Source organism: Girardinichthys multiradiatus, chromosome 19 (genome assembly GCF_021462225.1).
Source record: "Girardinichthys multiradiatus isolate DD_20200921_A chromosome 19, DD_fGirMul_XY1, whole genome shotgun sequence".
NCBI classification, from domain to species: domain Eukaryota; kingdom Metazoa; phylum Chordata; class Actinopteri; order Cyprinodontiformes; family Goodeidae; genus Girardinichthys; species Girardinichthys multiradiatus.
This window is the reverse complement of record NC_061811.1, coordinates 23,772,294-23,916,472: the sequence shown is the minus strand read 5'-3', so window position 1 is coordinate 23,916,472 and position 144,179 is coordinate 23,772,294. Positions and strand designations below refer to the sequence as shown.

Sequence of the window (144,179 nt, the reverse complement as noted above, 5' to 3'; positions counted from 1 at the left end):
AGAATAAAGGACTACGAAAAAGAGCTTCCACCTACTGCTTAGGTGCTCCTTTTACTGTACCTCCATGTCCTCAGAGGTCTTGTTGAAAAAGTCTTACCTGTAGGTAAAAGTTAGCCAAGAGCCAAGTGTCCTAAAATTTTAGTTTTTGTCATGAAGGGTGTGGTGATACATCCAACTCAGAAAACAATGCAGAATATTGACCTCCTAAGAACAACACAAGATTTTAGTATTAACTTTACGAAAAATGAAAATGAAACTTTTTTTTATTATGATAACGGTTTCACAAAATGGGCTGCACTGTGGCGAAGTTGGTAGCACTGTTGCCTTGACGCAAGAAGCCCCCCCCAACTCTGTACGGAACAAGCAGGTATAGGAAATGGATGAATGGTTTCACAAATTACAAACTGCGTTTTAAAGAATTTGTACACTTTGTATATAATAATTCAGTCCAGGTTTTACTAGCCCTAGTTTTTCAGCTTGTCTAATTCCAAGGTTGTCTTAATACAAAAAAAAGCATAGAAAATACTTTCTTTTATTGTTTTAGAGACAGAATAAAGGTTTCAGTAAACTCAAATTTTAATCTCAGTTAGGGTTTTTTACCTCATTAAATAAAGGTTAAATAAATAAAAATTGTGTTTAAGAAATCTTTGTTCCATGTAGAATAATTCAATTCAGGTTTAATTATCCTTCCATGGATTATACCTGCTTGACCGTGAAGAGTCACTGGGGGCCTGGTGCCTATCTCCAGTGGTTATTAGGCGAGAGACAGCAAACCCCCTGGACAGATTTTTGCTTTATTTTACAAAGAGCTTGAAGTCATTGCACATTCATTTAAATTATTCAATCCCAGAGTCTGCACAAGTACCCACACTTTTTTACCTCAAAGACAAAGACTGGACTGCAAGCAATTGACTGACTGGCCCTCAGCATCTGATAAGTTCTACACTACAAACAGAGCGATAAACTCCTATAGGTCATTCATCTTACCACTCCACCCACCCCAAGCTTCTTGCATCCTGGTCAATGCCCTCCAAGGCTGATAACCTGCGCTGATTCTATCTATCCCCTTGGAACAACAAATGCTACAAATTCACACCAACTCTTTTAAGGCTACATAAACACACACACACATATGTAGACACACACGCATACCCACATGTGGTAAGTATGCAGAAGAATTAGGATGCACAAATACATGCAGCCCCAGACCACATGTTGTCATAATGTTAAAGTTGGAATGTTAATGTTGGAAACAAATGGTCATTACAGAGAAATTTTGACAATAGGTCAAATTAATTCAATATGTTGAGGAGGAGGATGAGAAAACCAACAGTCTCCCTCATTTACACTTTACTCAGCTCTGTGCACTTTCCATAAACCCTTCAAAACCAGTCCTGTGAATTATAATCCAGTGTTCAAAAAGTGAGCAATAAAACCCCTGGAAATGGTCTTGAAATCCTTTCACACAAAACTTGCAGTAATGGCAGATGAATGGCTTTTTACCTTGTCCCTTGCTTGGTAACCTGCTGTGTGTCATGTCTCAGACAAATAAAGAAGTGTTTTTTTCCTGTCATGGAAGGTTTTTTTGACCAAGGCAAAAGAAAACAAAGTTTAGAGGGGGTGAAACAGTCTGAAGCAGAGAGTACGCGAGCTTCTGCACTAATTATGGTTCTGCAAGCACAGGCTAGTTGGGCAAGGATAAGACACCAAAACAACACAGAGTAATCAAACTCTTCTAAACATTTAATGTTATAGTTCGTCTTCCGTCCCTCATGTTTTGCATATGTATCCAGGAGGAACTAACATGCCACAACACCCTAATGTTCAGAGGATATTATATAGATAAGTGTCCTATAATCAATGAATAGCTGAGGCCCAGGGAACCATTTTTCTTCAAAACTGGGAAGCACCTTAGAGCATGAAATATGGCTCCAATTGTTTCTCTGTGTGTGTATCCACCCATCTATCGTGGATACACACATAGCACAGGAGAAGGGTTATTGGCAGGCAGGAGGAGGGGATTTTCGGGAGGGGATGCTGAGTTGAGAATGCCAGGAATGTCCAGCCCTGTTTACAGCTCTGGCCGGTTAACACCTGCAGGTCAGGGTGCTATCACCAGTCCGGCCCCTCCTTTCCCTTCTACCCCACGCCCTCATTACAAGGGGGTCAAGCTCAGAGGTGACCTAATTAGAAGCTCATTACATCACAGACAATCTCCATTAGCATGCCAAGCTGGCCTGTTAATCCATTAGCACCACAGAGGACCCCAGTGCAGTCTTTACATTCCTGTCCCTATGGCCCTCTGTTAGGGCTCCTGCCACACACAAATACTCACTCCTATGCCTATTATGATGGGAGACACTGAGATAATGCATGCACTCAGTTAAAATTTAAAACAACTGCAAGAATGTTGTGACAGAGGTACCCTGGACTTCATTGGAAGTAGTGGGCTTTGATATGTGCCATTTTGTAAAAACAAACTTTTGATTCAAGACCTTTTTACTATTAAAAAATATATTTTCTGAGGTTAAAGCATGTCTATATGATCAACAGATTAATCAGGAATATATAGTTTTTGATCATTTTTAATAACTTTTGAAGTAATCTGATGTTTTTTATTACAAATTTGCATTTGTGGTGGGAATTAGCCAAATTTTACAACTATAATAATCAGATGACGTTCCCAAATTACTTCTAAACACCAAACCAGGTCATGATCTTTAGCACCAAAAAGGTGCAAAAGAGAACAATACCTTATGCATCACAATGACATACTGAAAAGTTCATTAACCAAACTAAACAGGCAATTAGACTCAACATCAACTTCACATGTAGAGTGGTTGGGTCCAAATCTATCAACGGTGTGTTAAGACAGATTCCTGTAGATTCTCCAGACTTTTCCAACAGCCAGTTACTGGCTTGTCATTTAAGGCCCCATACACCTCAAAAGGTTTAGGCACAGTGGAGTATGCAAGAATTGGCAAGCGTGGCCTACTTTAAACAGTACCTACTACAATAGAGTATTTTGATGCAGATGTATTTGATGTACATTTGCTTGAAAACGTTGACATGTTTTCTGTGTCTGCTTGCATAAACCTATAGGGACAAGCCCATGACTCTATTATTACTACCTGAGCAAATTTTCATTGAACAGACTTGGAAAGAATTGGATTGTTTTCCAATACCATGCAGGGGTTGGATTGGAAGAATGTTAGGGCAAATGCTTCTGGTGAATCAAGCAATCAAAGTCCCCAAAATATACATGTTTGTACACAGAGCTAATTTTAAAACAAAAAACTGCTATCTGACTGGCCTGGCACTAGACCCATCCTTCTCATTATGGCCCCAAGGTGACCATAGGCTCATTTCTTGGGAAGGTAATGAAGACCGTTGGAGAACTAATATACTATCTCCCAGAAAACCCTATGATCCAAGTACCACTTCAGCTACCGGATGACCCTATGATACATTTTGCAAACAATGTCTATTGCTGATATTACTGGAGACTCACACAAACCATTGCTAGTTGGTTTAACAAATTTTTAAATTCTTTTTTATTCAGTTTTTCAATGCATGTTTAAGATTGAAAATAAAAACAGGCTTGACTTTCATCTTTGTTTAGGCTAAATATTTTATGTGAAGTAGGTTGGACCAAAGCACATACAGGAAGGCAATAAATGGAACATTTCAGCAGTGAGAGAAGAAAACCAGAGATTAAATACAGGCGACAATGTGGAGAAAGGCATGGCAAACAGGTGAGAGCGATCAGGCTAGAATGAGAAACAGCTGAAGAGAATTAAGGCAGGGAGCTGAGGGGAGGAGAGTGATGAACACAGAAAATGAACAGGAAAACACAGAAATACTGGGAATAATCTGACAGAGATATCTAAATATACAAAGAACACAAGAACCGACAAATAAACTAATACACAGGGAAATAATAAAAATGTCAGCAACTACGGAACATAATGGACGGGAAAATGTTAAAAACAGTGACATAACAGAACCCCAAAACCTCAAACATCTAAGATATTTTCCAGTCTAAATAAAGACAAGAAATTACTATCCTTAAATTGCTGTAAAAAGTGGTCAGTGGAAATCCAGTGTTTAAAGGGTACGTTTTATTTATAGTTATGTCCCTGTTGCAATACATTGTACACCTTTGGATAACTGCATCTACTTATAACAACTGTTTCTGTTGGTTTTATTTTTCTTGTACATTTGGCATTCCTTTTTTTGCATGTCATACAGACAATCTGTTATCACCACATTCACTAATCCTCAAGGAGTGAAGCTGAACAACCCTTGGTGAAGATGACCATTACGGGTCTGTGACTACCTCACTTAGCGGCGCAGAGATGCAGCAACGTCAGGTTGACCTCAGACATCCTTGCCTCTGCAATCCTTTCAGATACCACACACAAAAGTGAAAAACCATCATGTCTTTAAGTATTTTGTGAAATACGCTTTTGTAAAGTGATTTTTAAAGTGCTTTCGATATCAATCAACATTGATATCACAATAGGGTTTTCAAATTCAAAATATTATTGTTTCTCTTAAAGTAGGAGCAAAGGTGGAAATACTGTGTTAACAAATTTCCCCACTCCTTCTTGGTTCTGTTTACTCCTATAAATGAGTTTCTCTGATGTTGTCTTTGTTGGATAAGGCCCCCAAAGAGATGGGTGCAGCTGTGGAGTTGTGGCCCAGTGCAGGGGACTGAAAGACTCAGTATCTATCTCCTCACAGGGGACTTTGGAGATACTGAGCCTCGCTACCTTCCTTTTGAAACCTTTTCCCTCTGGTGACTGGCAGACCATACAACGCACAGAGCTTTGTAAGTGACTCCATTGTCGGGGGTAGATTGAGAGGAAAAAAAGGGACTAGCCCAAGGGATAGAAAAGCACGGTGAAACAAAAAGGTCTGGCTCTCTGGTCTGAGGAGGGCAGAAATGGATCAAAGGATTGGGTGCTGACCTGCGGCCTTTGTCCGTCAGACAGCCCTGGCTTCATTTAACCTCTCTCTGGAGGTCGGCAAAGCCCACTGGGATATCGAGCTACATAGAAGCAGTGCCCTATGGGGACATCTCAGTGCTACCCCTGCAAACCCTCCACCTGAGACAATACTGCAGGTGAAAGTGGATGGGAGGAGTTGGTCTGTGCATCGCCTCAACCTGTCAGGGATGAACGACAAAGAGAGCTGAGCCTTCTCTCCGGATGCCCGGCAGCCAAGTCTTACCTTTCTATATGGCATTCACATGGCCCTGCTGCCTCCCTACTCTGGCTCCACTGGGAGTAACAGGATGGAGAAAATCAGAACAGAGAGGAGCTATCAGTCGCTCACCTGGGGATGGTAAACCTCAGCTATGTGGCAAACAAAGGTGAACTTAGTGATTCTCTGTTGCATTGTTAAGATGTGGAAACCTAAATCTTCTTGCCTTAATGAACTTTTGAATAGGGAGGATTTTCTGCGGTTAAAAGGGCCATATGTGACTTTTGAAAACCTGTCCATCATTTTCTCTGTAGACACAGATCTAACAAACCTAACTCTCATCTTCTAACCATGTATTTTTCTAAATGAAGTCTGTACTCATGGGTGTCACAAATATTTTTTATTGAAATAACAGATACGCATTACCAAATCTGATCCAAAGCAAAGGTAGGGTAAGGGTTCCCAGAATTACCCAACCCGATGATGGAACTAGAGTTTGAGGTGTGGAGTGGTTGAAAAGGAAGAATGAAAATGAAGATGGGAGGCACATGGAAGTGGGAGTACCTGTACTGAAATGGGAATGGAGGGGTCTCACCATGCCAAATTGTTCTGCTTTCATTAGTGCGCTGAGTGAAGCCTCTGCTCAGGCCTCGATTCCCAAGACTCTCAGATAACAAGTGGCTTCCCACACTGAGGCTTTCTGTTTTGTTTCCTTTCCTTTCCAATAAAACCAGTCACAGAAAGGAAAAGATGAGGAGCAAGAGTGATAGAGGATTGAGGAAAGAGGAGAGGGGAGAGGGGACCCCCTTGGTCTGCTGTTATCTGTCTGACTCAGTCATTTTGAAGGGAGGAGGTTTGGTTTATTTCCCCAAGCCCAATGAATGACTGCCGACAAGCCATTTCTGATGCTCAAGATAAGATATCCCACCCCCGGTGCTCTACCTTACAGCCCTGACCAGACCTCCAATTCTATGCTTTCAACTAACAAGGTTAACAGTCTCTCCAAGAGCTGGTAATGAAAGACAAAGTGAGGTGGCCTTGTGCTGAAATGCACAAATGCAGCAGATTGGGTGAAAGCGGAAGGCAATGAGTGGAGGTCACTTCTGTGACCTCCCGCACACAGTAATGTACATACCAACACAAAAGCATTCCATAAGCTACGCCAGCCACTCCGTTTCTGATAGACAGAGCTAACAAAGCACTCTGCTCCATGTAACTGGCAGCTGTATGTTTGATTGTGACCACCAAGACATGGATGTGGACATTTTGAAATCAGAACTCACTGTTGTTAACTAAGAAACCACCCACCAGTTGAGCATAGACAGTTTAAAATAAATGCTATATGTTGGATGCTGTGGTAGGTGAATGCTTTAGCTTTAAATGGGCTTATAAGTCAATCTCTGCTTAGGGACCCATGCAACTTTCAGATGGCTCTGGTAAATTGTGGTATGCGAAATAATCAGATTGGTCAGTAATCATGAGCTAAAGAAATGACTTATATCACAATATATATACCTCCCTTCATTCACACAGATTTCCAGACAAATGATGCCAGAGGTGGCATTCAAGTCTGCTCATTACGACCAAAGAGTTTGGTCTGTGTTGTCCAAAAATACTCAGGTCATTTAAAATAATTGGGGACTTGACTGAGAGCAGTAACATGGTGCTTTATTGTTTGGTCATCTGAAGCAACGGGAATAAGAAGCTAAACAAAAATACATAAATATTCAATATATTTTCCTTTAGGCAAAAACAGAGATGAACATTACACTCATTTTCAAAAGTGTGCTTTTCAATGTCACAGAAAACATTTACCAGGATGCAAGTAAGGACAGAGATAAGCTAGCCTTATTGCTTCCTTTCTTCCTTTAATATGCTTAATTCTCTCCTAAATGCCACAACAGGAATGCAAGTTCAAATATGCACACAAATATGACTTATTTAAGATCAGTTTGGAGCTTGCATAGTTAACTTGTTCATAAATCACATGCAAATAGACAGTAGAACAAGCTAAAGTGTTTTGACAACATGAAATGAGAATGCCCATGTGCACAAAAGCCAAAACTACACTCACAAACACATAACCACAGTAAACAAAATTAATCTGATTCTAGTTTAGTGGGTTCATCCAACAGCACTCACTCATGCACTCCACCAAACTGTGAGAATCAAATCAATCCCTGCTCCACTCTGTCGTCTTGTTCCTGCAGACAGCAACAAGAGGATGCTCAGCCAGTAAGCTGAATTGCAGGGAGAGGTGGAGGGAGGGATGAAGAGGAGAGCAAGAGGGTGTCTGTGCTGCAGAGGAAGGGTGGCAGGAGTGATAAACTGTGACCTTCTCCTCATTCTGCGGCATGCCTAATGGCTGCTCTGAGTGCTCCAGCTCAAGGTGTCTGAGCCTCTAAATGGAGGGGTATTTTTATCCTCCTCCCACAGATCCACATCCAAACATATATTAACAAACACAGTGAATAGGGGTTATGGTCTTGGCTGATGTCCGGGTGCACCACAGGGACAGCGAGAACTGGCGAGTTGGCACGCAGCGCTGGCAGTACTCAAGTTCCTGATAGCTTTCAGGAGTCTTTGATGTTCTTTGCATCCCCCGGCCCCCTAACAGCTCCGTTCCCCTGGCCTCCCCCTCACAGGAAATTGCATTCTGTCCTCTGCCACAGCAGATAAATGAGGCAAGCGAGGGGCTGCACACTGTCACCAGCCGACCTGGTCTGTCTCACACAGCAACCTGTAGTGGGTTAGCCTGAATGTGCCTCTTTATCCAGCAGACACAGCTGGCTTTGGGGAAGGAGTCCATTAGCGCACACACACAAACATGACCTGACATGTACACACAAAAATCATACAAATTGTAGGCAGGCATGTCATTGCATTGCACACACATGCAGACTTTCACCTTAGAAGTTTACTTTTTGGGCCTTGCTTGATACTTTGTCAACAAACCTATTCCCTTTTTCGTTTTGAGATAAGCTTTATCATTACTGTCTGAAAATGGCTGTCTTTGCACTTGCAGTTAGCGTGTCACCACTGATTACATCATTGTCAGTTTCTAGTAATCTCTCCATAACATTGTCTCGGTAAGTCAGGAAATAATACAGCTGAGTGGACTGCTCACGCAATGGGGACCCCAGTGGAACACCATGGGAAGTTGCATATGGTATGTGCATGTATTTGTTCATGATCTTTGTTCAACAATGGTGTGAACATAGTTGTCTGAGATCATGGGTCTATGAACATCCTACTAGCCTCAGCCAGCAGGAATGTCAGGATAGTGTTTGACTACAAGAGCCTCTGCTGTAATAAAATTTGCAGAGACAAAGTGATGTCAGTACTACTGCAACCCTTTTCTAAAACTCCACCCTGCGTGAAAAAGATTTGAAAGGTTAATAACAACCAACTGATATGTCACAAAAGTTGAAAGTTAAACTGATGTTTCCCAATGTTTGCACATAAAGCACTGTTCTGTACTTGCACAGAATCAAGCTGTCACATGTTGGATTTAAAAAAGGGCAACATCAGAGTTAAATGATGTACAGTATCTTCATCTTTCTCATGTTTCTCATGTTGTATTGCTCCAATTATACAAAGTAATGGCGGGGTTTGACTTTCTACAGAAAGGTTTGAAAGTTCAACCATTAGCATACCCAAGTCAATAAAACCAATTTAATTGTTTGGTCTGCAGAGCAATTAGCTACAGACATCTAAGCTTCTTGTTGTCTTTAGATTAGCACAAGAACAGTATGTAGACAGCTTCGTGGAATGGGTTTTCATGGCCTAGAAACTGCATACAAGTCTTACATGCCCAAGTTAAGTACTTTGGAGAGGTGGAGACATGTTTCCTGGAGTAGCATACATGCCACTCTGTCTGGCAATCCAATGGACAAAATCTGGGCTTGGCAGTTGCCAGGAGAACATCTCTTACCTGACTCTGTAGAGTAGGGTTATGGTGTATGGCTGTTTTTTGATCTTGAACTTGGACACTTAGTTCCAATGAAATAAACTTTTAATACTACTGGTTTGTGGGAAAAGCTTGGAGATCATCCCATCCTGTTCCAATATGAATATGCACCAGTGCACAAGTAAGGCTCACAAAGATATTGAGAAGTGAATTAGGTGAGGAAGAAGTTAACTGGCCTGCTCAGAGTTGTTTTTTTAACTCAACAGAACACCTTTTGATGAATTAGTGCAGAGACTGGGAGCTGTCCAACATCAGTGTCAGACCTCACAAATGTGCTTCTAGAAGAATGACAGCAAATTCCCACAAATGCATCCAAAATAATATGGAGAGCCTCCCAAGAATAATTAGAGATGTTATAACTGCAAAGGTTGGGACAACATTATATTAAATTCCATGCATTAAGAATGGGATGCTACTCAAGTTCATGTTTGTGTGAAGCCATGTGAGCGAATAGTTTGGGCAGTGTGGTTTGTTTTCATTCTTTGAGTCTTTCGCTACTTTGTGAATCTATTAAACTCTAAAAAAGTTGAACTATCAGGAAGTAGTTTTAGAGTTGTTTACCTTTTGTTGTCATTGTAATGTTTTTTCTTCTTTAAAAAAAAATTTCTTTGAAACCTGAAATATTTTGCATATGTTCACCATTTAAAATGTTTAATCATTAGAAAAATAATTTATTTACATAACTACTTAGATATATTTACATATTTTTTTTTAAATTTTATTTTTAGATTGCAGTCCAATTTTATACTTTATACTTATGCTCAAATTGTTAGAAATTGTTAGCAATTCAATGACCTTGTAGAAATTTGAATCATAATAAACTTTACAAACTTTATTTTTTTCCATGTAAAAAGTTTATCCCCAGTTAATTCTGTGCTTGTTGTTGAAGGTGTTGAGTATTTGGAGAAAGAGTGTGATGTGAGCTAAAATATGGTACATCTGTACCTATAAAGGTGAAGGTATGTAAAATAGTAGATTTTTTATGTTAAAAAGTAACATATGTGCATCTTCCATTCATTAATTACTAATCTGTTTGTTTTTTACAGTATGTAACAATTTTTGCTTTTTGCTGTTGTTTTTTTTATCAGCAAACACCACTTTTATTACTATTTAGTACCAGTCATATCAATAGAAACTATGAACTTTAGGGCAAAAAATTAGGGTTTGATAAAAATTACAAAACTACACTAGTGAAAATTAACTTCTGTTACCAAGCATATGTACAGTGTGTGGGACATAAGATCTGTTTTTTAATTACAGAAAAGAAAAAAATTTTAGAATTTTTCATAGCAAAGGCAGCGTATCTCTCTCAGTCCCCATGTTCAATTCTTTGATGCAACCCATAACACTCTCCTCTTTAAGGGAACACATGGTGAGTGAGCAGAGCAAGGACCCTATATGGTTCTCCACTGAGTAAGAAACACACCACATGCACATACACATGTTCATGTTCACGCCAAGCCCATTACCCACCACCGCCACCTTCAAAACTGCTGTTTATGACCCTTCATCTTCTTCTGAGTTGTTGCAGAGCCCCCCGCCCCACACAAATCAGGAGCCTTGTGATTGACAGTCTGTGAAGATACACCAACATGGTCCCCATTTAGCTCAAGTACCACACCGACATCACTTTGGACCCCCACCCCCCCTTTCCTCCCACAACCTGCCCAGCCGCCCACCCGTGCACCCTTAATGCCCCTGGAGAAAACACACTTGAGCCAAAGTGTTGCAGAGCAGGATGTTTCCCTTTGAGAAAAGGTTTCGTCTCGGGTCAGTGTGCACTGCAGTGATGGAGGGAGCTTTGTCACATGAGAGTGTGTGTGTGTGTGTGTGTGTGTGTGGTGTGTGTGTGTGTGTGTGTGTTCCTGTCTTGGCATCACAGTGAGAACCATTTTCCCAATTTCACCATCAAATTGAGGACCGTTTGTACCAAAGTGAGGACCTATTTTGCTAACGGTTAGGTTTAGGACTAAGGTGTGAATTGACTTTAGGTTAAGGTTAGGGTTATCCATGCACTGGTAATGGTTAGGTTTAGGGTTATTGTCAGGGTTAGGGGATAGAAAGGGTTGAAAATGACTGGAAATTAATGGAAGTCAATGGGAGTCAACACATGGTCCTCACTACATATAGCAAAACAAGAGTGTGTGTGTGTGTGTGTGTGTGTGTGTGTGTGTGTGTGTGTGTGTGTGTGTGTGTGTGTGTGTGTGTGTGGAAAGTAGCAATTCTTACTAATGGTAAGAGGAAGAAATGGGGATAATGTTTTATTTAGAAATGGAATCCAATCATGTGAATGTGAGCAATGGGACATAAAAATGGTAAGAAATGCAAGCTAAATGATGAGGCTCTAAGGTGTCTGGGTGTTGGAGAGCTTGGAAAGATTAGGAGATGGGGGTTAGGTGGTGGGGGACTTTTACATTAGCAAAGCAAGGAGGAAAATCTGTCAAATTAACTTCTCACCCTTTCACACCCGTGAGAGTTTCTGCCCCAATTTATCTGTGCCGATACAATGAATTTTAAACATAAAAGACAAAATTATAATTTTTTTGTAATCATTTTTACGGTGTGCAACATAGAGAAAAACACACCTTCACACCAATCAAGTCACAAAAAACAACCCAAACAGGGCGGGTGGAGGTGGCCCTGGAGCCTGGAGATTTGAAACCAAGGAGGAGCTCTGAGCACTGGCTCACAGCCAACTGGAGCCCACTAAGAAGCTGTGGAAGCTGGTCCAGAGATTGCAGGAACTCAGGAGGCAGCTCAGGCAACTGGAACCGAAGGTGGAACTCTGCAGACTTGGCCAGAACACAGTGGCACCCATGAAGGATCACTGGATAACGGCAATGGAACCCTCTGAGGAACCTTGGAGAATGATGGCCGAACTGTTGGAACCCTCTTGGAGAACGCCGCTGGAATACCTGGAACCCTCAAAGGAAACCTTGGAGAGCAGCAGTGGAACCTTTTGAGGAACCCTGAAGAGTGGCAGTGGAACCACTGGAACCCGCAAAGCAACCCTGGAGAACAGCGCTGGAACCCTCGAAGAAACTTTGGAGGATAGCAGTGGAACCTTGGGGAACAGCAGTAGAACCCCCTGAGGAGACCTGGAGAATGGCAGCGGAACAAATGGAACTCTCGTAGGAACCTTGAAGAGCAGCGGTGGAACTACGGAGTTCTGGAGAACAGCATGGAAGCCTACAGAACCCTCGACGGACCTCTGGAGAGCGCCACTGGAACCCTCAACGAGGCTCTGGAGATGGGCAAAAGGTTGCATACATCCTACAGAGATTCCCAGTATATCACAGACCCACTGGAGTGGAACCTGTGTCCGTCAAAGAACTCAGGAAGAGGAACACGAGGCGGGTCCACCTGGACAACCACATCGAGGAACTCAGGAGTAGGAACATGAGATGGATCAACCTGGACTACCTCATCAAGAAACAGGTTGTGAACAGGAACAGGAGGTGGTTCGTCTTCGAACCTCTCAGATTACTCGGGCACAGGAACGTGAGACTGCTTGTCCTTGAACCCCAAAGGACCCCTTGGAAAAGTCTGTTGTGCAGCAGAAGAAGGCTAAACAGGAGATGCTGATGGTGGTGATAATGAAGGCTGAACCACGGGAGTCTCTGACAGTAGACCTGTGACCTGCGGCTACGGCTACAGTCACTGCAGTGAGAGATGCTGCTTCTGCAGATGTGGGAACTGCTGTAACAGCAGATGAGGATGGATGGTGGAGACTGGAGCGGTGGCTGGGACCTGGAACCCTGGAAATGCAAGGCATCAAGCTCGGGCCCCGGCAGCGAGGTGGGCTGGTGATGCTGGTGTCCTCTTCACAGGGCCAACAGACCATGTCCAAGAGATGGAGAGTAGGTATACCGCCATGGGGCATAAGCCTGGCATTGTGAGCACCACCCGGGACCCCTGAAAGGTCTCCTGCATCTCCTCTAGCAGCAGTTGAAAAGGCAGGATCTTTATGTCCTTTCCATACAAGGCCCTCGGTTCTTCCTCCTGCTGCTGGATCCACTGGGTTAGTTCTGATGCTCAACTATCTTCTTGGTCCAAGTGACTGAATTGTTCTGTCAAGATTTGCTCATTGCTCACAAAAGCAAAGTTCAAACTGGAACTTGGGAGCCACTTGGTGAGTAGAACCATTTATAAATAACTGAACTGGTAACTTACACGGAGAGGCAGGACACGGAACTGACGTGGAACTAAAATGTCAGGCAATTACGGGCACAAAACAAGCAGCAATAGAAAAATCCAGTAGTGAATAATGAAACCAGAGACTTTAAATACAGAGGCAGGATGGGGAATTCACAGATTAACCAGAAAAGTTAATTGGATAAGATGTGGAGCAGCTGTGCCAGAAAGAATACAAGGCAACTGAAGGAGGGAGGCTTTTCACGGTGATGAGCAGCAGCACAGAAAAGTCTAGAGGATTAACAGAAATCTAACAATAAATTAACTCTAGATGGATTTAGAATATTAAAACACAAAATAATAAACTAATAGGGAAAACACCTAAAGAACAAAGTAAACAGTAAAGAAATGGTCAAAACATACACAGAAGAAAATCAAAACCCCAAACACCAGCAGATCGTGACAGAAAAGTAGTGGTTGTAATGTGAATACAGCACATGTGAAAAACTTCAAAGGGTACTTTTTAGAAAGGTGCTATTTAGTGACTTGCTGCTGTGAACGGGCACTAAAAATAAACTGAATTGAATTAAATCCAATTGCTTTTCTTACGACCTTCATGTGAATTCAGCTTAGCTTTAGCTATAGCTGTGCAACATTATTTTGTTGTAATAAAAACAAAACAGTAGTGATATGATTCAGATCTATACATCACTCCCAGGATCCTCAAACACCTACACCCACCCAGACCCACCCACACACATACCTTCCTTGACATTCCTTCACAAAGGCATTCTAATTTCTCTGTATTTGTGCTTTTTCATAACTTTTCAGATTTACGCTACTTTTTTCACTACCTCCATATCAAGCAACAGATTAAGAGTTTGCCTACTCCTCCTTTGGTTCTTTCAATCTGGAATAGATGATTAGAGTCACTCTGCAAGGCAAATGTAACTTTTCTAGATGCTCTAAATCTGTTTAGGCACATTTAATAGTGTCAATTATTGTGGGGCCAGACAGGGGACTTGGGCCTTTCTGTAGTCAGGGCCCTTAATAACATTGCTCACAATGAGAAGCAGATGCTGACCTGCTTGGTCCCTTTGAAAAAAGACATTTGAGTAGCTCTGCTTCTAATTTATGAGTCCCCTACACATCTGGAATTCTTTATAATTAAAACATAAACCCCAAAGTTCTACTTCCACCTGTCAAATGTTGAGAAGATGAACATAGTAATGGGCTTCTCCTGCATTGGTAGGAAGGATGGAAATGCTGCTTTTGCTTGCTCTTATTTTACAGACGGGAACTATAAAGGGGTGGAAAGAGAAGCCTTTTTCTGTGATTGTTTTTGCTTTATGGCAGGTCTGGTATGCTGCATAAAGATCCCACCAAGGTACGTTTTTACACAGGTTGCAACAAATACAGTCATATTCAATAAATTCGAATATTATTGAAAGGTTAATTTATTTAAGTAACTCAGTTCACTAAGTGAAACACATTAAATAGATTAATTACACAGAGACAGATGTGTTTAAGCCTTTATTTATGTTAACTGTGATGATTGTAAACTTAGAGCTATTGAAAACACAACATTTAAGATTACAACATTATATCTGATCGATTAAAAAAAACATTTTTGTCACAGAAATGTGGGCTGTTAAACGTTAAATGTCTGCTTAAAGGTTTTTATTTTCAAAAGTTACTTTTGGTCTGACAAACAAGTCTCACTGGAACACATATTCTAGTTAATTGAATATGACTGTATATAAATGATGTTTTATTTAAACTGCACATGTAGAATAGTATGGATTCATACTATATTGTAACTGTATTTTAAAGAACCTAGAATTATTATTGAACTGTTTGTATATTCAGTTTTCAGCACTCATTTAAATCTAAAGTTGTCCCATTGCAAACAAATAGAACAAAGGTCTTAAAAATTTTAAATTGTGTTTTAAAGAATCCCTGTTCAATACTAAACAATCCAGTTTAAATGTGACCAGTCTGATACCTCTATCACACTGTTGAGTCACTGCCTTTTCATCGTCACAGGAAAACAACACTCCTTTATCATCTACTTACAAAGAAGCATTGAAAATTTTTGTTCAGACAAGCCACACTGCCACAGACTTTTAAGGGCATTTGGCCATTCCTTCAGCACAGACAGGATTTGGAATGTGTTTTTTTGTTTTTTGCCTTTTAAATTGCTTTTACTGTCAAAAACGCACAGTAATAACGAATAAATGCCTCATCCTAAAAGTTGAAGTTGTCTTTTAATAATACCATTACTTAATCTTGCACTGTGCAGTGAAGACAATTTGCTTCCCTGAGCATGCTGGATGTTTCAACCCAAAACTGTAACTAATGGTATGTCTCACTTTCTGATTAGTTCAGCTAATCCTTTTCTGACCACTTTGGGGCACCTATATATACTTGATGCGGTACAAGATCTTCGGGTTTTAAGGTACAGATGATGAAACACAATTCCGATTTGTAAAAGCTGCGTGGCAAATCTAGGAATTAGACCCCAACTTTAGCATCACTAGCCAGTCATGGTGTACAGTAATGACTCTTGCAGTGCTTATACTGGGGAAGCCAATCACTCATGAAATGACATTTAAATGAGTAAAAGAAACCTTGTTGGGGCACCCCACCTCTTGGTTCTGCTGACCTGGACACTGAACCATATCACCTATATATGGCACTGCATATTATTCAAATAACAACAGCAAGCACAAAAGGACAAATGCCAGGGCATTTTATGTCTCTGTTTTTTGCTTAAGAATTTGGTTCAAAGACGTGTGACAAAAGTATTATTGCAAGTCGGAAGCAAATGTTTCCGATCTCACACCAAAACCGAGCAGGAAGCATCACGTTCAAGCTTAATAGATTTCCCTTTCATGTAGAAGCAAGAAAATAAAGCAAAGAAATGGATTTGCCACGGCTGGTGAATAACATAATTGCCTTTAATACGGTTTGCTCCAATAGATCAATAGGACCTACATGAGAGAGCGCTGAGTGTGTGTGAATGTGTGTGTGTACGTGTCCACTGAAGGTGTGGGAGCTTAAAGCCTCTCAGGCTTCTGGTTCCCTTCATTAAATCGAATTAAGATCCTGCACTGGGCAGATTAATTTTCTTTGTCTTTTTTTCCTTCTCTTTTCTTCCTCCCCTCCCTCCTCCTTATGCCCTTTTTCCTTTGGAGAGCGAAACAAAAGCAGCTGCAAAAGGGGAAAGACATCCAGCCTTTGGAGGTTGAAGAGTGCAACCCGTGCAGCTAATCCTGCTGCGAGCACGGCCATGAGGACAGCATTCCTTCCATTTTCTTCACCGCTGCCAGATCACCATAATTAAGTCCTCAGTGTTACAAGGGCAGCCGGGCCCAAACAGAGCTCTGATCCATGCTTACTTCTTCAAGAATGGGGCAGCATGAACAAGGTCATCTGAAATAGCGGAGGGGTACACAGCTTTTTATTCCTAAGGGAAAGGTCAGCATCCTGTATTCTTCCACAAATCTTCTACAGCACTCTCTGGAAGTCAACTTACCTCTGACGCTACACTATTAATTCACAGTGTCAGCTGTGATGAAGAGAGTCAACAATGTCTGCAGGTGTGAGGCAGTTAAAACCAGACCAAAGCACTTCCAATAACAGCATAAAATACGTAGCCTCAAAGGAGGGGGAGGCGGGTGTTTTTAAAAGGAAGGAGGTTTCTGTGCTGTCCTGAGGAAATGAAATGAGCTCAGTGGGTGACAGGTTTGGGAAAAGAGCGGAGCAGCGGGAGGAGAAAATGAGCTAAACAGGGTAAAATGAGAAAGACTCCAAGCTGTGCAGAAGAAGGAAAAAAAGGATAGGTGGTAGGAGGATAGGTGGCAGAGAAATAGGGTGAGAGTAAGAGAGGGGAGCGAGTGAGAGGAGGGCCTCTTTGTGGATCATTGGCAGATAATGGGCTCATTAGGCCAAACGTAGCTTTAAAAGGCTCTGGCTCTCTAAACAAACAGAACAGGCGCTGAGAAGATGGACTTAAGGGCCCGACATGGAGAGAGATATAATGAGGCTCTCCGCCCCCACCCCGCAGAGCAAAAGAAAGGCTACCAACTGGCTACCCACTCAAATTCCCCAATGATCAGTCAACCTGCTCCAACCTCAGTTGCCCTCACCTCCTCAACAACTGAGCTGCCTTTGAACCCCCTATTATACAGTTCTTTATGTCTCTTCGTTTTTTCTCATTGCTGTGACATTTCCGGCACCATTTCACTTCCTGGCAGAGGTAAGACACTTACTGTTATTAGGAGCTGATGTAACAGTTAGAGGTTGAATGGCAAGACCAAAGAGATTCATAGAACCTATTTATTTTCCTGACTTTGTGCTTGTCTCCTCCCTCCTCACGTCTGTGCAGAAATCATCTCAAAATCAAAAATGAAGAGATGAAATTGATTCAGATGATTTTACCTCTGCCCTGTTTGTTATCAAAATACACGGGACAGGTGTACAATGTGATAGAAAGAAGGAAAGATGTCCATTGTGAAAAGGTTAGGCACTCACACAGAGTTTAGTTTGATACATACAGTGCTTTGCAAAAGTATTAATACCTTTTTATCTTTCAAAATGTTCATGTTTTTCAACAAAAAAACCTTAATGTTTTTATGTATTCTGTGTTACAGATCAACCCACAAAGTAGTGCATAATTGTGAAGTGTTGTTTGTAGTGACTCTATATAGGTATAAAGTGTAGTCGCTGTGATAAAATTATTCTTTCTAGTTTTCTTTCTGAAAGCCAGTTTGTTTACATCCATGATGTGAGCCTTTTTCTCTCACTCTCATAATCTGACCAAGGCCCTGGATGACATTACTCCTGTGGGAGGAGTTAGTGCTCAGTATCTTCTGACGTAATGGCCATGTTTTGGTCTCCTGGTCTCCACACTGGAAATGCTCACAAATAAAACAAACAGCCAGGGCAACTGGGTCTCAATTTTGAAATGTGCCTTTGATTGTTATTTTCCTTGCCTGTCAGATGGACACATATTAGGTTTTTGTTTGTAACATTGCCCTTCTATTTTCAAACAACACATAGAAAACTGCTCTATGGGATGCAGCGATGACACAGCAGTAAAGCGTGTGACCCATCTATAGAGATGCTTCAGCCCTCGACAAGTCTGGTTTGAGTCCTGGTCACACTGACCTTTCTGCAAGTCTTCCATCTCTCTTCACCACATTTACTGTATGCCTACTTTCAAGAAATGACTAAATAAAGGCCACTAGTACCACAAAACAAATCTTTTGAAAATTGCTTTATGAACTGTTCAAAGTTTGGGATGTTGTTTTATAACCTAACCCTGCTTTCAACTTCTCCACAACCTTATCTCTGACCTGTCTTCATGATGCTTTATGAAATTCAGTCTCATAATGAAACAAAACGGCATGAAAGAAATTGTTACATGCTGCATAGTCCAACATTCTTCTCCCAAGTTGCCACATAATTAAATTTGATCAGGAACTGTTTGCAACACATTTTTACCAGTGAGGTACTCCTTTAGTCCTATTTTTAGTAGGCTGTGATTTACAAATTTACCTTCAGATGGAGGAGGGATAAAAAAAAATAAGCTTCCTGTTTTTCACTCAACAAACCAGTTTCAACCCTGACTTGCTGTTGGGACATCTGGACTAAACCCACATTTATGCCATTATTCATAGGAGGTTGTGTAAACCAGAGATATTGCTAATACAAAAACAACAGTACAAGTCTGAAAAAACAGAGAAACCAGAAACAATGTCAGTTCGTAATTCACATACAAACATAATAAAGCAATCATTAAAAATAATCTCATGCATGTTTTAATATTTTGCAGAATAATGGAAGCAACTTAATAGGCAATAGACACGTCTCTGCACAAGAATGTAAGAAAAAAGAGAGAAGCAATGGCAATGTGTCACATGCATCCAGTATTGTGATGGGAATATTTGTATGGTATACTGTTAGCAAAAATGTCACACTTTCAAATCTGATCTTTGTCTGTAAAGACATGTCCTGCAAAAAAAATCTTGCTTTCTCTTTTCAACAATGTTCTGTACCAAAACACAAATCTGGTTTCCAAAATATCAAAAAATGCTATGAAAACATGCATCTTTACGTCCATGAATAACCCAATGTTTGATAGCTGCAGCACAATAAAACAAGTTATAATGCGAAGGTGTCAGGAAAAGTGATGCAACAAAGGAAAGCCAGCCCAGGGCAAAGGTGATATATGCAGCTACTTACGGTCTTCCTGCTGGCCTGGGGGTCCCAAGAGTACTTTAAATGTCAAAGGACAGCTTGAAAAATGTGCTAGTTGTAAACATCCAATGCAATTCGACAGTGATGAAATGATAAAATTGTGCTCTCATAAACCAATCTGGAATGTTTGTGTTTGCACTTGTTTTGATTTTGATCTAATTAGTTACATCTCATCTGTTCCTGATAGGTAAAAATACCAAGACTATGGATAAGATATTAACCGCTTTTGACCTTTGAAAAGAACTATATTTTAATAATCTTAACTGCAGCTTTAAAGAATTTATTGGTGGCTCACAGGCTAATTTTGAAGCAGAGGTGAACAACAATGTTAAGGCATTGGCGATATGAAAGAGACATTAGAGGTGCTGTGGTTGTTAGTGGGCGATGAACTTACCTGGAATCTCATCAAATTCTGACCATGGCTCTGTACTTGGTCTAGCTTTCACCTAACTAATTGTATGGGATATTTATTAAATTTACATTAACTTGGCATTTTAATAGGGGAGGGCACACTTTTGAGAGCGTTTTTTACATTTACAACTTTTTAGCTGATTGGTTTTATAAGCTAACAATCCTATGCAGATCATTTGGGGAAAACTCATCAAATTTACTCCACTTTGCCTACTTGTATATATTTTTTTAAGTGCAAACGTGTAAGGAGGAAATATTATATTCTAATTTACCATTGTGCCTCATTGAGCAATTTGTGTCTAAGCTGATTAAAATGCGCAGTGAAGTGTTATGATTTGGGGTTGTTTGGTTTTTTGGTTTCGGGATTTTTCCTTATATGTTTTTCACTGCTCAAGTTTTGAATCATGCTTCTGTTTATTATTTTCCTGTTAATGCTTTTGTTTCATGTTTTCTAGTTATAGTTCTATTAGTTTGTTTCCTTGGATTTGCGTTCTGTTCAAGCCATGTTTTGCTCCTGTCACGTTGTGTTCTCCGTTAATTATCTTTATCCGGTTCACCTGCTCCAAACTAATCTGTCTCTTAGCTCCACCTGGTTTACACTCCATAAATACACACGTGTTCTGTCATTCGGGGCGGAACCATTTCTCATATCATGTCTTGTTTTTTGATCATGCCATGCCTGTCTCGCCTGTCCGTTTGTTGTTTTGTTCCTGCCTCCAGCTGTGAGTGAGTTTTTGTTATTAAACCTTTTGCACTTACCATCACGCTGCCTGCTCGTCTGCATTCTGGGGCCCTATATCTCGCAAGCCATAACAGAGAAAGACATTTTCCCAAAACTCTTGCTGGACCGGTTTTCACACCATCACATCTTTGTCTGTTGAACTCAATACACTCAAACTCCTGCTTCACACTGGTTCCCCTTTACAAAAACACCTGGCTTGAGTCACCTTATGAAATGCAACCAACACCATACTGTGTGTAGTCATGCTGTATTATTCACTCATTAGGCTTGGCAGCCCAGCACTGTCCTCATCCAGCGTCTCCCCAAGGAACAATACTGCAAACCTAAACCCTCAAGTGCTCCAAACTTAATGTTACTGAGCACTCTGTGGAAATGGGAGCCAAAGTGTTTAATGGTTGTGGTAAAAGAGTGTCGTTCCAACAAAGAAGTTTGTGGGGAAACTCAAATTCCTATTAAGCAATTTGGGATGCTTGTTGCCAGAAGGGGGTCAAGCTTTTACTTCTTTTCACTCTGATGTTGCTTATTGGAAAGAACCACATCTGGTTTATCAATTGCTACCGGACAAATTATTTTTCAACTCTAAAATGATACAAAATTTTTAATTTTGGTTTACTGAGAGCAAAGACAATACAGCTGCTTTAAACCCCTTTGTAATCAACTTTGGGAAACATTAACAGAGAGCTTGGCTCTCAAGCCACTGAAATAGCTAAAAGATTTATTGTGAGAAGAAGCGAGAAGGCTGCTGTCTTGTTCTCAGGGAACCCAACATATCTTCCTCCACCATTAAAGAATGTTTGCCTTTGTTTGCCTTTATTAATACCAATATATTACGCTGAGAAAAACAGAGAAGCCAGGATGGAACAGGGGGATGAAAAATAGAGTTATTGTAAAGAGGCTGAGGCAGTTTCTGTTCATCCCCAGCTGCTACACTGCTCATCATGCTGAGAACTAACATGAAACACACTCACGCTATGGCCTCCTCTCACATACATCTGACATCCATTAAGGATACCAGTGGAAGACCAAGCCTCAGAGGGGGCTTTTAGTCCTATCGGCTCTTTACTTGTGGACGAAAAAAGAAAGGAAAACAAAAGATGACCTAGATGAAAAGGAGTTGGTTCTATTTATTATTATATTAAAATAACTGGTTCAAATTTGGACTATAATTCATGTTTTTATCTCCTTAAAAGACTATAAACATATGCGCTTATTTTTTAAGCCAACCACCACAAAATATGTCCAATCGGTACACTGCATACAAAAGTTATATTTTTTGCACTTTTAGTAAGAAAACCAATATAAATTTTGCAAAGATTTTTTAAAACAGCAAATAAAATAAAAAAAATAATGAAAAATAGAAACACAGTGGCAGTTCTGCACATTCTGGAGAATAACTAATTTTAATGCTTTCCCCAAAGCCAGACTGTAAAAACATTCCAACGCTGTCTGTGGGATAAGTCTATTCCTTGGGCACGGTTTCCCACTCAGATAAGTCAACCTTGACAGTGTGAAACATCATTGAAAAACAGTCGGGACTGGCCAAACACATGTAGGTCTTCGTGGAGATCTGATGAGGTCCTGAGGCCAAAGCTCCCACCCTACAAGTGACAGCAAGAGAAATCTACGCATGTGTGGAAGGTGTAGGCTTCAGCCTGAGAGGATGGATTTCCTTTATGTGAAAGCAACATTATGCAACCTCTAATAAAGACAAAAAGAAGGACAAACACAACAAAAAATTTTGATTTCTTAGCATGTTGTTTTAGGAGTTAAACAGAACATCCAGCCATGTCAAAAGAAAAGACAGCAAAACACACACAAGGCCCGGCAAAGCTATTCACACAGTTGAACTTTTCAACGTTTGCCATTGTCTTATAAGAAACCAAAGCGTTTTGTTTTGGTTTCATGTGACAGATTAACCCAAAGAGCAAAACTGTTAAAGAAGAAGCAAAATGGTGCATTGTTTTCAATGTTTTTAACAAGTAACCTAAAACAAATGATAGTGTGATGTAAATTTGGACTCAGCCCCCCTTTATTCTGATTCCTCGAAAAAAATCACTGTGTATGCAGTGTCATTTTTCTGTAATTGTCAAGTAAATTTGGAAATGTGCAAAACATTTCAAAAACAAAGAGCATCTTTTGTGAGTGGCAGTATAGCCTTTGTGTTGGGTGGTTTTTATTTAAAACAGTCAAACACATCATAGTTAGCAACTATGTTCCAAATTTGGAGCAAGCAAGACTAACCAAATGAAGCACCTTATCTTAGTTGAAGTCTTCTGTTAGTAATAATTTGCTAACAACATATTAGTCATATGTAATCTACGAGACTAAAACAGCTTTTGACTGTTTGTGAGTTATATATCTGTAAAAAAAAATAAAATATACTTTAATGTTTCCCGTTTCCAGTGCCGGTTTCTCGACATGACAATTATCAATTAAAAACCTGTTTGCGTTGCAGGTGATAGCCGCTCCTTGAGAGACAAGAGCCTTGATGTTGAGCAGTATGACACATTGCTTGTATTGCAGAACCTTCCCCTTCCCTTTACATAATCATTTATTCTGGACAAATTGCAAAACCCAGAAATTTTTCACATGTCCTTTTAACCTCACCATTGCAATTCAAAAATCTTTATAGAATACATTTTGTGGCCCCCCCAAACGATTTTGGCAAACGCAAAAGTATAGAATATTTAAAGAGAATGTTTTGTAAATTGGGAAAACAAAATTTGAAATTTTTAGGGTCATAAAAATAAGTCATGTGTGAAAGTTATACAACAGGGAGGAGAAGGACATATAAAAAGAAAAAATTAAATAAAACAAAAACACTGGTGATTAACAACTATGTTACAACATTCATTCTCTGGGACAAGGAAAATCCAATGTGCATAAATCATGTCATTTCTTTTAACCCATAATTTATTCACTGAACTTGTTTTCACAGTGTTTAGCTTTCAACAGTGCACCCTATTTGCCAGCATTTTTGTGTGTTTTGTAATCCTAAATACTCAATATTCAAATGAGATGAAAACACAAGCATTTCATTTCCTCTAACTCAGTTTCCCTCTAACCAGATCTTTTAAAACTTTAGAGCAACAGAACTTAGACTTTTTCAATTTGTTGTGTTATGTCATGAGCACAGAAAACATTTCTATTCATTGACACTACAGGGTTGTTTAAAGGATGTGGTAATTGCGTGTTTTTAAGAAAAAGTTGATCAGGAAGGTCCCTGGAAGTTGGAAATTACTAAACCACAATACATTGCAGTCTCCTTCAGTGAACATGTTGCTAGAGCAAGCACTTAAGAGAAATACACTGTTTTTATCTTGTATTGCAAATAACAATTAGCCCACTACTGGACATGTCACTTTGGGCTGCCACATACACAATACATATAAGTCTTAAGAAGAAAACCACTACGTAACACCTGGAGTGCAGCATACTCTACGACCAGAAGGAGACAACCTAAGAGAAGCTAAATAAGGTGAAGAAAGCTCCTTGTTTAATCTGAGTTAGTGGAACATTAACCTGCTGTCTCTCTTCGTGTTTACTTCAGTATGTTCACCCGAACGGCCAACCTAAATGGATTCCTGCACACACTGACCTCAGGGATAAAGTGCGAGAGAGAGAAAAGGCACACCTCATTAATCTTCCCTATGGGTGTCTGCTTTACCATCAAATTTACTTTCATGTAGAGGTGAAAGTGACAGATGCTCAAATGAATGCCTTTAAAATGCAATGTTCATCGTTACTCACAAGTGATAACTTACACACTTTTGTACTTTACCTGGGTTTGCTTTCTGTGATTATTCCATGCTCACTGCTTGGCTTTTGTCTCTTAAAACAGAAATCTGCAGTATGTTTAGACTCTCTTTATCATCCAGGCTGGTCTATTATGACATCCTGATGAAAAGGTATCAAAACTTCTCCTGATAAATCTCACAATCCAAACACAGCCTTGCAAGAAAATGCATTGACTGTTTGATGAGAGAAGTTGAGTTATGGGTGTTTTCTTTTCTGGAATCTTGATCCCAGTTCTAAATACTTTTGTAATGATCTTTCAATGAGGAAATCAAGTGTGAAAGAAAATGTATACATCCACTGAGGGCTTGTAATCTTTTTTACTGCTGCCATTCCTCAAGTCTCACCTGTTTGTGTTCAAAGATTAGCTCTTTTTCTTGTTTTACAAGTCAGAATACAAGACACACAAGACCCAACAAAACCTTTGATTTATAAAAGCTCACTGCTGTTTGAGCCCAATGTAATTAAAATAAGACTACATATAAAGATTTCTTATTCTTGAAAAGCTTACACACACTCACACAAACAGACTTGATCATAGTAGTTAGGTAAGTCATTCAGAGTCCAGGCACCAGCGTGGAAGGATCACAGACTTGTGAATTGTGGCAGCGGATGTGTATGACAATGGGTCAGCAAGCCCTGGAGGAGATCATTAGAACAGTAGGGGTAGGCAGCGGCTGCCGTGTGCTGGAGTCAACGGCCCCAATCTCCCACCTCAAACCTGGAGTCTAGACAGCCAGAGGGGTTGGGAGTCGCTGGAGGGATTTAGGTTCCCTTGCCCAGACAGTCAACCAGATAGATGTGAGGATAGGTGACGTGTTCTCCATTGTCAGTCTTACCTGCCCAAAAACATTCCCTGTGCAACTCTTCAAGAATCAAGTCTCCCTTTTTCAGGACCTTGTTGATCATTTCAGGGTCTCTTTCAGCTGGGCTCCAGTTGAATCAACTTTGGTACAATGGAGAAGGGTGGGAGGTGAAGCCGAAAACCACACATTACATCATGTATTTACTTATCCGGGATAGCTGGAGAGTGACATGGAGAGTGAGGCTGGGGGTGAAAGGTGAAGGATTCAGGAGTAAATGAGTCATGACCAAAACCAAAAGATTTGGAATCTGGTGACAAGGTTGCCTAAAGACCAAAAGCTACACAGCTCCTCATGGAAGAAACTAAACATTTTTGCTTGGACCAAAGAAATCTTAAAACTATTTTTGATTGCTGCAGACAAATTTCTCAACTAATCCAAAAAGCCTTGCCAGATGTTTTAAACAGAGCACCATAATGTTACCCAGTATACAGAGTAAGTACTTTGAGATTATTTGCTATTAATGACGACAATTAGGGGATCAGGCTTTTGGTAGCCTGCCAACTACTGTTTCAACATTTTCCCTTCATGGAAGTGGAATATGAGCTCTGTGAATTGCTTCCTTTTAGTAACAATGCCATAAACACCCTCCAATCCTCTCTCAACTATCTGTGCATGGTCAACATCACCCCAGTAACTACTGGTGACATGTGCCGCTGATTGGCCTTGTTGTGTGTCCAACTACCCCACCTTAGTGAGGCAGTGTAAGTCACAGAGACCAAACAGACCCTGACAGGGAAATCTGCAGATTGTTCCATTTATGGTGAGTGTGGGATTTCTGTATTTTGTTTCGTTTGTGTGGGGGGTTGGTTTTTTTGTTTTCGCAAAAACGGTGGTTGAGAAATGGTGAAATAGAGGTAAGAAGACAGGAGAGGAACAGCAAATGTATAAAGTAGGGGCACTCATAACAAAAATTGTAGCCAATAACATTTGACTATTAGCTTTAGCTAAATGTCTGCTGAATACAGAGCTTAAGCACCAGGACAACAGTATGTCTTTCATTTTTTTATGTAGAATTGTCTTCCTTATGAACTTTAATCCTCCAAGCTTAGTTTAGATAGCTATTTTTAAAGCTGCTGTCAATGGAACTAGCAAACAAGCTTGATGGATGCCCGAGATGCTCTTGTAAAAATGTTACTAAGAAGGTCAATCCGTTTTAACAAAGTGGCATGTAAACATTTTTCCTAAAAAATAAAAAATAACACTAAGATGTGTTTTTCATTGGCAATGGCGACCACAGGGTTTAAAAGCTCAGCTAGTAAGCATGTTTGACATTAACATTAGCACTGTCAGTAAACTAGCTAAAGCTGGAAACAAATCTAGAAAAATCTTGTTCTAGCACAAGATGTTCCCAGTCACAGCTCATTTAACAGTTCTTAACTTTTACCAACCTGATAGATGATCACCGTCCTATTTATTATGTACACCTTTTCAATTGGTTGTTAACACAAACAGTGAATCAGCTAATCACATGGCATCACCATGCATCTTGGCATCTAAACGTAGTGTAGGTAACATGATGACATTCAAACCAAGCATCAGACAGGGTAAGCAAGGGGCTTCAGAATGTGGCATGGGTCTTGGTGCCAGACAAGTTGGTCTAATTACTTTGGAAACTGATGATCCACTGGGATTTTCATGTACAACCATCACTCAGATTTACAGACACTGGTCAGAGAAAGAGAAGACATCCAATGAATGACAAATTTACAAACCAACAGGCCTTGTTGATGTCTGAGGTCAGAGAAGAATGGGTAAAATGGTTGAAAATGATAGAAAGGTAAATAAAATGAAATTTTATTTCAGTTCCCTTCGGGATTAATAAAGTATTTTTGAACTGAGTTGGATTTGAATTAATCTAACAGGCAAATGTTACAACCAAGGCAGAATACCGTCAAATACAGTGGACAACACATCGAACCTTGAAGCAGACGTACTACAACAGCAAAAGATCACACTGTGTCCTGTCAGCTGAGATCAGAAATAGCTAAGAGAAGGCTGACCAAATTTTGCAAAACACCAAATTAGAAAATATGGCTTTTCAGTTGTGACATTTAGGAAGTACGGTTAGAATTTGTCTTGAAGCATGGATGCAAACTGCACAGAGTCAATGGTTCAGGATGGGCCGAGAGCCTTGGAATAACCAGAAATGGTTGTGTTGTTGTTTAACAGACAAAAATAGGAGCACAGGTTTGGAAACACGTCTAATGCTGCAGGTGTGTGTTGCCTTTTACCATGAGAGCCAAAGCTAACTAAACTTCCAACCAAAATCTTAAGGTAGGACTTGTTACAAAAAGTAGTTAATCCTGGAATTCATATTTTACTGAGCATCTCATTTACTAACTAATGTGCTTAATTTAAATGTAGTTCATTTTAATAAACAAATGTGCTTTTTCTAGTAAGGCTGTATGAACTTATACTCCTTTTCCAGCAAATCTTGTCTCACTGCATGGAGACATTAAGCACATTCCAAAAGCCAACCCAATTACGGGCAGATGAGGGGCAGTTCTCTTTGTTGAAGAACAAAGCCAGAAGTGACACAACTGGTCTTTAAAGGAAGCTCTACCAGCCGTGGTTAAACAGAAAAAGGGAGAGGGGGGCCCGGTGGGCATGAGGGAGGAGGCCAGGTGGTTATAAATATCTATTTGGTCAGTTACTGGAAGGACAATTTGCAGTTTGTTTGTCATCCACTCATCCAGGTGGTGGGCCTGGTGGTTGCAAAACATCACAGAGCACAAGAGTGCAACGAGGCCAACCTGTCTGAGTCCACTGCGAGAGAGAAGTTCATATTCAAAAGCCACATGTCATCCTTTAGCGTTTAAGGGGAGTGGAAGAAAATTCTTGGCACAGTCAGATCCATATTTAACCTGGTGATGATTTTGGTTATTTTACAGCATATACCACAGCAATCTAAAGTAGACATAAATAGCTGTCATCATGACTTTTATGTGCAAAATACATTCAAGAGTATGTTGAGTTGGTTGTTGAGTTTAGTATGTTGACTGTCTGGAAAAATTCCTTGTGAAACATTGCAACAGTCATAATCTCATCAGGATGCAGCTATGAGTGCCGCTTCCTCGTGGTGTCTTTTGAAAAACTTAAACTCCTCCAGAAGCCATCCTTTTTTTTTCACAGCCACGGGTGGGGTGGGGGTTGTGGGGGTGGGGTGCGAATTTGACACTAAAAAGACAGAGTTTGGGTGGAGTAGCACTTTAATAACGCACATTGTGCAAGTAGTTGTTGATGGCCAGAAGCGCAGAGCACTGGCCCGCGGAGGGGTGGGACAAGCTTAAAGTTTAATTCCCACTCTGCAGTAAATTAGAGCACAGCAGGGTAATGTCTGTTTATTCCAAATACAGCTGCCTGGGCCTCTCTCTCTCTCCCTCCTCCTATCCCTCTCTGTCTCTCCCCACAGGTCACACCATGGCCCCAGAATCACCTGGACCAGCATACACGAAATGCATATTGTGTAAATATGAGCCCTGTGCATAAATAAACAACAAGGGACAAATGCACATGCTACGAGACACATACACCAACGCATGCTTATTTACAAAGACATATACACATTTTTTAGCTCATGGACACTAATGTCTTGTTGACAGAAGCTTAAAGAAGGAAAGAAAAGTAAATACTCTGTCCTCACTTACTTTATTATATCCTTTGGCATGGGAAAAAGTATTTAACAAGAGATTGGTCCTCAAAACAGACTTTAGTTACATGTCAAGTAAAGCTTCTTCTTTTCAGAGGTTTTTTGTTATTCTTATTTATTTATTGTAGAACAAATTTGTTGTGACCGTTGAAAAATCCTTGCTGGAATGCAGTTGGACATCTTCATTTATTTTTGTTAGTGCGAGTGACTAAAATTACTTTGGAAAGTAAACTTATTTTGATAAATCATTTGAGCTAGAAACTTTGGTGTTCAGTTTATAATAGACATTTGCTGACCTCTAGTGGTAAACCAAGTCCCTGCACTTTCTAAGGTGAGTCACATCTCAACAGACCGTACCAATTATGTCCAAACAAATTAAGATGAGCAATTATTTTTTTTCAGTATTCACAAAGGGAAGCTTCTTTGTTCTATAAATTCATTGTGCAAAGGGTAATATATTACAAGAGATTACTTTAAAAAATATATGAACTGACAGTTGTCCAGCGTAATGGATAACTAAAGTCTTGAGGCGAATGCAAATCAAAGCCCATTCATGCAAAAGGAGCCTCGTCTCCACTGTACAGTAGATGGACATAAATGCTCAATACTCTGGTCATGCCTAAAGATAAAACCTTTTTGGCAAGACATAAATAATGAATTGTGAAAAGTATTTGGAAATCATTCAGTTTTGAATGTATCTGTTATATACATGGGTATGTTTTTAAACAGATTAATAAGCTGGCTTGCAAGAAGGCAATAACAAGGAAATAGAACCACCAACTCTTAACCAATGGACTGGAATTGTTGAAGAAATCCATATGGTGGAAAAACTGACACATATAATAATACATGTAGAATAAAGGGGAGTGGTGGCCTAGTGGTTAGAGAGCAGGGTATTTGCATCCTGGAAAGGCCACAAGTTCCTCGGTTTGAATTCCACAGCCTGCCACTCTGGGATCCTGAGCAAGACCCTTAGCCCCTGAATGCTCCTGCACACCTGCTAATGATGTTTTAATAAAATGCATCTTTTGTTACAACAATGTAATCTCACCCTTAAGTATATTGAAAATATCCACCCTTCAATTTAAATACATTTATTAAGTGGGGAGGAATATCCCACATTAAGAACTACCTTAACAAAATTCCAAATGCAATAACTGTTGTCTCCCTTGCTGTGACTACTTGGTACAGCTAATTTTGGCCACACTGAGTCTTCCCCTGTAATGTTTCCCATGGTTAAAACCAACGGAGAGAGGAGGGGCTTTGCTCTTTGTGCAGTCTCTGTAGATCATCCAGAGTTCGGCGTCATCTCTTATGTTCTCTTCTCTTCAGCTAACCACACAGGATATATAGGATGTAGGTCTGAGGCTGGAAACAAGCATACAATAAGATAGATTTCTGTGTCCAGTTAAAGTCCCAGTAGAGTTTAGAAAACTCCACATATTTGCAGTTGTAATGCTAGAACAGCAAAGACATCTTTTTTCTGGAATCCCTCCCAAGCAATTAGTTGACATGTAAATAGAGTCTAATGGTTGTTATGGAGACTTGGTGACCCAGAGATGTGTTTTTTTGTGTTTTGTTTTTTTTACCACCCTTAGCATCCTGTTTACTGTGTGAAGTTACAGGATAAAACTAGATCTTCATCCAGCCTAGTGATCACTGCCTAAACAAAATGTGTGATGTCATAACTATTCCAATGATTAAAAAAAAAAAGTAGTTGTAGAGATTTCTAGAAACTTCGATTCAAATAAAAAGGCAAAGGATAAAGTTTTAAAATAGACTGTTGAGGCAGCTTTTTTATGCCAAGGGTAGTTTTGTTAAAAAATAGAGAATTTTGTTTTTTACCAACTGAACAAATGCACTCAAATAAAAGATTAAACATTTCTATAGTTGTCAATTTGAAATTATGCTACTGAAATAAAAGATGGATTTATTCTAAAGCTTTTTTTACAGCTTTAACAGGGGTGCCAACAAATGGGTCATGGTTAATACATAAAGAAATTGTATATAATGCACTGCAAAAGAAAAGAAATATTCATTACAAATATCGTTTAGGTTTAAGATATCGAAACAAAAGATATAGATTCAAATATTGAGTCCCACCAATATTTGTTAAAAATGAAGTAAGAAGTCCATAAGAAATAAACATATCTCATAGCTAAAGACGAATAACTTAAAATGATTGACAAGTAAATGTGCAGTTTCATCTTGATGAGGAAATTCTAAGCAATTCAAGGCTGGAAGGAAAACTGCTAAAACTATTAAATAAAATTAGACAAAACATTTTCTGTATTATTTAAAGGAGAGAAAAGATTTTATCACAGTAGAATTTAGCATACATTATCCAGCCTACAGGCCGGTAGCACTGACCTCTAATCTGATGAAGACCCTCAAGAGGTTAGCCCTTAGCCATCTTTGTCCTCTGGTAACCCATCCAAAGAAGCCTGGAAGCACTGTGAGGATGATGTTCTTTGATTTCTCCTCTATTAATACCATCCAGCCAGGATTTCTGAGAGACAAGCGGGAGCTGTCAAGAGTTGAGCATCTCGTCCCAGTGGATACTGGAATACCACAAAGGCCACACAGTATGTGAGGACACAAGGCTGCAGGGAACTGTGCTGGCATCATCTGGCATCATTCCTGTTGACCCTCTACACTGCAGACTTCTCCATCAACTCCCCTGGCTGCCATCTTCAGAGGTTCTCAGATGACTCTGCCATAGTCTGCCTCATCACAGGTGAGGACAACTCAAAGTACAAACAGTGGACACAGGACTTTGTGGACAGGTGCCAGCAGAAAAACCTCCTGATAACGTGGGGAAAACCAAATGGTGATTTGGATTTCAGCAGGCGCAGACCCACCACACCAACGCTGGTGAGCATACAGGAAACTGACGCTAAGATAGTGGACTCTTATAAGTACCTGGATGTTCACCTGAACAATAAACTGGACTGGAGCCACAACACTGATGGTCATTACAAGAAGGGTCAGAGCAGATTCTAAATGCTAAAGGGAACTGAGATATTTTGGAGTACAGAGGGGGCTCGTGGAGACCTGTTTTGACTCTGCGATGGCATTAGCCATCTTCTAGGGTGTAGTTTGTTGGAGCAGCAGTTTATTTACAGCTGAGATAAGGTAGTTAGATAAGCTCATTAGAAGGTCAGTTCTGTCCAAGGGTGCCTCTTACACCCAGTGTAGATGGCAGGAGACAGAAGGACTCTAGCTAAAATAATATCACTTTTGGACAATCCCTACCACCCCATGCATAAAGTGAAAGACTGCTGCATCCAAGGTGCACAAAGGAGCATTATCTAAGATCTCTCGTTTGATCTGATTTCTCTCTACTGTGATGTCTCTTATTTGTTCTAATACATAAGCATGTTAAAACACTTACTTTCTGTTGCTACTTTTAACGTTTGGGGACTCTCCGTGTTTTACACGGTTTTTCTAGTAGTGGTAAGGGGTCGCTAGCTTAGCTTTAGCTCCACCATGGCTACCCGCTCTGCTGTTTCTCTCTCTGAGTCTCCTCCTCTCTCCTCCTCTATCCTGCTCTCTGTGTCAGATGTTCAGTTACTCCTCTGCCTCCTTTAGTGATAATGGGACGTGTAATAAATGTAGCAGTTTTGTAGCTTTGGAGGCAAGGGTGTCGGAATTGGAGGCCTGGCTCCGCACTGTTGGAAAACCAGCAGATAGCCGAGGCCCCTTAGCCAGCGCGGAGCCACCGCGGACTGCTCCCCGTAGCAGTCCTCCAGCAGAGCCCACGCAGCCGGGGCCTCAGGGCGGCTGGGTGACGGTACGTAGAAAGCATAGTCCTAGATCCCAGCCCACAGGTCACGACCAACCAGTCTGCGTTTCTAACAGATTTTCCCCGCTCAGCGACACATCCACTGAGAAACCAACTCTGGTAATTGGCAGATCCATAGTCAGAAACGTGGCACTAGAGACACCAGCGACCATAGTCAAATGTCTGCCAGGGGCCAAAACGGGCGACATCAAATCCTACCTGAAACTGCTGGCTAAGGATAAGCGTAAATACAGTAAGACTGTTATTCACGCTGGCGGTAATGACACCCGGTTACGTCAATCGGAGGTCACCAAAGTTAGTGTTGCTTCGGTGTGTAAGTTTGCCAAAACAATGTCGGACTCCGTCATTTTCTCTGGTCCCCTCCCTGATCTGACCAGTGACGACATATTTAGCCGCATGCTGTCATTCAACCGCTGGCTGTCTAGGTGGTGTCCAGAAAACAATGTGGGTTACATTGATAACTGGCGAACAGTTTGGGGAAAACCTGGTCTGATCCGGAGAGACGGCATCCATCCCACTTTGGATGGAGCAGCTCTTCTTTCTAGGAATCTGGCCGAATTTATTAGTTCTCCAAAACTCTGACAACCAAGGGTTCAGACCAGGAAGCAGGGTCGTAGTTTAACACTCCTCTCTGCAGCTTCTGTACTGCTACCCACCCATTACACTATTAAGACAGTGTCTCGCCTACGGCCAAAATTCAATAGATTAAAAAATAATCTAAAAGGAGGAAATCAGGAAAATCTAATAAAAATAAACACAACTCAGACTAAAAAGAAAAATAAAACAATTAAATGTGGCTTACTGAACATAAGATCTCTCTCTTCAAAGACTTTGCTAGTTAGTGACCTGATTTGTGACAATCAGATTGATTTATTTTGCCTCACAGAAACCTGGCTGCAGCAAGAGGATTATGTTACTATAAATGAGTCAACTCCTACTAATTATTTAAATTTTCACATTTCTCGAAATACTGGGCAAGGAGGAGGAGTAGCAACCATCTTTCAGTCCGATTCATTGATTAGTCCCAGACCAATCAATAGCTACAACTCTTGAATATTTAATCCTTAGTTTTCCTCATCCAAATTCTAAAGCACTAAAACCACTTCTGTTTGTTGTTTTGTATTGTCCCCCAGGCTCTTACTCTCAATTTTTAGATCAGTTTTCAGACTTTTTATCTGATTTAGTGTTAAATACAGATAAAGTTATTATAGTGGGGGATTTTAACATTCATGTTGACGCTGAAAGTGATAGCTTAAATATAGCGTTTAATGCTATCTTAGACTCAATTGGGTTTGCTTAAAACATTAACAAACCTACCCACCTTTGTCTTCATTCTCTGGACCTTGTGCTGACATATGGCATTGAGTGTAAAGACATAACAATATTCTCTCATAACCCTGTCCTGTTTGACCATTTCTTAATAACCTTTGAGTTTAATTTAACCGAGTACTCCACACCTGAAAGACAATTTCATTATAGTAGATCATTATCAGGCGATGTTGTAACAACCTTTAAAGAATCTGTTCCAGTTTTAATTTCCTCATTATCCCTGAAAAGCACAGTGGAGGGCAATAATTTTGTTTCTGCCCCTTCACAAATTGATTCTTTTGTTCATAGTGTTTCTTCATCATTGCGTGATGCATTAGACAATATAGCCCCCTTGAAAAAGAAGGTAAACATTCATAGGAGGCTAGCTCCTTGGTTTAATTCAGAGCTGCATACTTTAAAGCACAATGTTAGAAAATTGGAGAGAAAATGGCGCTCTACACACCTAGAGGATTTCTACTTAATCTGGAAAAATAGCCTACTGTTGTATAAAAAGACACTTCGCCAAGCTAGAACAGCTTATTTCTCATCATTAATAGAAGAGAACAAGAATAATCCTAGGTTTCTCTTTAGTACAGTTGCTAAACTTACACAGAGTCATAGCTCTGTTGAGCCATCCATTACCTTAGCTCTTAGCAGTCATGACTTTATGGGATTCTTCTTAAATAAAATTGATTCTATTAAAAAGAAAATCTTTGACATACTCCCAAAGATGATTACTTCATCCTCAGCAAGTGAGACAACATTGGAAATAACTGCAGAACCTGATTTGTGTTTGGACTGTGAAGCTTCCTGAGTTATCAGAAATATTGGCTTCATCTAAACCTTCAACTTGTATGTTAGACCCTATCCCAACCAAATTATTTAAGGAAGTGTTCCCTCTGATTACCAGCCCCATTTTAGATATGATTAATCTGTCTTTAGTAAATGGATATGTACCACAGGCTTTTAAGTTAGCTGTAATTAAACCTTTACTTAAGAAACCTTCGCTTGATCGAGATGACTTGAAAAATTACAGACCTATATCCAATCTTCCATTCTTATCTAAAATTCTTGAGAAAATAGTTGCTAATCAAATGTGTGAGCATTTAAACAGCAATGACCTGTTTGAAGAGTTTCAGTCAGGCTTCAGAGCTCATCATAGCACTGAAACAGCTCTGCTGAAAGTCACTAATGATATTCTTATGGCCTCAGATAATGGACTTGTGTCTGTAGTGGTTCTGTTAGATCTCAGTGCTGCATTTGATCCAGTCGACCACAATATTCTTTTAAAAAGGCTGGAATATGCTGTAGGGATCAGGGGAACAGCGCTAGGCTGGTTTAAATCTTATCTGTCTGACAGATTCCAGTTTGTTCATGTAAATCACAAATCATTTTTTAACTCCAGGGTTAATTGTGGAGTACCACAGGGTTCAGTACTTGGGCCAATTCTCTTTACTATATATATGCTTCCAATAGGTCAAATTATCAGGCAGCATAGGATAAATTTTCACTGTTATGCTGATGATACTCAGCTTTACTTATCCATAAATCCTGATGAGCCCAACCAGTTAGACAGACTACAAGCATGTCTTGAAGATATAAAAACTTGGATGACTTTAAGTTTTTTGCTTCTAAATTCAGACAAGACAGAAGTTGTCGTCTTTGGACCGGTCTTTAAAAAAGAAACTGCTTAGTCAATCACTTAACCTGGATGGCATTAAATTGACCTCCGGTAATAAAGTAAAAAACCTTGCAGTTAAAAGCCTTCAGCTGATTCAAAATGCTGCAGCAAGAGTTCTGATGAAAATTAAAAAGAGAGATCATATTTCTCCTATTTTAGCTTCCCTTCATTGGCTCCCTGTTAAATCCAGAATAGAATTTAAAATTCTCCTTCTCACATATAAAGCCCTTAATGATCTAGTTCCATCATACATCAGAGATCTGATTGTTCCATATGTTCCTAACAGAGCACTTCGTTCTCAGACTGCAGGTTTACTGGTGGTTCCTAGAGTCTCTAGAAGTAGAATGGGAGGCAGATCCTTTAGTTATCAGGGTCCTCTCCTGTGGAACCAGCTCCCAGTTTTAGTCCGTGAGGCAGACACCCGGTCTACTTTTAAGGCTAGGTTTAAAACTTTCCTTTTTGATAAAGCTTATAGTTAGAGTGGCTTAGTTTATCAGGGAGGGAGCCTTCCTCCCTCCCTGTTGGTTGGAGTAAGGGGGAGTCAGGTTTAGCCTAAACCGGCTCAGTTATGGTTGAGGTGCAAACACACCCTCCATTTCTGCTACCTGTGTGACCCCCTCTCTTTTCCAATGGTTATAATCAGTCTGACAGAGAGAGGTATCCCAATCCTTGTAGTTTTTAGTATAACAATGACCATCAGTGGGACCCTTTGTGAGGTTCCTTGAGACGACATTGTTGTAAATAAACGCCGTTTAACTAAATAATCTGAACTGAAACTATCTGTGTAGTTATGCTGCTATAGGTTTAGGCTGCTGGAGGACTTAACGACCACTTTCACCCTCTTCGCTACATTCTCACACTACTCTCCAATTTTGCATTATTTGTTGTTATTTCAGCTTTTAACTTTGTTCTCTCTATTCTCTTCCTAACCCTGGAGTCCACATAGCCCTGTCTTTTAGTGTTTAACCCTTTCTCTCTCCTAGACATGGAAATTGACTGAGCTTTTACTGTGACTAACTCTATGTGCTCTCTTTCAGACTCTAACCTTGAAAACTGGCTCAGAGTTTATCTGTTCTTTCTTTCTAGATGAAACGACTAAAGGAGCTACATCCATTAACATTTACTTTTCCTTCCCATAAAAAGTACTCCTGGATCAGTGCTTCTGTGTTCTTTTTGTGTCTCTGCTCTGTTCTCTCAAACCCCCAGTCGGTCGTGGCAGATGGCCGCTCACACTGAGCCTGGTCCTGCTGGAGGTTTCTTCCTGTTAAAAGGGAGTTTTTCCTCTCCACTGTTGCTACATGCATGCTCAGTATGAGGGATTGCAGCAAAGTCAACGCCAGTGACTGTCCTCTGTCTCTACATGCTCATCCGGGAGGAGTGAATGCTGCAAGTCACTGACTGGATGCAATCTGCTGGGTTTCCTTAGACAGAAAAACTTTTTATCCAATTTGAATAAACAACTAACTTTGACTGCACTGTTCAATGGTTAGGATTAATTGGAATGTATGTATCTGACTGTTGTGAAGTCCCTTGAGACAACATGTGTTGTGAATTGGCGCTATATAAATAAAACTGAATTGAATTTTTCAGACACAATTATACATGTACATTTTGTAGATTTTCAAAATCACTGTACTCAGTTGCACATTTTATTTAATCTCAATATGCTGTAACTGTACAGTACTTTATTCTTTTACAGTATTTTATTCTTTTTTTCATATTTTTTTAACTTTTGTGTGTATCTGTGAACTTGCATTTGCCTTTCACTTTGCTGCTGATACACCTGAATTTCCCTACTGTGAGAGAATAAAGGATATTTCTATTTAATTCTTGTCTCAATTTAAAAAAAACACTTTGGAAGGTTGCCCTGCGATGGACTGGCGACCTGTCCAGGGTGTACCCTGCCTTTCGCCCATAGACTGCTGGAGATAGGCACCAGCTCCCCCGTGACCCACTATGGAATAAGCGGTAGAAAATCACTGACTGACTGACTTTAAAACAATAATCAGCCTAAAAACATTGCTCAATTTCATATTTCTGGATCAATGTTAAATTTATGCCGCTAGAAAAGTAGGTATTTGGCGCCCTCTAGTGTGCAGTTTAGTTGCAGTAACAGCGAAAAGAAAATACAACCGCCCTCGTCAGATTCGCTCAATTTCAACGTGCGCGCTCACATGATTTTGTGCGTCAGCTGGTACGTTGCTCGCATTATAGTTCTGTCTCTATACGAGATTTGTTTTCAAATGGAGGAGTCTTTGATATTCCCTATGGGACCAGGAATACTCAAAGTACGTGACTGTAGCGTCAAGCCTGACCGAAGCGATTCGATGTCACCTGCGTGGTTTGAATCAAGTTTACGTTCCTAGGGGCTAAAAAGGTTTTCGTGTTTTAACGACGCGGGGTAGTTCTCCCACCGGCTTCATTAGCTTAGCGGGCTAGCATACGAGCAAACAGCTGTTGTGCGCTATTGGAGATGCGTTGAAAGGTGTTGTGGAGGTGTTTTATTTGGGTTTGTTTGCAGCGCCTAGTAACATGAATTCCGGTAGTAGTTGTAGTCCAGCAGTGTTAGCTTGTCTGAGGTGAAGTCTCTGCTCAGTTAGTTATGAGCAGTTTCAATCAGAACCTCCGCATAAGCTCTTCTTTCAGCGCAGACGGGAAGGGTCCGGCGGTCAGCGCTGACACCGGGAACAAGGACTGGGTTCTGGGAAGCGATGTGTTTTCCTGCTGTCACGAGTTGAGCCTCGTGGACGACTCGATGCAGGCGGGGATGTCGTCGGTCCAACAGGGACTGGACGGACACCTGCCGCTAATACGCGCTCAGAACCACGGCTCCCAGGATGGCATATTTTTCGAGCTGGGCTCCCCGGAGGAGGACTACCTGGACGGCAGCCCGTTAGAGTTCAGGGACAGCGACGCGAACGGCGTTGGCCCGTTGTTCGAGAGGAGGAAGAGGTCTCGGTCCAACAGCTCCAGACACAGGTTCAACGAGGTGGTCACGGAGCTAGTTCCGGAGGAGGTTCGGTGGTTCTACAAAGAGGACAAGAAAACATGGAAGCCGTTTATCGGACACGACTCTCTTAAAATCGAGCTAATGTTTCGGAAATACTGCGAACTGAACCCTGGTGCGGTATGCTCCCGGGTAGGCGGCGGAGATGAGGAGACTAGCGGTAAATGTGTGGACAGCCCGGGGCAGAACGGCTCCGTGCCCGTGGACACTGGGACTAGCAGCGTGGACGAAGGCCGTGGCTCTCTGGACACATCTACCGTGTCCTTCGATGGGAGCGATCCGGACGGCACCGAAATCAACGTAGAGCCTGTATGTGTTCGGGGAGGCCTCTATGAGGTCGACGTAAAGGAGAGAAAATGCTACCCTGTCTACTGGAAGCGTGAGTATATTTCCTCTCCTCCATCAGTTACACGCAATCGATCCATCTAGATCTCTGTTTGGTAATTATATTATATCATTCAGTATGTTTATTATTCTGCTGGATAATGTCTGACAGCAAACAGATTACTGGCCCACAGTCAGTGGTCAGCTGCTGTTCAGAATATTATTATTATTATTAACTATTACCACTATTTTATATAAAATAATTACTGTGTTATTTTTAAATTTAGAAAACCTAAGTAGCTTGTTTGAACTTGTATGGAGTTGCACCGACTGATTCCCTAGATCAGCAGGTCAGTTACTAAAAAAATTTAGATTTTCTATCCTATTCATTAAATCCTCCTAAAGTAAGAACTCCCACTATTCTATAAAATTGTCAACCAACATCATGAACCTTGATGTGTTTTTTAGTGTAAGAAAATTAGGTAAAAATATTAGGGACATATAATTGAACGCATAAATGAGGATCATCCTTTTAATTCCTTTGTTTTTAAGTTGGGTTATTGGCCATAACAGCAACATTAAAATCAGATATCAATATTGTTTCACATGTTCGTTGCAACCCCAGTTATGGGTGGCCGGTAGTTTCCACACCATGATTAGACCGATTTGAATCTCGTCAGTGAGGGAAAAGTGTGGTGAGCTTGTTTCAGTCAGCTGACGGCCAGTGAGCAGCAACAGGAGAGGAATGCATCACACTTTGCTCCATACAACGTGAGGAAACTCCCAAAAGCTCCACCTCTCTTTCTGGCTTCTCATTAAAAAGTCTTGAGTCTGTAGGAATGGTATTTCTGAAACTTTTAGTGGTTTTTAAAACTCTTGTATACCTAAATATCAGGAACCAACCCACACCTAATTGGAAGTTATTTTTGCTACAGATTTTAGGCCTTTGTCTTTATTGATGCTCATACCCCTCAAGCATTTAAAAAAAATATTAAAGTAATAGAAGACTTTAATAGTCACCATAAAAAAGACTTCAGAAGAAATCCCTTAAAGTACAGTTGAAACATTAGGTTCTGTAGAAGTGCAACCTTATCTCCTCTATGAGCCCATATTATCTACTGAGTACTTATCTCAGTGCTTATGTTTTTGTATGTTTGCTTTAGATTTAAGTAGGACATCTTACAAACAAAATAGTGGTATATTTTAATATCATTAGTCCGATTTAGCACAGAAAGGTTCTGTCTCTTTTAGGGAGTGCCTAATTTAGGATCAGCTATCGCTCTCTAATTCTCCTCCTGGGAATCAAATCAGAATTGTGTTCGTAATTTCACTCCAGACTGTAATGAAACCTGACCCCACTCTGTTAAACACCAAGGCTTGCTCCTCCTGGATTTGACTGACTTATTTAATTAAATGGAAATCAGTTTGCCGAACGTCATCTAGGGTACCATGGGAAAATGAGTTAGTTCCTAGAAAAGGATTTTAATTCTGCTCACTTCATTTTATTTATATAGCACCAATTCACTCATTTCACTGATTTATTTTTTTTCTAATACAGTCCAATCATATAGACACATTTTCATCTGATGCATATAGTCCAATTTAATACAAATTATTATGCACTACAGTTAAAGTCAATCGATCAGTGAATCCTAATAGGTAAAAAAATATTATAAACAAAAGAAAAACACCCAAAAAAAAAAACCTTCAAATGTCTAAAAGTACATGCAACTAAATCAGTGGTATGTCTGCTCCAGAACAAGACCATATTCCTGTGATGAGAGGCCAGTGGTTTATCGACGGTACCTGGCTCCCGTTGGAGGAAGAGGAGAGTGACCTCATCGAGCAGGAGCACCTGAACCATTTCCGAGGCCAACATGTGCAGGACACCTTTGAGACGGATCTGGTGGTCAAGACCGTTGATAGCAAAGATGGTGAGTGATGGGATAGAGGGTTATTGTTTAAACGTTTAGCTTTTACAGCTTTAAACAGCACTGATACATTAGTTCTTGCTGCTAATTTCTCAAAAAGTAAACCTAGTTTTTAGCTTTATTATGACAATTAAGGGACTTAATGTTTTGTTATGGGGGGAAACTTTGGTTTGGGGTTCAAGCAAAGGCCAGGTGACCGATTAATAATGAAATACGTGGCCATCGATCAATAGAAATGAACCTGCCAGGTGCCTCCATTGTTTTCTCTTGTCTCCTCATGCCACCATTGTTAAGCAGGTTCACCATTTTCATCCTGGCATGACCCTCTTTGATACAGTGGCTCTAGCAAAATACCACACACTTAGGTTTTGGAGAACAACAAGACAGAGGTTCGTTGATTCAGAGCTCTCCTTAAGGCTGCCAGATTGATGAATGTGTGGGGTTGTGAACAGGATGCTAAAATACAGCAAGAGGGGGAAAAAATTCAGATTGAGCAAGTGGATGAAAGCGAAAGCTGTGTTTAGGTTTTATTAGAAAAAGTGACTGTCTCTAGCTAACCTGACAATACATCCTAAAGTGATACATGACATATAACCCTGATGAATCACTTCAATAAATCGGAACATCTTTAAATATTTATTTAAGAAACTTTGTTAAAAATGTCAAATCTTACAGACGTGTTATCCACAGGGACATTTTACAAGCAATTATTTCTAGTTATTTTGACAATTATATGTTACAGCTAATGAAAACCCAACTATTAGAATATCATCTCTATAAGGCTCGCATCAGATCTGTCCTAAAATGTTCTGTTAGATTGCTGCTCTCGTTTCTGACACACTTTTTACTTCCACTTAACTTTCCATTGATATGCTAGGAAACAGCACTCTGCGTACAACTAGACAGAGGCTGTCTGCTGGAAAACGTATTTGTGTATTGGCCCGTAACATAACACCACAGCATTAAAATCCTGTTTGTACTGTTTTTGTTTTATTTTTGTATTATAATCTTCTAAGTAACAGAGTTTTGAGTAGCTTTAGCTTTAAGCTATAATAAAAAAAAATCACAGAAATAAACTCTTGAAATACATCCCTCTGTGTAAAGAATCTACAAATGTGTTGCACTTTTTTAGTTAAACAGTTTAGACTTTAACAGAACATTTATTTTAAACTTGTAAATGTAAAAAAAAAAAAAAAAGCAGAAGAAACTCAATGAATCTCACTTGCATCATTAAGAGTTTTATTATGCACTCCGAGTGCCGCTATCTTCAGAAGATGGAATAAGTTGTTGGGTTTATTCATGCATATGCATGCAAGGATACGTCAACACTAAAGAAACAATAGATGTATTTATGACAAAGTTACAGAAGGGTCATACCTTAAGTGTAAGCTGTGTGTAATATAATGCCGGGGCTCTTCATTTTGTTTTCTAACATCTGAACGATTTCTACTCCAGAAGACACCTACTGTTTCATTGTGTTGTGGATCAGCTGGACTCCTGCAAAACGGGAATCAATGTAGCTCTATCCCATTTGTTACAGAATAAGCCAAAGCAATGCCTACTCTTTATTTGTCATGATACCAACTAATGGAATACAGATATTAGTGGCTGCAGAGCACCTCCACCTCTTGTTTGTACCTCGTTCTTTCACCTCTATATTTAGCTGAGCCTGAAAGCAAAGTGAATGATAGAGCTTGTTAATTCACTATCTTTGAGCTAATGTTGCATTCTGCTTCGTACAGAGCAGTATTTTGTCCTGACACCGATGATCTGTAGCACTCACAGCCATATGGAGTCTATTTTAAACTGCATTGCGTCAAATACGAGGATTCTAAAATAAGTGCACTAATAAATTACAGATTTGCAGTGCATCCCTTTTTATCGTAGCTCGCACTTTCCTACTCTTCTTGGTCTGCAGCAGTTGGCTGAAGTTGGACTTTGCACATGCTGAACTGCTTCTAAAACGTCCGAGTCCTGTTTTCGATGGTTGTTTGTAAATTATAAACCTAAAATTAGGAATGCAACATTTAAAATATAACCAGTGCCTTGTCAAATTCACCTTTTTTTGGTAAGATTTTCCGTCTGGGTGCGCAGAGTACTTGGCAGGTTGTAAAAACAATAGGGTGTGGACTCACCTTTCAGGCTGAAGAGACGTCAGGGAAAATTACAGCCAGCAGGCCATCCAGCATGGCGTCAGCTTTGTTTTCTTTGTATTTCTGATGAGGGCAAAGCCCAGTAGTTATTTTTGTGTAACCTACCTTCTTATTTCAGACATTTGCAAGCCTATGATTATGTGTAATTATTGACATAAACATAGTTGAAAGAACTGTAAAGTAAGAAAAGTCTCTTATTGGTAGCCATCCTATATGCCGAAGACATCTAAATTGTTTATTAACCGCCTATTTAGCCATTAGTAAATGTTATAGATCCACTCACTACTTTGATCATTTGATGGTAATGCAAGCCAAACGACGCCTTGCATTACCATCAAAAGACCCAAGGCCAGTTGCACAGAACACAATCTACTAAGTTCATTTTGACCTCCATCTACCCATTCAGTGCTTAGTAGATATCCCAGAGCACTTATTTTCAATGGCTCCATCAGGTCTGTACCGATCGCCCTGACAGCAAACACACTTGCTGTGTGTCTCAGCACTTATCCTCTGCTCGGGCAACCACTGCCGACATTTGCAAGGCTGATCGCTGCGTTATCATGGATCGAGTGATTTATTCAAATCTGAGACTTGTGGCCTTCACAGTTCGGATCCACAATATCATTGCGTTCTTTTTTTACGGTTTAAAATATGCACATTTTCTTATCTGTCTGATTTTGTTCAACCTCTTGGTATTTAGGTGAAAATATAAATAGTTTTTTGTTTTGTTTTCCTCATCATAAGTGCTCATAAATAGATTTAATGCTGTGAGGTAAAGGTGCTATCTCAAAACAAAGGCTGCTGAGCAGATTGCCGTTGAGAAGTCACCAAGTTACAGCTCCTCAACATTTTCTGCTTCATGATGATAATTTCTGTTTACGTTGTTAGAGAAGTGATTGAAATAATTTGCCAGATAGCTATAAGCAAGTCTTGCACTCATTGCCACAACAGTAAAAAAAAAAAAAAAGGGTTTAAAATACAACTTATAAAAAATGATTAGTGTATAAAAAGCTAAAAATAAATAGAAAGCTGCCACGTGTTGTCTGACATTTACAAATGTGTTACACATGTACAAAAGCAGATGGTCTTTGTAAGAGTTTCTCATGGTTAAATGTTCGGGAGAGTCAATTAGCCTAAGTTTGTGTTACATATTCCATCTTAGCCATCTTACCCCCAATTATTGGCCACTAGTTGCAGTGCCTAGCAAAATAATTCATACCCCTTGAACTTTCCCACATTTTGTCACGTTACAACCAACAACTTCAATACATTTTGTTTGATAAACCAACATAAAGTAGCGAATAATTGTGCGGTAGAAAGTAAACGATTCATTGTTTTCTTTATTTTTAACTAATAAAGATCTAAAACTTGCAGCATGCATTTTTATTCAGCCCGGCAGAGTCAGCGTTACATCAAACCACCTTTCGCTGTAGTTACAGCTGCAAGCCTCTAGGGGTGATTTAGAAACTGACATTTTTGTCCGCTCTTTGCAAAACAGCTCAAGCGGCGTCAGATTAAATGAAAAGTGTTTTGTGAACATCAGTTTTGGTGTCTTGTCACAGATTCTGCTGGCGAATTGGCTCTGGACTTTGACTGGACTGTTCTAACACACGGATAAACATTGTAACAGTGTATGTTCAGGGTTGTTGTCCTGATTAAAGGTGAACGTCTGCACCAGTCTCAAGTATTTGCTGCCTCAGTTTTTCAGTGTGTCTTTCAGGACAGTCCTATATTTAGCTTCAACCAACTTATTTATTAACTCCAATCAGCTCCGAAGGCCCAAAGCATGATGCTGCCATGACCATGTTTCACCTTGGGGATGATGTGTTTCGTATGATGCGCAGGCTTGGTTTTCCACCACCATTTGCATGTATTTGTACCAGAGCTACGTTTAGGTCTCATCTTCCCAGAGCACATGCCTGTTGTTCTCCCTCGCAAACAGGGCTTCTTGTGGCTTTCGTTCAACAGTGTTTTTCCTCTTGCCACTCTTCTGCAAAGGCAAGATATGTGGAGTTCACAACTATTTATTGTCCTGCAGACAGATTCTTCTGCTTGAGCTGTGGACCTCTCAATGTCCTCCAGAAATACCATGTGCCTCTTGGCTGCTTCTTTGATAAATGCTCTTCTTTGTCCTACCATTTATCTGTATGACCTTGTGTTGGTAGATCTTCTGGTTGTGCCATACCGTTTCCATTTTTTGACTGATGGATAGAACAACGCTCCCTGAGACTTTTAAAGCTTTAGGTATTGTTTTACAACCCATCTCTGGTTTAAAGATCTCCACAACGTTGACCTGTCTGTTTTTATTCTCGGTCTTTATGATGCTGTTGGTTCGCCTCTGAAGCCTTCACAGGATGACCTTGTCAACTAATTAGGTGAATTCTGTGGGTAACTGCATGCGCTCGATTTTATTTAGGAGCATCAGTGTAAAGGGGACTGATTACAAATGCTTTCCACATTTTTCAGATTTTTATTTATAAAAAACTAATCATCAAATATCCTTTTCCTTTCATTCAACAATTATGACTGTCTTTGTGTTGGTCTGTTGCATGAAATACATTAAAGTATATTGTAATGTGACAAAATGTGATATAGTTCAATGTGTATGAATACTTTTTCCAAGGCACTTTATTTCCTGCAGCCAACATGTTCTTATAATAACCAGGACAACCTCTTTGCCCTGTTTTGGATTAATGACAAGTCTTATGTGACATGAACTGACCCTTACTCACTGTTTGTTGGTTGTTAGTTCTCTCCCACCTGCCCCCTTTCTATCTCCCGTTCCTGTTCAAATGGAGTGGATATCAGACGGGTGCTAAAACTGCAGGTCACAAGCGCAAACGCTGCCAAGGTACTGTGAAATCCTATGCTTCCTGTTGTGTTAGCTCCTTTAGCTCTTAACCCCTTGTCTTTTAGTTGCTAGGTCTCTGTTGGACTAGTTTTTCCTTTCTTTTGTGGGTTAAACGTTTTGAAGCCTTACATTTAGAACTAGACCTAGGCTCAGTTAGACTTGGTTGTAGTAAAAATGGATTTAGGCTGTTGTCTCAGTTTCCATTGCAGCTTTAACTGAGCCTAGTTGCTAGCATTCACTTTTAGTGCTGTGATCTAGAGTCGGTTCTACTACTATTGCTGCTTTTTGGGGAATCCTTCACATTTCCTTGCTGGAATAGTAAGTACACAACATGGTTCACTCAACTACAATTGCAAGACTCATTAAGAACAACATCAGAAATTAAAAATGGCCAAATATCACAAATCTCTAAGTACTGCTTTGTTGCTTTTTATAAATCTTCGAAACTGTCACCCTTTCCTTTTCATTCTTTCTGGTAATTATCACTGTAACCTTTAATCAACCATCCTCTCCAGCTCAATAGAGGTTCCTGAACAAAGCTTACTATTGAGAACTAAGCACAACTCGTGAGCTGGAAAGAAGACTCATTGTATGCTTTCTTTGTTACAGCCCTAGTGAGCTGTGTACATTTATTCTCAAGTCGGTTAATGTCCTATTTCTGGGTCCACTGAGGAAAGACGTCTCGGTGTTTGTTTCCTCATCTCAGAGGAAGATGAAATAGTTGTTGATCTGAAGCCCAGTGAGGAAGTCGGCGTCTGTATAGACACATAGTTCTTGAAGATAATGCACTGCCTTACATTTTTCATTAACATTACATTGCTATGATGCCCTCTGAAGTGAAGTTAGCTTCAGTGTCTCAATATATTCTAGGCCCAAATCAGATGATTGGTTTGACTGGCTCTCTTTGCTTTTCTCATTCACCTCTATCTTTTCCCAACTTGGACCTTACTTTATCTTCTTTAGTCTTTTATGTCACGAAGTCTTTGTTCCTTTTTAGTTTCAAGGGTTATTTTGGGATCCCTATCATCCTTTCTCAGATTCCCACTCTGTATTTGCTGTTTTATTTACACCCATATCTCAATAAATAAGAATATATTTTCTTTTTTATATTTTACTAATTTAATTAAAGTAATACTCACAATTCTATCAATTCATTACATGCAGGGTAATGTATTTAATTCAGTTTATTTTGATGATTAAATGAATCTTTTGATGATATTCTATTTTAATGAGATGCATCCATATGTTCTTTTGGTCTCTGAAGTAACCTTTGACTCCCACCTCTGCTAGACCGAAATACAAGGGTCAGCAAGTTTCTCTTTGAGCTTTCTGCTTGTTTCTTCTGTTTTGGTGTGGTTTCATCCACTGATAATGGCTATGAAGAGATCTTTCCTTCCTCTTCCAAAGTAGAACGACCGTTGCCACCCTTGTCAGGCAGACATATAATGAAAGGCGATTATAAAAACTGTTTGTGATTGAAGCAGACTGGATGGGAAAAGCTCCTCTTCCTCCAAAATCTAATAGCTACAGGTCCTTCTCAAAATATTAGCATATTGTGATAAAGTTCATTATTTTCCATAATGTCATGATGAAAATTTAACATTCATATATTTTAGATTCATTGCACACTAACTGAAATATTTCAGGTCTTTTATTGTCTTAATACAGATGATTTTGGCATACAGCTCATGAAAACCCAAACTTCCTATCTCACAAAATTAGCATATTTCATCCAACCAATAAAAGAAAAGTGTTTTTAAGACAAAAAACGTCAACCTTCAAATAATCATGTACAGTTATGCAATCAATACTTGGTCGGGAATCCTTTTGCAGAAATGACTGCTTCAATGCGGCGTGGCATGGAGGCAATCAGCCTGTGGCACTGCTGAGGTCTTATGGAGGCCCAGGATGCTTCGATAGCGGCCTTTAGCTCATCCAGAGTGTTGGGTCTTGAGTCTCTCAACGTTCTCTTCACAATATCCCACAGATTCTCTATGGGGTTCAGGTCAGGAGAGTTGGCAGGCCAATTGAGCACAGTGATACCATGGTCAGTAAACCATTTACCAGTGGTTTTGGCACTGTGAGCAGGTGCCAGGTCATGCTGAAAAATGAAATCTTCATCTCCATAAAGCTTTTCAGCAGATGGAAGCATGAAGTGCTCCAAAATCTCCTGATAGCTAGCTGCATTGACCCTGCCCTTGATAAAACACAGTGGACCAACACCAGCAGCTGACACGGCACCCCAGACCATCACTGACTGTGGGTACTTGACACTGGACTTCTGGCATTTTGGCATTTCCTTCTCCCCAGTCTTCCTCCAGACTCTGGCACCTTGATTTCCGAATTACATGCAGAATTTGCTTTCATCCGAAAAAAGTACTTTGGACCACTGAGCAACAGTCCGGTGCTGCTTCTCTGTAGCCCAGGTCAGGCGCTTCTGCCGCTGTTTCTGGTTCAAAAGTGGCTTGACCTGGGGAATGCGGCACCTGTAGCCCATTTCCTGCACACGCCTGTGCACGGTGGCTCTGGATGTTTCTACTCCAGACTCAGTCCACTGCTTCCGCAGGTCCCCCAAGGTCTGGAATCGGCCCTTCTCCACAATCTTCCTCAGGGTCCGGTCACCTCTTCTCGTTGTGCACCGTTTTCTGCCACACTTTTTCCTTCCCACAGACTTCCCACTGAGGTGCCTTGATACAGCACTCTGGGAACAGCCTATTTGTTCAGAAATGTCTTTCTGTGTCTTACCCTCTTGCTTGAGGCTGTCAATAGTGGCCTTCTGGACAGCAGTCAGGTCGGCAGTCTTACCCATGATTGGGGTTTTGAGTGATGAACCAGGCTGGGAGTTTTAAAGGCCTCAGGAATCTTTTGCAGGTGTTTAGAGTTAACTCGTTGATTCAGATGATTAGGTTCATAGCTCGTTTAGAGACCCTTTTAATGATATGCTAATTTTGTCAGATAGGAATTTTGGGTTTTCATGAGCTGTATGCCAAAATCATCTGTATTAAGACAATAAAAGACCTGAAATATTTCAGTTAGTGTGCAATGAATCTAAAATATATGAATGTTAAATTTTCATCATGACATTATGGAAAATAATGAATTTTATCACAATATGCTAATATTTTGTATGTGTTACTGTTGCTGATCAAGAGTAGTTGAGTGCTATGCCATGTTGTGATAAATACGATTATGTTTCCTTTGCCATGGAGTGATTTCATTTGATTATCTACAAAGAGAAAGCTAAATGTGTGACAGAACAAAAAAATCTGTTCCAAAAACACTTTGTCTTGTAGGTTCATAGGCTTCAGTGTTGGACAGTGATGGTCAGTGTTTTTGTTGCTTGTTCTCATGCATTTAAATGCAGACGGAACTAAAAGAGAACATTTCCAAGCTGTTGAGTAAAAATTCATGCTTTTTAAAATGTATTTGACAGCCAACAGAAGACCATTAGCTGCATGGGACACATGGAGGTTCGGCTGGTTTTGTTAATTCATATAAAGGGGACAAATATTTAATCATTTCTTAAAGGGTACCTTATTTGTCCTACAAATCTGAGCTACCTAAAAACACAAGAGTTTTCCAAGAAACTTCCTTTATGGGTAAGTGTTGTTTGAAGTCTAAAGCAAAATAAATTAAAAAAACAATATCCGGTACACTGCATTTACCCAGGAACTTTACCCTCTCCTTAAGGATTTTCATTCCTTCTCTGTTTCAGAACAGTACAGAGAGTCCATGGCTGTTTTTGGACAAATGCCAACGTATTTCACAGTTTTACCCGACTGAACAGGGACATGCAGCACAGCTTTAACTCTATTTAGTCCACCACTTAATTTATTGCTCCTTTGCCTTTGTAGGTGTTAAGTCATAGTTTTGCTCTTACTTGCTTTAGTCGCTGCATAAACCTCTAAATGGAAATCTGCAAAATGAGAGGACGGATATTTATTAAAGTTCAGAAACTATCAATTTGAAGATACGTAGCAGGACAACAAGCAAGAGCTGAAGTATGCAATCATGCTGTGTAATTTTTCTTTTTTTTTTTTTAAAGCAGATCAAAGCTACAGACTGCATTTGATTGAGCTGTTTGAAAAAATCGTGTCTCTCCTCGCTACGTTAAGAAAACAAACTTGAATTTCTCTATATATTTTTCAGACCTCTATTATTCCGAAATCCTAAAATCAAACCCTTATTTTTTTTTTTACTTATTTAGGTTCTCTGGTTTTCTGACTTCTCTCTCACAAATGATCCATGTTCTGTCCCGATGCCTCCAGTCTCCACCAATTCAGTCTGTTACTCCTCTCTCCCTGCCCTCTACAGCCATCCACCATTTGAAGCTGAGCCGCACACATGTGGACTGGCACAGCGTGGAGGAGGTCTACCTTTACAGCGACGCTACCACGTCAAAAATTGCTCGCACTGTTACCCAGAAACTGGGCTTCTCCAAAGGTTCGTGTGTCTTGCATCACACTCTATCCTACGAGATTGAAAGAGGGTTACGTTTCTTACTCATATTTTACATGTGTGTTTGACTTACCAGCACTGGTGTGATTATAATAGAACTAGAAAGCTGAAAACAAAGCCTAGTTATTTGGTATTAGTTTATTTTAATGTACTTTTATCAAAGGGACCGATGTGTTAAATATGAAACCGGCAAAGAATATGAGAAATACTTTATATCTAGACTTTATATATAAAAATATATTTACATCTAGACATTTTTCTATGAGGTCTCACCACAGATTCTGTCTCGGGCCTGATTGGGGCACTGTAACATGCAGCATCAATATGCTTTGGTCTTCACCAGCTTTCTTGTCCCTGCTGAAGAAAAGTATCCCCACACCATTCCCACCCGTTTCACTGTGGGGACGGTGCGTTCTTGGTGATGTGCAGTATTAATTTTGCTCCACTCATTAAATTTGTTTTCTCATCTGACCAGAACATCTTCTTCCACATATTTGCTGTGACCTCTACGTCTTTTATTGAGTCCAAATTTGTGGTGTTGTGTCATGTGAACTGCGGAGCTCCACAGCTCCTCGAGAGTTAGCACAAGCCGCTTGGTTGCTTCTCTGATTCATGCTCACCATGCACGCCGTGTCAGCGTCGGTGTACGGCCATGTTTTAGTCTCTTTGCAGTTGTCCAATTCTCTGTCCATTTTCAGATGATGGATTGAACAGAGTTTTGATGTTGAATGCTTGGGATGTAGTTTAATATCCTAATCCTGCTTTAAACATCTCCACAACTTTATCTCTGCTCTGTCTGATGTGTTCCCTGGTCTTCATGATGCTTTTTATCCATTAATGTTAGCAAACCTCTGAGGTCTTTTCAGAGTATCTGACTATATTGAGACACATTAATCCCAGGTGGGCAGTCTTTACTCAAGTCATTCCTGATTTTATTTAGGAATATCAGACTAAATGCAGATAAAGACCACACTTTTGATTTTTATTGCAAAAACAATTTACATTTTTTTATCCTTTTCCTTCCATTTCACAATGATATATACTGTGTTTAGGTCTAAAATCCCAAATAAAACAGACTGAAGGTTATGGTTGTAAAGTAAAAGGCAGCAAATGTGGTTTGACTTCATTACTAACACTTTATCAGTGTAAATGACTATGATCTGGTCTAAAGTACGAAAGCTTTATGGTTCATTTTTCTCACTGTACCCTTTTGAGGAGCTTTTACTGGTTACCTCACTGTTCGCTGGTTAGCAAACGCTCTTTAAAAGGAGATATCTTTAGTGGTAGCCAGACAGTTCACCGACTCCTATCACGTTTCCATTTAGCACACAACTTGATCAAATTATAGGTTTTAAGTAAAGACACACACTCTGACCTGCCAGTACATTACACATGCTGCCATGTAGTCTGTGGCTACAGCGAGACTCCACGTCTTACCTACTGACCTCCTTGGAATCAATACAGCCTGTTGGACTATTTATAGTCGGTGTTGTACCTTGTACATAAACCTAAACATAAGTATTTTATTAACAGCAAAATAAGGCATTATTAGAAAATAAACATCCAACTTTATTCTGAATTTCTGTTGCTGCAGCCTCAAGCAGCGGCACGCGGCTCCATCGAGGTTATGTAGAGGAGGCCTCCCCAGAGGACCGACCCCCTCAGACTACCCATGTCGTGTTTGTGGTGCACGGGATTGGCCAGAAGATGGACCAGGGCCGCATTATTAAAAACACTGGAATGTGAGTTGCCTGTTTTATTAAGGTTACTGTATTTTGAGATGTCCTCCAAAGCCTGCGTGTTTTAGTTTTTTTTATAAAAGCTGCATTTTCCTTCGTAAAATCTCAAGTTGAGCCCAAGTTTTAGATTCATGTCCAGTTTTCGTTTTTACAAACACACTGAGGAGGAAAGAAGCTTTTGTCTTGGTTCAGAGTGTTTCCTCTCTTTTCTTTTTAATCCATTTTAAGAAGTTGGTCTCACCTTGTTGCACATCTTCTGTTTTATGTTTTTTGCTTCCTCGTCACATGCAGATGATATGATCTTACCCTAAGGTGTTTGAAATTGTCTGCATAGCTTGCTTTATGTGATAATTGCCTGGTCTTTTGACCAAACCTCTTAAACACGTGGCTTCTGTTCTTCCTCTATTCAGATTAAAAACCTGCCCGACAGGTTTTTATTCTTCTAGAAAACATTTCTTATTCTAGAATATAGCTTTTTATGCTGAACAGTATTTGTTTTATAATGCTTCCTGCCAAATAAAGGGTAAAATCATCCTCTCTGTTTGCAGTAGCTTAAAGACGTGAAGAATCTGATGGTTACAAACCCAAGTTACGTATGAAGGATTTAAATCTGCTCACTTAAGAGAAAGTTGCAGCAAACAAAAGAGCAAATATTTCGTGGTTAGCGGGTTTCAAGAATATGTTTCCCTTTCTTTCTTTTTTTAATCAAAGGCCATTTGCAGTTTAAACAGTGAAAATGTTGCACCTGCAGTCTGTGTTTTGTCCTCATTTTTCTCTCTCTTTCACATTCTTCTTCTGCTCTATACTAATATAACTGACAACAAACTACAGGTCCTTCTCAAAATATTAGCATATTGTGATAAAATTCATTATTTTCCATAATGTCATGATGAAAATTTAACATTCATATATTTTAGATTCATTGCACACTAACTGAAATATTTCAGGTCTTTTATTGTCTTAATACGGATGATTTTGGCATACAGCTCATGAAAACCCCAAATTCCTATCTCACAAAATTAGCATATCATTAAAAGGGTCTCTAAACGAGCTATGAACCTAATCATCTGAATCAACGAGTTAACTCTAAACACCTGCAAAAGATTCCTGAGGCCTTTAAAACTCCCAGCCTGGTTCATCACTCAAAACCCCAATCATGGGTAAGACTGCCGACCTGACTGCTGTCCAGAAGGCCACTATTGACACCCTCAAGCAAGAGAGTAAGACACAGAAAGAAATTTCTGAACGAATAGGCTGTTCCCAGAGTGCTGTATCAAGGCACCTCAGTGGGAAGTCTGTGGGAAGGAAAAAGTGTGGCAGAAAACGCTGCACAACGAGAAGAGGTGACCGGACCCTGAGGAAGATTGTGGAGAAGGGCCGATTCCAGACCTTGGGGGACCTGCGGAAGCAGTGGACTGAGTCTGGAGTAGAAACATCCAGAGCCACCGTGCACAGGCGTATGCAGGAAATGGGCTACAGGTGCCACATTCCCCAGGTCAAGCCACTTTTGAACCAGAAACAGCGGCAGAAGCGCCTGACCTGGGCTACAGAGAAGCAGCACTGGACTGTTGCTCAGTGGTCCAAAGTACTTTTTTCGGATGAAAGCAAATTCTGCATGTCATTCAGAAATTAAGGTGCCAGAGTCTGGAGGAAGACTGGGGAGAAGGAAATGCTAGAAGTCCAGTGTCAAGTACCCACAGTCAGTGATGGTCTGGGGTGCCGTGTCAGCTGCTGGTGTTGGTCCACTGTGTTTTATCAAGGGCAGGGTCAATGCAGCTAGCTATCAGGAGATTTTGGAGCACTTCATGCTTCCATCTGCTGAAAAGCTTTATGGAGATGAAGATTTCATTTTTCAGCACGACCTGACACCTGCTCACAGTGCCAAAACCACTGGTAAATGGTTTACTGACCATGGTATCACTGTGCTCAATTGGCCTGCCAACTCTCCTGACCTGAACCCCATAGAGAATCTGTGGGATATTGTGAAGAGAACGTTGAGAGACTCAAGACCCAACACTCTGGATGAGCTAAAGGCCGCTATTGAAGCATCCTGGGCCTCCATAAGACCTCAGCAGTGTCACAGGCTGATTGCCTCCATGCCACACTGCATTGAAGCAGTCATTTCTGCCAAAGGATTCCCGACCAAGTATTGAGTGCATAACTGTACATGATTATTTGAAAGTTGATGTTTTTTGTATTAAAAACACTTTTCTTTTATTGGTCGGATGAAATATGCTAATTTTGTGAGATAGGAATTTTGGGTTTTCATGAGCTGTATGCCAAAATCATCCGTATTAAGACAATAAAAGACCTGAAATATTTCAGTTAGTGTGCAATGAATCTAAAATATATGAATGTTAAATTTTCATCATTACATTATGGAAAATAATTAACTTTATCACAATATGCTAATATTTTGAGAAGGACCTGTATAGCACCCAAGAAAGTACAATGTACCAGAAATCACCCAAAATAAGAAGTTATATGAGACAAACCAAAGAATCTGGCCGTGTACATCTCAGTGTGTGATGATTTACAGTAAAGGTACTGCAGTACCCCGGTATTAACACAACAATTTAACATAAATGTTAAATATGATCTAATGACTTTTTGTAAACAGGGAAGCAGTTATACCTACTACTGCTGAACTTATGTAACACCTTATAGCTGTTTATTATTATTATTTATCACATTCTAATATTATTTTGATGCATGGACTAAAGTAAAAAAAAAACTATTTTAAAATAAGCACCCGCTAAATTTTGCAGCAGTTTTTAAGATCTTATACCTTTATACCCTAATCTGCTCTTTATAGAGTAATACAACTATAACAAGCTTATATTTCCTGGTTAATTAGTTGGGCGATCTGCTGTGGTGCCTACAAAAACATGCTTCTTGCAGCTTTTTAACTGTTGTTTTAAATCAGATTTACCCTAATGAGAGTGGTGAGTTTTGCTCCTCTGGTTTCCACTTCACTGTAAGCAAGGACAATACAGTAGCCTTCTTTTAGCCATCTGACTGGCAGCGTGCAGCAACAGGTGGGGGGAGAGGCAGCAATGAAAGAAACCCTCAGATAGCTAAAGGAAGGCTTCTACATTTTCCTTTACCTACAACAATGACACATTTGATTGGTTGGAAATGTTTGTTGTTTTAACCGGGAGACGGTCATGGGGTGGAGAATAAAGGAGTCATTCTGGTACTTTCTCTGGTTTGTCATTGAAATTACTTTACATTAGTGGTTTTGAAACCCTAGCTCTTTTAAAACATTGGTATACATCCGTACCAGCAACCAGTTAATGCCTACATGTGAAACCACACCTATTCTAACATGTTGTGAATAACAGGCTACAACTCTTTTTTAGGTATGTTGCTAAAATGTCTTTTCCAGTAAATTATTGTCCATGTGATGGACAATAAGAAGTATTCTGGTTAATGACAGCAGCACACACATGTACCGCTGTATCACAAAGTGAACCTGCTCACACTGTCACAGTAACCAAAGTAGACCAAGTCAAGCTGCAGGGCATGTTAAGCCTGCCTCGTATCTTCCTGTGGATTACGTTACGCACACCTTCCACTGCAAAACATCAGCCAAACCAGTGTTCCACTTTTGAATTGGCTGGGTTTTTTTTTTTTTTTTTCACATTTTGAATAATAATTTCATCACTGAGTTTCTTTATCATCAGCATAAGAGAAGACAGTTGGAGTCTTTGACAATATTATGTCTTAAAGGTTAAAGAGACTGGCTGTTTTAAAATGTTGCTACATCAACACAGGTTGTTGTGAGCACAGCACATTAAAGCTGTAATCTAGTTCCTCCAACTTGGAGCGTGTAAGTTTCCCTGCAGACAGTCAGGTGACTCATAGGTTCCTCTCGATAAACAGCTGCATCCTACATTTAAGCAGCTACCTTACTCTGTGTTTGTGATTTTAGTGTTCAATCAGAGATAAAAATGGACATCAGTGTTCATCTCTAAAGCCTTTAATGTCTACGAGAGAGAGTTGAAAGAACCCATGCCCAGGGATTTAGCCTAACGCTAACACCCCACTTCCCGACATCCATTGGCTCTTAATTCTGTTATGTAAACAGATGCATCCATTTGTGTTGTCTAAGCAATCTGTTTTAATGTATTTAAATCTCCGATTTTGTTTTGCTCGTTTGATAAGAAAAAATATGCTACTTGATAAGTAGATTCTGTTTCACAAAAATAAAATAAAAAGACTTAGAGTATATTAATAACGAGTCTGACTGCAAATATGTCAAATCTTCAAAGGTTTTGTACAATAATGTTTCACTAGGGTCATATATATGAATGTAGCTATAATCTACAACCTGTGAATGTTATTGCAACAACATTTCTATATTTCAGAAAAGGTTTTTCATCTTAAATGTAAAACGTATATATTTTTTGCGTAAAAACTGCTCTGAGTGGGTTGTTCATTCAGCAAATGGCATGTTTTAGAGTGTATACTCAAGTTATCATTTATTTGATTACTACATAAATTGACGTTTATTTTAATAATCAATCACGATTAATCCAATCAATTGTTTGCACCTTATTGAAAGCTATATGAAAACTATCACAACACTTCAAATTAGGCTATGTAGTTCTTGTGCCAATAAAAAAGGTTAGCTGAGAAAATATTTGCATTTGGGTGGACAATCACAGCTTCTACCTCTTTCTTTCCTAAAAGTTTTCCCTTTTCAAAGGTGTCCTGGGGCCATTTCCCTTCCCCCTACTCGATTAATTAAAAGCAAATAAGACACCCTACCCCTTAGTAACGTCGGGTTATGGGAAGACTGAGGCACAAGCGGTAAAATAGGATTCAGTGTCAATCCTCAGTCATCTACCTAGATGATATTTTCATGCACACATTCAGTCCTCTGTCTATACCGGGGGGGCAACTCGAGGGCCGGTGTCCTGAAACTTTTAAATGCATCTCTGCTTCAACTCACCTGAATCAAATGTACGGCTCGTTACCGGGCCTGTGCAGAACTTGACTGTTGGACCAAGGACACATCTAGAAGTTGCAAGACACCGACCCTCGAGGACTGGAATTGCCCACCCCTGGTCTATACAAACAGACTTTACTGGTCAATGCCGTCATCATTTTCTGTTGCTTCATTGTGTTTATTTAGGTTGAGGGAAGGTGTACGGAAGATGGAGGAGAAGCATTTTTCTGAGCACAACGACGAACACGTAGAGTTTCTTCCTGTTGAGTGGCGTTCTAAACTAGCACTGGATGGAGGTATGTCAGGATTACAGGTTTTTTGATGAATAATGCCTGAACACAACTTTGTGGTTTTTACAATTGACCATAAGCTCAAGCATGTTTGCTTCTGGGTTTTACATACACGGCATGTTTCCTTAGATACGGTCGAGTCAATCACGCCAGACAAAGTGCGAGGACTGCGAGACCTTCTCAACAGCAGTGCCATGGACATCATGTACTACAACAGTCCTCTCTATCGTGACGAAGTGAGTCATACAGCTTCAGATCATAAAAGGTTTCTCCAGTAGCCTCCATTGGTTCTCAAAATAACCTCTTCCCTCCTTCTTTTCTAGATAACCAAGGGGCTTACAGAAGAGCTGAACAGACTGTACTCACTCTTCTGCTCGCGGAACCCTGACTTTGAGGAAAGGGGTGGAAAAGTGTCCATCGTGTCTCACTCCCTTGGCTGTGTCATCACCTATGACATTATGACAGGATGGGATCCCGTACGGTTCTGTCTGCAAGAGCATTGCGCCGTAGAGGAGGAGCAGGATTTCCGCTGGATGTCTTTTGAGGAGCGGCAGCTTTTAGAGGAGCTGAGGCTCACAAAGAATAGGTGGGATATTAATTGTTAATATTTTTTTTTTTCTTTTGTTTTATGGTGCAAAAATAATTATGTTTTTGTTTTTGCCAGGTTGAGAGAGTTGGAAAATCAGCTGGTCAAACTGGAGGCCTCTAATCCTTCAGCCCCCCCAGCTCTTAAATTCAAGGTGAGATGCGTTGGTATCTTGTTGAATTATGCAGTTGTGGTCAGAAGTTTACATACACTCACCATGCTCATGAACGTCATCTTCCTTTCGGGCACAAGTTAGATTTAGTCTAATCTAGGGTCCTTAAACATACAAGCTGAAATATAAACATACACCCCCACTGATAAGCATGTTGCACTTCCATCACACTCTTCATTTTAGCCATTAACACGTTTTCAGTTTAATTCTGGATGAATTTTACACACATTTTCTGCATTTTTGAGGTCAAGATTATTCCAGAAGCAGGTTTGATTTATTGTTTGGGATCATTATCTTGTTGGATCCATCTACTGTATTAAGTTTCTATCAGCTGTTGACTTGAGGTGTTGGTCGTAGATTTGGAGGTACCCAAGCCTCACGTTGACTTCTTCAAACACACTTCCTTTCACTGAAGCCAAACAGCTAGTTGTCTTGTCTGACCATAAGGCGTTTCTCCAAAACTGAATTTGGTTTGCCCATGTGGGCAGCTTCAAAGTTTAGTTGATCTTGACGTAACAGGGTTTGGAGGAGGTTTTTTTTTTTTTTTTTTGGTTATCACCGTCTCAGTCCATGGCACTGTTAAACTTGCTTCTCTGTGGACAGGAACAATGGTATTTCAGCAGTTTCTGTTCATTTCATGAGTGCATTTGTTCAGAGAAAACACAATTGATCTCAGCCTCTATTGAGGATAAAATGTTATTCACCACAAAGCCTGATGACATCATCACGAGTGAAAACATGCTTTTCCATAGTCTACGGCATTTGTCTCCCTGCTGTAACATTTGTAGCATTCTGGGTGTGGTGGTTGTATATTTTCCTGCCAAACAGGAATTATCCTCTAGTTACACAGGAACTGGTGGCTGTGACCTGGCTTAGGGCTTGATTCTTCACATGCATAGCTTGCATGGCTAACACAAACAATAAAAAGAATATATTGACAAAATGTTTAATACACACCAGACATTGTTGTTTAAAGTAATGAACAAAATCTGTTTATGTAAAAGTAAAATTGTTGGGACTTTTATTATCATCTTTTCACCTTTTGTCTCTCAGGTAGAAAACTTTTTCTGCATGGGGTCTCCTTTAGCAGTTTTTTTGGCCCTGCGAGGAATTCGTCAAGGTGCCAGCGGCCACCAGGACCACATCTTGCCCACCTCCATCTGCAGCAGGCTCTTCAACGTCTTCCATCCCACAGACCCTGTGGTCAGATATGCTTGTTTCTTTAATTTGATTGACTTTCTGCATTGGGAATTAAGAATGAGAAATGTTCATATTCAGCATCTTTTTTTATAAGGGAGTTGACTCTTCTCTGTTCTGTTAAGGCTTACAGACTGGAGCCCCTCATCCTTAAACATTATAGCAACGTTGCACCTGTCCAGATACATTGGTTAGAACTTCATTTTTACACTTTTTTATTATTCTTTACAAGTACAAAATGGTAACCAAGTTTGTATGCTTTGATCAAATGTGGTTTGTCTTTTCATCAGGTGTAGCGCCACTAACCCTTCATCCTATGATGAGATCCGGCCTACTTTCCTCAACCCGGTCAAAGATCCAGCTTCAGACACGGAGAGTATTCCCAGCCCAAGTACTTCTCCTGTCCTGGCCCGTAAACACTATGGGGAGTCCATCACCAGCCTGGGCAAGGCCAGCATACTAGGTAAATTCAGCTTTAGTTTTTTCATTGCTTGATTAATATGTTTTTTACTTTATTCCTATTCAGATCTTAAAGTGAAACAGATCAGTGTGATGCAAACAATAAAGGGAAGCAGATGATCTTTTTTATGTTCCATTATGTTTTTATAATTTCATACAATTTAGTTGTCTTTGGTGAAAATATCAAACTGTAATTCTGCAGTTGGGATTTTCCCCTAGTTTTGAGTCAGTGGCGCCCTCATGTGGCATTAAAGGGTCTCTGCTTTTGATAATACTAAAGAAGTCTTCAGACCCCCTTTTCACCCTATGATCATGTTTTAATCATAAACCTCAGTGGATTTTATTAGATTATTGGTGATTGACCAACATGAGGAACAGCATAATTGTAAAGTATATGAATAATTGGGCATGATTTTCACAAATATAATTGGTAAAAGTTCAATTCAAGGGTTATAAAAACTTTAGCAGTCACTGTAACTTCCTTTGTATTTTTACATAAACTCATTTATAAATTCTTAGGTTTTATGTCTACCTGCAGGTGCAGCAAGCATAGGAAAGGGGCTGGGAGGCATCCTCTTCTCACGGTTTTCCCGCTCAAACAGCCAACCTTCAGTGTCTTTAGGAGCGGATGGAGGAGCGAACGCCGAAGAAGAGGAGGAGAAGCGCACAGAAAGCCAGTCATCATACGGTCTTTCCTCCATAACTCGGCCGACCTCTCCCACTGGGGAGACATTATGTACGTTTATTCTGATTAAAAATCATTAACCAGATATTCATTTTAATTTTCTTAGATCGGAAAGAAAATGAATGGAAGATTAATAAAATGGCATCCAACAGTAAAAATACCAATGATTCATAAAAACAGCAACAGTCAGTATACAGAATCCGATAATCCAGGATAAATTAATGATACAGATTTGGAAAAAGGGTGAAGGCTGCAACATCAGCTTATCAGTGCCTATTGTTCTTGCAGGTCAATGTCTGTATTTATAAAAAAAAAAAAAGGGGGGGACAATCTGAATAAGCCAATTCAAACCAGGAAACACCAATCTAAACGTCATTGTTAAATATAAATGCATTTCCAAACCCATATGGGTTTTCACTTTCTGGCGACATTGTTTTTCAAAATTCAAATCTATAATAGATTGTCCTCTAAAGTCATACATTTTCTCTGGTTTATTTGAACTATTTTTGGTAACGTATAGTTAATAAATGTTTTACTTTATACATGACTTGGGATGTTTAATGATTTACAAGGTCCTGAAACCTTCATATGTTGTCAAAAAGAGCATTTGTCAACTTTCTATAAGTAGCTTTATTTATAATAAAAAACTCAAGTGGTTCTGCTTTTAAGCAGCACTCTTCCTATTTTAGCATTATTTATGAAAGCTTGATTTATTAAAAAAAAGATTACATTAATTCATTATGTTTATCTAGAGTGAATTTATTAACATCAAACAGCTTTTTAACGTGTGTAGCTCTTCTTTCATTGTGTCCAATAGTTGAACTAACGGTGATATAATGATTGTAAAACTGTGTTTTTCTCTTGCAGTGGAGCTGGAGAGGCGCATCGACTTTGAGTTGCGGGAGGGTCTGGTGGAGAGCCGCTATTGGTCGGCGGTGACCTCCCACACTGGATACTGGTGCTCACATGATATTGCACTCTTTTTGCTGACCTTTATATATAATAAGTCAACAACGTCTGCCCCAGCAGAAGACACTCCTGAACCAGACTGAGGCACACAGACACCTGAGTGGTGTCCTGTAACTCATAAAGATTTTGTAATTTCTTGACAAAACTCAAAAAGTGACAGTTTCATTTTATTTATTTTTTTCTCTTCCAACCTTTCAATCACACAAACAATTAACATATCCTTCATTATTTTGATCTATGATCCAGTTCCATTTGCGAGTCATTGATAAGAAAACCTCATTCCGAGATGTAGCCATTGACGGACCAGGAGCCCTGACAGAGGGACACTCTGTGCCAGTTCGACCGCTCCTTAAAACGTTAACATGGAAGAAGAGGCAGTTATCCCAAAACATGGAGGTTCCTCAACCATCAGAACAGCACCTCCTCCCAACATTGAGTCTGTTCATCTCATTTGGTTGTTAATGTTCATCAGCCCATCTCCTCTGCAGACATTCACTCTGGAGCCTTCTGATGTTCTTATAAAAGAAATACGATTGTTACAAAAAAGGTTTTTTTTTTTTTTCATTAAACATTCAGTCAAAATGTGAAAAACCTATTGCTTACATGGGAACTCGATGCCTTTTGAAATCAGCCCAAAAATGTTACTAATATAATATTTTCACACAAAATAGGGCATAATCCCTTTAATAATATTGGCAATATGTGTTTTATGCAGTTGTTTGCTTTCGATTTTTTTAAGACCAGTAAGATTTGAAAGGCATAAACCAAATACAACCTCAGCTCAGCTTATTGTGTACTTTATAGCTGAGTAAAATGTTTTATTAGTTGCCATAAAAAATGCACGTTAAGTTTGGGGAAAATGTCTTTCAAAAGTTGCAGCTAAACATTCTCCTTTTAAATTCCATGTTACTTTCAGATGTGCAGCCTTTTAAACAAGGGAGGCATATCGTTATTTCCTTACACTTTATTGATATGAATTATAGTGGGAAACACTTGAGGGTGTGATTTACATGAGTTTTACTGAAAGCAGTCATTGCTCAACTGAAATCTACGCTTCTTTGTTAGTATTAAGTTATGGAGATACTTCTGATTGTCCTTATCTTTGCCTACATGTTTTTTATTGATGTCCAAATGAAATGAATGGCTCTAGATGTATTTTTAGTGGAAAACAGAAATATTTCATGATTTTCAGGCGCCTGCAAATATAAACCTGAATCTCATCATATGAAAAGTTGGATTCAAACTTGTGGCCAAATAGCATGAAGGTGTCCAGTTAGTTTGCTGCTGTAGTAAAGCTACTGCTTATAATTGACGAAGTGTGAAATTTCAAGGAAAAAACAAATCTATTTGTTGATGTGTTTGGAGGACATCGCATACATGTTGTTTCTCCACCTTTTCTGATACCAATGTGCACTTTTTCCCCTTTGGGCAAATGTTATATTTATGTTTCTTTATTCATGAAAATATCCAGCTGCAGTCAAATAGACAAATGAAAAGAATAATTGCTTGTATGGCACCTCTTAGATTTATTCCAAAAAACATTGACAAGCAAAAAAAGCCAATGATGAATAATTTTTTGTTTTCTAAAAATGTTTATCTGTGATTTGTAGGTGCAAACATAGAAGAAAAAAAAGCAAGCAAAAGATCCTAAATTAATTTCACTTTAATGTTGAACCCCAGTATGATTTCTGCAGAAACTAGAATGCTTTTGCACTTTGCATGGTCTCAGATAAAAAATAATGAACGTTGGAACAATTAAAATAGTGCTGTGTGCCAACACACATCTAAGAATTTTTTAATACTGCAAAAACAACTCATTTGAAACACTAGCACTGGATGAAGAAGTGATCTTGATACTGCTCACAGAGTTACATTAAAAAGTGTCAATTTAATGTATCCATTTTTATTGTATTATCACACAGGCACATCTTAATGAATTGCAATATCAATAGGGTTATGTATTTTGAGTCATTCACTACTAAAGGTGACACGTGGATTAATTGCACACAGTGATGTATTTGGTACTTTGCATGGTTATGGTTTACAGCTAATGAAAATTTGAATATCACATAAGGCCAGGTTAAAAAAACAATTGTTAGAGAAATGTCAGCCCACTAGACCATGTACTGTACTGTGTTTTAACTCACTACTGCTTCACTACGGTGTGGCATGGAGACCAATCTTCTTCACAATAGCCCAAAGAATATTTAGTTGGTTTGTGTGGGGAGTTTACTGGCCAACCAAGCAGAGGGATACTATGCTCATTAACCCAGGTATTGGTACCTTTGGAAGTGTGTGCAGGTTCCAAGGCTTCTGCTGGAAAAATAAAATCAGCATCTCCATAAAGCTTGGCAGCACAGGGAAGCATGAGGTGCTCTAATATCTCCTCGTAGACTGCTGCGATGACTTTGGACCTGATCAAAAGTGGACCAGCACTAGAAGGTGACACATTGCTCACTGTGGAAACTTCACCCTGGACCTCAAGCAAGTTGGATTCTCCGACTCGCCACTCTTCGTCCAGACTCTGGAATTGATTTCCACATGAAATGCGAACTTTACTTTGATCTGAAAATAGGACTTTGGACCACTGTACAAGACTACAGTCCTGTTTTGTAATGCTTTTGACTTGGTTTCTGTTTCAAAAGTAGCTTAACACAAAGAATGCAATAGTAATATGCCTATAGACACATCTCTGTGGGATGGCTCTTGAAGCACTAACTCCTGTTGCAGTCTATTCATGAATCTCCCCCAGACTCTTGAATGGGCTTTGCTTCACAATCCACAAGGGCTGCGGGTATCCCTGATGCTTGAGCACCTTTTTCTACCTGTTTTTCCTTCCACTTAACTTTCCATTGATTTGCTTAGATACATAACTTTGTGATCAGCCAGCTTCTTTAGCAATAAACTTGTGTGACCTGCCCTCTGTGGAGGGTGTCGTTGACTACCGCCTGGAAAACTTCAAGTCAGCACTCTTAACCATGATTGTGACTGAATTTTGGCTGTTTATTAGTTGTAAGCCATAATAATCAAAATGAACACAATTAGAGATCTGAAATATATCACTCTGTGTGTAATACATCTATATACGAATTTCACTTTTTGAATTTGATTAATGAAGTAAATTACTTTTCGATGGGGGAATAACTTTGAGATGCATATGTTGTAAAAAAGGAGCTCATTTTAATTTTTGTTTGGTGTAAACAGCAGCATCACCTTAAGGCTGTTTGCTCCACTACTGAGTAGAATCAGTTTATTATAGATGTATAATGACTGTTACATTTGCAAAGGCCAATTTGCTAAAACCATTCTGCCTTGAAGAGCTGACGTTCTAGACAAGCAAGACTGGTGCTTTAACTGCGATAAATAAGGCAGGGTCATCCAAGATGGTTCTCTAATTTGATCTGTTGGAAATCGCACAATCATGAGCTAAGAATTGCACAGAAACTTTACTAAAAATAAAGTTATTTTCATTTTTTTCTAAGCATTATGTAACATTGCAGACTACATGCAGGAAGCTAATATCAGTTTATAGAAATGCAGTTTTACTCTGGCCCTCATTCACGCAGTGAAACAAATCTGTACTTCAATATCAACAAAGCATTGTAAAAAATTCCACACGATGGAGCTAAATATATGTGCAAACTGGCACATTTTACATTCTTTCAGTTCAGCCCAGATCTCCTTACTCTGATTGCTGAGAAGCTACATGCTTACAGAAAAGCGAGTTTTGGCTAACATACAATGCAACTTTGACTACACGTCCAGTTAATGTACAGCTTTTTTGACTGATGACAGTATATTTTTCCTAGTAAAGGCATCGAGGAATTGTCTGCTGTTACGTGTTTGAATTTCCACTTTGGTTGGATGCTAGATTGAAGCCATCTTTGATTATGATCCAGCACAGATGTTTTTTGTTGTTTTTTTTTTTTGTAAGACTAGCAACTTAATAAAGAAGTTGCATATGGTTTGCATACCTATATAAGATGACAACTGAAAGAAACATTTAAATCGACAGTTGGTTCAAATTAAAGGTTATTCTGATGCCAGGAAAAGGTGTTTCTGTTCTTAGAGCTGTGCAATAACCCATGCCTGTAATGGATTCTAACTGCCATTCAAAGCACTGTATTTATTTCCTTTTATTAAATCATTTACTTTTCTCAGTTGGTCCTGATTTGTACGATATTGAATGGCGAAAATGTTGAATTGGTCCCTCTGCTGTGTAAGATCATGGAGATGGCCTCCTCACGCATTTTCAGACTGAATTCACTGAACAATTGGTCTGTTCATCAGCAACACAGATCAGATTCTTTCCACGGACCCCCTGCAGTAACAGGCTTTAACTTTTAGTTGATGAATAAGAGACATTGTTATCCATTACCACTGGTGGCCTTTCACCCTCATGGGGTGTTTTGTTCTCTTTTTTATGCAACATGGAACATCTGTACAATCCAAGTTTACAGATGGGTTTAGTTTAATAAAGTTGACTCATGCATAAATGATGACATGTTTTTCTCTTTGTGACCAGCAGAGGTCAGGCTACTACTGGAACAAAAGATCACCACGTTGACCATCTGTTCTTATGTACGCTGTCTCATCCTGTGTCTGCTTAATGAGCCCTTTTAACATGTTAATTCTCCTACCTGTTTTATTATTGATCCGTGATGTTTGGGCATGTAGACTGGCCATTTATTCATTCATCTACAATGTGAATGATCAAACTCATATTTCCTCCAACTCCTCCGTCCACATCAGCAGCAGCTGAGCCAACTCCTTATCTGACTCTTCTGCTTTGCATCGAACTCAACTGTTTACCCTGCAATTAAAACACAGCCTATAAAAGGCAATGAGTTGTGCTGCCAGATCCTGACAGTGGGGTTCGTTGCAGCAGGGAGAGGGGTTATACATCACTTTGATGCAGACCTGGGGTCTGAAGGCCCAGATTCCTTTGTTGGGGGACTGGAGGAGAGTGAGTTCACCAGGAGACTGGGCCAGAAACCCAGATGATTCATGGGATGTTATTGCTGATCACTTGGACAGCATGCGATGAGTGTGTATTGTGCTGCTGCTTCAGGGAGATGCATGACTTTTTCTCTACTTTCCATAACCCCCACGTGTGATTTGTGTAGTCGCTCATTGCTGCGTAAATTGTTATCTTTCATCTACAGCAGTGAAACCAGGAGCAGTGGCTTGAAGAGTGTACTATCACGTTTCTTGTGATCCAGTCCCTTTAACTGTGATTGTTATTTGAAAGTACCTTTTCAATCAAATGTATACTAAGAACAAATTATAGTGCGTTGCAAAATTATTCATGCCCCCTTAACATTTTTACATTGTGTCACATTACAACCACAAACATTCAATTCAATTCAGTTTATTTATATAGCACCAATTCACAACACATGTTGTCTCAAGGCACTTCAAAAAAGTCAGGTTCATACATTCCAATTAATCCTAATCATTGAACAGTGCAGTCAGATTCAGTTATTTATTCAAATTGGACAAAAAGGTTTTCTATCTAAGGAAACCCAGTAGATTACATCCAGTCAGTGACTTGCAGCATTCACTCCTCCTAGATGAGCATGTAGAGACAGTGGACAGTCACTGGCGTTGACTTTGCAGCAATCCCTCATACTGAGCATGCATGTAGCGACAGTGGAGAGGAAAAACTCCCTTTTAACAGGAAGAAACCTCCAGCAGAACCAGGCTCAGTGTGAGCGGCCATCTGCCACGACCAGGGGTTTGAGAGAACAGAGCAGAGACGCACAAAGAACAAAGAAGCACTGATCCAGGAGTACTTTCTATGGGAACGAAAAGTAAATGTTAATGGATGTAGCTCCTTTAGTCGTTTCATCTAGAAAGAAAGAACAGATAAAGTCTGAGCCAGTTTTCTAGGTTAGAGTCTGAAAGAGAGCACATAGAGTTAGTCACAGTAAAAGCTCAGTCAATCGCCATGTCTAGGAGAGAGAAAGGGTTAAACACTGAAAGACAGGGCCATGTGGATCATCTGTAGAGGGTGAGCATTAAGTTGTTGCCAGCAGAAGCTCGGACGATTCCCCTCTCCAGAAAGGTGTCACAGGTAGACACAGAGTCAGGTTAGGTGTAGCTTCTAGGAAGAGAAAAGAGAGAACAAGGTTAAAAGCTGAAATAACAGCAAATAATGCAAAATTGGAGAGTAGTGTGAGAATGTAGCGAAGAGGGTGAAAGTGGTCGTTAAGTCCTCCAGCAGCCTAAACCTATAGCAGCATAACTACACAGATAGTTTCAGTTCAGATTATTTAGTTAAACGGCGCTTATTTACAACAATGTCGTCTCAAGGAACCCCACAAAGGGTCCCACTGATGGTCATTGTTATACTAAAAACTACAAGGATTGGGATACCTCCCTCTGTCAGACTGATTATAACCATTGGAAAAGAGAAAGGGTCATACAGGTACCAGAAATGGAGGGTGTGTTTGCACCTCAACCATAACTGAGCCGGTTTAGACTAAACCTGACTCCCCCTTACTCCATCCAACAGGGAGGGAGGAAGGCTCCCTCCCTGGTAAACTAAGCCACTCTAACTATAAACTTTATCAAAAAGGAAAGTTTTAAACCTAGCCTTAAAAGTAGACAGGGTGTCTGCCTCACGGACTAAAACTCGGAGCTGGTTCCACAGGAGAGGAGTCTGATAACTAAAGGATCTGCCTCCCATTCTACTTCTAGAGACTCTAGGAACCACCAGTAAACCTGCAGTCTGAGAACGAAGTGCTCTGTTAGGAACATATGGAACAATCAGATCTCTGATGTATGATGGAACTAGATCATTAAGGGCTTTATATGTGAGGAGGATAATTTTAAATTCTATTCTGGATTTAACAGGGAGCCAATGAAGGGAAGCTAAAATAGGGGAAATATGATCTCTCTTTTTAATTTACATCAGAACTCTTGCTGCAGCATTTTGAATCAACTGATGGCTTTTAACTGCATTTTGTGGACATCCTGATAGTAACGAATTACAATAGTCCAGCCTTGAAGTAACAAATGCATGGACTAGTTGTTCAGCGTCACTCCTGGATAGGATATTTCTAATTTTGGCAATGTTCCAGAGATGAAAGAAGGAAATCCTAGAAACCTGTTTAATATAGGATTTAAATGACATGTCCTGGTTAAAAGTAACACCAAGGTTTTTTACTTTATTACCGGAGGTCAATTTAATGCCATCCAGGATAAGTGATTGACTAAGCAGTTTCTTTTTTAAAGACTCAAGTCCAAAGACGACAACTTCTGTCTTGTCTGAATTTAGAAGCAAAACATTTAAAGTTATTTAAAATTTAAACCACAAACATCAATGTATTTTATTGGGAAATAGAGCACACCTGTGAGAAAAAATGGAAGGATGGGAAAGAAAGAGATATATGGTTTTTAAAATGTCAAAATATGACCTTTAATTAAAAAGTGGCAGAAAGAAAGCCATAATAAGTCCCATTTTACTATTCCAACAAACCATGTAGAGTATTAACCAAATGTGTGGAAAAATGTGTTTTGGTCAGATGAGACCAAAATGGAACTTTTTAGCTATGCATGAAGTACAACGCACCATCTTAACCGAGAAATACGGTGGTGTCAGTATCATGCTGTGGGTAGGCTTCTTCTTTGGCAGGAAACTGAATTGAGTTAGAGGGTGCAAAAGACTTAAGACCAGGGTGGATATTTATTTACCAGCAGGACAACGACCCTACGCATGCTGCCAGAGCTACATTAGAATGGTTTGGATCAGTACAGTCCAAGTCTGGATCTTAATCTAATTTAGAATTTGTGACAAGTCTTAACAATTGGTGTTCACAGACACTCTCCATCCAAACCAACTGAGTTAAAGGTATTTTGCAGAGATTTCACTCTCTTTGACTCTAGATGTACAAAGCTGGTGGAGACTACCCCAAAACACTTGCAGCTGTGATTGCAACTATGTGCTTCTACATTAAACTGACTATGGGGCTAAATATAAATGCATGCCACACTTTTCAGATTTTTATTTACTCTTAAAAAGACATGTCATATTCTTTTCACTGCTCATGTCTGCGCTACTTTTGTATTGGGGTATAATTTAAAATGACAAAAAATACAATCTAGTTTGTCAGATTTATTACAGAGATAAAACTGCAATATTTAACACAGGACAATACATTAAATGAAGGTGTCAGGGAATCAACTTAGATGTTATTTTATCCAATGACTTCCTTAGCTGAAAGAGACTTACAAATGTTGTTACGTTTTAGAGAAATACAATGATTCATTTAAAATACAAAAGAGTTTAAGAATAAATTCATCTGTAATTCTGTGTGGTTATTTAAATCTAGAAAACTACCGGTCCCTGGCTGCTGATGCGAGCCTCAGCTGCAATGTTGCCATTTAAGGGCAGCTTGAAATCTTTCCTCTCTACATTAACACTGCAAGCTGCTGAATATTCCAGAGGTTTTTAGTTCAATTAAGTTTGTTTAAAGATGTTTTTCTTTACCTATAGGTTTACATTTCATTACATTACAAATCAGTGAGCTTAATTCAGTTTTTTTTTTGTAACAAATCAGTTTTACTACAATAAACTCAAACTGATTTAATGACTTTGGTTTACTATACATAAAAGTAAGTCTTGTTTGTTTTATTGTTGTCCACTCTAAGAGTAATTCCTGTTTAGTAGTTAATATTTTAATAAAATTCTCAAATTTACAAATTCCTAAAAAATACATAGGCATATTTAGCTAGTTCCGATGTCCATTTTATTTGACATCTTTTATTGTTTTGTATAAGAAGATAATTTCTGCAACATATAGTTAAAATAGAAAAGTAAATATTTCCAAAGGTTTAGGGTCAAGGTAAAAATGAATCATATATTTAATCTTCTTTTATTTAGCTGATACATGTGTTTGGGTATCAGCAATAAATTCCAATATTGTTTCTGAAATCCTGTCTGTCTGTCTGTCTGTCTGTCTGTCTGTCTGTCTGTCTGTCTGTGTCTTAGTGAAATGCACAACAATAAGGGCAATGAGATCATCTTTTGTTCTTAATTATTCTGATGAGTAACATAATCAGATGTTACTTTTACTGCCGTTCACTCAAAAACATAAAATAAACACACTTGTCAAGTTGGAATTAACTTCCTGTTAGCGACAGCCGGACAGGATGTCAAACTTCTGGTCCGACGCAACCCTTTTTAATTTATCATTTTCAAATAGCTATATACTAAAATACACTTTATTTAAATTCTATTTGACACAGCTGTAAGGGCAAGTTAATAAAAAAAATATTTTTTCAGAATTTACGTATTAACTTTATTTGAAACAATATTCTGCAAATGACAATATGGACCTGTGGAAGGTTTCTGACACCTTGTTGTATCTGTGCCAGAGGTATTAAGGCAGTTTTGAAGGCAAACATTTTTGTGCAGCCTTGTCAATAAATAGAATAGCTGCTGTATTTCAAAATCACACTCACTAAATTTCATGGAGGCTAAAAAGTGTGCTCTAACATATGAAATTATTTATTGTTTCTCCCAACCTAAATTTATGGGACCTACATTTCAACTTTTACCATAGAACATTTTTTAGATCAAACAGTTCCAGCTCTTTTATCTTAGTGTGCCACCCCTACATTATTTATGGGCCCCCATCTGGCCACCCCATACAAAAAACCTTCTAGATGCACCCCTGTAGATTAAGCAGAAAAACATAAAATGCGAGAAGAAGCTCAGCTCGCTCTTAATAATGGTTTGAAAGCTTTAAGTGTAAAGTTTGTGATGGGATGGGGTCCAGCAGCAGACTCTTCCAGTCAGAAAGGAAAAGTCGGATTGGAGCGGTGACGTTATCCCTGCTGGAAAAGAGGGAGGGAGGAGATAAAGGGAGGGCTGGACTCCATTAATCCGTAGCAGTGCTGTGTGGAAAACTGTTTGGGATACTTCACTTCTTCAGCGAGTTCTTCGTGGATTTTTTTTCGGTTTTTAGCACCTAGTCAAGAATATCTACATGATTTAAAGAAGTGGGACTTGTTCTGTGCCGTGTAGTCGACTCTTTTGGTGGCTTTTTTCCGTCTTTGTGAAGGTGAGTGCAAATTGAAATGCTCGTCCTCAAAGCTCTCCTCGTTTGCCGCTCGGAAATAAGAAAACCTCTTTTTATTAAAGGTCGACTTTGCTAACTTTTTAACAACACTCTACTTTTTTATTTCCATGTGAGATTTTGGGGGTTTATTTTGTTTTTGTTCCGCACTTTTATTTGAACTTAGTTCTTCAGGGACTGACATAGTGGGCATATGTTGCATGCGGCAGCTGGGGGAGTCTCTCTCTTACATAATTAACCCCTATTTGCTATCCAGCATTTACCGTTAGTTTGAACAGGTGAAGCGGCACATTAACGGAGATAACAGCTGCCAAAGGTCTCTGGTTGAAGTTGCGTTCGCGGGCAGATAGCCTTTGTTCTGCCGTGTTTTTATTGACTGCGCGGCTGCTTTGAACAGCCAGGCCACTCCAACAGAGATCCTCGGATAATAGTGACAGATACAGAGACGGTGGTAACTTTTATGCGGCCGCCTTGTTCAACAGGGTCCGTTTTTGTGAAGAGGCACCATACAGATCTGGTCTTTCATGATTTACTAACTTAATGCTTTGAGAGATGTTGAAAACTGGAAATACCATGACTGCAGCAGGGTTGGTAGAAATGGGCTGCATGGTGTTGTGGTTCCCATGTTTTTCACTGAAAGTGGTGGTTTAGGAAGGGATAAATGTTCACTGGCAAAACACGAATCAGAGCTCATTATCAGCGTTTGATCAGTAATATAAGGCTTTCTGTTTTTTAAATAGGTTACATCCTTTTCCATAATTGTTTGTGTGACAAAGGTAAAGATAAGATGATATATGTGAACCGTTTTTTAAATGACCTAACCTTTCACAGGGGGAATTTAGAAATATGAAGTCTAACATTTGAGATTAATTATTCAGTGGTGGGAAAAAATAAGATCCCCAGCAGCACAGTTGTTTGTGACTCCATCTGATTCTGGACTCAGGTCCGTGGAGCTTTGAGCTCATCACCAGGATATGTACTCAGAATACCATTTAATACATTCAAAAAGCTAATCAGCATTTATTGGAAGCTGTAATGCTAATAAAGATTTTCCCATTGCTTATTGAGAGGGGCATACATAGTTTTTGGCATGACACATTTTAAATAAGATGTGAATAGAACCAATATTTTTCTTTGATATTTTATTTATTCTTGTTTCGAGAGATGCCTGTCTTATCAGACACATATTTTTTGATTGAATGAAAATAAATTTAATCTAAATATGCCAGGGGTATAAATAATTTAGAATAAATCGTCATGTAGGACTGAGCTGTATATTTTACAACTGTTTAAAGTGTCCATTTCTGGCTAATTATTATACTATGACTTTTTTGTTGAATACCAATATGACATGACACAAAATGGGAAAGATAACAAAACATGTAATTCCAGTAAGTCAGATATATGTTGAACTTCATAAGTCAGGATATTGCTAAAAAATGGCTCCTTTCCTAAATGTGCCTAATATTAAAGTTAGAACAATTTAAAAAGTTGAAATAAATGGACCTATGACAAACAAGGCTGGACAAAGATCTAGTTTATCTTGCCCCCATGTAGTGAGTAGAATGGTAAGATAAAAAAAAATACACACATACCCCAAGGCACTTCACACTATATTCAGTCATCCACCCATTCATTCACTCATTGACACACTGACAGTGGTAGGCTACATTGTAGCCACAGGTTTATCTTTCCTATATGCTGCAAATGATTTCCAGAGCAACAGACATGAAAAGTATGAAATAGTAGCAAAGATTACTGGTACAGTTGAAGTTGCATAAATCCTTGATGAAAGATTAGAAGCAAATGGTAGATACTAATCTAAATGTAAAGAACATGTATCAAGGGGGTTTCTTTGAAATATGAAACAGGGATTAGATTTTTTTTTCAGGGCTTTAAATGTTTTTTGGACATGGTTTGCTTGTGTTGTTTCACCACCTATCTTTGGTTTTTCTCTTGCTCTTGCAGGATGGCTCTGGACGGGATCCGGATGCCCGATGGCTGCTATGCCGACGGGACGTGGGAGCTGAAGATGCATGTCACTGACCTCCACAGGGACGTGTCTCTAAGGGTCACTGGGGAAATCCACATCGGTGGAGTTATGCTCAAACTTGTGGAGAAACTAGGTATGTGTCCATTTTGTTTTGTCTTTGCAGAGAACAAATATGTAAAGCCTCTCATATATGATGTGTGGAGGATTACCTGACTGATTTTGACATTAAGGCATATGAATGCATTCCATTAGGGTCTCCAAATAACAGTTTTATTCCATTTGCAATAGAGTAGCAATGGAAAACCCATTCCTTCTTCTGCCCTGCTGCGTGAGAGAGTTGTACGTGTTTCTGAAACTGGCTTGTGTTATCTGTTCACATTGGCTGGGCAGTAAATACCGCATTCTTTCAAAGTAGGCACCACTCTGAGAAACTGAATTCCACTAAGCTTGCAAAAGTACAAAATGTTTCTGAAATCAGGAGTCAACAGCTGAGGTTTTGCATCATTCTGAAGGCTGGGAGCTCCAAAGAATTCCTTTTTGTTAGGGTCTAGAGAGGAAAATTTAAGAAGTCTATTGTATGTTTTTGTTACTAGTAAAAAGGTTCATATTACATTTTGTACTTGGCAACACATTTCCTTCTTTTTGGATAAATGGGGGCAATATGGAACATTTTCCCAGCCAATATTCGTCATTCCAACAAATGACGATGGGCGATATATTTGCACAGGTGATGTTCGGACTTTTTTGTGGACGGAGCAATGGAAACTGTCACGGACTGATTTGTCAATTTAGAACACAAATGTCCAAAAATGAAGGAACTAGTTGTCAAAAAAAAAATACCAAGTCACCTATTTGGGATTATTTTGGCTTTAAACCGGATAAAAAAAAAGGTAAACCACAGGATGTAACTAAAGCGGCTTGCTGCTTGTGCAGACGTATAGTGCCAACAATGGCCTCAAACACGACCAACTTGCATGAGCATTTACGCGTTCACCATCAGGGTAAGTATGCTACGCTGTCACTCGTGTACTTGCGACCATATATCACTTTTTTTCTTATGTGATGCTTAAAACTTAGGCCTGCACGGTGGTGCAGTTGGTAGCACTGTTGCCTTGCAGCAAGAAGATCCCGGGGTCGACTCCTGGCCAGGGGTCTTTTTGCATGGGGTTTTCATGTTTTCCCTGTGCATGCATGGGTTCTCTCCGGGTACTCTGGCTTCTTCCCATAGTCCAAAAACATGACTATTAGGTTTACTGGTCTCTCTAGGTTGCCCTTAGGTGTGAATAAGTGTGTTTGTGTGTTGCCCTGTGATGGTCTGGCGACCTGTCCAGGGTGTACCCCGCCTCCCGCCCATAGACTGCTGGAGATAGGCACCAATTTCCCCCGCGACCCACTATAGAAGAAGCGGTATAGAAAATGACTGACTGACTGCTTTAAAAATTACTTCTTTTGATTTGTTTCTTGTTTTTAACTTAACTGTTTTTACCACAGTTCATTGTTTTCTTGCAAAGTAGTTTGATTGGCCATGTGCATAAATGCAGCTATATGAGTAAACTTGCTTTTCCTTGCAGCATATATGCATAAGCAGCTAGATGCATTAGGAAACCCTGCACAGCTACCCTCCCTACTCTTTAGTGTGCTGTGTTCTGTAAGAACCGATATGTTCTGGAGAAGTTTGGTGCCAGTGAGCATAAGAGCCCTCTGTTTCAGCCAGTTGAACACTGCCTCGTTTCATGCAGCCTAGCGAAAAGGTCAGCAGTGGTGGCAGTGCGATTTAGGAGTGACAGCTTGTTGTGTGTTGATGGTGCTCAGATGCTCAGAATTCCTGCAGCGCTCCGAGGGTTTTACTCCCTGCGTTTGGGTCCCGTTTTTAGCTCTCTTGTTGGAACTCCACATAATTGAGGTCTTTGTTCTCTGTGGTTGTCTGTGTTGGGATGCCTGTATGTTCAGTGAAGTGCATTGTTGGTCCCGTGTGTGGGATGACAGAAACTGCACCCAAGACCTGCCCTTACCCATGATTGTTGCTTTGATGTACTTGAAACGTTTCTTTATAGGACAGCCTCCCTAGTCTTTGCATTGTCACAGTTACAAATACACGATTTATTTGAATGGCATTGTTACACTTTGACTTTAAATGGTAATATAGCCGAATATGTCTGTGCATTTCTGCTTAGTCCACTCATTCATTTCAGTTGCTGTGTTTCTAGCTCAAGTTAGCATGGATAATTATTCAGATTTCACCAACATTGTTGCTCTTTGTGCAATTCTTAGCAGCTCTCTGAAGTGTGCTTGAATTTAAGAGACCTCTCCTATTGAGTTGCAAAATAATGCGCGTTTGTTAAATTTCTAAGTGTTGGAGCATATTTGTGCAACTGATAGTTGAGAGTGGGAACATTTCTGCTAGGTTTTTATGAATTGTAATCATTAACCCAGCTACAATATGGATTTAACACATGGTTAAACAGTGCTGATAATTGTATATGGATCTTGCAGCACCTACAAGTAGTAGGTATATGTATTTAAATTTATTTTAGAATTGATTTATTTGCGTTCTTATTTTTACATTTTCTGCTTCCATTTTTTTCTCCTTTCATATCCACGTGCTTAGTTACTAGGAGAAATAGTGTTACACTAGGGTTAAGTGTTTTTTTGAATTCTTTTGATGCATGTTTCCAAAAACGATCCAGTGTCGTATTTAATTTGACTTTATTGTATATAATGGTCACTGGTGCCAGCCAAGCTGGAAATCATCCGGTTTCAGTCACCAGATAATAAACTGTAAGATACGACAGCATGAGGGTGTAGTATTATACTCTGTCCTACTCAGGACCACAGATTCTGATTATCTGACTAGTTAGTGATGTTGATGTACAGCGCTGATGTCAGCTTCACACAAACTGCTTCCATGACCTTCAATCTCTCTCAAACTCTTATTTTTGTATTATTATGTTGTTTATTTAAGATGCAACCTTTCCATTTAGGAATATTTTTCCATAAACACTTACCTTAATGCAAAATGTTAACTATAGGTGCTGTCATACTTCCACACTTCTCTTTGTATGATCTAATGTTGCCTGCCTGGTCAGACCTGATTTTTCCGGTCATCAGCCACGTAGTTGGAGGAACACCAGGGGGTCTATTCAAAATGAAACTCCTCATGTTGTTTCCTGTTGCTATTAACCAGATTCTGTACCTCTCGGGTCTTGGTCATGTTATTCAGGGCACATTTTTTTCTGAACACTCATTGGTGTGTTAGCTGGACTTGTAATCTTGCTATTGTACAGACACATATAGGATGCATTAGAATCCTGTTATTGTTGACGAGCAGTGTACCATGAAAGCCCATCCAAGGTGTAATGATTAATTTGTCCTGTTTCACTCTGTTAAGATCTCTGGTTTAGTTCTTTTCTTTGCTTGACATTTAGAGAATATGAGGTTATATTGGGTACAGATACGTGTTATTTACGTTCAGTGTGGTGTATTTTTCTGATGTTGAGATTTTATTACTACACATGCATGTGCTACCACACGTGAGTCTGGTCGAGTGGGTCGGTGGGCGTGTCTCCTTGATATGCATCCTCCTATCATTCGACCCTTCTTGTGAGCTACAGGCTCAGATGGGCTTTGATAATGGATTAAATAGACAAATGCCAGGAAGCCACTTAGCTATTGATCACAATAACGGACCCTGCTTCCACTTTCCCCTGCAAACCTGCAGGAGAGCTGTCTTTTAAAGGCAGCTCCCGGTCCTTTACTCATGTAATGTTTTCATGCCTTCATTGCTTTCCATCACTAGGGCTTCCTTTCATTTTGTCCATGTTTTCTGAAAGTGCAACAGTCTGTTTCTTCTGACATTGTACAGCCGGCAAGCTGCATGAGATTTATTCAGTTTAAAGTGACGGTTTTCGAGTTGCATGTTTTTTAGCTATAATAGGCTGGCTGGTAGTGTGTACTTCAGATACATTGAACAAATTAAAGTCAGACAAGCCAGTGCTTTTGGAAAATATTTTTGCAAAGAAGAGGACAAACTCCTGATGGTAATTATTGCTGCCAATGGTGGCAAAACAAATAATTAGGTTTAGGGAGCAAATATATTTTCATATAGGCCATGGCTAATTTGGATTTTTTTTTACCATCTTGATAAATAAAATCCTTGTTTAAGATCTCCTTTTTGTAGTTTTGTTTCTAATACAAAAATTAGTTTGATCTGAGCCATTTAAGTGAGACAAATAAGCAGACTACTGTAGATAGAGAAGAGAAAACAAAGAGGCAGATAAGTGAGAAAGGAGGAGAGGGCCTGATCTTTCCCTCTTCTTGCCATCTCCCCTCACTGTGACGTTAGCCACACTACTAGAATTCCATAAAAGTCTTCAATGAAGCAGGAAATGAGCTCCAGGGATTGGCATGTTGCTCTCCGTTGGCTGCTGTCATTGCTGGAGTCTCTGCTGCCCTCTTCATTCTCCTCCCACTCTTTTTGTAAACCCTCCCTCTTTTCCTTTCCCCCTGTTTTCACCTTCTTTTATGGTTACCACTAAAATTAACTGTATATTTCTAGAAGTATTTCAGACTTATTTTATTACTGAATATTAGATGACTTCCTAAATATCTTACTGCTCCAGCAATGTAGCAAGACGTCAGTGGACAATCAACTGGAAACTCGTAAATAAGCATGGTGCATTCTTTCATTGTTTCTGACATGGGTTCATGTATGCTGACTGTTCTGTGTTCCAGAAATAGAACTTGAGCAAACTAATTGGTCTGGTGTGACTCTGCTGGTGCATGTGGTTGTTTCCAGTTTTCGGCTGCCGTACCACCGGCCTGCACAAAAGGAACATTTCCTGCACTGCAAACATAATGTGTGTTTTGCATTTGCTGTGACCTTCGCATTCACATTACAAGTAATTAGGAAAATGTAATCATCCTGTGTTTATTTCAGTTTCATCACGGAAAAAGATAAAGCAGCCATACCATTCATTAATATCTTGTAACATATTTCCTTCACTTTCTTTGCATGTTTTTTTTGGATAAAACTATCTTTAAAACTCATCCAAATAGACTTCCAAAGTGCTTTGTTAAAAAGACAAAACTGACTAAAAGTTTAACTTTAAGGGGTAAAAAAAGGTAACTCACAAAGAACATTCAATCCAGTTTAAAGCGAAGGAGAGCAAAGGTCTTCAGCTGTGACCAGACTGTACCAGTCCTGGGATGTTTAGAAATGCATCTCATTATTTAGGCAGATTTAAATGTTACCATCCAGCATAGAGTCTTAGCTGATTTATTTTGATTTCCCATGATGTCACACTATGAAGTGGTGTGTCTGAGGTGTTGCCTTAAAATACATCCACAGGTGAGCCTCCAGTTCTGTACCCCTGAGCTTTCCCTAATTTGTTGAATGCAAGTAATCATAGTCTGTCTCACGCATTTAGTAAATAAAAATAATTTTGTTGGTCCTAATTCGCTTCCCAGAAAACTTCCTCAGCTTCCCAAGATGATATATCCATAAAGCAGGAGTACCTCATTATTTTTATTAATCTGGTAAATGGGACAAATAATAAAAAGCAAATTAATGACGCAGGTATTTTCAACAACAGAGGACCTTATGATTGCGACCTCTTGCATCAATTTGAAAGGTTGAAGCATCTGATGCAAACTTCTTTTCGCAGTTGTCCTCAAAGACAGCCTCTAGAAAAAAAAACAACTCGGAAATCCCTGTCGGGTTTGTTCCTGTTGTGTCATTTGAGCTTGTTGTGCCCCATTTCTGTGGTAAGAGTGATGTGAATGCCGCTCGCCAAGAAAAGCCTCAGACTCTAAATGTTTTATTTTTATCAATATAAGCACAATATAAACAAAATTAAAAAAATATTTATTGCGAAATGTTGGGCAAATTTTAAAAACCACCTAAAAGTAACAAAAGGCGAATGCTACTTCTTGTAGATTCTTCTTCAGCTAGTACTTGTTGAATACAAGAAGATTTTGTCTGTTGTGACATCTACTGTTTAAAGGAGAACTGCAGTGAGTGTAATAGATCTGAAGCAGCAGCATGAAGCAAACCCCATATGCACTCAAATGTAACTATGGCTTTACATTGGTTCTGGTTAAACAGTAGACGAATCTACACAAAACATCTTGTCTCTGTTCAATAGGTGGTAGCAGAAGTGTGCCGAGCAATGCTTCCACTGTGCACAACAACCTTACCAAAATATGCACGACTAGCTGAAAGGACATAGAGCACCTTCATCAAACAATGCTTTTGGCAACCTACACTGTTCATGAGGCTAAGATTAGGGAGGTTACCAAGGGTAGAGTTGTGTTACTTCTGAAGAGGTAAATGTCAAAACTATAGTCGATGGTAAAGTCATTGGTAAGACCGCCATTAACGTTTACTAGATGTCACAGAGTAAATTTAAAGAATAAAATTATTTCCTGTCTTATTTGTTTTGTTTGAATCTATATCTCCACTTAAACAGCAATTTGGTTGCAGTTTTATTTTTGTATTGTCAGCCCAACTCTGCTAGGTTTTGGTAATTACATGAAGATAGGTTTAATTTCACAATAGATGCAGGTTTTAAATGGGAAATGGTCACTGTTAAACACAGGATGCCCAACTTCCCCATGTTTTTTTTTTTATTCGCCTTCTACTTTCTGTCTGGCTTGCTTTCCCGTCTTCCCGCCATCTTGCTATGCGGGACATTTTTTAAGGGCCGTAGGGAAAGATTGGTGTGAGATATTGATAGTCATATCTTTCCTGAGGATGTTAAGATTTGACACATCTTTTAGTACCATAACTACGGATGTTGATGCAGTGTTGATGGCAGGCTCTAACATTCTTCTTTCTACTTTTAATGTTTTGCGAAGACATGGTACCGAGACGTATTACTTTGTATAAAGAGCCTCATTGATTGTGGCCGTCAGGTCTTTCTAAAGGTCTGTTGGTTTGAAGTGAGAAATGGTCCGCCAACCCATGTAATCATCTTGCTGTTTAATCTTACTGACAGGAAGTAGTTAGCCTAAGTGGTGGTCCTGCCCAGGCCAGAGCTTTCCTGTTTCAGATGCTGCAGTGATTGTGCTACTTTGCCATTCAAAGTGTCTCTGTGGTTTCATGTAAACCATGACCCCGAAGAACTGCAAGCATAGTTAGTGTTCTTATATAAGGGCAGGGTTAGCAGAGTCAAATCATTTCCTTTTTTTAGGATCTCTTTATATCTTCCTGTACAGCAAGGATGCACAAAGCTGAAACTGTGGATTGAATGGTAACTTGCCAAGAGAAAGGATTCCTCCACAGTCCAGAAAAGTATGAAATTAAATTTGAACTATTTTTCAGCTCTGGACAAGATTGTAAAAAGGAAACAGAGTATGGAATAAATAGGTGTCCTTGCTTTTCCTTCTGTCCTTCATTCTGTGTTTCATTCCATGTTCTTCCTCACCTTCCTTCCTGCATCTTTACTTATTCACTTTGCTTCTTGTCTTTCCTGTGGCCCTCCTTCTTTCCATCCTATAAATTTCCTTCATTTATTCTGTCCTTCACTGTCTGTTCTTCCTTGTGTCCTTCCTTCCATCCCTCTGCCCTTACTTGTGTCCTTCCTTCTCTGTTTATCTCCTTTTCACTTTCTCCCTTGTGTCCATCCTTATTTTATCTGTCCTTCCTTCCTCACTTTTTTGTCTTTCCTTCCTTCATTTCCTTCTGCCCTCTTCCTACTTTCCCTCCATTCGTCTTTGTTTTAAATCTACCTTGTACTTTATTTGTCATTCCATTCGTCCTTTCACACTTTTGGCTGTCCTTTTATTATTTTTTCATGTCTATCTGCTCTCTTTTTCTTTTTCCTGTTCTTCCTCCCTCCTTTTTCCCATCCTTCCTTCCTTTATTGTCTCTTTCCCTGCCTCCTTTCCTTGTTATACTGCTTGTCTTATCAACATTCCGATCCTTTTTTTGTTTTTCCTTCCTTACTTGCTATGACCTTCTCTCTTTTCTTCCCTTTTTTCCCTTTTTGTGTCTTTCCTTCTTTCCTTGTGTCATTGTCTCCTTCACCACTTTCTTTGTTGTGTTCTTATGAGATAATCCTGCCATGTGTTGTGTTAAGAGTAATCTAGTCTGCTTGGAAGCACGTCGGTACCGCCCTGACCTTAAATCGGGGATATCCAACATGTTGAATCTTCTTTCCCCAATTTCCTACCGTCTGGGGTGTTCCCCTAGGAAAAAGCGAGCTCGCAGTCTGTTAAGTGTGACCTATAGCCAATTAGAAAGCGGCATGACAGAAACACCGAAGGGAATTACTCTGAACTCACGTTGGATCTTGAGAGGGTGAAATTTGAATGTTTGTGAGGGAAATCTGTGTGGTGTGTTGTGCTCGCCGTATGGCTGGACACCACACACTGAAGGACCAAACCTGTTACACCTACAATTTGTTTTTATCGTCATGTGTGGGGTGTCTCAGGTTTTGAAAGTCAGCCGATAATTTGAAAATCCTGCCGTGTAAACTAGGCATAAAATATGCACTGCAACAACCTCTCATTGGTTGCTCAAGGAATCAGCAGCAAAGAGCTTTTTTGTCCCTTTCACCTCCCTGTAGTGCAAACAGCACAGTAGATTTAGTGGAAGGAAACTTTAAACCTCCTCATTGTTGGTGTAACATGACAAACCTTTGTGTCAGTGGAGTCAAATGATCTGAAGAGTTTTGTTCAGCTTCTCAGTCTTGTTTCATTCATTTCTAAACATACCTAGGAGTTTGTTTGCACAGCCAAGGCACTTGGCAATAACAGAGTGGAGCTAGACGTTTTAGCAGATCTTTTGGTTTATTAAAGTTGTCATCATTTTATTCAAAAGCAGTCCTCCTGAGCTGCCCCAAGTATTCTAAGGTTTCCCTTTACCTCGTAGGTTCACTTTGGGGATTCTGGGACGGTTATGACGGTATTGTCATGTTGTTTTCAATGAGACGTCAGTGGAACAACTCGTCAAAATCCTAAAGGGATGTTTAACTGGGTTCATGTACGGAAGAAGGAACAGATGACTATTGTATATCTATTCCATTGATCTTATTCCTAGAGTTTCTTTGTAATCTCATTTTCCACCAGGACCCTGAATACTTAATTGTATAAAGCTGTGTCAGGGCGGAGGAGTACTATCCCCAGTGCTGTTACGACACAAATGGATACAAAGTATCTGTATCTAAGGAGGCGTCCTGTAAGCCTCTGGCTTTTTGTCGAATGCATAAAAGCCACAACAGTTGGATTGTTTTTATTTTGACAGGCTGTTCGCTCAGAAATGTCTGGAGTAGCTTTCAGATCCTTTTAAAGGCCAATGCTTCCTGGCTGTTATGCTAACCCAGCCTCAGCCTCTATTCACATTTTCCATATAGGCCCAAATTTTAACAATATCTGTCTTTTGTCAGTGATGACTAAATTTGATCCCTACCTCTGAAGCTCTACCTGTACTGTTTGCCAGTACTGGATGGATACCCTGAGCGCCTCCATGTTCCTAAAACAACTGGATTTTAACAAGACATCTCCAGTAAAGCAGAAGTATTTATAACATGTTTAATCAGTCAAACTCATTTACTTGAGAGTCAAACTCTCAAGTAAATGATAGTCAAGAAGAGGAGTTTATCTGTTCTACCAGGTTTGTTACATTTTTCAGACCTGATACGACACATTCATCAATGTGTTACATCAACATTTTCAAGAAACCACAAATATACAGTAATTTGAAATGTATGACTAAAATAATTCAATCTTTGTTTGCAAAACAGAAGCTAGAGGTTTAACCTTTTGAAACTGATTTTCGTTTCTCTAGTTTTAAGACTTACAAATAAAGAAAACTGGTGTACTAATCTTGAGTTTTACAAGATTTTTTTGAACAAAGTCTTCAGTTCATGCAAAATTGGGATTTACCAAACAAAGTTTCATGACATTACATTCATTGAATTTAGTCTGTGTTTGTGCAATGAGTATACCATGTGTCCTGAGGTAGACATTACCTTCATTTTGGTTGGTTTGTGGTAGCAGAAATAGGAGGAGTATTAAAGCACTACAATCAATAACACATGATAATATTCTCTGACTCCCTTTCAAGCTCTATGTGCATTTTATATTTAATTTCCATGTTAAATGTCTGGTTTGATAGACTGTTGGCCAGGAATTGAGCTGTTTTATATAATTAGAGGACTGAAAAAAACTCAGCTAACCTTATTCAGTTGAGGCTTATCAATGAAAAGTGTGTTTTGTACCTGAATTTACTATAGTGACACTTTTAGTATCCAATACAGGCAGATCAGTCCATAGTTTAATCAATGCTGATTTAATGCACAAGCATTAATCTAAGTAACTAATAATAACAATGTGACAGAATCATTTTTAAAATTCATAATGTTCTGTGTGTTTATTATAAACAAAAAGAAGTGTAAAATGTAATTCCTGTAATGTGCTCAACCTATTTGCTGAAGTCCGTCTCTGTTGCAGGAGATATTCCTCTGTGGAAAATAAAGGTTCTTTTCCAGCAGCTTAGGGTTCTCACCAGTGTATTTCAGCGTAGCAGGCCGCTACGCTGAAATTTAGGCTCATTTTTTTATGAGCGTATCGGCCCTTTGACTGACATCTGGGCTCCCTCCGTGTGGTTTTAGGTCAGCTGTAGCGCATGCGCTGACTCTGTTCCTGCTTCCTTTCACCCTATGCGACTGCTAATGATAAAGCTTTCTAAAATCATATCAGCTTCGAAGGGTGGGTATAAACGACGTCATATCATGAGGGGCCTGCAGAAGAAAATCCCCTCCCCCCACTACGCTCATAAAAATTCCTGGTGAGAACCCTGCAGCTTGTTCCACCCTTTGTGCTTCTTCTGTATTGACTACTAAACATCTCACTGATTTTGTAGGCTAGCTTTGAGTCTTCTTCCTGCAGTAACAACTTCCACACCAAAGAGTATTGTCGCTTCCACAAAGAGCCTGCCTAGCTATGGTACATTTGCTGACTGGAAACAAGAGGGATTTTTACCTGTTATTGTCGGTTTCTTTTAAGGCATCGCTACTTTATAGATATTTACACACCACTCAAGCTTCTGATCAGTTTTTTGTGCAACTTAAGTCTCCTGCTTTGACCCCCTGATGGTCTCAAAGTGATGTTTACAGATTTTTCACCTTTCTATCTGAGGAGTGCATGAGCTTCAAAGAGCCTAAATGTGAATTTCATTAACTCCAATTAAGGACCTTGCAGAGCATTTGCTTTCTTAATATTTGTTTATCAATACCAACCTGAGGTTTTTGGGGAATAGTCTGTGTTTCAGCCTGAAAAATTGCCTATTCTGTCTGTGTTCTTGTGAATGTGCCAGAGATGGTTAATTCTAACAAACATTGCTCTTCGTCTTTGTTGTGTTTGAAAACAAGTCGCCTTGCACTGCAGTCCCTGTGGCGTCAGACATGGGTTGCCGTGGAAACAGCATGACCTGTCTTACCCAGTCGTAATGTTATCAACTGATTGCTGAAAATGACAAAGCCTTTCTGTATATGACCATGTTTTTAGTAACGACTAACAGATTGGCTACAGTGGCTATTGGGGGTTAAAAAGCCTCACCAAACCCTCTCACACAGCCCCTTAAATCATTGTATGAGTATGGATATTGCTTTGTTTGCCAGCTGATGTCTTCTGTTGTGCTGTTTTACAGCACTGAAAAAAACTAGATGTGAGTCACCGAGTTCATGTAGGTTATTGTCTCCAATCCCCCTTTTTGAAGTTACAATTCAACACTTCTTCAGTGTTTTAACTCTTCTGTTTTACTTTTGCTTTTAGCCTGTGGTAGCTCTTTCTTTTGCACCTTTTACTTAAAACTTTATTATGGAGACTGTAACTAATAAGTTACAAATAAGTTGTAATAATTAACTGAATGTATTTTTTTCAGTTTTTTACTTTAATTTAGATATTATCTACATAAATGTGATTTTGAGGGGGTATGACGTCCCTAATGGAGGCTTTGTCTTTGCTGTCTTACCTGACAGCATCGCCAACTTCAGGTGCTCAACAGTCCGCCGTCTCCGTTGTCATATTTTGTGCTTCGTAATGCACCACACATTTTCAATGGGAGAAAGGTCTGGACTGCAGGCAGGCCAGTCTAGTACCCGCACTCTTTTACTAGGAAGCCATGCTGTTGTACCACTTATAGAATGTGACTTTGCATTGTCTTGCTAAAATAAGCAGGGACAATCCTGAAAAAGACATTGCTTGGATGGCAGCATATGTTGCTCCAAAACTGGCATGTACCTTTCAGCATTAATGGTGCCTTCACGGACGTGCAAGTCACCCACGCCATGGTCACTAACACACCCCCATACAATCACAGATGCTGGCTTTTGAACTTTGCATTGATAACAATCCAGATAGAGCTTTTCTTCTTTGGTCCAGTGGACACGGTGTCCATGGTTTCTAAAAATAATTTGAAATGTCGACTCATCAGACCTCTAACACACTCTTTCACTTTGCGTCCATCTTAAATGAGCTCAGGCCCAGAGAAGTCGGCAGTGTTTCTGGGTGTTGTTGATAAATGGCTTTCACATTGCATGGTAAGAGTTTTAACTTGCACTTGTAGATGTAGCAACGAACTGGTAACCGGTTTTCTGAAATGTTCCTGAACCCATGTGATAATATCCGTTACAGAATGATGTCTGTATTTAATGCAGTGCCTCCTGAGGGGTCAAAAGTCGCAGGTATTCATTGTGGGTTTTCGGCCTTGCCGCTAATATGTAGAGATTTCATTTTATGGTATTATGGATTGTAGATGATAAAATCCCTAAATTCCTTGCAATTGTACGTTGAGAAATGTTCTCAACTGTACTGTTGAACTATTTGATCATGCATTTGTTCACAAAGTGGTGAACCTCTCCCCATCCATGCTTGTGTACGACTAAACCTTTCGGTGATGCTCCTTTTACACGCAATCATAACACCTGTTTCCAATTAATCTGTTGACCTGTGGAACATACCAAACAGGTGTTTGTTGAGCATTCCTCAACTTTACCAATCTTTTGTTGCCCCTGTCCCAGATTATTTGGAACGTTTTGCAAACACCAAATTCAAAATGAGTCAGTATTTACCAAAAATAATAAACTTTATCCGTTTGAACAATAAATATCTTGTCTTTGTAGTGGAGTCAATTGGATTTAGGTTAAACAGCGTTTGCAAATCATTGTGTTTTGTTTTTAGTTACATTTCACGCAATGTCCTAACTTCATTGGAATTGGGATTGTAAATTGTAATAAATAAATAAAAAGAATTGGGATTGTAATTTGGATTACTTTGAAACGTATTTATCCACATTGTTCTTTGAACCCAAGATGCTTTGTGCGGGTTTTGTGCGTGACTTCCACACCACTCATGTTTAAAACACATCTTTTGCAGAGCAAATGTGGCTTAAAACATGTGGAAATGTCCACTTTTACGCTACAAAAGGGATAAGACCATAGGTGCACCTTGAACTTAACTCACACAGTACTGGGCTTTGGTTCTATTGTTTGGAAATATAGAGACGAGGGGCTGCTCATGTGTTTTAGGTCCAGGGCAATACAGCCTTTCAGCTGCAATATTATGGTTAGATGAGTTAAAAATCAAATTTTTTTCCGATATTAATCTAGAGTTTTCTACGTTTTTTAAATCTGTTGAAAGCATTTTGTTGTGTTTTTGACTATTTGTGCGTGGCAGTTTTCTGTTTTAGGTTTAGAATGGTCTCAATGGAAATACCGGGATGTCATGTACTGATAAGGTATTATTTATAATAAAAGGATTTTAATTATTACTGAAGCCTAAAATCATACCTAGCCTTCTTTCAACATTGCTGTTAATCCTTTTCAGAAGCTGGCGTTTCTTTTCTAGTGAGCAGTCAGAGTTTAACCTTTTATGACCTACCATAGAACAAGTTCGCCAGAGCATATTTTTACATTTGTACATGCTGTAGAGCCATTTTTTGGAGCATTTCAATTTGCTATACATCAATACAACCCTTACATCCTAAATTTTTATATTTTGTATATGATAACTCCATATTAACTAAGTAAATTGCTAAAAAGTGCAATTAACCACCAGAAAAATTTTAATTGTTTTTTTTTTGCACATATTTTCCTAAATATAGAAATATCATAGCTGTATCCCTCAAATATTGCGATGTAAAAAAGTTGCACAAAACCCTTTCAAACCACAGGAAATTTATATGGATTATCTATAACTTCATTTTTGAAATACACTCATTTTTATGAACAGAGACAAAAACGAACATAAAATGTACATTGTGAACAGTTTGAGAAAATATATGTACATCAAAATAAACAATTTACAGAAGTGTAATTAAATCTCTAAGTGTTCCAGAGCACACCTATGAGTACACATATATGTTCATAAGACCATCTTCAAACAATTAAAAAGTGCAAAAAACAATGAAAATGAAAGCGAAAGTGCGAGTGCAAGTTTACCGCGGAAAAACTACAACTCCCGGGAAAAAAACACCCGGGAAATGACATCACTTCCGGTTGTTGCGGGCAATGCTGTGAAAGAAAACCATGTGATGGTTCATCCTCCAATGTCATCACGCATATTTCGATGTAGGAAGTACACTTTGGTCTGAATTTTAATGTTTGTATTTTGCGATTTTTATTTTTTACTGGATTTCTGCACCAGTTTCTGGAAAGTAAAAGCCGTGCTCTGGGACACGTGGTGAGTAGAATATTTAAGTTGAACTCTCTGGTTTCAATTGCAAAAAAAAAGTATTGTTCTAGTTTATTTGGTCGCAATTCTACAGACGTTTAAAAATATATATGCAAAGGGGAGCGCCGGTCATAAAGAGTTAAACACATCACGGGGAAGGGTGAAGGCATAAAGAATACTGGAGCTTTGCAGGGTTACATCAGTAATCTTTAAAACCAACCAAAAATTAGAGGAATAGCTGAACTGCTTTGTAGTGGAAAAAATACCTTGCTAATAAAGATTTGCTTCTAAAACCACCACTTCACTGTATCTTACACAATATTGGCAGAAGCTGCACCAAGAATCTATGCTATGTCAACACAACCAGTAATAAGGTGGATAACTCGGCCCATTTGACATTGAAGCAGATGCCTATTCGCCATGTTGGTTTTGCAACAGTTGGTTAGATGGAGCTAGCTGATGACTGTAATCAGACTGACATTTCTTTAGCATCAGAGCCTAATTCCTTAAATTATATTAAGCCAAAATATGACATAGGCAATTATGCTATAAGGCTAACAATGTGCAGTATTGATAAATAAGTACCAGTGAAATGTCAACACATACATTTATCTCTCTACTCCCTCCATGCTAAATTTGATTCTCCCTGGGATAATAAGAGAAGAATTATTCCTCTTTTTTTAAGGAATATGTTAAAGGTTTGGTTTTAATTGGTTATAATCTTGAACGTCCTTGCTGTTTTACTACGTGCTGTCTCATATTGCTGGTGCTCCTCCCCGTCCTTAACTCATCCTGCTCATCCATCGTTTTCATGCCCTTTTACTCCTCCTCTTCCATGTTGCCCGGTCCCCTCCCCCTTACAGACTGGCCTTCATAAACAAAGCAGCCTCCTAATGTAAACAAAAAAGATATTCAGTGACAAAGACAAGATATGGAGGGAGAAGGAATAATGTAGAGGACAGCAAAATTGTAATGAAAGCCCTTCAGGTTGAGTTCTTTTGTACCTGCTCTGAAACATTTCACGTTTTTATCCATAGTTTCCTTTTTTTGATCGAGTCTTTGGAGCAAAGATTGGTGTGTTCTTCTTTAAGCTGTGTCTCTGCTTTTCATGACATCTTGTGCATTAATGGGATTAAGAAGTCAAGATGGTGGATGAAAATTACTTCTTTTGCCAGAGTTTGTGAATTAATTAAGCCTATTAAAGATGAGACACACTCATCCACAACACACCGAGAGCTAATGTAGTTAATGGATTGACAAAAGGAACACACACACACACAACATGCATTCATTGTATAATTTGTCATATCTCATGGAGGTCATAAAACATGTTTTTTTCATTCCTGTTCTCCTTGCCTTTTAGTCCATGTTCAAGAATCAGGAGCTGTGGGTCCACATTTAATGCACCCAATTACTTAACCCCCCACACCCTCACCCCACCCCCTCTCCTCTTGGTTCTGCATTACGTCAGGCTTGGCAAGCTATATTTTTAGCTGTTAGATGCTATTGGTCTTCTCTTCCTCTGTGTGGATTGAGTTACCCCTGTTATTCTGTTATTGCTAAAGGGAACCAATAGAGACCTGCCCAAGCTGCCTTTATCCAATCACAACACATCGAACCACTGCATAATGACAATTGTAAGGATAGAGGAGAAGGCCGTGTTCGCTGAGGGTTCAGCAGTGGGCAACTATAAGGAAATGGAGGAGCAGAGTCTATAGGGAGTGTGTTGTCTGAGACTGGCCAAGTCTGTGTATTCAGGAATGCATGATGAACATAAGTGCCTTTCTATAGTATGTGTGTGGTGCAAACGTTAGTGCCAAATGTTATGGTTGGCTACTTCCAGACACCAGAAATTACAAGGCTGTCTGAAGGAAAAACTGAGAAGAGTTATGAAACTACATTCAGGATTATTTTCAGTTTTTCTCTCCATACTCCCTCTCATTAGGTCTGCATTTAATAGCTGCACCAAACTTGAGGGCGAAGTTATGCTGATGATAGCAATGAAGCCGTGTTCTGCACAGCTGAGGCATCAGAATGAAGCGGTGACAGCTTGACCCCATGCTGTTAGAGCAACTTGCACAGGGATTCGGAAAGCTAGGAATGTTTTCACTCAGCTTCCAAGTGTTTGCCTGTTGGAATAAACAATATAAAACCCAGCAGCTTGACAAACAACCAGCCATCTCCTGTCCAAGATGCTTCACAAAGCTTTGAGATGCTGATGGGGCCCTCCACTACCCGTACTCCCCATTTTAATCATAATTGTAATCTCTTCCCCTGCTCCGTTTGCTTGACCAACATCACAGCAGTCTTATTCCCTTGATCTAAACAGACATTATGGTATTTCACTCAGACACCCACTAATCCCATTCATTCAACTCTGACACGATCAGGAGGTGTGCCAGTAATGCATATATTTGCCCCATGTACACTAAAGTTCAGGGAAAACAACAGTACAGCAGTACTTGAAAATAACAATGGCACTTCAGGTTTTAGACGCCATGGCAACAAGCTGTTTAGGTGACCGGTGGATGGGAAATGGGCGCAAGCAGCATCCAAAGTTGTGTTTATATATCTGTATATGTAAACTGTTGCTTTTATAGAATAGATAAAGAGCATACATATTCAAGTTGTTTGTGTTATTTTAGCTGATGTCTCTGTCAGTACCATACAGATTTTCCAAAGGATTCAGGCCTGCGATGATCATGGAAGAAGGTCTAAATCCTATCTGATTAACCATTTCTGTGTTCACATGGACATATGTATAAGATCATTATCCTGTTAAAAGATGTTAACATCTTAAATTAACATTTATTTTATGTTTCCTGGTATTTCAAAGTTCATGTTAATGTATAAGGTTCCCAGGGCCTTTGAGATGCTTTTCCAAATCTTCATCCTTTTTCACGCTAAACCCACTTGGAGTGTTTGTTGGCAAAGACCCAGATCTCAGTCCCATCTGACCAAACCGCATGGTTACAGTTCCAGTACAGTGAACCCCACGTTTCCAATTGTTATGGTAGGACAGAAAATATTTCTTCCTGGCATCACTTCAAAATGATTGTTCAGTTGATTATGGTTGTTATGGAGACTTGGTGAGCCCAAGATGCCACTCTCTGCTTGAGATCTTTTTTTCCTCTCTTCCCATCCAACTCACTGTGTGTGGCAGCAAGATCAACATAGGTCCTCGTCCATCTTAGAGGGCAGAAGATATGGACCTCATATGTTACACACCAGGAGAACACAAATTAATGCTACTTGTAAAGATGATGCAACTGTGTATGTGCCTTTTAGCGTTTTGTGATGTTTGCAGTACAGGACAATACCATTGTATTCTTCTACAGAATTATGTGTCCCTCTGGTTTAATCAGATAAGATTCATTAGAAGTGCTAATAGGAATTTCGTCAGCCACTTGGAAACTGAAGTCAGGGCATCTCGGCACCCAACGGCTTTTCCAGTCAGACATCAAACTTTAGTTGGTGTTCTTGTTGTATTTCCAACCGTGAAGCCAAAAAATCTTTCTGAGTACAAGGAAACCACACCATTTAAAGCAGGGGAGTCCAGTCCTCAAAAACTACTATCCCACAACTTTTAGATGAACCTTACAACATCTGAATCAAATGAATGGCTCATTACCAGGCCTCTGCAGAGCTGAACAACGTGCTGATGAGGGAATAAAGCCATTGGATTCAGGTGTGTTGAAGCAGGGATGCATCTAAAAGTTACAGGATGATAACTTTTCAGGACTGGACTTAGGCAGCTCTGACACCAGGAGAAAACAAATTAATATTTCCAAGAAACTCTAAGCACCTATAAAGAAGGGAACCATAAATTAAAAAGGAATGTTCCTTTTTTTATTTTTATTTTTTTATTAAAAAGTGAGGTATTTATTTACTTAATAAATGATAGATGGTTTTTTGCTGTTTACATTTCACTTTAAACTGATTTTGAAGTTCCAACAGAACTTATGCTAACCTGGCTGTGCTGGTTAAATGGGAACCAGGCGATCTTGAAAACAGATGTTCTATTAAAATCCCTGCAGCTTTCACCTCCACCTTGAAGTCAGACACGTATACCATGAGACCACAGGCCTGTCGCTATTGTGCTGAGCTCCTACTGAGCTAAAGCCTAGAAGCTATGTGGGGTTTTGGGTACCTTGTATTTTTTTTAAAGGGATCACAGTGTAACTTTGGAATAAAGGAGGTAAGAACCTGATATTCCCACAGTGTCACTCAAACAGCTCCGTCTTTCACACGGCCCTCTCACCCTTAACACTGTGACTTTGCTGCCCCTTTGCAAGCTGCTCTAGCAGCCCCTTTGCAGTGTTTTTTCCCATATATAATCTTTTTCCTGGAAGATCATCAAATGATCTTAGGTTACTACAGATGCAGATTTGCTCTTATTTGTTTTTCAGTCTCAAAGTAAAAAACAAAAGAACAAATTAGTTTTGTCTTTGCCATTTTTTTTTACTGTAAACCTTTTCAACCTTTTCATCACTTTGCTTCCTTTATATCCTAGATGTGAAGAAGGACTGGTCAGATCATGCCCTGTGGTGGGAGAAGAAAAAGACATGGCTGCTGAAAACCCACTGGACGTTGGACAAGTACGGCATCCAGGCCGACGCCCGCCTGCTCTTCACGCCTCAACACAAACTGCTGCGCCTTCAGCTGCCCAACATGAAGCACATGAAGGTCAAAGTGAACTTCTCGGACCGGGTCTTCAAGGCGGTGTCGGACATCTGCAAAACTTTCAGTGAGTCGAACCCTCTGCTCATTTTTAAGACATCAGATTGTTGGGATTGTTTAAGGATATACTGAAGGTACACACCCTACTGAACTGAAAACTTCCTCTGGTGATGGTATTTTTGGAAATATTCTACATTGAGCTTTGATAATCACGCCCTTTCTCTCACTGTTTTTATTTAGTAATTTCTTATGTTTATCAAACACCATCTCAGTGCTGCACGCCACTGTATGATGTCTTGTCCTTGAACCCAGGGTTGTATCTTACCTCAGATTAATGTTTAGTATACAAAGATTAGCAATCTGTGTTAGGTTTACAGAAAACACCATAGGAAAACACGCATGCTCATGTTTATGCTCACTCTGTGGGTTTCTCATACCCCAGGCTCCACACTGCTCTGTGAGAGACAGGTCAGGGGTCACATTCTGGATCCCATCAAGCTCTGACCTACAAACTCACAATATTTTCCACAAGGCCTCTTTGTTTGCATGAGCCTTTGCACCAATATCATTCATGGTTTGCAGGTTTGGGTTTGCAGAATTATTCACACTCCTCAAACATTTTGTCACAAAACAAGCAAAATCATGGTTTTAATTGGGATTTTATGTGTCAGACTATCACAGAGTAACATAATTGTGAAGTGAAAAAAAAATGATGGATGTTTTTTTGTTTTTTATAAAAAACTGAAAGGTGAATTCAGACCACTTTACCCTGATACCTCTAAATAAAAGCCAGTGTAGTAAATTGCTTTCAGAAGTCACCTAATTAGTAAATAGTCACAACTGCAAACCCACTAAGACATGTCTGTCACCTAAACTGACAGGTCAACCATTAATCAGACTGCTAAGACATAGTAACTCTGGAGGAGCTGCAGCGATGCACAGCTAAGGTGGGAGAATCTGTTGATAGGGTAACTGTTGTGCCCTTAATAGAAAGGCAGCCTGAAGAAAGCAGTTGTTGAAAGAGGTGCATAAGAAGTAATCTTTAAAGTTTCCTTGTAGTCCTACAGTTCCTATATTGGTCTGGGCTCGGGCTGCATGATACTAGCGAAGCATGCGGTAATGGTGGTGAATGTCGGCACAACAATATAACTTGTGATAAGTAAGCAAACGTAGAACCCAGTGGGACTGTCCAGCTGCTGGGGAAAACAATACATAAAATCATCTTGAGGAAAGCTCCTGTTGGAGTCTCTGCTATCTGGCTCAAAACCCTGCAGGGAGAAAGACACAACAGCTGTGTTTGGACCGTATTCTATGAACGGTACATACAGTACAGACCAAATGTTTGGACACACCTTCTCTTTCAAAGAGTTGTCTTTATTTTCATGACTATGAATATTGTAGCTTCACACTGAAGGCATCAAAACTATGAATTAACACATGTGGAATTATATACTGAACAAAAAAGTGTGAAACAACTGAAAATATGTATTTATATTCTAGGTTCTTCAAAGTAGCCACCTTTTGCTTTGATTACTGCTCCACACACTCTTGGCATTCTGTTGATGAGCTTCAAGAGGTAGTTACCTGAAATGGTTTTCATTTCACAGGTGTGCCCTGTCAGGTTTAATAAGTGGGATTTCAAGTCTTATAAATGGGGTTGGGACCATCAGTTGTGTTGTGCAGGAGGTGGATACAGTACACAGCTGATGGTCCTACTGAATAGACTGTTAGAATTTGTATTATGGCAAGAAAAAAGCAGCTAAGTAAAGAAAAACGAGTGGCCATTATTGCTTTAAGAAATGAAGGTCAGTCAGTCTGAACAATTGCGAAAACTTTGAAATGTCCCCAAGTGCAGTCACAAAAACCATCAAGCGCTACAAAGAAACTGGCTCACATGAGGCCCGCCCCAGGAAAGGAAGACCAAGAGTCACCTCTGCTGCGGACGATAAGTTCATCCAAGTCACCAGCCTCAGAAATCGCAGGTTAACAGCAGCTCAGATTAGAGAACAGGTCAATGCCACACAGAGTTCTAGCAGCAGACACATCTCTAGAACAACTGTTAAGAGGAGACTGTGTGAATCAGACCTTCATGGTAAAATAGCTGCTAGGAAACCACTGCTGAGGACAGGCAACAAGCAGAAAAGACTTGTTTGGGCTAAAGAACACCAGGAATGGACATTAGACCAGTGGAAATCTGTGCTTTGGTCTGATGAGTCCAAGTTTGAGATCTTTGGTTCCAACCACCGAGTCTTTGTGCGGCGCAGAAGAGGTGAACGGATGGACTCTACATGCCTGGTTCCCACCATGAAGCATGGAGGAGGAGGTGTGATGGTGTGGGGGTGCTTTGCTGATGACACTGTTGGGGATTTATTCAAAATTGAAGGCATACTGAACCAGCATGGCTACCACAGCATCTTGCAGCGGCATGCTATTCCATCCGGTTTGCGTTTAGTTGGACCATCATTTATTTTTCAACAGGACAATGACCCCAAACACACCTCCAGGCTGTGTAAGGGCTATTTGACCAAGAAGGAGATTGATGGGGTGCTGCACCAGATGACCTGGCCTCCACAGTCACCGGACCTGAACCCAATAGAGATGGTTTGGGGTGAGCTGGACCGCAAAGTGAAGGCAAAAGGGCCAACAAGTGCATTTCAGGTGACTACCTCTTGAAGCTCATCAACAGAATGCCAAGAGTGTGTGGAGCAGTAATCAAAGCAAAAGGTGGCTACTTTGAAGAACCTAGAATATAAGACATATTTCCAGTTGTTTCACACTTTTTTGTTCAATATATAATTCCACATGTGTTAATTCATAGTTTTGATGCCGTCAGCGTGAAGCTACAATATTCATAGTCATGAAAATAAAGAAAACTCTTTGAATGAGAAGGTGTGTCCAAACATTTGGTCTGTACTGTATGTACTGTTCATAGGATACGGTCCAAACACAGCTGTTGTGTCTTTCTCCCTGCAGGGTTTTGAGCCAGATAGCAGAGACTCCAACAGGAGCTTTCCTCCTTTTGAATGTTTTAGCTGACTTGTCAGGATGTTGTTTGCTGACTCTAAAGGATTCTTTTAACATCACTTTTTATTGCTCATTAGTAAGAGACAATTTTTTGCTTTGTGGTTTATGACAGTTGATCTGGAAGTGTTTTCATTTTGTTGTGGGAACTCTTAGCTTGACAGTTTCCAATAATTTCTGCTGAGCTGCAAAACCTTGAGAATCAGAAGGAACAGGAAGAGGTGAGGCCTGCCCAACCTGGCTTTCTCCCAGACAGCAGAAACCGAGGGACATTTATTTAAAGACACAGGGATTTTTGTTTTCTGATGACAGCAGGTTTACCGGTTGTTGCTGTGCTAACACTGGGTTCTTTCTTTGATTTTATTTTTTCAAATCCGGTCAGCTGGTCACAGAGAAGCTGTCTTCTTCTCACAACAGCCCCCAATAATGAGCTACAACAACATTTAATTTCCCTTTGGGATTAATAAAGTATTTTTGAATTGAATTGAATTGAAGCTGAATCATCCTATAGCTACTAGCTAATTTGGCTTTTCATCTTTGTCATACAATTATTTTATGATTAATATCTTGTGCTGTACAGAGGCAAAATGTACAAAATTAGTTAAACACTCCGTTAGGTTAAAAACAAAGTATGGCCTGTGTGTCTTCTAACACGGACATTTGGGCTGGCACATTGAGGAAAAAATTTAGCAAAAGGTTGATGTACTGTCAAACACTGTAATGAAAATAACTCGGTACCACCCCCATTTTTGACCTCTAGTTCTATTTGGCAGCTCTCACATCCTGTTCTGAATTACTAAGTTGATGATGAAGAGATGACATTAGGGATTTTTTGCTTTTAGCTTTAAGATGATTCATGATTTTTATTTTTTTTTATTTTTTATTACATAGCCACCCATAATGAGAATTCCCATAAATATGGGTAAAAGTGTTTAAAGGATGCACCGAGCCACGTTTTAAGGCCAATTTCTGTTTGATTTTTAGAAAGCTTTGTCCTGGTTAAACTGACTTTATTAAATACCATTTTCCCTTTAGGATCTTTATTATAAGATCAAATAGGGACCACATTCAAAATATTTCTTTCTAATTTTCCTGCTCTGAAAGATTTTGATGGTGTTGTTATGCCGTGTATCAGCTGACTGTGAGTCCGCCGGGATGATTTTAAAACGGCTACGAGATGTGGAAAACACAGGAGCATACCATCTGTCCTGCTGTTGCACAACTGAGAGCCTGACGCAAAATCTAAAAGTTTACTCTATTCTTGGCGAAGCAAGAGAAGACCGATGAGCTGCAGCGGATCTGGCTGATTTATACACTCGGTATGCTCAACCAACGCAACTCTACATGGGAGCACAGACCTTTTCAGCTAAATAAAACGGCACCAAATGTAACAATTGTCTGATATAAACATTTTCAATTTCATTTTAAACAGCTAAAGTCAGCTTAAAGAAATGGTGTACATAGCTTTGTCTTACAACATCTCACCAACACTTGGCTGTGGACTCTGTGGTATAAAAATGAAGCTTCTTTCAGCTGAGCACCACTTCAAGGTAACAAGAGTCAGGTTTCTCCACTTAATTCAAATGTCCTAGCACTCACTCTTAAGAATAAGCAAAGACACAGAGCAGCAGCATTTAATATGTACCAACCCTTTTACCGTAAATAAATCGACGTTCCACATCAGCTCCTCCAAGCTGAAGGCCACATTTGTCAGCCAAAAAAAATAAATGATTGCACTGCTCCCTCTGTGCTGACTGTGAGTTTCTGCCTAAGGGTCTTTGTTTCTTGTTCACAATTGATTGTAGGATGGAGTTTGAGATAAAATAGAAAGACTGGGTCTTATCTGCTGGTGCTGCTCCACGGTGAAGAAAGTGCTGAAGGGAAAGGTAAAGCTTCCAAATAATCCGGCCATCTATGTTTCAATCCAGACCTTTGGTCATGAGATATGGATCATGACCGAAAGATTGAGATTCCGGATACAATGAGCTCCCTCAGGTGAATAAGCCACTGTTTGTTAGCATCAAAAGCTAATATATTTGTGATCAGAATGCCTGCTGGATGCCTCCTTTATCGAGGTTATCCAACGGGGCAATCCAGAACTTGCTGCAGGGAATGTACATCTCTTCTTGGACCCCCTATGTGATGTGTTTCCCTCCTGGACCCATTACTTCTGTGACCTGATATTTGGGTAAATGGTAAACAACGGATGGATGGACGAACCAATAAAACTCTGTAGAAGCAGACGACTGGAAGAAAACAAAGGCTTAAGGCAGCATTTTTGTAACAGGATCAGGAGTAGGATGTTGTTTTTTTGGGGGGGGGTTTCCAGTAAACTTCTTGATGAGTTCTTTTAATTTCTTTGAGCTGTTGCTTTGTTGTTTTGTTCCACCAGATTTATGGCCCGGCCCGTCAAACTGTGGGGTGCTTTACTGGGCCATAGTTTACTGGCCAGTGCTGTTTATAACATAAAACAACTGTGGTTTGACTTAACTCTGCATCCTAAATCAAAAGTGTGTTCTTCTCTGGTACCATTTTCACACTTGTCTAATAGATAAAAGCAAACTTCTGTTACTTAATTTGTGAACCTTATTTAGAAGCGAACAAGGTAAAAAACCGGATGAGATCATGTCGTATATCTTTAATATTTTTTCTCATGGATATCCATGTAGGGCTTCCATCTGTTTGTGCTGCAAATTTTGGTGTTGTAAAATTAGACTGTGACGTGTTTGTGATTCTTTGTGGTGGGCATTACTCACTGTACTGAATCATCTGTTCCAAGGAGCAGATCTTTTAAGTCCAGCTGACTCCCTCTCAGCCCCGCTCCTCTGACCCCAGGCCTGGTTACTGTCAGAAGTCTGAAGGATGGAAGATAGGTGGTCTCCTTGTTCTGTGTCATTTCTGCTGTTAGAAGACTGCCAAGCCTTTTGTAAGAAATCTCATCGTCAGTCACATCTGCTCCTCATAAGGCCATCCCACAGTATGTGGTGAATGTAGAAGAACTGATTTCCCCAACAGTAGGATGGAGAAAAAAACCTGATTGGAACACCTAAACTACTTCTTGTTTAACAGTCTGATCTGTGGTTTTTGTAAACCTATGACATGCCTTGAGCGCTCATTAATTATATAAGATACATCCCACACGTGTGAGAGAGCAGTTTCTGTAAGACTGTTTTATTCATTTCAATCCACCTTCCAGTCTGTTTATGGATTTAAAATCTTTCAAAAACAGTAAATAAGTACATTGCATTAAATGTATGGGAGAAATCTTTTTTAAATGTCAAAATCAACATTCACTGCATACATTATTTATGCACCAGAATGTGTTGGTGCAACATTTCCAAATCCAGTTAGTTCCATGACAGGAAAAGATGTCAAGCTTTCAAGAAAAAAACCAAAGAACTTTGACGTAATACATTCAGCCATCGTCTTGTCTGTGGAAATTGGCTCCGGGTCATTTCACCCCTTCATCAGTTAGATGCATACAAATCAATGTCTAGTGGGAGGCAGCGCCCTCAAAAAAATTGAAAAGATGGAATGTTGAAGAAATCAAATTTAATCATGCACTCATCGATGTCTAGCTTTTCTTTGTAGCAGCCAGAATAAAAAGCCAACATGCCTCCATAGAAAATACAGTTTCCTTTTTGAACAGATTCTTACAGCTTTTATGCCTCTTCTGACTCGTACTCGTACTCATCATCTTCCGCTTATCCGGGACCGGGTTGCGGGGGCAGCAGACTCAGCAGAGACGCCCAGACGTCCCTCTCCTCAGACACCTCCTCCAGCTCCTCCGGGGGGAGCCCAAGGCGTTCCCAGGCCAGCCGAGAGACATAGTCCCTCCAGTGTGTCCTGGGCCGTCCCCTGGGCCTCCTCCTGGTGGGACGTGCCTGGAACACCTCCCGAGGAAGGCGTCCAGGAGGCATCCGGTATAGATGCCCGAGCCACCTCAACTGGCTCCTCTCGATGTGGAGGAGCAGCGGCTCTACTGTGAGCACCTCCCGGATGGCCGAGCTCCTCACCCTATCTCTAAGGGAGTGCCCGGCCACCCTACGGAGGAAGCTCATTTCAGCCGCTTGTATCCGGGATCTCGTTCTTTCGGTCATGACCCAAAGTTCATGGCCATAGGTGAGGTTAGGAACGTAGACCGACCGGTAAATTGAGAACTTTGCTTTTTGGCTCAGCTCTCTCTTCACCACAACGGACCGGCACAGTGCCCCCATTACTGCGGCAGCCGCACCGATCCGTCTGTCGATCTCCCGCTCCATTTTTCCCTCACTCGTGAACAAGACCCCGAGATACTTAAACTCCTCCACTTGAGGCAGGAACTCCCCTCCAACCTGAAGAGGACAAGCCACCCTTTTCCGGTCGAGTACCATGGCCTCGGACTTGGAGGAGCTGATCTTCATCCCAGCCGCTTCACACTCGGCTGCGAACCGCCCCAGTGCATGCTGTAGGTCTTGGCTAGATAGGGCCAGCAGGACCACGTCATCTGCAAAAAGAAGAGAAGAAATCCACTGGTCCCCAAACCAGACCCCCTCCGGCCCTTGGCTGCATCTAGAAATTCTGTCCATAAAAGTTATGAACAGGACCGTTGACTCTTCTGACGTCATCTTCTAAACACCACACTGAAACTAAAAATGGCTTCTCCTACAGTCACAGCTACCACACCGAAGAGTGGTGTGGTTAGCACAAGCTGCTAGTAGCACATAGGTCTGGTGCGTTCACTGACCATAAAAAAAAAAAGAAAATTCATTTTTCTGTTTCCAACCAAATGGTCACTGGTCAAGGCCAGCCAGTCAACAGCACATTTCTCGCTGCATCTGTAGTCTGATGTAACTTGTCAAATAAATTGGTTTGTTATTTCAACTGTTTAACTTTGCATACTAATTTTTTAAGCATGTTTCATTGCATTGTGAAATTTGAATGTACATCAATGTCCAACGGCTTTCTAAACATTTTGGACATTGAGGTCTCTCACATAGGAGTTCCAATCCTTGCTACGGCAAATTAAATTAATATTTTAGGTTTATTCAGATACATGATCTTACAAAATGTCTCTAATGCGGTAGAATGTATTAGTCAGAACATTTTCCAACTTGTAAGGGCTAAACGATTAAAATGACAGCGTAGTAAAATGCCACATGCTTCTGCTATGCGTCAACTAGACACACGTCCTTGTCCAAGTACTACTCACTGTGTACGTGAGTGTGTGTGCGTGTGGCAGCCTCCTCGCATAGTTCAGTCGGGTTAAAGCTCAGCAGCACGCTTGGAGCTCACATGGCTGTATAAGGGCAGAGGGACTGTGCTCCAGTGCTGCAACAGAACGAGAAAGAGAGAGGAGGGAGACTGGGAGAGAGGACAAACTCCCATCTGGTAGTTCTTAAAACTCCTGGAATGCTTTTGCTTTAGTTACACAAACCAAACAAGCTTCTCACCAAGTCAAGATGTTCCCCTTGAGCCTCCCATCCATGCTCTCCTCAACACCTCCAGCGACCTCCTTAATCAGTCTGCTGCCACAGTTGTTAAATCCTCCATCTATAGAGATTAAGGAATGATTTGATTTAATGTGTGTGGAATTAAGAAAATGAACAGCTGTGTGTGAGGAGAAATTAAAAATAATTGTAAATATCTTTAATATTGGCACGCTCTTTGATTTATAAGGAATCTGTGAGGAAAACCAAATCCAGCTGAGTCCAGACGTGCTCCTTCTGCGTTTCATCCATCTTTTTTAATGCTTACGTTTTTGGATCTTTCACTTCTTTTTATCAAAGTTGCTGCTGAATGATGCCTCTCTTGCCCAAGTGATGGAGAGAAAAGAAGAGAAGCCAGTGAATAGGCCGCTGCTTTAGTCCTCTGTATGCTGTTGGCCTGTTGCACTTTTTTGGCTTATTAAATTTAAATTAGATCAAAATAAAATATATGTCCTTGAAGTTTACCAATTACAGATTACAGTAAAGCAAGACTTTTGGGGGCCCTGAGAAAAAGGATTTTCAATTTTCCAACCCATGTGTGTACAGCTGTTTGCAGTTCTACCCATCCACCCCCCTCCTATTCCTCTTCCTTTCTGTGTTTCACACTTTGTGTTTACTTGGCCTCCCTGTTTTCCTGTCTTGTGCAGCTTCATGGTATTGTTTCTGGTCAGTATGAGAAGCCAGTGGCTTACTTAAAGCCTATAGTTGAGAAAGCACAAAATAATGTTTGTGTTAATGGTCCAGGTTCCATCAAAATTTCTTAACACTTGTCATGAGCTTTAGCATCTCATCTGAAAAACAAAATAAAACTCCTAGGCTTTAGATATCAAGAGCTGTGAGATTTCATCCAGCTGGCCAGATCTATTTTTGGCCTGCAGAGTGTGGCTGCATGGCACTTAAAATATTCCATCCAAGCTGTCCTTTGCGACATTCCTATAACAAAACTGTAATACAAACTATAAAAACAGTAAGTCAACATGCCTGCCTAATGTGAAGTGTGCATTCCAAAGTCTTGGAACAGCAAAATCGGTCACGTCTGAGTTTGCATTGTGTCTTTGGAGCATGTAAACGCATCAGGTCAACTGATATGCTGCACCTATATGCTACCGTGCACATGGGTGCAGCAGTTGAAACTGTTTCAATAGAGCATAATTATTTAGAGACTTTTCCTAAAAACGTAAAATGATTTCACAAATGAAGTGGTCGCTAATAAAGGGAAGCCAGTATTTGACAGACCAGCTGTGAGAAATAGAAAAATTCCAAGAAGACGTGCGGTTTAGTAATCAATATGCAAGGTTATAAAAGAGTGAGTTGCTGTTAAGGTTTCACCTGCAGAGGCTCTAAGACTACCATCTCAACTGGATTAAGCAATTGTCTGTTAAGCAGCCAACTTGAGGCCCTGCCAGAGTAGATAGCCCAACTAAGCAGATAACATGTTCTAGCATCAGTGAATGGAAAAAATGGTTTAATATTCTATGCAATAAGCATGTTTAGTTGAAAGTTACAGCTACATTTTGTAGAGGGTGGAAGGGGATTGGTTGCTCCATGCATCAAAACCAAATAAATAGATGTTATAGTTAAAACGATGATGTGTTTTTCTCAATTTATGTTATGTTATCAGTGTGTATAATTATAGATTTTTTTATTTTTTTACAGCCGGCCTCAAGTTAATGTTACCTTACGGTATCAAAATCTGCCTTCCCTACTCTACAGATTTTTTGGGTTTTAGTGTATTTCTATGGAATCATAACCTTAGCTTTCCATTTCTATATCTCCCCCCTTAGATATCCGCCACCCAGAGGAGTTGTCTTTACTGCGCAAACCTCGTGATCCGAAGAAGAAGAAGAAAAAGCTGGAGGAGGCAGAAGACGACAATCTGGAGCTGGAGGGTCCGCTGTTGACTCCTGGATCTGGTGAGCTACAGACAACTTTTAGACTTCTGTCTACTTTAAAATAATCTTAGTGTTTTAAATCTATTTACTTTGTTGTGGAAGGTTATACTGACACTGTCCTGAAGCAGCAGGTTGAACAGCAGGTTCTGCTGGCTCACATGGAGCATCTTCCTTTCTTTTTGTTTGTGTTTGACTACACCTGTGGTTGAGAAACCACTAAGATAACTCCAGACTGCTGTTTCTAGCGACCAAATGTGAATGTGTGAGTTGGAGGCCTGCATGGGATTGGCAGCCATGGCTCCCAATTCTTCAGCAGGGAGGACTAAGAATGGTTGAGATTCCACGCATAGCTGGTCACGCTGCCATTTTAAGCCCAAACCAGGGAAGAAAAGTGCAGTTATTATGGCCCTCCTCTCTGCACTGAGTGATGGAGAGTTGCAACCATATAAGCAAAGAGGAACAGAACCAAACAGACTGGGTCGCTGTCACTGATTTATGGGACAGGGTAAATGGGACTCTTTATGCAATGAACCTACTTTGCTGTTGCTTCATTTGCACTGCTTGTCTTTTTTTATTCCTTCTCAAGAAAAAAACATTTTTAAATGTTTATGTCAAATTAAAATGAATCCTAGGAAATGCAAAAAGATGATCACGCCCAGAGTTGCATCATTAAATAACATGGATGTGTAACATTTCAGATGCATTTGTTTCCTAGTGGGTAAATGTGGTCACACTGTGAGGTGGTGCCAAACAGTTTGAACAAAATCTACTCGCCATCACTGGTTTCCTAGTCTGTTCACTTTGGGTATATGTGTACGTGAGCTTCCTGTGGGAGTGCCTTTCAGATCACAAGCTGCAGTCTAAGGGTGTATTTCTTGGTCAAATCGTAGGATGTTCTCTCCCTTGAGGTAGCCTCTTAGGCCAGGTCTCCTGATTAAAATCACAAGACTTTACAGAGAGGCAGAGATGCAATCAGAAAGCGGTCTTTTCCTTTCTCCACCCCTCTATCAGTGTGACTCGTCACATGTGGTGGTGCTGTTAATCAGTCAGTCAATAAACAGTGAATTGGGAGTGATTTGTTTTTCCAAGCGACAATTTAAGAAAAACTGAACAGCTAAAATTGAATTTATATTTTTCCATCCATTTTAAAACAGGTTAACATTAATAAATATACATGGAGTCCCAGTCTTAATGGTAAATGATAAAACTGAGAAAATAGAATTATTAGTGGTATTAATAAATATTTAGATTAGGAGATAATTGTAACATCAAAAGAAAAACATTGCTGGATATATAAATAGTCTGTATAGGGATATTATGTTTTCTATCGTGTGCTCAAAGAGTTAACTATATTAAAATACTTTATTTAATTAGTTGTGCTTATGACTCAGACTGAGACTTGTTCCCACAGCATTCACCACATAGTTTATCTTAAAGTTGACAAAACCTCTTTCAACTAGGGCCGTATACTAGACATGCATAGAGAAATCAGCTAGAAATCAGAATTGGCTGATTTTCTGTTTGACCTGCAATACAAACGCAAGCTCAAACACACGGCTGCCACGGGATGTCATTTTTCTTTTCTTTTTTTTTTTTGGGACGTTTCGTCACTGTTGCTAGGAGGAGAACTGACAAAAGGCCAAATTCAGTAGATAACATGAAGGTTTAGTCCAGCTGCAATAGAGCAAGATAAAGCCAGACCTCAGCGTAAAACAGGCAGGTTCATTGGGACTGATATAGTGAGGGAGAGCGAGACTTCGGGAGACAACAGGAAGTTGCTTCCTTTTATCAGTTTGAGGTGTTTACCTCTGTCATAAATGCTGCTGACATTTCCAAGTGTTGGATTTGCAAATGTTGGCAGCTTTTGGAGAGATTCTCACAAAGCAGAGATTCGAATTGGTTCCATCAATCTAATAGGTGTATCTATACTCTATACATACAGGTTACATGGTTATTTGGACCAGTACCTTGTCTGCATTTGCAGTCACTCTTGCTGTATTGAATATTTGCGCATACATGGATGAAACCATGTCAGTCGTGCCCAGCTCATCTCCTTCTAAAATGGGAACAAACTGAGTCATTGGCCCTGGCACTGTCTGTGGAAATGCCACATCGTCTCATTTTTATATTCTTCACATTTTGTCTTTTCTCCTGTTTTTCTGTTTTCCTCTTTTCTTGAGCCGTTTAAAACAACCCGAATCTATGCTACTAATTTTGTTTCTTACTATTCCACTCCTTTTCCTTCACTGTTTCCTGTTTCTTTTTCCTACTCTTTCTTTTTCACACCAGCCTCTGAGATAATTTACATCGGACCTGTGAAAGGTAAGCTTTTCCTTCTTCCTCTGTCCTGTTTCGTCTGCACTGCTTCTTTATCCTTCTCCCCCACTACTGAAGCATTAAGTTTAGATGACATCTGCAGTCTAAGGGCTGGCAGCACAGTCACCTGACTTGTCTTCAAGCGAAAGTCACCTGACATTAGTAGTCTCATGATAAATGCTTATGCATCCTATTAGGTCAAAGCTCAATTTCCTTTTGAGCAATTTACGGTTGCTGCCATCTAACGGATGTGTTTGACAGCAAACCTTATAATTCTATCTTTATGGCTCAGATAAGAGCCCAAACAGAAAATAAATCCTCAAAAAACACTTGAATTTACAAATGTTTCTTTTGTTGAAGACCTCACAGCTGATGGTGATCTATTTCCTTCCCAGCTATGTATGAAACCCAAGGGTGGGAAATTTAGGGAATTTTGTTTTGCAAGAACTAAGCTGTAAAAGGGATGGACGAATTTGAGTTGTTTCTCAATTAATTGTCAGATTTTGCCTTTTACATTCCTCACGAGACGGGGGTGGGGGGGACTCTCCCTGCCCTGGTGAACTCACCATTGGGAGGAAGACCTTGGAGGAACCATTGGATAACACCCTCCCCCACATAGAATGGGTGGTCAAAGCCTGCACCCCTTTCTCATGACCTCGGCTCACAAACACAAATATACACATTAACAAACTCTAACGAAGCCCACTTCCTTGTTTTAGAACAGATTTAGTGGTTTAGTCCGTTACTTCTTGACCTAGGCCTTAAGGAGGGAGAGAGGGAACGAAGGGAGTGAGGTGGCCAAAAATACTCCTAACAGGCCAGCCAACAGGAAATGCAAACACCTTCTCCCCAGGGACGTGTGTGTGGGGTCAAATTCCAACACTGAAAACCTAAAGGAAAAAAATTACGCTTAAATAAATCTTTTGTAGAATTTAAAGATAATATTTTCTGTTTATGTTAATTTTGCCTTTGTATTTGTTTCCTTGCCTGTGCCAAAGTTTGCTGTGTGCAGTGTAATCCTGTGGGTACGTGGTTGTACATCAGTGAGGCTGCTTACCTTATGGATCACCTGCATGCTGATCAGCACCTTCCCCCATTATCAACAGGAGACCATAGTTAAAGTGCTTTTAAACACTACTGACGTTGAATGCTAGCTGGTCTTGCTAAGAATACTACGTAATATTTTCTTTTGTTTTTGTCTCTTTTTTATTATCTTGATACATTTTAGCGGTGTTTTTGTAGAGATTTTATTGCAGCGCTTTAAAAATATTCATACATATTAAGCTTTTTTTCCAACTTTTTTCACATTCCAACCGCAAACGTCAGTGTGTTTTACAAAAGTTTTATGTGATGGACCAACACAATGTAGTGCATAATTGTAAATTGGAAGAAACATGCTTTTATATTCTGTCCCTTTTACTAATAAATAAAATTCAGCCACCCAACTAAAAAAATTATTTCCCAGCAAAAGTCACATACAGTAATTAGTAGACTGAGTCCAGCTGTTCTGTTTGAAGACCTCAGACAGATGTTTGTTAGAGAACATTAGTGACTAAGCAGCATTGTGAAGTTTGAGGAACACGGTAGACGGGTCAGGGATAAAGTTGTGAAGACGCTAGACCAGAGTTGGGTTTTGAATCCACAGCTTAGGTGAGAGAATATGTCGACCTGACAGCTGTTAGACATGAACTCCACAAATCTGGCTTTTATGGAACAATGGAAAGAAGAAACCTATTGTTTTAAAGTCTCATTTGCTGCCGTTTACTTTTAACATGTGGCAGAAGGTCCTCTGGTCAGAGAAAAACAAAATGTAACCCTTTGGTCTAGGTTCAAAACTCTACATATGATAGAAAAATAACAGCTGAGCATATCACAATGAAACATGGAGGTGGCAGCATCATGCTGTGGGGATGCTTTTTTTTTAGCACTGACAGTGAAGTTTGTCAGACTGATGGGAAGATGGGTGAAGCTAAATACAGAGCAATTAAGGAAAATAAACTGTTAGAGGCTGCAAAAGACTTGAAACTCAGTTGGAGGTTGGCTTAGTCAAAGTACAGACTTCAATCCAATTGTGAGTTTGTGGTAACCCTTCAAAATTGATGTTCACTGATTATCTCCATCTGTCTGTGATACAGGGTGGGCAAAAATCTCAATCCTTTGATGTGCACAGCTGGTAGAGACATAAAATACCATAAAACATAAAATACCATAAAACATAAAAGACCATAAAATACTTGCAGCTGTAATGGCAGCAAAAGATAATTCTGCAGATTAATGACTCAGCAGGGCTGAATACAGATGCAAGCCTCACCTTTCAGATTTTTATTATAAATAAAGTTTGGAAACTCTGCCTTACTTTCCTTTTGCTTTGTAATTATGCACTACTTTTTGTGTAGTACATAAAAGCCATGTGCAATGTGAAAAACAATGTCCAACAGCTGTGAAAATGTCCATGCAATGTTTGTATAAAGAATAATGTTTTCCTTTTATTTGTTGTGGGTTTTCTTCATCTTTGCATAACAGCGGCCTGACTGGTGTCTTTGGTTTATTTTTTTTCTACTGCAGGGAGTATCTATCCTAGTCCAGGCTTGTACAGTAAGACCATGACCCCCACCTACGATTCCAGGGATGGCAGCCCCCTGTCGCCCACCTCAGCTTGGTTTGGAGACAGCCCCCTGTCAGAGGGCAATCCCAGCATCCTTGCTGTCAGCCAGGCAATATCTTCACCAGACATCCTGGTTAAACTCTACAAACCCCAGTCCCTGCTGGACAAAGCCAAGATCAATCAAGGGTGAGATGACGCCGACTTGTTGTTCTGGGAAAACGCCTGATGGTGTTAAATGTTAATGTTGATTTTAAATATTTTAGATCTGTGCAGCTTTTTCTCTTATTCTTATTCTGCAAATATACTGTTTGTATAGGTGGTTGGACTCATCCAGGTCCCTCATGGAGCAGGATGTGAAGGAGAACGATGTGCTATTGCTGAGGTTTAAATATCACAGCTTCTTCGACCTCAACCCTAAGGTATGTCCCACAGTCAAGGAATCACAGTTACTGCAGTAGCTAGTTTGTTTGTACTAGAGAGCAGCACAATGATTTAGGAAAAATATAAACAATATAGTTAAAATGTGTGCTGTCATCATGTTTTTTTCTGTCTTTTAATACATGTATGGGTATTTATTAGAGTTTGCTAATGCTTCAATGGGTGTAGGAGTGTCTTTTCAGTTCAGCATGTGTTGTACCTATCCACAGTATGATGCCATCCGAGTCAACCAGCTCTACGAACAGGCCAAGTGGGCCATCCTGCTGGAGGAAATAGAGTGCACAGAGGAGGAAATGATGATGTTTGCTGCCCTGCAGGTAAGAACAGTATGTGCTTGAGGGAAAGCCTGATTATTTATTTTTTTTGCAATATGGTGTAAAGGACGGAAATGTGAAGAGCTTTGCAGACCTTTTTATCTCCTAGCCATTGTTCTCTCCTGAAAGCTTATTAGTTAGACTGGATCGGTGTCAAAAACTGGGCCATATGGCTGCCAGTTGGGCAGTGCACACAAAGGTGTTCATACTACTTAACCTGATCACTCTGCTGTGCCCCTTGGTGTTTATGATGCTATTTGTTTATTAATGTTTTCTAACAAACCTCAGAGGTCTTCACAGAACGGCCGGATGTATTCTGACATAGATTTACATGCAGCTGTGCACAGTTTAGTACTTAGGTGACTTCTGAAAGCAGTTGGTTTGGATTTTATGTAGGGGTATCAGATTAAAGGGCGGAAGGAAAACATAGCACCACACTTTTTAGATGTTTGTGTAAAGAAATGTGAAAATCAGGTATCCATTCTCCACTTCACGATTATCCGCCACTTTGTGTTGGTGTCACGTAAAATCCCAATAAAATACACACTTGGGTTTGTGATTAATAAGTAACAAAATATGGAAAAACCTAAAGTGGATGAAGATGGAAAACTGGCTTTTTTCTAATGTTTGTATTTTGAGAATAAATTGTATGCATTTTTACTATTGCTCCTGTAGGGCCTCTCAGTATGTTTTAATACCAATCAGTTATTTTTTGTTCTAAATTAAAGCAGGTGAGAGGTGAGCCTGTTTTTTATCCTGCTGGTCAAGTAGTGGGGTACTCCCTGGACAGGTCACCAGTGATAGGGGAGCGGTGGAAGTGATATACAGATGTTAACCCACTCTGCTTCCTCAAGTTGCCACATGGTGCCCTCAGCTATTTCTGACCATCATAAACTAGGTGCCAGGACCTGAGGACGCCACTCTGTCCTCACCCCGAGAGTAATTATAGTGCATATTGGGCCACAGGACTCCATGCCTTGGCCCAGACCACCCACCCCAACAAGATATCTTCCCGTAGACCTACTAAGCATTCCTTTGAAAGCTCTCCCAGTCTGAGGTGTGAATGGTTTCTTGTTGCTTTACCATTAGTGTTGCTGATGCAGGTTTGGTGTCCAGAACGGTGGCAGCTCTGTCAGTACCTGTCTATTAGCACTTATGTGTACTGTTTTATTCACTTACTATGAGCTCAAAGGTTTTGGCTAAGATTTCACAGTTCAGGAATATAAGCAAGCATCTAAATAAGGAGCAGTGATTATAGAATCCACTTTGGTTCTGCTGGCCGTTTACGTGCCGTCACCAAGACTTTACACAGAAAAGTTGGCATGTGAAGGTAGAAAACCGACCCTAGATACACAAAGAAGGGAAACAACTATTCCACTTTAGCATTTTTTTAAAGAAATATCAGTTTAGGGGAAAATTTGCCACATTGAACTCTTTCTCCCAGTCCTGCCAGCTTTTGTCTGACACATCTCTCCCAAACACTGCTCTGTGGCTTTCACTCTCTGGGCAGCTGTTCATTCATATATTGGCGAAGGGGGTTGGCGATGAGCTGACATGGAAAGACACCATTTGTCAACAAGCTGTTTTTAGTTTTGGTGACTCACTGCAGGGTTTTCTGTAATGGGGCTATCCTTGTGAACTGCTATTTCCATTGTTCCGGACACATCTTGCGCATTATGTACCCCAGTGAGAATGAATTTACTTGGTGCTAAACATCAAAGACGTGCTATGAATGTTTCCCTGACCACACTGCTTTTTATACAGTGCATTAGCATCATCAATCATTTTGTCCCATCCAGTTTTTTAACTTCCTCATTTTCCTCTTAAACAATCACACAGCTAAATCAAATAGATTGCAATTAGCTGCATCATCCAAGTATTTTATAACATTCACTGCAGCCCAGCTTTCATTTCTAAAAGGGAACTTGGAGCGGTTTTGCATCATTAGCTGCTAACGTCACATATATCAACAAACATGACCAGGATGGGTAACAGTTTATACAAAACTCTTCCTTGTACTTTCTGTCTTTTTGTGCCCTCAGCTGTAACCATTTGGTTTTCAGCTTAGCTACTTTTAGATTGATGGTTCTATACTCCTGACAGTTCTGCATAGAAAGAACATTAAATCATAAAAGTTGTCTGAACTGGAGCATTTCTTTCTTTCTCAGTACCACATCAACAAGCTGTCAATCATGTCTTCAGACAACCACATGAATAACAGCGAGAAGGAGGTGGATGAGGTGGATGCAGCGTTGTCTGACCTGGAGATTACTTTGGAGGGAGGGAAAACCTCCAATGCGCTGGTATGCCTTTTTTATTATTGGTGTTTTGCAGTTCATGAACTTATTACATTGAGAAACCATTTTTTAATCTAAGTTCTGGGGTTTTGGACCATTTTTCTTTCTTGTTTTGTAGTTTGTAAGTTTAATTTAGCCGCCTCCTTTTTTTTTTTTTTTTACTTTTCTAAGAGCAACAAAATGGAACATGGCACACATTAAGTCGACCAGAACACAGAAAGCAATACGAAGGAAAAAAACGATGAAGGATCCACTTGAGTATAACATAAACACCAAATGCCACCACATTTTATCTCCGACCCAAATACATAGATAATGACATGTCCTTTGGTATATGACTATTTTTATTTCCTTTCTAACACAGTTTGGCAACATTAGCTTAAAGTGCCTTTTTAGGGCCCAACATAACTGACACTTAGAGTTTGAGTGGTGTGTTCTCAGAATAACCTTTTGATAGCTGCAGTGCTGTAGTATAGTTAAAGGTTTCATGATTAAGACTTAAGGCTTCTTTCATTTTTGTGTGTTCTGTGTGCATGTGTGGGTTTTCGCCGCCTTCCTTCCACAGTCCAAAAACATGACTGTTACGTCAACTGATTACCGTATTTTCCGCACTATAAGGCGCACCGGATTATAAGGCGCATAGAATAGAAGCTACTGCAGTCAAACGTTTGACTGGGGTTGCGTTATGCATCCACTAGATGGAGCTGTGCTAAAGAGAATGTCAACAAAACAGTCAGATAAGTCAGTCAGTCAAACTTTATTAATACACTACAAACCAGCGTTCTGATAACTCCATTCACTCTCATGGTAAGGTCTCCTCTACATAGAAATCTATTGAATAGAGCCAACCGCACGTTAGGAATGCATTGGAGTCTATGAAGTTGAAGTTGAAATCAAACGTTAGTTAAAACGTGAAAGGGAACTTTTCCCTGATTCAGTAAACACGTAAAAGAAACAGTTTGATGCACTAAATCAAACGTTAGTACTGTTAACCTTTCCTGTTTCTGTCCCCTGACCGTAGTCTGATGACTCAGGGGAGACGCTTTCTCCAGGGCCAAAGTTACTAGTTTCCTCGGGGTTAACTCCCTCACTCATACGTTGCTGAGTTGAGCATGAAGAAACAGCATCAAAACACTGAGTTGTTGACGAGATTCGGGGTTCTTTTTAATGACTTTGCAGCACGTAAAAACACAGGGCTTACAGACTCATACACCGCTGCTCCGGTCGCCGTCTCTACCTACCCCACACACACAATAATACCGACGTCACTCCTTCACTCTTGATTCTCAGCTACGGCAGCACACAGCGCCACCTCTGTCCGGAGGAGTAATGTCAACATCTTCCATACACACACACATGAAACATACACCCCACACACTGAGCTTCTAATCACATATAGTTCAGGCAATTCCTGCAACAGAACATTCAAACATTATACACACAAAGTGGTGTTGGACTAGGAGTAAGCACAGTACAGGTGTTTACCGCTATTACTTCGGCGACGCCCCTGACTACGGTAGCCGTAATGCTGCAAGCGGTGCGGCTTTGTAGTTTACCAGTCGTACTGAAACATTTTGACAGCGCCGTGTACAACCAGTATGGATCAACCAATTAACCAATTGATCCATATATAAGGCGCTCCGGATTACAAGGCGCACTGTCATTGTTTGAGAAAATTAAAGGTTTTTAAGTGCGCCTTATAGTGCAGAAAATACGGTACTCTAAATTGCCCTTAAGGTATGAGTGCGTGTGTGTGTGTGTGTGTGTGTGCATGGTTGTCCTGTGTTGCCCTGTGATAGACTGGCAACATGTCTAGAGTGTACCCCACCTCTTGCCCAGTGACCGCTAGAGATGGGCTCCAGACCCCCCACAACCCTTGCAAGGACAAGCAAGGATGTATGAATGGATGGATGGTTCGAAGGATGGAATGATGGATGGATGGAAAGCAGAGTGGCGACCCGTGCACATTAGAGTTGGAATGTTGGTCAGAAGTGGAGCAGAAATAACATCTGCCTAAAAGCTGCCAGACCTTAAAGTTTTTTTTATAACAGTTTTTGTCAAAAGCAGTTATTCACCATTGTGGTGAGTTACAAGCAGACTGAGCTAGGTAGATAGGATGGCAGTTTGTTACTCTTCAGTGCACAAATCGGCACTAAAGTCAGAGACTTGCATGTCAGTACTTTTGTCCTGAGCCTACTTTGTGTACCAAAGGTCATGGCTCTTTGAGATTCTTTTAGCTTCATTTTTGTTTCCCTCATGCTCGGTTTCTTACTTTGTAGTCGGTGTTTTGTTTTTGTCGTCGCCTATAACCGCATTTTGGGCACGGAAACAAATGACCTACAAGTCTGAACACAACTAAAAAGAAAAAGTTATCTTTGCCCTTTTTAATGTTGGGACTGAGGCACAGACCACCTCTTTAAAAATGATTTTAAAAATTTTTATTAAGACATTTAAAGCAAATCACACACAATAAATGTTACATTTGGTATATTTGCAGTGTATAATTGTCTTACCTTAGAGTTGCTAATTTTACTGTTGACACGGCAACCTTGGGAAAACAATTAAAATCAAGAAAATGCTGATGGAACGTATTTCCCTTTCCTCTCAGGGTGACATCACATCTATTCCAGAGCTAGCAGACTACGTCAAAGTCTTCAAGTAAGTCTATTTCCAGAGCAGCACTATCCTAAAAAAGGCATGTGCTCTTTCACTAACATTCAAAATGCAAATAACTGCTCATAAGTTAAGAATCATCTCTGTCCAAAACATTTAGAGAGTAAGATTTAGGATTGTTTTTTCACTTTATTAAAGAAATCTGGCTCATGTTCCAACACTGTAAGAGGCTGAAATAGTGCCAGTGCCAAGTACCCGCTACTGGGGAGGGAGCTCCTAGTTTCTCTTTAGGGAGATTTGTAAGTGGAGGCATATTTTGAATCCTATCCCTTTTTGGCCTTAAGACCTTGCTGACAAGCAAGTTACCTCCTGGAGTGCTTGCCTCATAAAATATGCAGTAAAAAGTTGGTTGGGGTGGAGGCTGTGATATTGAGGGGTGTTTCCTCTGTAATGGTTTTCCACATTTCTGGCTCCATTCCTGCTCACCTCGCTGACTTTACACTTTCTTTCTCTCTCCTCTTAGTATTCTCCTATGATCTTCCCTCCCCCACTCTTCCTGTTAACTGCCTTTAAAGACTATTGAGCATTTTTCCAGCTGATGATATGTCTGTGTCTGCTTTGTATTTCCAGACCCAAAAAGCTGACACTGAAGGGCTATAAGCAGTACTGGTGCACGTTCAAGGACATCACGATTTCCTGCTACAAGAGTAAAGAGGAAGCACATGGGACACCTGCACACCAAATGAACCTAAGAGGTGGAGAAATACATACGTACCAAATGTGTTGCATGATTCTCATCATGGAATGTGAATGTTTATTTAACTGCACCAAGCTTGTCTTGGTAGGTGGTGAGTTTAAAGAATGACTGCAAGCTTTGGTGTCCTTTTCCTGTCTGCACTCTGATTGCTCAGGTTGCGAGGTAACGCCAGATGTGAATATCTCCGGCCAGAAATTCAACATCAAGCTGCTAATCCCCGTGGCGGATGGGATGAATGAGATCTGGCTCCGGTGTGACACGGTAAGGCTGAAGTCATTGTCGTTTTTCAGGATTACTTCTCCCCGCCGTTGCCGTCTTAAATTCCACATGATGTTCTGTCTCCAGGAGAAGCAATATGCTCACTGGATGGCTGCATGCCGCCTGGCCTCCAAAGGGAAGACCATGGCCGACAGTTCCTACAACCTGGAGGTCCAGAATATCCTGTCCTTCCTCAAGATGCAGCACATGAACCCTGATCCTCAGTTCATCGAACCAATCACTACAGATATTAACCCAGAGTGCCTGGTGTCCCCACGTTATCTTAAGAAGTACAAGAACAAGCAGGTAAGCCACCGAGGATCTGCTGGAAGTTTTAACCTAATGTTTGAAGAATTTTCTGCTAATGTTTTAGGTTGTTTAACTGTTATTTGGTGAAACGTGTGCTTCCCAGACAAGTGCCTTTTGGCATCAGTAGCTTTTACTCCCTCTGTTCCTTTGTTTCTCTGTTCTCCTACCTAAACTTCCTGTACATATCCTCCTCTGTCAGAACGACAACCTTTTACTTCAGGCCCCTAAAACCTGGTCTTACGGCTTATGCTAAACTCTTCCAATCTTCTTGCATGTACATACAAAAAGACAGTTTTACCGTTGAATGCAACAAATCAGAATTCCTTCATAGTTGAATGTTGTAATGCATTAAGAAATCAGTTCATACGGAGGCTGCTATTTTAGTGACGCTAGCCAAGCTAACGGCGCTAATCTCTGATACAATGAAGCCAGTTTAAAAGGTCAACTTCGGAATCACTCTGACTTTCTTTTAAAATAATAGTCACGACTTTGTAATGCGCCAATGTGATGTTATAAATAATGGCGGCTCACAGCAGGAAGGCTAAAGAAAAAACATGTTCAGTGCTCTTCTTGAATCTTGTTATTTTTTTGTTCTTAAAGGGAAATCTATTTCGGATGAATTTGGTATCAGCAGGTCTAAGCTTTACCAATGCCAGAGATGCAAATCGGCCGCTCGAGGTTTGAATTTTCAACACAAAATTCATTCATTCCGTTTGGAAATCACACTAAATTTACAATATATAAACTGTATTCAGATCTGCAGAATATAGAAACTTAAAATAATCGTTAAATGCAATTCTAATTGCAGTATTTTAAAGTTGGTTTTAAGCAACTTCTGTCCAGGCTTTCTAAAGGGTTTAGGTCCTCACTCCTAAACTAAAGGAAGGCGCTAGTGTTGGTTATTTGGTTGCATGTTGCACAGATAACTTGTCTTATTTTTGTTTAAGCTCCACAAATGTCTAAAATGGGACATCTCTACTTATTTTTTTAGCATTAGGAGTGAAAAGGTTTAACATTTAATCTCTTCTAGTCTTTTAATTCTCATTCAAACATTGGGAAGATTCTACACTTTGCTCAGCAGGTTTGCATGCAAACAAATAGCTGCTGTGTGTACACTGCAGCAGCTGAGTACACGGCTTCCATGGCAGTGCTAGTTGGGGACGGATGAGGCGGGCTCTCACCTCCCAAACTTTAGCCCAGTCACTAAATCTGGATCTGTTTAAGTAAGAAGTAGAAATGTGGCGTGTTGCCAGAGGGCAGGAATGATGTCAGGAGGCGGCTGGTACAGTAAACGATGACTCAGAATTGGTCTGGACCGCAGCCTTGGAGTATCGTGGATATCTAGAAAGAAAGGGAGACGGTGAACAAGGATTAGAAGAGCAGGAATTGCTAGGAAGCGTTTTAGTTGAATTCACCATACAGAATTCGTTAATTGTGAGGCTTAATGAATTTATCATCAGCGTTGGTATTGGTGCATAAAAGCTATAAGTTGATGTCAAACATTTAGTACAGGAAGCACAGATCAGAAACAGAGCTTGACTTCAGGGCATCAATGAGTCAGTTTCTATTTGAGTAATGATAAAGAGTAATAATAGATTTGTTTACATCGTAGTTTCAAGCCACGATGTAGAAATACAGAAAATCAAATCTTGTTCTAAAAACCTTTGTCTGACAAAACTGACTGTAGTTTAACTTTTGTTAGAGATCGCAAAAGAAAAAGATATTGTAGTCTATCTCTGGATAAAGTTGATGTATTTTATGTTTTGTGCTACTTTGACATGCAGTTAAATGTAATTTCGTTTCCGCCTTATCCAGTTTTGAAACATGTCGCAGAGGTTTGCTGTTTGCAAGAAATACTGAACTGTTCCCTAAAGGACGAGCTTTATTTGTAACACCGTTTTGTTTCTGCTTGATTAGTTTATTTAACCCATTTTAGTTGAATATTTAAATGAAGTTGGAGCAAAGAAAAATATAAAAATCTTTTTTTTATTTTTAGAATGTAAGTACAGAAGTGAAACAAATGCCTTAAAATAAATATTGCAGTTGAAAAATGTTTTTATTTTTATTCAGTGGGCTAAGAAAATTACAGATTAAAAAACGGTTGTTTTAGCAAATTCACCAGTGGAATAATTGGTACCTTGAATAATCCCTGTAAAATAAATGTAAATATGCAGTTTGTGAAGCATTTGCGGCAATAGTGGCTTTTATGCAGTGTTCAGACTGGATAGGAGGCTGAGAAAAGACATGCAGGCCAGGAAAGTTCCTGAGGTTGGGACTCGAACCCCATATGGCTTCATCCGTGGGTGAATAGCTTCAGTATATGGGGCGCTGTACGTCACGCTGCACTCCATGTGCTTTTTATCATGTTTACACTTCACTTTTTCATGCCAATCAGTTTTTTGGAGCTTTTTATTTATTCCATGACTTTGTCACTGGGACATAAATAAATTACAATGAGGAGGCCCATTTCTGTTAGCCACTGGTCACCAGGCTGGATAAAGGCAGATTTTTACCTTATCACACACAGGAAGGAACGGTAATAAGGAAGGTAAAACTACATCTCCAAAACTCTGTTGGAGAACTACAGCAAAGAGTGGCATTTTGGGATCACGCATTCTTCTTCATGCCAACTGGTTGCCTGGAATTATTACTAGAAACAAATCCTTTTTTTCCCCCCTACTGTAACAAAAATATGTGCAGTTTACTAAACTTCTTCGGACTAATTTAGACTGGCATAGCACCTTAGTCTCACTGTTGGTATGGTAACGGCTCTGTGATGCAATGGATCCATTTCTCTCCAAAGGCCCTGAGAATCTTGTTTGAGTGCGTGGCATCTTGATCTCATTGAAATACGAGGACATTTGAAATAATACTAAATAAAAATGACAAATAAATGGATAATGATCCATGGTTCACCAAACACAAAATCAATCTTCTCCAATAACCATCTATATCCAGTAAAAAAAAACATGTTAGAAATGAAATCATGCTACTGGATTAAAAGATGAATTTATTTGAAGGATTTTTACACATCTTTACAAAGGGTGTCAACAAATTTGTCCATAACAGTATTAGTAATATTATTCAGCTGCATGTTGTTACTATAGTTCATTTTCTTTTTCTTCATCGTCAAACTTACTCCAGCCCAGTCTAATAGATATTTTCTACGGTCTCATAAGAAAGAGTAACACTGTACTAAACGTACAGTATGTGCCTGTGCCACCCTGCTTACACACACACATACACACGTGAACTTGTGTAGTAGGCGTGGGGCATCAGGAAATGAGCAGTGCTTGGGAATGCTGCGCGGGAAAACTGTCTGGGAAAATCCTGTAAACTCTCCAGTCAGCTGCAGCCCCTCCCCATCTCCCCTCAAATCGGGCTTCCTGTTGCAAGATTTGCCCAGGGAGACTTCCGTGCCGTTGCTCTAAGCGGATGTACACACAGGAACTTTTGGATTACGTGGGTTAGAGCAGTGTCTGGTCTGATTGTATAAGTTTAAGCAGAAAGCAAACACTGAAGCAGCTGGAAGCCTAAACAGACTAGTCATCAGTTTCACTACAGTAGGTAAACGTCGCCATCTTGTGGAAGGAAAGGAATGAGAACCTTTCTGATGTTTTATCGTCCCAGTGGAAGTTATGACACAGTAAGCCGACACAGTCAATCCCAGTTTCTATTTGACCATTTCCCTTGACAAGCGTTATGCAGTCCTTCCTATGTTTCCTCTCTAAAGGATGCATCAGTTTTTGAGCTCTACTCGCCCTTGATTGTGGCTTAGTACTGTATGACACCTCATCCCCACAGTACAGCTCTTTCATTGCAGTCATGCCATAGTTTCCAGCGTATATTTTTTTTAGCTTTCCTCCCCTGACTCTAATCTTATTTGCCTGTTCTTTGTCCAAACTTTTTCTTTCTTTCTTTTTTATTCTGCCTCTGTCAAACTCCTGCATCTCCCCATACCCATCTCCTCTCTTCAGCCAGGCTATATCAGGGATTTGGTAAGTGATGTGTCCACTGGGTGCCTTTAAGCCGCTCTGCATGTTTTTCTAAACCTTTTTTTGTGTCTGGGTGGTCTTCTAACTATAGAGAGTAGATGACATTTTCTGTTTGTTGTTTGTCTTTGATTTGTGTCCAAGAATTAATAAATAAAAGTAAGTCACATATGAAAGGGTTCATATGGCTCCTGCTTCATGTTGAACAAACAATTTTAACATCCATTTAGAAGACTAAATAATAAACAAATATGGAGGTCTGTTGCATGCTTTTGTCCATTTAACATCATATTAGAAGAATAAGTGCTTTCATGTTTTTTAGTTTTAGCTTTACCTTACTGTTTTAGTTTGTGTGTCTCATATAAAATGCATAGACAATAGTGGACAGGAGGTAAGTGGCTGACCTCAGAAAATGTGTGTTTTGATCATTGACTTTAGAAATGCACATAATCTTCAATGAAAATATCTGTAGTGGAACTTTTTGGCTAGCTCTGTTCCTCTGTTTATTAACTTGTGTGACATGTATGTCTAAAACGACAGGTGTTCAGGTGCATTGGAACCTATGTGCATTACCATCAAGCCTGCTTCTAGTCAGAAATAAAAATAAATGCACATAAAAATGGTCCATACCCTGAGGAAAGGTGTGTTTGGTGTCTAGGAACTACGGATTAGTAATCCACGACTTTTTGTTGGCCTGGGGTATAAATATGACATGACACAGACATCAGTTTCTCTTCTGGCCACTAGCCTGAGTTTATTTTACCACCATGCAAAGTGAGCAGGATGGTAAGGCACGTATATAATCTCCAAAAATAAATGTCATAGCTTCAGCAAATACTAGTATCAACAAGTCCACATCATTAGGTTTCCATGGCAACCAGCTGTTTTGTGGTGATGCCAGAAAGTGTTTTCTGTCCTACCATCAGAAATGGTAACAGACATCACTATGATTGAGCTTTTCTATAATGAAACATTCGAGGTCGCTCTGCTCTGAAACAAAAAATGAAAAAATGAGGAAAAGCACCTCATGCCCCCTGTCCAGTACAGTGAAGGGTCTGTGGTGCTGTGGGCCTCTCTCCAAAGGCCATGGAAACATTTTTACATAGCATCTCATCATAAACTCTTCGAATACCAGGAGATGTTTAAAGAAATCCTGGGAAATGGTCTAAAACATAAAGGCAAAAGTATTTTTTTACATATCTTTACCTGGGGTGCCAATATATAGCTGCACCTTATACAGTCAGATGCTTACAAACTCACATTGATTAAAAGCTTTTTCTCACTCACTCATCTCAGTGACACAGATCCCTCGTTTGGACGTGAAGTTTCATACTCTTCTTCTTCTGGTCATTTACCAACACATTATGCTCTGAAGACTTTTTTACATATTCAGCGGGTGGTGATTTGGGTGTGGTGGGTTGGTTGGTTTGGTGTGTGGTGATGGGATGAATTTGGACCCGGGGATGTTTGAATTTGTGATAACTCAACAGGAAGCACCGTGCCAAAAAAACCCGTCTTTTTATATGTGTTATTGTGTCTTTGGCAGATTTCAGCACGGATTCTTGAAGCCCACCAGAACGTGGCCCAGATGAGTCTCATTGAGGCTAAGATGCGCTTCATCCAGGCATGGCAGTCCTTGCCAGAGTTTGGAATCACTCACTTCCTTGCAAAGTACATAACTCCATCACCATTACCCATATTGTTTTTGTTTGTGACATATCATTCGGTCAGTTAAGCTAAACGTTTCCCTTTTTGCTCCTCAGGTTCCAGGGAGGAAAGAAGGAAGAGCTGATCGGAATCACCTATAATCGTCTGATCCGGATGGATGCCCACACTGGAGATGCCATCAAGACCTGGCGCTTTAGCAACATGAAGCAGTGGAATGTCAACTGGGAGATCAAGATGGTAGGAGAGGGGGCGCCAAAGAAAGTCGCTAAAACAGTTTTTTCTTTCGTACAGTGCCTTGTGAAAGTTTTCACTGCCCTTAAGGTTTTTTCCATTCAGTCAGATTACAACCACGAAGTATTGCATTGGTCCATAAATGTAAAGTGGAGGTTAAGTGATGCATGGTTTTCAAAATCTAAAGGTTTTACAAATAAAGATGTTAAGCAGGCATTTTCTATTAACCCCCAGCCCCCCGACGGCATGATGCTTTCACCGGCATGTTTTATAGAATTGGGATGGTGGGTTCAGGGTGATGCGCAGTATTAGTTCTCCAGCAGGTATAACATTTGCATATACGCCAAAAAGGTCAGTGTTAGTTTACTCTGTCCAGAGCACCTTCTTCTCCATGTTCATCATGTCCCTGACATGGATTCTTAGTTTCTTCAACAGTTTGTGTCTTCCTTCCACTCAACATTTAAAGTGGTACAAAAGACATTATATATTGTTAGTATTTACCACGACTGATGTCTCATATCTTGTGCATTCAGGTGACCGTTGAGTTTGCAGACGAGCCCAGCCTGTCTTTCATCTGCGCCGAGGTGGACTGCAAGGTTGTCCACGAGTTTATCGGCGGGTACATCTTCCTGTCGACACGAGCCAAGGACCAGAATGAGTCACTAGATGAGGAAATGTTCTATAAACTGACCAGCGGCTGGGTCTGAGTGGTCCCAGGCCAGCAGGAATCAATGATTTTAGGTCATGGGAAGCGGGTTAGGGTGGGAAGTGGTGCAGACTTGTATGGGTTTATTTTATTGTGTTCTTTTGTCTTTTGAAGTGTTTGAAACTGTGCTGAAGAAGTCAAAATTTAGCACAGTTATTGCCAAGACTGACACAATTATTGTTCTAGTTTTTTTTAATATATATATTTGCATTAATGCTCACAAAATAATTTGTTACTCCACTAATGTTTTGGTTGGTGTACTGTCCAGCTGAAGTCTTGTGTTTTAGAAGGAGCCTTAAAATAACACCCTGTACCACCACCTTCTTCTTCTTCTCCTCTTATCGCGCTCTCATCTTTCACCCTGTTAGGATTATGGCCACAAATTTTCATCCAAGGCACTGGTTGATCAACCTTTCGATTTAATTCCAAAGACTCATCTTTTCTGCTCCAATTATCAAGGTTCCTACTACTCCTTAAAGTCTGGAAAAGGATGGAATTTGTTTTTATAATTTTCCCACTCTGGTGAAGTATGGAGAAAAGCTTTTTTCAATCTTTATTCCTTTTTTCATTTTCCAAAAGATAAAAGATATGAATTTCTGAATAAAGGCCTTCTTATGTGAATTCATATTTCTATAAAGGTCTATAATGACCTTTATCTCAGATTTGCTTTCTAAATTACTGCAGTTGCTCCAATCATTGATCTTTTTTGTTTTTGAGTCCTGTTTAGGTGCTTTTTTGGGCTCTGGATAAATCTGTTTCTGAGTCTTAAACTGGACTGAAAACTTTTGAACTTGGTTTGGTTTAGATGCCAAACAAATAGTTAGAATAAACAATCTGAGGGATATGGTGAAATGAAAGAATGATTGCAAACTGTGATTTAAAGAATCTGTTTAATTTATTATAAGTATTGTGGATTAGAACCGATTTAACGTTTCGCCAGATGCCCAAAAGACGTGAAATGAATCGGAAGTAGTGAGTTATTTAACAATTTCTGAAAAACCAAATAATAAAAACAACACTAGTCAAATGTATTGCATTCAGGTGGTTATAATGTAGTAAGGACTGACAGAAACTATTTGAAAAATAATTCTGAACAGGACATTTGTAGGAGCCCTGCATTCTCTTCTGTAGCTGGACTAAAGGAGCTAAACTCTTGCCATATAAACGTATAAAGCATTTATATTTATCTTCCATAAAGGAATAAATCAATCGTTAAATCTTATCAAAAGGGTATCTGTAGCAGCAATGGCTTCTCATAGGTGCTCTTTACCTCCACACTGTCCTTTCTATGAATCTCTCTGAAAACTCTTGTAAGCACTTCTGCTTATAGATTCCTCTTTATGGATAAGATGTTAAATTTTTCTTTTGCTTCAGTGTTTCGCAACTTCCGTCTCTTTTGTTGAGCCACCCTGTTGATTATGTATTAGCCTGACACAGAACACCTTGTGAGCACTTCCTTTGTATTTTTTATTAAAGTGCGACTAGGAAGCATTTTTGAAAACGCTACTCTTCGTTGCACTGCGATCAACATCCTGTGGGTTTTACTACCTGGATGTACCAAATTAGGTCAAAATGTCTCATTCAGTTCAGTAAATATACAAAAGCAACATTTTTTTTTTCCAGTGACTAGCCTTTGTTCTTTTTGAACAGTAATAGCAAGAGATGTGGCCGTCAGTAGCTGCTTTTACAAGTTTTAAGCAACCAGAGACTTGATATTATAGATGACGTTGAAGTGCATGTACTTTACACAAAAGGAGGAACACTATCACAATCCCTCGAGGCATGTCCTACCTTAATGAAGTCCTGTTTCTCACCATATAGTATTATATCCTTATCAATATGCACCAGCAAAAGGTCACAGAGTTTAAAGAAAATGCAATTTTTTCTGTTCTAAGTATGAAGGATTGATAAATGAAGTATTGTTATTTTTTTGTAACTAATGTAAAAACGCAAACGTTTTATAGAATTGTACAGTTTTTTTTTTTTTTTTTCAGAAGCCATCAGTTGACGTATGTAGCCTTCAGAGCTGTCTGTGTACATTGTGGTCTTACTGAGTTTCCACATAAGAATGCATATAAATTTAGATTACGATAACTAGTCTCAAACTCCAGGCTTGGTTGAAATGTTTTTTTATGTGCAGCCAAACCCTATGCTGAGCGGATGTTATTCTTCATAAAGTTCTGTTTATTTTGTTCATATATTTTTGTCTTCTCTTGTCCGTTTTGCAAAACAATGCAAAACCATATTTATTTGTTTCAACTGACAGTAATTATTTACATACATTTCTGCCTTATATTCAGCTTGTTCACATTGTTTTTTTAGATAACTTTGGGTTTTTTTGTCACAACTGAAGTGTGCCACATAATGTGGTGAAGATGACCCCCTGGAGTTAGAGACAATTTCACAAAAATAAAATATTTAAAAAAAGAGGTAAGAAAGAACCAAGCATATATAAATATATATATTTTTTCCTGTTTTGTTTCCCTCCAGTGTCCAGAGCAGCTGTGCATGTCCTGCTGTTCTGTTTTTTGACTGTAAAAAATGCATTTATTTTAAAAAATAATAAAGTAATTTTTATTTAAATTCATTGTTATTTGACTCATTTTTTCACAGGGGAAATTGATTATTCTCATCTTGAAATTTTTGAAGTGTGTATTAATTTTCTTGCAGAAACCAGGCAGGGAAGTTAATAAAACTTTCTACTTCCAATGAATTTCTGTATTGGGGAATTAGATGCTGCTAATCAGATGCACTGAAATAATTAATCATCAAGTGTGACCACTTTAAAAGCAGGAGTTTTGGCAGGAGTGTACAGTTGTGTATTTGGTCAAAAACAAGGAGGAAAGACTTCAGGAGTGACCTTAGAGGATCAATTGTTACTGCCCACAGGCCATAATTCACAGCACCAAAAAAAAAAAAACACATTGGCACAAACGCCCTGATACCAACTATCAAGCATGGTGGTGGTGGTGTGATGATTTGGGCAGGTTTGGAAGCCACATGACCATGCCATAGTGCACTCCTTGAGTCGTCCATTAACTCTTTTACCAAAGTTAAATATGAGACCATTGGTTCAAAGTGGCTAAAACCGAGTCATGCATCATGAACTTAAATCTAAGCACATCAGCAAATTTAGAAATATGTTAAGATGCTGCAGTAGATTCAAGTCCCGACCTTGAACTTAAGATGCTGTGTTGAAGCAAAGCAACATGAAATAAATGTCGGTCATGTGGGACAGATTGTACCAGTTTAGCTGGCAGTTGCCAAATTGGTTATGAATTTTATTATATTCACTGTTTAGCCTTAAAATCTACACAACTGTCTTTTTTTTTCCCCATTAGTCGTTCATACCAAGTGGTAGAAGCATTTTTGTTTTAAGATAATGGACTCTTAATATTGTATACATAGTAGTTCTTGAGTTGCTGTCAGCAGGCGAGTGCATAGAGAATGACAGCTCATCATGGCGTGCTTGTTCATTTGCGAACAGGAAGTGTATACAGGTCCTTCTCAAAATATTAGCATATTGTGATAAAGTTCATTATTTTCCATAATGTAATGATGAAAATTTAACATTCATATATTTTAGATTCATTGCACACTAACTGAAATATTTCAGGTCTTTTATTGTCTTAAAACAGATAATTTTGGCATACAGCTCATGAAAACCCAAAATTCCTATCTCACAAAATTAGCATATTTCATCCGACCAATAAAATAAAAGTGTTTTTAATACAAAAAACGTCAACCTTCAAATAATCATGTACAGTTATGCACTCAATACTTGGTCGGGAATCCTTTGCAGAAATGACTGCTTCAATGCGGTGTGGCATGGAGGCAATCAGCCTGTGGCACTGAGGTCTTATGGAGGCCCAGGATGCTTCGATAGCGGCCTTTAGCTCATCCAGAGTGTTGGGTCTTGAGTCTCTCAACGTTCTCTTCACAATATCCCACAGATTCTCTATGGGGTTCAGGTCAGGAGAGTTGGCAGGCCAATTGAGCACAGTGATACCATGGTCAGTAAACCATTTACCAGTGGTTTTGGCACTGTGAGCAGGTGCCAGGTTGTGCTGAAAAATGAAATCTTCATCTCCATAAAGCTTTTCATCAGATGGAAGCATGAAGTGCTCCAAAATCTCCTGATAGCTAGCTGCATTGACCCTGCCCTTGATAAAACACAGTGGACCAACACCAGCAGCTGACACGGCACCCCAGACCATCACTGACTGTGGGTACTTGACACTGGACTTCTGGCATTTTGGCATTTCCTTCTCCCCAGTCTTCCTCCAGACTATGGCACCTTGATTTCCGAATGACATGCAGAATTTGCTTTCATCCGAAAAAAGTACTTTGGACCACTGAGCAACAGTCCAGTGCTGCTTCTCTGTAGCCCAGGTCAGGCGCTTCTGCCGCTGTTTCTGGTTCAAACGTGGCTTGACCTGGGGAATGTGGCACCTGTAGCCCATTTCCTGCACACGCCTGTGCACGGTGGCTCTGGATGTTTCTACTCCAGACTCAGTCCACTGCTTCCGCAGGTCCCCCAAGGTCTGGAATCGGCCCTTCTCCACAATCTTCCTCAGGGTCCGGTCACCTCTTCTCGTTCTGCACCGTTTTCTGCCACACTTTTTCCTTCCCACAGACTTCCCACTGAGGTGCCTTGATACAGCACTCTGGGAACAGCCTATTCATTCAGAAATGTTTTTCTGTGTCTTACCCTCTTGCTTGAGGGTGTCAATAGTGGCCTTCTGGACAGCAGTCAGGTCGGCAGTCTTACCCATGATTGGGGTTTTGAGTGATGAACCAGGCTGGGAGTTTTAAAGGCCTCAGGAATCTTTTGCAGGTGTTTAGAGTTAACTCGTTGATTCAGATGATTAGGTTCATAGCTCGTTTAGAGACCCTTTTAATGATATGCTAATTTTGTGAAATAGGAATTTTGGGTTTTCATGAGCTGTATGCCAAAATCATCCGTATTAAGACAATAAAAGACCTGAAATATTTCCGTTAGTGTGCAATGAATCTAAAATATATGAATGTTAAATTTTCATCATGTCATTATGGAAAATAATGAACTTTATCACAATATGCTAATATTTTGAGAAGGACCTGTAGATTGATGGATTAGACTGCTGAAAAGTACAGCACTGGTGTCAGTGGGGAGAAAATGAATGAGTACCAGATGTTTGGTAGAATAAGCTTTTGCTTTTTTGTCACTTCATGTGCAAAGCTGCCTTGTGAATTTTTTTAACAGTTTACTTCCATGAGTTTCACAAAATCTTCAGACTTACACTCACTCTGTGAATCTGTAATATATTTTGCTACATAATTATTAATTTGTCTTTTTATAGCCTTTATGCTTTGTACCAGCTTAATTGTTCCACTAGATGGCAGAGTTCAATTAAATGTACACATATGCTAGGCAACCCTGAAATAAAGGCTCTTGACAAGGAGAAGAAGAGACCCTTTGGCCCAAGAAACAAGGAGGAGCTGAAAGCTGTGTAGATTAGAACTGACAAGGAAGATCAGAGGTGGAAAAAAACATCTACAGTAAGGACGACCAGCTGCAGCAGAACATCAGTGGGTTTGGAAAAGACTGAAAACAGTTTCAGGTCACACACCAAATTCCCAGGCTGTCAGAGATTTAGGGTAGGTGAATGATCAGAACCAGTTTATCAGGTTTCATCAGACACTCACTCCCCTAGGTCATCCCTGCTTCATATCCCCTTATCTTTGAAGACTGCCTGCTTTTCTTCCCCCAGTTTCACTCCTCTCAGCTTTCACCCACCTCTAGGCTTCAGAAGACTCCATCCCACAGCCCACATGATGTGTGACATCATGAAATACCTGTTTAACATGAGCCTAAAGCTGTGGAAAGTACCACAGCTGTGAAAGACCTCCTGTGTAGTATGAGCACCGAAGACCACACATTCAAAGGATGTCAGCAGCTATAGACCGGTAGAGCTGACCTTGCATCTGATGAAGACCCTCAAGAGGATGGTCCTCAACCATCTTTGCCCCCTGGAGAGGTCTTCTTTGGATACATAAGGATAATCTTCTTTGATTTCTTCAGTGCTTTTAATACCATTCAATCGAGACCTCTGAGGGACAAGCTGGAGCTGTCAGGAGGGGGCCACCACCTGTCCCAGTGGATACTAGAATACCTCACTGGCCGCTCAGTGTTTGAGGATAACTGGGCTGTGTCTCTGACGGGTTGGCCTGCAGTATTGGGGCCCCGCAGGGAACTGTGCTTCACCCCCTTCACTACAAACGTTTTCATCAACTCTTCTGGCTGCCATCTACAAATGTTCTATGCTGAATCCGCAGAAGCTAGCCTCACAGTTGAGGATGACTCAAGACAGTAGACAAAGGACTTTGTGGACCTGTGCCAGCAGAACCACCTCCTGATCTCAGGTGGAAAGCCAAGGAGCTGGTGGTGGATTTCCACAGGCGCAGACCCACCATACCAACACTGGTGAGCATCCAGAGTACTGACATTGGGATAGTGGACGCTTATAAAACCTGGTTGCCCATCTGAACAGTACACTAGACTGGAGTCACAACACTGATGCTCTTTACAAGAGGGGAGCCAACTCTACCTGATAAGGAGACTGAGGTTTTTAATGGCATTAGGCATCTCTTGTGGTGTGGTATGCTGGAGCAGCAGTTTATCTACAGGTGAGAGGAAGTGGTTAAATAAGCTAATCAGGAAGGTCAGCTCTGTGCTAGTATGCCCCCTCAGCCCAGTGCAGGTGGTGGGAGAAAACGTAACTGGGAAAAAACATTACTCTTGGACAATGTCTCCCACCACATGCATAAAGCTGCTGCAGAACTGCAGAGCTCTTACAGTGACAGACTGCTGCATTCTAGGTGCACAAAGGCACGTTATCGCAGATCCTTCCTCCCAGCATCTGTTATGCTTAATAAAGATCACTGCTCCCCATAAACCTAAACACAATAACTCTTTACATCTAACTGTTATTTGCACAGATTTTCCATTTCTTGTAAATAACTAGTTTTTTTATGTACGTTTATAGATTCACAAGTTTTTTAATCACCCTAAACAATTGCACATTTCTTTAAATGTCAGTATGCTTTTTTAAATAACCAAACAGTTTTTATGTTGTAAATTTAACCTTACAATTCAGCCTCTTGTTCTTTTTTAGATTTTCACTTTTGTGTGAATCTGCATGCTTCCATTGCCTTTCGCTTTGCTGCTGGTACACTTGAATTTATCCCCTGAAGGACAATAAATGATATTTCTATTCTATTCTGGAGAGGCGTGATAGGGAGGAATGGCCTCCCCGATCTGAATCCGAGCGGTGTTTTGTTATTGGACTTCTGTGCCAGTCACGGATTGTCCATAATGAACACCATGTTCAAACATAGGGGTGTCGGCAGTAAGAGACGCTGTCAAGCTGAAGAAGGAGTCCTATCGGCTGTGGTTGGCTTGTGGGACTCCTGAGGCGGCTGACGGGTACCATGGGGCCAAGCGTGCCGCGGCCCGAGCGGTGGCAGAGGCAAAAACTCGGACCTGGGAGGAGTTCGGTGAGGCCATAGAGAAGGACTACCGGTTGGTGCAAGTGATTCTGGCAAACCGTCCGGCGCCTCAGGAGGGGGAAGCAGTGCTTCGCCAACACTGTTTACAGTGGGGGTGGGGAGCTGCTGACCTCGACTGGGGAAGGAGTACTTCGAGGATCTCCTCAATCCTGCCATCATGCATTCCCTGGTGGAAACAGAGGCTGGGGACTCAGGGTTGGACTCTTTCATCACCCGGGCTGAAGTCACCAAGGTGGTTAAAAAGTTCCGCGGTGGCAAGACTTCGGGGTTGGATGAGATCCGCCCTGAGTACCTCAAGTCTATGGATGTTGTGAGGCTGTCATGGTTGACACGCCTCTTCAACATTGCGTGGCGGACGGGGACAGTGCCTTTGGATTGGCAGACTGGGGTGGTGGTCCCCCTACATAAGAAGGGTGACCGGAGGGTGTGTTCCAACTACAGGGGGATCACACTCCTCAGCATCCCTGGTAAGGCCTACGCCAGGGTATTGGAGAGGAGAGTCCGGCCGATAGTCAAACCCCGCCTTCAGGAGGAGCAGTGGGGTTTTTGTCCCGGCCGTGGAACACTGGACCAGCTCTATACCCTCTACAGGGTACTCGAGGGTTCATGGGAGTTTGCCCAACCGGTCCACATGTGTTTTGTGGACCTGGAGAAAGCATTCGACTGTGTCCCTCGTGATGCCCTGTGGGGGGTGCTCCAGGAGTATGGAATCGGGGGCCCTTTACTAGGGGTCATCCGGTCTCTGTACAAGCAGAGCAAGAGTTTGGTTCGCATTGCCGGCACTAAGTCGGAACTGTTCCCGGTGCATGTTGGACTCCGGCAAGGCTGCCCTATGTCACTGGTCCTGTTCATAACTTTTATGGACAGGATTTCTAGGCGCAACCAAGGGCCGGAGGGGGTCTGATTTGGGGACCAGAGGATTTCGTCTCTTCTTTTTGCAGATGACGTGGTCCTGCTGGCCCCCTCTAGCCAACACCTACAGCATGCACTGGGGCGGTTCGCAGCCAAGTGTGAAGCGGATGGGATGAAGATCAGCTCCTCCAAGTCCAAGGCCATGGTTCTCGACTGGAAAAGGGTAGCTTGTCCTCTTCAGGTTGGAGGGGAGTTCCTGCCTCAAGTGGAGGAGTTTAAGTATCTCGGGGTCTTGTTCACGAGTGAGGGAAGAATGGAGCGGGAGATCGACAGACGGATCGGTGCGGCTGCCACAGTAAAGGGGGTGCTGTGCCGGTCCGTTGTGGTGAAGAGAGAGCTGAGCCGAAAAGTGAAGCTCTCGATTTACCGGTCGGTCTACGTTCCTACCCTCACCTATGGCCATGAACTTTGGGTCATGACCGAAAGAACGAGATCCTGGATACAAGCGGCTGAAATGAGCTTCCTCCGTAGGGTGGCTGGGCACTCCCTTAGAGATAGGGTCCGTCCGGGAGGGGCTCGGAGTAGAGCCGCTGCTCCTCCACATCGAGAGGAGCCAGTTGAGGTGGCTTGGGCATCTATACCGGATGCCTCCTGGACGCCTTCCTTGGGAGGTGTTCCAGGCACGTCCCACCGGGAGGAGGCCCAGGGGACAACCCAGGACACGCTGGAGGGACTATGTCTCTCGGCTGGCCTGGGAACGCCTTGGGCTCCCCTCCGAAGGAGATGGAGGAGGTGTCTGGGGAGAGGGACATCTGGGTGTCTCTGCTGAGTCTGCTGCCCCCGCGACCCGGTCCCGGATAAAGCGGAAGACGACGAATACGAGTACGATTCTATTCTATTCTATTCTATTCTATTTGATAGTCTCAGTCTGGTGAAATCCAAGTATGACCAAAAGTGGCTGCCCAGCAGAAACCAGGTGACAAATTGAGGTAGAGATCAGATCCTAGAACACCTCCTGACAATGTGTTTATTTTCTGGTTTTTGCCTATTCTCCTTCAGTGGACACAGCCTACAGTTGTCTGGTGGAGCAGCTGAAATCTGTTCCACAAATGCTCCACCTGCTCCACCAATGATGAATCAGGAACTTCTAAAACCAAATGATGATGACTGCATAATCTTATAAAATACCAGCAAAGGCAACATGTTTTAAACAGGGAAGACAAAAAATCTATAAAGAGGATGATGATAATTGAAAACAATGCAGCAGGAATGAATTTCATTTTAAGGCAACTAAACAGCATTTTCTAGCCATTTATCTCCTAAAGACAGGAAGTGAGTATTAAATATGGATAGTGATATGTCATCTGGATCCTCAGTGTTTGATGGTAGTGTAGTGTAGGACGCTGACTATTTTCTTACATATATAAAAAGACCTCTTAAACAGGAACATGTTGAATGGATGTGTTGCCACTTATTGCCAACACAGAAAAAGACTGAGTTAGCACTTTTGAAACAGACAGTGACCTCTGTGGAACTAAACAGGTGAAGAGAACAGGTTTCTCCTCATCCACCAAAAAGAGTCCATCAGATCAAAACGTTTGATCTTGGTTTTAAGGGGAGGGAATTACCCAAACCTTGTAATCTGAAAATACAACAAAGTTCATGCTACAGCCAGGACAGATAGTTCTAGCAGGAAGTAAACAGCCAGACCATGAGGCAACTGTGTGTGTTATTTGTGACCATATAATTAGTCAGTTTCTTTTAAAATAGTTTTATGTATAAAACCATACAACTATTAAGCAGATAAGAAAGAATGGATGGATGTGTTTCAGAACAAAACATCTGCTGATGTCCACAGATTGTGTTGAAACAATAACTACTCTCTCCACACAATCCTCCTGTATTCTTAGCCCCAATAATTAGCTCCATTTCAGACTCCTTTCTTTCTCTGTGTGTGAGCCAAATGAATGAGAGTGTTTATCTGCAGCTCATGTCTGCTTGTATATCAGTATTTTAACTTCCCTTCCATCCACCATATTTGTTGGATATGTTGAAGTGACATTTTATAGGCAAACAACATGAATCTGGGAAACTAAAGTTAGCTTGTCTGAGAGAATTTTAGTAGCGTGACAGATGTCCACGGAATAAAGTTTTGACAACTACATTGTCGTATTGTAGTTAAACCCTTAAGGATAAAACATACACTGATTAAGTGAAGAAAAGTGAGACTTACACAAACACTGCATGGCTTGTGAATATAACATAGGCAGCTCAAGTGACACAAATGTTGGGAGGAACATGCTAACGCATACCTTATACATATCTACCATAAATCCAACTGAAATTAAAATGTTGTAAAAATGGTGATAACTTCAGTCATTCATTTTCTACTGCTTCTTCCATTGAAGGTCAAGGGGAAGCTGGTGCCTATCTCAAGCAGTCTATGGGAGGGTACACCCTGGACAGGTCGCCAGTCCATCGCAGGCCTTTAATTTCATTTATCAGATTTCTTAAATTATTTCAAAAACCTGCAAACAGCTCAAGATTAAACTTTTTAGTAAAGGATCTTTATTTTACAACAACTAGATTGGGGTGTGGCCTATTGTACTCTCAGTTTTAATGAGAGCCAAAGACATCTCACCACTGACTTCACCCATTGTCATAAATTCTTAGGAACCCTGGAGAATGCTGAGTAGAGTTTGGCTTTGATGTAAGAAAATGAGGGGGAAGACTTGAGGGGTGGACAGTTCCTGTATATTACATGAAGTCAAAACAAGAAACAAGTTGCACAATACAGTGAGCATAGTTGCACCTGTTGCCATTCAGATACAGCAGCTTCCTGAGGGAGCCAAATGTGCATAGTTCAGCTACAAGAATGGGCTGCTCTGCTGTCTTGTAGTTCACAACAGGTTAAGGTCACTCTTAATGTCACAGAGCGCCTTGTCTAGGAAAGTGATTCTGACATTCACTCCTGCAGTAAACAGAGAGCTGTGCATAACTTCAACCATCACAGAAGATGTGCTGATGAGTTGGCTTTGAAAGTCATTGCTGAAATTTCCTTGATGAAAATTCTAATTTCTCTGCAGGCAGAGAAGATGAATTACAGTTTCCTTTCTTACACTTTTGTCACCTACTTATTGGTGATGTCATTCTTAGACATGTTTTCCTCAGATCAAAAGACTTAATGGAAAAAGACACATTCTTGAATATCCCACTAACTGCTCAAGTCTGATACTCACAATTGCCCCAGCAGAACCTCTAAGAAGGATCTTCAACCAGCACATACTTTGCAGTGGATAATAATGGTGGAAGCAACAATCTCCCAAGTTCAGTGTGAGAAAGCTGCAGTAAAACATGGGATCTTAATCAGTTACGATTTCTGAGCTAAATGGGCGGATGCCCAGGGCGGCATTAGAAAGCAGGATTAGAAAAATAGCCCGTTTATCTGTAAGTCGTGTTATAAATGTGTTTCAACAGCAGGAATGAGAAAGAGTGAAAGCTGTGACTTTAATAACCATTTAGCATTATAGCTCTTTGTTCTGTACTGGTTTGGTTCATGGTTAGCAGAAAGTGCATACTACCTGTATGCCCTTTCTGTAGGATTAAACTGTAGGATTAAAAAAATATAAACCATAACTGTTATTGGGAATTGAGAACATTATTATTGAGATAAATATATGTTTTCCTGTTTTAATTAAAAGCTTAGTTAATTACATATATATTGAGTGTGTTTTTGTTTTTGAGAATCGTTTTTTGTAATTTTATTTAATATGTTGCATCTCATTTTAGTACATTTAGTTTTACCTTAGACATTTGTGTTTTCTTCAAAACCATAGCAAACTAAACAATATTGATTTATATTTTAAAGTTCTTTGATTAATGTTGAAATAAAAAATATTACTAGGGGCAATCGGTAGAAGAAAATGGGTCTTGATCGAATATCTGTGGATACATGTGAGGCTAAAAAGTAGATTACTAAATTCCTCCATCATGATCAGTTTAAAATTAGCTTACAATATTAAAAACCATTAAAAAATATAAAGACCTAACATCAACCAAATCAATGCGATCTTTTGATTTTAATGGTACAAATAAAGGAAGTAATTAAAAAGCACTTAGAGAAGGCCTTGCCTAGGGTGACATTCATCCAAGAACCGCCACTGATGTTGGGTCACCTAGTCTCTATACATCTTCCCCAGGAATGCCTATAGCCCTGAAGGGTGTGATGTAATGGAACCTAATAAAGCATTATCCAATAACCTCTATGCCTCATATGTCAGTGTATTGTTATACTGTCATTTTGGCAGCAGAGATCAAACTGTCTAACTCTGTGTGAGATTCTTTTTTTTTAATTTCACCTGTACTGTCTAATGTCTAATGTTAACAGTGCTCATACATACACTAATTACATATGAGTCTGTCCCATTCATCAAGGATTGAATGCTTAAGTAATCTTGCTTTGGATTCGTCCACTGTGCTCTGGTTTTTATGAAAACACACAGAAGTAGGTTGCCAGCAAGGCACAGGAGCAGCAGCCCCCAAGCTAAAGATGCGCAGAAAGAGATGCAAGGCACCAAGTCCCTTTGACTTGGCTTGGGAGCCAGTTCCCTCGGTGGCCCAGTAAGTAAGTAAAGTAAGTAACAGTTTATTTATATAGCGCCTTTCACAGATATTAAATGTCACAAGGTGTTTTACAGAAGTGCACAATTATACATTAAGATAAAACAATAAAGGCACAAAATATTTAATAAAAACCATCACTATGAGGGTAGTGGTAAATATAATAGTCACAAGCCTATAGTAGCATAACCACATCCAACGCACTGGAACTGTTAAAAAGATTTGCAAAAGAGATAGGTTTTAAGTTTGCTCTTGAAAACTTCCACAGAATCAAGAGAACGTAACGAGAGTGGGAGATCGTTCCAAAGCTTTGGCGCAACGGCCTGGAAGGAACGATCTCCTCTAGTCTTAAAACGGGTGTAAGGGACCTTAAGAAGATTCTGATCCAATGACCTTAGCCTTCGAGAAGGGATATACGGACACAACTGGGCTCTAATGTATCGGGGAGCCTGACCATGGAGAGCTCTAAAAGTCAGAACCAGGATTTTGAAATTAAAGCGAAAAACCACTGGAAGCCAATGGAGAGATTTTAAAATTGGGGTAATATGAGCCCTTCTGTTGGTGCGAGTCAGCACCATAGCCGCCGCATTTTGGACCTGCTGCAGACGAGACAGCTCCTTTTTGTTAAGACAAGAAAAAAGGCAATTACAATAGTCTAAACGAGAAGACACAAAAGCATGAATGATCAGCTCAAGATTATCTTTGGAAACAAATCTTCTTAGTTTCGAAATATTCCTGAGCTGGAAAAAACAGTTCCTAGTGAGCTGCTTTGAATGATGCTCAAGTGACAACTCTCCATCAAAAATCACGCCCAGATTTCTTAGGCTTGGTTTAGCAGACGAGCTCAAGTCACCCAAATACTGGTTGATTCCAGGAACGACATCGTCTGGAGCAATCACCAGCACCTCAGTCTTATCGGAGTTTAATTGCAGAGAGTTCAATTTTCACAAGGCAATTCTTTAAAGAGTCCAGTTTATGAATCTCAGTGGGCTTAAAGGAGCAATATATCTGGATATCATCTGCATAAAGATGATAGGAGACATCAGCAAACTCTTGGAAAATATTACCCTGGGGAAGAACATATAACAAAAATAGAATAGGTCCCAACACAGAACCCTGGGGCACTCCACACACCAAATCTGCAGAGTCAGAAATAAACTGATAAGCCGAGACACTAAATCTCCTACCGGACAAATAAGACGAGAACCATGCTAGTACAGATCCTGTTAGACCAACCAGATCACGCAATCTTCTCAACAGGATTTCATGAGCTACAGTGTCAAATGCTGAAGAGAGGTCCAGCAAGACCAGAACAGTGCATTTCCGGCATCCGCAGCCATCATAATGTCACTTGAAACTTTGATCAGGGCAGTTTCCGTAGAATGTTGCTTACAGAAACCAGATTGAAAATGGTCAAAAAATCTAAAAATTTTCTAAGAACACAATAAATTGTTCAGAGACCACCTTCTCCAAAGGTTTGGACAAAAACGGAAGTTTTGAAATAGGCCGAAAATTACCTAACACAGTAGGATCCAAATTGGGTTTTTTAAGAAGAGGTTCCACAAAGGCATGCTTAAAAAAGCTGGGAAATATGACAGAAGATAATGATAAATTTATTAACTTGGTAACCCAGGGGCCAATAACATCAAATACTTTTAAGAATAGTCCAAAAGGAAGAGCATCTGAAGGACAAGAAGAAGGCTTCATCTTGGCTACCAGGGCTAAGATATTAGCCTGAGATACAGGCTTAAAAGAGGACCCATTATGACAAGCAGTCTCAACAGCAGCATAGCTAAGCATGGCCTGAGTTGGAGGTGAAAATGTAATATCCTGGCTTTTGGAGACAAAAAACCTTAAAAGTCCATTACTGTCTGCTTTGCAAAAAATGGGGGTAACAGGAACAGTGGGACACACAATAGAGCTGATGGTATCAAACAAAACCTGTGGTCTCCTCTTATTCAAAATTATCAGCTGGCGAAAATAATCAGATCTAGAGTTTTTAATGGTTTCATTCAAAGAAGACATAAGTACCTTAAGGTGCAATCTGTGGACCTCAAGTTTATGGGACTTCCACAAATGCTCAGTTCTACGGCATAAACGTTTTAGCTCCCGAATGGTGTCATTGATCCAAGGGCATATGGTCTTCCTAGTCACCACATTAGATCTAACAGGAGCAACTTGATCCAAAATGGCCTCACAATGACTGCTAAAGGTAAGAAGGAAACTGTCCACATCATGACATTCCACAAACAATTTTGGATCAAATATAGAAGAAAACCTAGTAGCTGAATTGTCAGAGATAATACGTCTCTGCAACCTAATTAAAGTAGGCTTAGGATCTGGAGAAAAGAATACATCAAACAAAACACAACAATGATCACTTATAAGGACATCCTCCACAGATAGATTGGCAATATTTAGGCCAAGAGAAAAAACTAAATCTAGGGTATGGCCATTTTGGTGGGTGGGACCAGAGACATGTTGCACAAAATTAAACATTTCAGTCAATGTTAAAAATTCCAATGCTTCACTAGAAGCACTATTATCAATATGAATATTAAAATCACCAATTAATACAAAATTTTCCAACTTAATTATCGAGGATAAAAAGTCACTAAAATCCTTTAAAAAGACAGCTGCATGGCCAGGAGGGCAATAGACCAGCACACAGTGGAAAGAGTCTTTGGAGCCCACTTTGACCATCATGAATTCAAACGAAGAAAAGGACTGCATATTCATCATCTTACAGGTGAAACTGTCTCTGAATACCACCGCAAGACCCCCTCCACGGCGCGAGGGCCGGGGTAACCCGAAGACTGAGCATCCATCAGGACAGAGTTCATTTAGATGAATGAACTCTCCTTCTGTCTGCCAAGTCTCCGTAAGAAACAAGAAATCAAGGTCTCGTCTGCTAAAAAGTGCATTCAATAAAAATGATTTATTTGCAACTGAACGGACATTTAGAAGACCAATGCGAGGCAATAATGACGTCATAATCTTCGCATCCACAGGACACAGCGGGATCAGTCGAAGGCACACGGCACTGTCACGCAGTCTCCAGCTGGGTAGGGAAAACAGCTGTTGTATGGCTGCCGTGGATACGGGAAAGCACGTCCCCGGAGCATCACACCAGTCACAATCCCAGCATTTCACTGGCTCCTGAGCATCAGCTGCAGGCATCCCAGATGACAGCGGTGGGGGTGTGCCACCACAACACACATCGAGGAGAGGAATCCACCGCAGCCACCTGACACGTTGGTAGGGACCGGGACTAAATTGTCATAAAGCATGTCTGCATTTTACCTAGACACCGGACCTGGAGCCACGTTTCTTGCCTTTCCTCCCAGGTGCCCGAAACAGGAGCACGTACTCAGGTGAGTCAGGCAAAACAACAGAAGGAGGAGGAAAAGTTTGATTGTACTTTCCCCAATCACCAAAAAGAGATTACATAGACTCTTTTATACCAAATAGAGAGCTACGATCATAGAACAGTAGAGCAGAAACATATCCAGGTGAAAATCGTGCTGATATAACCACAGATATTGCTGTAACAGTACATAAAAACTTGCAAAAGAGATGAGCAGCAGCAGTGGCATGGCCAAACACAGGCGCCATCTTGCCCACCATTCTACAGGGACCGCACCAACCCCCAGCAGGAAGACCAGCTGGCACCTAGCCAGCTAGTATGAATATTGTACTGCATTATGTTTCTCATTAACCAAATCAACCATTATATTGGAGGACAATGTGGAGTTAAGTGTTAGTTGCTGTGCTGCGGTGGATTCAGAAAATCCAAAGACCCCAACATTTAGTGTCTTGGCCAAGGACGATTTGATAAGTGGCAGGTTTGCGTTTCAAACCCACAGCTTGTCAATGGTTAAACTCTCTCCTGCTGAGCTTTCCTCCTGCAGATGTATAAACCAGAACTCAACCCGCACAGTTTAACGACTCAGGTGGAGCTGTTCCACACGTCACATCATTCCTATTATCTTCACAGAGTCTAGAGATATATTCGTGGAAAATGTTTAGACTGAGCTAAACACCAATGACTGCCAAGATTCCTCTGTTGAAGTGACTAACTCCAGGGCTGCTGAACAGAGTTTATAGGATCTTGGACAACATGGGATCTAGAAAAGGTTCTGTGTTGTTCAGGTGACACAGCTTGAAAACGTATGCAAAGTTATCTTTGTTTCTATGATGAACTGATTCATCAGGTATGTTTTCAAGCATTTGTAAGGGATCATCAGCTAACATCAGGATTCCATCTTAGGATAATTTTTTTAAAGTTAGTTTAGATTAGTTTTTATTACCAAAAGAACCCATCCCACCTGCTCATCTTTATAGTAACACGAGAACAGTCACACAGCACAAAACATCTGGCACAGCTGCTTCCCATCTGCCTCTAGAACCCTGAAAGTGAAAGTTCACCACCTTGTCAGTCTTACTGTGTGTATGGGATATCACAAAAGCTGTTATAGAAATTACGAGTATGTCATTAATATCTGATGTTTCCTCCGAGCTGATGAGGTCATGTCACATGGTGTTTATTGGGATGAGATGGAGCTCTGTGAGAGCCAAGATGTGTGCTCTGTGACTTTCTGCAGCACACAAAATGTGCATGTCTATGCATACAAACACCAGATAGGCTTTTTGTTGATGGAAAGACATTGGAGCTAAAGCTATATGATACGCAATTTATTCCAACTCAGGAAGTATTTCAAGTTGAATCTGATCCCAGGCTGTTTGCTATGGGAGCTGTTTCCAGCGTAATTCGTTTATCCCAGAGGAACCTTTTGACTTTAACACTGTATCACAAAATTAGGTAATTTGCATTGCCTCGTGCCCTAAAAGTTGTTTTGCTGGGGCTAAATCTTGTTTTGCACCTGACGTAATGCAATTTAAAAGGCTGATTATGCTGGGGAATATGTTCAGAGCAACGGGGGTGTCAGATAGCTTTATTTCTTTTCTTTCCATGATGGAGCAGGAAAGTGTCATCGCCTGGAGCATGATGTGAGCACTTGGTGGTTGCTCAGCTGACACATTCAGGTAGATGACACCAAATTCAGGAAACATTCTTTTGACAATCTTATATTCAAAAACTAATAGCCTTTATTTTTTTAGGAATGAGGAGCTTTATATGGTATAAAAGATTCATTGGGTTCTAGCAGAAGCTTTTTGTGGTTTCATTTCTTGGATAATGAGAAAATGAAGCTATCAAGAAACTACTTGCAATGTATAAAATATTTTTTAAATGACAGAGTCATTTCATTTTAGGGTTAATTTGTGTCCTGTCTTTCTATGAAATTATCTTTTTTGTGACCTATTTGTTAAGATATTTGTGTTGCACCTTGCTGGACCCATATTGATTCTTGTGATTTTCTTGTAAAATAATTGAAATTCTTTGCGTGGTGGTACCCAGGAGGCTCTGTTCTTTTATCGCCCATATTAGCCTTGTTTAAATGTTATCTCGCAATGAAATGAAACAAACCACAGAGCAGAGTGGACTCCTGCTAAATACAGACAGGAGGAAAAGCAAAACAAACAGAGGAGAGAGTTAAAACCAAGTGAAAGCAGAACCAATCAGTGCAGGAATGACCTGGCTTAACATTTTTGTTCTCTTCTGAACTAAAAGCACTGTGAAGTCTAACAGTCGATTCTCAAATACACAGACTGCAGAACAGAGATTTTATTACAGCAACTATATTTTATTGCAAGCATTAGCAGCTTATAACAATGGGCTATGTGAGGTGAAAAGCTAACACTGCACATCACCCTGAAATCCTCTGAACATCCCTACTGTGAAATGTGGTGGTGGAAGCATTATGCTGTGGGGCTCAAGCCACTAAAAGTGGAAAGAGAGCTGGGAGTGAAGGAAATGATTGTTAAATAGAAAGTGTTAGGCAGCAGGAGGGAGTAACTGATCTTCCAGGATGGAGCAAACCAAGAGGGGAATCACCAGGGAGGGGGGCATTGTCTTCGCTGGTCATGGGAACAGAGATCCGTGGGGCGTTCTTTAGTGATGAGTCTGAGGCAAGTGCACTGGAAGCCTTCAATGGCAAAATCTCCACGTAATCCTCTGGGAGATAACCTTGGAACAAAGAGCAAAGAGCAAGATTAGTGAAAGGCAAGGACTTAAGAGAAAACATCAGAGAAATTTATCTGTGGCTAGAGGTACTGCTAAGATTGACACTCTGGTGATGAATGACCCACAGCCAGCTCCCTTTAAGCTTCAGTGATGAGCTTGAATAGCAGCAGATACGAGAACTCAGCAGCCCTGCTCCTCCCACCAGGTGAATCTGTCGCTTCAGAGAAGAAGAGAGACACCACACACCCACAACACACCCTGACATTTATACAGTTTATGCAAAACAGGAAAAAAGACCATGTTCAATGCTTTTTTGGCATTTGGAACATGTTAGATTGAGACAAACATTAAAAGTTCAATATATATTCAAATCATCTATAAAATGCCTTTTTAAAGCATCAGACTTGACTTGAACACATTCATATTTTAGCTCTTAACAAGTTACCTATTAAAAAGTTATAGTTTTTGCAAAATTATGTTTGATAGTTGATATGTTGCATTTATGTAAGAACTACCACTGAGGACAATGACCACAAACATAAAGTCAGAGAGCTCAAACTGAAAATCGGACATTTTTCAGTTTGCCTTCCTAGAAGCATTGTTCAATCTGACAGATGTGGTATAAGTATAGCAACAAGTGCTGAAATTTTTACAGCTGGTAAGGATATGAAGTTAGGCAAGAAATAAATTAGATACCGAGCGATTTTTTTAATATACTGAGAAACTGTTACATCAGTACTTCATTATGATGGGGCTGACTTATGGTTTTCATTTAACACCTAATATTCAGCTGCTTTGGAAACAGCAAACAGCCAAAAGTCCTGATATAACATGACTTACTTTGATCCTGCTTATTATAATGCTAATGTGTAATACCAAATGAGGATATTTCCATTCCCAACACAGTGTGAAGCATCCATTCCATATTTAGCACACTAACAGTTTCTTTTTAATCTGATCTTCAAAGGTTTTGTGATTGATGTGAATTAATATGCACCTATCAACTCGTCTAAAAGGTGAGTAGGAAGAGGGCAACATTCTTTATTTTGAGGTAAGCTTTCCACCTTTTGGTAAAAAAGTAAAGCTTGTATAGCTACTAACAGTAACAATAAGCAAACATGATCATAAAACTGGTGATAATTCCCAGACTCATTTACAGTCTAGCAAAGGAAAAAATTGGAATTAAGCAACAGTGCATTATCTTGCAATGGTTTCATACCCCTTGAATCTTTTCACATTTGTCACATAATAACCACAAGCTTAAATGTATTTTATTGAGATTTCATGCAAAAAGTAATGCATTAATTGTGAATGGAAAGAATATTATACATGGTTTTCCCATTTTTCCAAGTGAAAATCAGAAAAGTTTATCATGCACTTGCATACAGCTACCCTTTTTGAATATTTGTCAGAACTGAATTTTGCTGCAATTACAGCTCTAAGTCTTTTGCTATATGTCTCTATGAGCTTTACACATCTACAGACTGACATTGTTGTCCATAGGTTGCAAAATAACCCAGTCAGACTGGATGGAGATCATCTATGAGGTGCATGTTTTTAAAATCTTTCAACATATTTTAAAATGGATTTAGTCTGGACTTTGACTGGGTCGTTCTGTCCCTGCCGAAAAAAGCATCCCCAAAGCATGACGCTGTCACCATAGGGATTGTGTGTTAAGGATGACAAACATAGCATTTGGCATGACCAGAGTACTTTTTTCAAAATTTTCCAACATTGTTCTCCAGCAAACCCCTGAGGCCTTCACAAAGCAGCTGTATATATATACAGTACAGACCAAAAGTTTGGACACACCTCCTCATTCAAAGAGTTGTCTTTATTTTCAGGACTATGAATATTGTAGCTTCACACTGAAGGCAATACTATGAATTAACACATGTGGAATTATATATTGAACAAAAAAGTGTTAAACAACTGAAAATATGTCTTCTATTCTAGGTTCTTCAAAGTAGCCACCTCTTGCTTTGATTACTGCTCCGCACACTCTTGGCATTCTGTTGATGAGCTTCAAGAGGTAGTCACCTGAAATGGTTTTCCAACAGTCTTGAAGGAGTTCCCAGAGATGCTTAGCACTTGTGGCCCTTTTGCCTTCACTCTGCGGTCCAGCTCACCCCAAACCATCTTGATTGGGTTCAGGTCCGGTGGAGGCCAGGTCATCTGGCGCAGCACCCCATCACTCTCCTTCTTGGTCAAATAGCCCTTACACAGCCTGGAGGTGTGTTTGGGGTCATTGTCCTGTTGAAGAATAAATTATGGTCCAACTAAACGCAAACCGGATGGAATAGCATGACGCTGCAAGATACTGTAGTAGCCATGCTGGTTCAGTATGCCTTCAATTTTGAATAAATCCCCAACAGTGTCACCAGCAAAGCACCCCCTCACCATCACACCTCCTCCTCCGTGCTTCATGGTGGGAACCAGGCATGTAGAGTCCATCCGTTCACCTCTTCTGCGCCACACAAAGACACAGTGGTTGGAACCAAAGATCTCAAACTTGGACTCATCAGACCAAAGCACAGATTTCCACTGGTCTAATGTCCATTCCTTGTGTTCTTTAGCCCAAACAAGTCTCTTCTGCTTGTTGCCTGTCCTCAGCAGTGGTTTCCTAGCAGCTATTTTACCATGAAGGTCTGATTCACACAGTCTCCTCTTAACAGTTGTTCTAGAGATGTGTCTGCTGCTAGAACTCTGTGTGGCATTGACCTGTTCTCTAATCTGAGCTGCTGTTAACCTGCGATTTCTGAGGGTGGTGACTCGGATGAACTTATCGTCCGCAGCAGAGGTGACTCTTGGTCTTCCTTTCCTGGGGCGGGCCTCATGTGAGCCAGTTTCTTTGTAGAGCTTGATGGTTTTTGTGACTGCACTTGGGGACACTTTCAATGTTTTCCCAATTGTTCGGACTGACTGACCTTCATTTCTTAAAGTAATGATGGCCACTCGTTTTTCTTTACTTAGCTTCTTTTTTCTTGCCATAATACAAATTCTAACAGTCTATTCAGTAGGACTATCAGCTGTGTAGTGTATCCACTTCCTGCACAACACAACTGATGGTCCCAACCCCATTTATATGGCTTGAAATCCCACTTATTAAACCTGACAGGGCACACCTGTGAAGTAAAAACCATTTCA

The 144,179-nt window shown here is 40.1% G+C and overlaps 2 protein-coding genes across 4 annotated transcripts; both read left to right on the top strand.

Annotated features, from left to right (window-relative positions):
- Positions 1 to 37,986: 37,986 nt before the first annotated feature.
- Positions 37,987 to 65,768, top strand: ddhd1a (DDHD domain containing 1a). 3 transcript variants are annotated; one of them, XM_047345226.1, is made up of 14 exons: positions 37,987 to 39,219; positions 40,922 to 41,098; positions 45,998 to 46,099; positions 50,414 to 50,542; positions 52,152 to 52,299; positions 57,437 to 57,546; positions 57,670 to 57,776; positions 57,864 to 58,126; positions 58,205 to 58,280; positions 59,352 to 59,501; positions 59,621 to 59,685; positions 59,786 to 59,958; positions 60,493 to 60,690; positions 61,507 to 65,768. In XM_047345226.1, the coding sequence occupies exons 1-14, from the start codon at positions 38,436 to 38,438 to the stop codon at positions 61,689 to 61,691; spliced, it is 2,667 nt and encodes an 888-aa protein (XP_047201182.1). In that variant the 5' UTR covers positions 37,987 to 38,435; the 3' UTR covers positions 61,692 to 65,768. The 3 variants fall into 3 exon arrangements, with proteins under 3 accessions (XP_047201182.1, XP_047201184.1, XP_047201183.1); XM_047345227.1 differs by lacking the exon at positions 45,998 to 46,099 and having other exon boundaries at positions 37,989 to 39,219; XM_047345228.1 differs by lacking the exons at positions 45,998 to 46,099; positions 50,414 to 50,542 and having other exon boundaries at positions 37,988 to 39,219.
- A 5,718-nt stretch (positions 65,769 to 71,486) lies between these two features.
- fermt2 (FERM domain containing kindlin 2) lies at positions 71,487 to 123,308 on the top strand. The gene is made up of 15 exons (XM_047345413.1): positions 71,487 to 71,678; positions 73,662 to 73,819; positions 92,873 to 93,106; positions 103,313 to 103,441; positions 108,302 to 108,527; positions 108,658 to 108,760; positions 108,989 to 109,096; positions 111,262 to 111,396; positions 113,999 to 114,048; positions 114,634 to 114,758; positions 114,915 to 115,324; positions 119,305 to 119,325; positions 120,866 to 120,990; positions 121,083 to 121,224; positions 121,752 to 123,308. The coding sequence occupies exons 2-15, from the start codon at positions 73,663 to 73,665 to the stop codon at positions 121,923 to 121,925; spliced, it is 2,139 nt and encodes a 712-aa protein (XP_047201369.1). The 5' UTR covers positions 71,487 to 71,678; position 73,662; the 3' UTR covers positions 121,926 to 123,308.
- The last annotated feature ends 20,871 nt before the right edge of the window (positions 123,309 to 144,179 follow it).

Coding starts and splice junctions, on each gene's coding strand:
- ddhd1a (XM_047345226.1), top strand. CDS start 38,436: ATGAGCAGTTTCAATCAGAACCTCCGCATAAGCTCTTCTTTCAGCGCA. Junction 41,099..45,997: donor GACCGTTGATAGCAAAGATG/GTGAGTGATGGG, acceptor GTTGGTTGTTAG/TTCTCTCCCACCTGCCCCCT. Junction 46,100..50,413: donor CAAGCGCAAACGCTGCCAAG/GTACTGTGAAAT, acceptor TGCCCTCTACAG/CCATCCACCATTTGAAGCTG.
- fermt2 (XM_047345413.1), top strand. CDS start 73,663: ATGGCTCTGGACGGGATCCGGATGCCCGATGGCTGCTATGCCGACGGG. Junction 103,442..108,301: donor GCTGTTGACTCCTGGATCTG/GTGAGCTACAGA, acceptor TTTCTACTGCAG/GGAGTATCTATCCTAGTCCA. Junction 114,759..114,914: donor ACACCAAATGAACCTAAGAG/GTGGAGAAATAC, acceptor CTGATTGCTCAG/GTTGCGAGGTAACGCCAGAT.